The sequence below is a fragment of the Achroia grisella genome, unplaced genomic scaffold, assembly GCF_030625045.1.
Source record: "Achroia grisella isolate CSIRO2021 unplaced genomic scaffold, CSIRO_AGI_Agris_v1 utg308, whole genome shotgun sequence".
Classification (NCBI taxonomy): domain Eukaryota; kingdom Metazoa; phylum Arthropoda; class Insecta; order Lepidoptera; family Pyralidae; genus Achroia; species Achroia grisella.
Window position 1 is genome coordinate 2013133 of NW_026712791.1, and position 129734 is coordinate 2142866.

The window sequence follows — 129734 nt, forward strand, 5'->3', positions numbered from 1 at the left end:
ATTAAGCAAATTTCAATCACTATATTTATATGATTCTCTGGATGTATATCTGATCTTGTCTATTATTTACTTATTTTCCTTAAAGTAGTGACAAAAAATATATGGTATATTTATATTACATAAAATATAAAAAAAGACCTATGACTAATTTTTCTCTACCTCTCTGTTAAATATCCTGACTTGAAGTTATTTAGCTACGAGAAAATTTTCTTTCAGTTTAGATTATGGGTTGGATTATGGGTAATTTCCGCGAATATTACCAAATTTGTAGCAACTAGTCTATTTTTCAAGTTATTATCGGTTTATACGCCCTTAAAATTCAAACATTATATTTGACTATTTCTCTCACTTATTATATATTCTTTTACTTTTTGTCTACCTGTTTACTAAGTAAATTAATACATATATTTATTTTACAATAAAACAATATAATAGTTTCTTTAATTACTTAACAAAATTATTATTATTTTTAAAGTTATAAAAACCACCTTTATTTCCTTAATTTCTTATTAATCTATTGAAAATTATGTCTCTGTTGTGATATAAAACGCCTTAAAAATTCCTCCAATTGTACTGGAACCCACTCCAGGAGTAATGACCCGTTCATTTGGCGGATCTACCGCTTATCGCCGGAGGTTCGACGACGGAGACCCATCTCAATAGACGGGCCACGTCTCTTCAGTAAAGGTACACGCGCGCACTTTCTCAGGGCTGAGATGTGTGCTCCGCAACACCTGGTCCTTGCGGAGGGAGAGCAACAAAATCTCTTCTTCTCCCTCTTGTCCGTTTTCGACGAATTGGGTCGGCGGCGGAGGTGGCAATTTCACGCTCACTCTCTCTGTCTGTCGCCTCCTTTCTTGTCATTACCGTCTCGCAATATGCGACGACTGCTGACCAGGACCTCCTTTTGCTCATGCTCATGTCACGAATAACTGCTGGCAAGATACCAATAAAGTATTACAAGCTTAGACCCAAGAGATACCAAAATGATCATACATAGTCGAATTTGTATACAACAACTGCATATTGACATCGTGCTCTACATCTTATTTTCGACTGGCTGTGAAAAAGAAGAATATGTCGATATTTTAGAAGTTAAACAATATTGATATAGATTTTTAATTATCACTGATATATTTGTAATATATATACAGATATAATTTATTACTTTAGCTTTATCTATATGTCAATTCCATCCGAATGAGTAGCAGCATAAAAAGTATATGACTATTCAAAACTGCTTGTATTAAATTTATTTGAATACAGATTTCTTTTTCTATTTGGATAACAATTTTGTTATTGTTTGAGATGTTTTTATGGAATATGACAGATTTGAACATTCGGGAACTATTATATATTATAAAATACCAGGTATACAATAAACCCTCGTAATGTGTAATTCTGTAAATTAATATTACAGTTATCTGTGCTACGACGAATTATTGGTAAAAAGGAAAACATTAAGGAAATGTTGTAGTAAAATAAGGTAGACGAGAATTACATGTGAGTAAATGGTATGTACCTACTTACTTACTGTAACCCGGACTTAACCGGGCAGAGTTTACAATAATCAAATTGCTTACAACTTGGTGGGATTTAATTTATCCTTCACCCAATTTAGTACACTGGTTGGTTTTAATAAATTGAATCTGTTGCTATTTTTATTAATATAAAGCGTGATATTAAATAAAACTTTATTAAGTATATTTTGTGATAAGAACACTTGATCGCTAAACAGTCAGTCAAAGATAAGACAGATAATTCGTTATCAAACTTATCCAATGAAGTACAAAACAAAACGAATGCAATGGAGAAAAGAATAAAAACATAATACCACGAATGATAAAATGTGTCAAAATAATAATTTGATGCTTTTTAGCATACTTGCATACTGCACATGACGTAAAGTTTAAATATATATATATATATATATATAAAAATAATAAAAATTTTAATAATATAAAAAATATAATTAAATTTATTAAATTATATTTTTTATATAATTACAAAAATACATTAAAAAGCGGCTAAAATGGCCTGCATAATCATTTTTGATATGTTTTATTGCAAGAGTATAGAAAGTTCCTCGCAAAATATTGAAGTAGTAAAAAAATTTGTTATAGTGTAAAAAAGACATTCATTAATTTATATTAATTGTTACATCGTTGCCTCTGTCACAAGGTACTTGACACCATTCCATAGAGGGCACTCAAAGGTGATGGAAACTTATACTAAATAGATACAAAAACCACCTATTCTCTACACATACGCCTAACCGTTCCCCATAGTAAAGCGCGGTGGCAAACCGCGCCCTGTACAAAGCTCCATGAGTGGCTTTAAACTTTTGTGTGAGCCTTCACTCAAAAACACAATGAACAAAATCCTTGTACAAAAATCCTTGTATATTATAGAAAGTGTAACAGTAGGTTACACTTTCTATAATGTTACCTTTGGTCTTTCTGGATACAAATACTTTATACATGTAACACTAGAAACAAAAACGCATTTTGTCAATCAAGAAAAATATTATTCAGGTGAGGATGTTTTATACCTACTAAAATGTGTAACATCATATTGTTCGAACTGGAGTTTATACACAAAATAAGAGACGTTATAGAGAGAAACATACAATAAAGGTAAGATAAGCTCTACTCTGGAAAAATGATGTTCCAGTGAACTCAATTTGGAAGAGACTATTAAATTTCTTATTTTATAACTATGGAGTTGGGTGGTAGGTATTAGAATCTAATACCGATTTTAATGATGTTTATTGATTAGGTATGCGGTCTCATTGCGTGGTGGCTGTATTGTTTCTATCAAGTATCTTTCCGAAGGTTATGAAAAAACTAAACCTAATTACGTGTCCTCAATCTCTACACTTGCAAATATGTAAATTTATGAAAAAATACTAATAATGTTCTTTAAGTAGTAGAGTTTGAGATTCAAAGTATCGTACTATCCTAGTTGAAAGTATTATATATGATTTTACTGTTTTGACGTGTATCGAAATTTACTATCGTAATAATATAACCCTATAGAAACGCATATTTTACGAATTCGCGACGATATCAATAGTTTTATACAATACTTCAGTATTATTTATTGTGAAAATATATATGGAAATGGACTTACGAGTAAGTCCATTTTCAATTGTATATAAATAATAAAACTAATTAGGACATTCTACCACAAAATATACAATCGCAACTAGGTATTTATTGTGAAAATATTTATGAAAATGGACTTAAAATATATTTAGGAATCTACTTACTGTATATAGGTATATGTATGTACATATATATTGTGGTAGAATGTCTTAATTTATTTTATTTACATCGCTCTGTTATTTCAGGATTATTCCTTGCGGAGATGTATTGGTAATAATATACCTACTGGTAGTAATGACTTATAAGTTTAAGTATTATCAATATAGTAGAACAAGCCTTTGTACCGTTATTTGTAATTTAAAGTATTCGCTCAGGTACTTCAAGAATTATTTTAAAGTGAAGTAAATATGTACTTTGTTTACCTTTAAATTATTCGTGTTAACAGCCGACAAATTATATCGATAAAATTTCCTGTATTGTCATACTGCTGATAAATTCAGTAGTTTATACATATGCAATTAGTTTAGAGGTATATAAAAATGCAATTATTTATACAACTCTACCAACAGCTAAAAATTATCTTCTATTTTTGCGTAACGAATACCTCCTACCAGTAACAGTATAAACAGCCTTTATTATGTCTAATTTTAATTTGTGGTGATTAGACCGTAAATAAGATATTGTGCAATCGAAGACTATTGAAACTCTGAACAAAAGCAATACAAATAAGCTGTCAACAAAAATCTTAAAAACCAATTAAATGCATTGAGTAGGTACCTCAATATCAATAAACAATATTGACTAAAATAATTATCCTCTATAACAATTTATATACTCGTTATTTGATATTTTGTGATATCCTAGATAAAAAGTTAATTCATCTTTGTACAAAGTACATGTGTAGTAATTAGATGTAGTTACAGTAATTATCTTTTTGAGAGCTCTCGATTTCGATGCTATTACAAACCGGATAAAAACTATTATTAAGGAATATACTATATCCCAGCTCTTGCATGGCAAGGCGTAAAAACTATGTTTGAACTAGGATATCATAAACCTATGGGTCTAAACTCCAATTACTGTAAAGATAGAGCAGCCAAAGAGTATTTATGATTTTTCTAACGTATTCTTCTCAGCTTAACCTATATATTTTACGAAGACATCAATGAAGAAATGATCAACAGAGAATCAATAATCCTTACTAATATTATAAATGCGAAAGTAACTCTGTCTGTCTGTCTGTCTGTCTGTCTCACTTTCATGCCAAAACTACTGAACTGATTTAAATGAAATTTGGTACCCATATACCAAAGACGCCGAGGAAGGACATAGGCTACTTTTTAATGCGAAAAAAGGGTTGTAAGGGGTTGAAAATGGTAATGCATGCTTTATGCGGTTGAATACACACTTATTATAATACTGGCTTAACTAAAAAATTAGATATTTTGGAAAGTCTACTTTATAATTGTGGTATTAAGTCTATATTCAAAAATTTTTAATTTCTGAATTACACCAGTATTGTACTAGATATGCGACTTATTAACGCTCATATGTCATAAATAAATATATATGTCATTTGTATAAGCAGCGCGTCAGCGCGCTTTTTTGGGTCAGTTTAATAAATACCTTACTAATATTATGAAAGTGAAAGTGACTCTGTCTGTCTGTCTTAAAAGCCAAAACTTCTGAACTGATTTAAATGAAATTTAAAGTCTAGATCTTGAGTTAGGACATAGGTTACTTTTTAATGCTAAAAAGGGTTATAAGAGACTGAAAGAGGAATTTTTTAAAAGTTTAAGCTTCAATCTTATTTTTTTGCGTATTGATTAAATATAATTAACGAAAATGGGTTGTAAGGGTCAAAAGGGGAGTTAAAATGTTGTATGCATGTATTGTCATTTTTTAAAGCTAGAAACTTGAAACTTATTTTTTAGGCTGTTGAGAAAATATCAGTACCTACCGCCACAGGACTCAGCCATAAATAGTTACAGTATAGCGACATCTTATCATTGGTACATGATGACACTAATATAAGTAGCATTAAAAAAAAACAAGAAAAAGGGTTATAAGGGGTTGAATGGGGAGATGTAATGTATGTATGGTATGTATGGAAGTATCTTCATTTTAAAGATAGTAGTTTGAAACTTAGTTTTTGGCTGTTGATTGAATTGTATGGAATTATGTATGGAAATTTCATTTTTGAAGCTTGAATGATGAAACTTTTTTATTGGGTTAGATTATTAATATATATTTTTTATTATTTGCTCAAAGTCACTATTTTACGCGGACGAAGTCGCGGGTACAGCTAGTAGATTTCATATTTCAAAAAATTTTCAGTATATTGTAATACCTAGTATACTAAAAGGAAACTTAGTTTTTAATTACGGAAAAATATTATATCACTTGTGATGTAGGAAGTAAATAGCTTCTCAATCTAAACCACACGACTTTAATATCTCTCATGAATGCACGTCATACATCTAAAATTTATACAATGATTGCAAAATTACTTACTTCATTAATTATATACGTAAGAAGGTAAGTAAGGTAGGTTATATCGTTAAGAAGATATTATTATATTATATATATATAACAATTTATTCCTATTTTAAGGATCTAAAAATAAAATTTTAATTTTTCATACTATCTCGATGACGTGGAGTCAATATGAATATTCCAGAATTTATTTACTATATCACATTATTTCTTGAGGAAAGTAGCTTCATAAAAAGATCCCAAGACTGACCGGTCTTGAGTATCTACAAAAAGCTTTGTTGTTTGGAGATTTATGATTAATATAATTGTTTGCAGATTTCTCATTTAATATTAATCTGTTAAGACTCATGAGTACACATTAAATCACTGGATCTAAGCTCAATTCCAAAAAATATTTCTCAATTAACCAGGAATTAACCAATAATGGTAGCGAACCGTGTGGCGGTCGACCTGATTAGAGTAGAATATATTGGTAGCAATACAACTACTAGCTCCTGTTACTAACAATTTCCTCTTTCGTAATACCATATAGGTATTAAAAACAATAAATCATGGAATATTATGTATAAACATTATTAAGTCTCTATTTATCACAACGGACTTGATATTCTATGATAACGTTATAATGAATTTGTACAATACTAGATATGGTACACAGACAGATTTAGATATCAAATAGATAATGTGCATTTATTTAGTTCATAATTATCTTTCGTTATTGTTCTCTTAGTTAAATAAGTATCACATTATTATAGCTGATCTGATAAGATACAGTGGGTTTTAAATTTAAACAAGCTGTTTATTAACTCCTGTTCAAACATGCCATTGAATACGTTGGCTCGTCATTTTCATTATCCCGGATGCTGATTTTGTATTATAGAATATCACATTGGTAACCTAGCAGTAACCCGCTATTTCGTTAGCTGTTTATACTTACTAATTTCAATTCCCTATTTCACCTCCTAAAATACTTAAAATTCACACCATTATACTCCTATGTAATATACTAATATGTCATTACCTTTAAGCTTTTACTTTTATTTCAAAAGACCTAAAATTAGAATTTGATGTACATAAGTAATGTGCACGATATTTTTGTCAAATTATCTTACTGAGCCTTCACAAAACCGCTTTCGCTCCTTTTCTTATGCCTTTACTAATTTTTCTCAAAAATATAAATTTAATTTTAATTCTAAATGTATGCCTTAACACATAACTCTAAAATGGTTTTTCTCAATAAAAATATAAATTTTTTTAATAAAGAAATTATGAAACCCAAATGTATTTTAGACCAGAAATAGATTGTAAAATGTCACTCTGTATAAACTGGTTCTATGAATCAATATTTTTTCTAGTTATTTTTTGTAACACATATTACAATTTTTAAGTTATCTCAGTTTGCCTATGTGTGCAGTAGCATTCTCTAACCAATAGCGTCCAGTTTTAAACATTTAAAATACCCGCAGTATTTTAGCAGTTTCCAAAAATTTTAAGGAAAAATAATTTAATTAGTAACAAAAGCAGTTAGTTCATTATTCAGTTAAAAAAACAACATTGACAGTTTTATATGAAGTATAAAAGATAAAAAGGCACCTCCTGCAAATTACTGCAATTGGAACCACCAATAGTTTTAATATTAACTATTGGTGGTCCCTATTGCAATAGTAGGTATGATTTCATGCTTCAACATTATTCAGTATAAAATATTTTGAAACAAAAGAGAGATTGGTGCAAAACCCCACGAGAAAAAATGATAATGATTTCCGATATACCAATAGATATCTGTTCCAGCATGAAAAATAAAATCATTTTATGATAAAAATACGTAATAAAAATAATGAAAAGTTATATTTCTATATCATTATCTATGTTTATATGTATAATATCGAATGTATAAAACACGCATAATTACGCCTTTAGGTGAAGGATTTAGAATTTTTGGAGAATTATAACTTTCAGCTGTATACTATAGATTTCTTGAGTCTGAAGGAAACTGGAAAATTTATAACAACATAAACTGACATTTCGTGTGGACTTTGACAGATCACTAGATATTAGGCAGTAAAGTTATATAGTTTCAATTTATATCTTTTATCCTGCTTTGTCATGTACGACTTCCATATGCGTAAACAGTACTAAAGGTCCTTATAATTATTTGAAATTTTATGCACTATTCAATACACAAAGCGACGAATTTTCAAGGAAATTGCAACTTTTTAATACGTATCTATTTGTGTTCAATAATTGTTCATATAGTTTCTAAACATTAGGTTATTTTAATTCGTTTTCCCGTTTTGAGTCGTAATTGCTAATAGATGATAATTATTTAATGTGATATTATTTTGCTGAATTTGCGTTAATCATGGCAAATGTTTATTTTTTTACTATCTTTGCGTTTTTTTCGTACACAATTACAGTATGTAGAGCTTCAGGCACCGATATTGCGCTAGACGCAAAGGCCACTCTATTACATCGTATAGACAGTTTAAACCTATTAATTTACACTTGTCTTCTAACTCTGACCGTTTTAACTATTTGGGTGTTTAAACATCGTCGAGTGAGCTGGCTGAACGAAACAGGATTAGCTGTTATATATGGTAAATACCTGTTTTTATAAAAGGTGCATCATATGATTATTTTTTATCACTAGACCTTGGTTTTTTAACAGTTCAATGAAATTACATGTCATTGTATTCCTGAGTCCTAGAAGAATGTAATTACCTAATTAAATTAATATATACCTATGGTGTTATGTATGTATGTATGGTGCTAAATTATTTATACATTAAAAGAAATGTTATTATTAAAGGATGGTTTATAATTTGTAACTAATGTGTCTTTCATAGGTTTAATAGTAGGTGCAATAATCCGTTATGGAGGCAGTACAAATGAAGTCACACATATTGATGCTCACCCTGCACCAGAGAGCAAGTATAACCTCTCAGTGCCACCGGACATGCTGTGGTTCCATTTCCCAGATAAAATACAAATCTCATCTGGTGGTAAGCTCAACATTGAAACTATTATAATTAAAATATATCTTAAAGATGTCTAGAATAGAATTGATCAATTTTTATGACAGCCAAAATCCTAATTCCAAGAATGTTTATTCTATACATATAGTACAAAATTGATACAGTAATAAGGTAAATTATGTTACATATAATATCATATTAAATTATATGTTGTGGTGGGAATTTATGAAACTGACAGTTACAAGTTATAATAATTGTATTATTACAACAACATTGTGTAATTATGTAATAGATCCTATAATATACAGGTGTAGTAATGATTAATTATTTTATTGTGAAGTCTGTGTTTCTGTCAACACTACTGATTTAATTATTTTGATTTATGTACATACTTTGGTTACTGTTCACCTTACATTTATTATAACTGTAAATTGTAGCCATGTGCACTATTTTAATATAGCTTTTATAAAAACAGATTAGTTTCTTGTTAGTTCTTTATGACTGGCTCTACATTTTGGAGATGATAATAAATTTGACATATTATAAGTGGCTGTAATAGAAATAAAGTAATTTTGATATGCTTAGTAGATAAAGTGCTTTTCATCAAAGTACTATATTTTTAACATTACTGTTTATATGTTATATATAGGACATACTTAAAACCAAAAGAATATATAGTTATCATATGTTTTCTCACATATTTAATGGCACACCCTGATAGTACAAGTGAGAAATTTTACTCTTCAATTGTAATAAATATATAGAATTTTATTTTCCAAATAACTTTAACTTTACATTTCTCTAGTAGAGGAGAGACTATACTAATATTTTAATATGTTATTTATTCTATATATATATTATATTATTATATACATAAATTAGTGTGGTAATGACAAATGTAATAAATTAAATATTATGACAGTTACCATATTTAACACTGTTTGTAGTATATTTCAGTGTATAATTTTTTTTAGAAGTTCCTGTACCAAACAAAACTTATGCATACAGCTTTAGAGGAGAAATAGTGAATATAGAACAAAATGAAATAGATCTGAAAGCTACTTTTGACCCTGAGATATTCTTTAACATAATTTTACCTCCTATTATATTTCATGCAGGATATTGTCTCAAACGTGTAAGTATCTACTGTTTAGTGTTAAAATAAAAAGTAAAAATATTTCATTTATTATAGATGGCTTAAGACCATCCTTATAGCAGTTATATGATCATGCATTTGAAATACGAAAGATGATCCATATTATAAATATATATTTCTTAATTCTGCTCATCTCTGGGTATATGTTATTCAGTGACTTCTGGTTATACTCTCCCTTTACAATCTTAAGGAAAAAAGATAGGAAAGCGGATGCACATATATGAAGTATCTAAATCCATATATATTAACATATAATTCTTCTCATTTTCAGAAATATTTTTTCCGAAATTTGGGTGCAATACTAACATTTGCTATGGTAGGAACAGCATTGTCTGCATTAGTCATTGGTGCTCTTATGTATGGCTGTGTACAATTGATGCCTGCATCTCTGGCCTCAAGCTTCACCTTTTTAGATACTCTGTATTTTGGTGCATTAATTTCACCGACGGATCCATTAACTATATTAGCAATTTTTTCACAATTAAAAGTAAGTAAATTTAATTATAGTTATATATTATAATATTCCAATAACATCAGTTTTACCTCTTGCATAAAATAAAACGCGAAGTAATGCTTTTGTGTATAGTATCGTAACAGAGATTAACCATTTTTACTGAGCCAAAATTAGTATCCTAATATCAAATAATTAAAAAAGTTAATCCAATATATACTCTATCCTAAGTTAGGTCCCCAATTTATTACAAATGCTTCTTAAATGACAATTTGTAAGTAAAATGTGGTGAACTTGAATACCAATATCAGTACTAAAAAATATTTTTTCAGAGTAGACTAATTACTTACAACTTATTTCAAGAAAGAATACCTTTAAATGTAATTAAATTAAAAGTAAAAGAAATACTACTTTTATTAAAAAAAAAATTGTACTATCTATTTATAATATTTTGTTTTCTTTATTTGAAATAAACATTTAAAACATGTTAGTGCTTTCTATATACTCTGTTAATTTCAAATAAATTTAATCTCATAATTGTGCTATCTGATATTATATTTCTAGGTAGATGTCAATCTTTACGCTTTGATTTTTGGCGAAAGTGTTCTTAATGATGCAGTCGCTTTGGTCCTCAGCGGGTAATAAACTTTATTTATTTGCATAAATTTTAAAAATATAAATAAGTCTGCTAACTGCCTAGCAATAACAATTATAAATAATATAATTGTATACTTTGTTCCATAAAATAAGTTAGCATGTTACTATTGGCATAATATAATAAAAATATTAAGGAAAAATATTTGTTTTGCTACATGAATATCAATGAGGGACAACTATATGTCACCAGAGTTACTAATGTATTTTCTAATATACATTTACTTACATTACTATTCAATGAAAGTATTATATCATTGGCCTCCCGCCTTTGTTCAGCAGTGGACGTCTTCCGGGCTGAGATGATGATGATGATGATTCTATCATTATTTATATTATCATGTATGTAATTGACTTTGTTTTGCAGTGCCATACAAAATTATGAGGAAAGATACTCAAACGATGGCGGATTTGAAATTACTGCGTTCTTAGCGGCAATTGGAGACTTCATTGGAATATTCAGCCTTTCTCTGCTCATTGGTGCTTTTATGGGCTGCCTGACAGCATTGATATCCTTTTTATTATTTATGCTTATTGATGTCAAGTCTCAAAACACAAAACATATCTAAATATTGAAATCGAATACTTGATAAATATATTTCCGAAGTATTGAGCAAACCTACAAAATATACTTTATTCATATGTATACCTTAGAAAACTATTTTGTATAGCGAATTTACATATATTAAATAAATGAACAATTTTTTTTTCTATTTCATTGTGTACATCATGAGATCAAGAATGTTAAAACTTAAATATATTATATATTGTTCAACCTAAAACACACAATTATGTAAAACAATATTGACACATTTTACATGAATCCTGATATACTGATATAGTAATTATTTGTTAAAATATAATACCTTAATCGAAATACACATGACTAAATTTACTCATGTAAGAGAATGGCCATTGTTGGAGTCGTCGCTCTTCGTACTCATGTCATACGCGGCTTTCCTTATTGCTGAAGTTTGTGAGCTAACAGGTAAATGTTGGATATTTTTTTAATAGTAATAATTTATTCTCATCTCAACGTTCAACAAAATTAATGATATATGTACACGACATTAGCATAACATTTGTTGGTTAGATAGACGAGTTTATCCTGAACATGTTTCTAACAAATTTGTTATTTAATAGTAATCATTAATGTTTTATCTATAGGAATCAGATTAGCACCTCACATTGCTCAATTACAAAAAAAAATATTTACCCCATACTAATTCGTATTGTCGTTTCTGCTTTATTATTTTGTAGGACTTTACTAAAGCATACCAGTTTTTTTAACAAGAGTATTGTAACTTTTTAGACATACACTAATTTCTGTATCCTTAGTTCTCATGTCCGATACAATAGTTTTACAAACCACCGAAAGTGTTGATATTCATGTAAAAAATAGCAAATATTTTCCTATTTTTAAATGAATATCAACACTTATCTACGCGGTATTTTCAATTCTGCTTTTGAAGTTCAATCTGTTTATCACATTGCTCGCTTGTTAACTCTCCGCCGTAGGAATTTTAAGGATTATTTCTTTTATTTATACTACGTTTGCATCGAAGTCTCAGGAACGGAAATCAAATGGAAATTAATCTCAGCTATTTACATTTATTTATACGATTCTATGATTTCACTTTGCAAAAATCAAGATTATGACTACTACCCGTCATAATTCATTTCATATGAAAATGTCTATTTATAAATTTAATGTTTTATTTTAATAAAGAAAATATATTTTAAAATATTATTTGTAAATTTTATATTGATAATTTTTCTAATGAACTATTTTTCAATTTTACAGGAGTGGTAGCGGTTCTATTCTGTGGTATATGTCAAGCTCACTACACTTACAACAACTTGTCATCGGACTCAAGGAACCGAACCAAGCAACTGTTCGAACTCCTGAACTTCCTAGCTGAGAACTTTATATTCACATACATAGGCGTTTCTATGTTCACCTTCCCTAAACACCACTTTGACCCGTGGTTCATCATCGCTGGATTTGTATCCTTTGGAAAATTTTAAGAATTATGGGATAATAACATTTTTTTTAAGTGATTAAAAAAATCGTATGTGTACTGTAATATCTTATACTGTCATAACTCATAACTGATGATGAGCGGTCAATATGGCCCTTAAAAAGTACTGTCATCATAGTACCATTCTGGCACATAATATTTTCACAGCTTGCATATATCTTTTATCACGTCCTTTTTAGGAAGGAGAAACATAGACGGAAAAAGAATTCCACAATTGAATGACCCAACACAAGTAAGAATACGCGATTCTATGTAGCGTATTAAGTTTTTTGGTAATAACTTTTACAATCAAGGTTAAAATTTAAGTTTTAAAATTTACAAGTAAGATTTACTGTGTTCGATACAAACTTAGTTATTGCTGTAGTCTGTTTTTTGTGAAAGAAAATCTTAAATTATTAAACTAGAAGTTTCTGTAATGTTATGCTGTGGCCTTTCTATTAAAAAGAAATTTTATTATTTAACAAATAAAACATTAAACAGTACTTTACAATTAATTCTCCTTCACCAATATTTATAGATTACATCAACTCTAGGACGTGCCGTTAATATATACCCGCTGTCATTCTTATTAAATTTGGGCCGCAAACCACCGATACCTATGAACTTCCAGCATATGCTCTTCTTTGCTGGTAAGATTTATTTATTTTGGCATAATTTTGAAAATTGTGCTCTTAATATCATTATTAAATAATTTAATTTAACAGATAGATGCGTTTTCTTGATTATAGGTATCAGAATAATTCACACTTACTATCCTTAAAACACGTTCTAAATACATTATCTAAGAAACAATTCATATTTTCATTTCAAATACGTTTCTACCATAACATAACTCTTTATTTCCTCCCTCCCATTCTGAGCACCTAGTTAATTTTTATTTCGTCATTGACACTTTTAGACAAAAACGGTCGAGGTTTATGGATTTTCTTTTACACCGAAATTGTTAGATGGGCTGAAAAATTACACATTTGAACTCTTCAGGACTTCGAGGGGCGATGTCGTTTGCTCTGGCGATCCGCAACACAGTCTCAGAAGCTAGGCAAGCAATGTTAACAACAACGTCACTAATAGTGATTGCAACTGTGGTTCTGCAAGGTGGAGCCTCTACATATGCACTTTCATACTTACGCATACCCACCGGGTAAGTTATTTCTACAGTATTTATGAATAAACACTAACTGGAATTTTCATATTTGTTTTTGTCTGAATTATTGTTATATTGAATCGCGTTTAGTACATATTATTAATATAGTTAAACGGGTTTTAGCATGAATAAATTTATGCCAAATAAACGTATTTACCTCTATCGATCACCACGAATTGTACGGAAGGTCATAAAAATAAAGAAATACCCCAATTTTGACCGGGAAGATGGTCTAAAGTTATATCAGCGTGGAATACAGTCATGAATACAAACATGTTCGGTAGCATCAGTCAATAAGTGTACTGGATAGTGTAGATACCGTGAGTACTGTGTCGTGATATATCGTCGGACAATCTAATAACGCGAGTTGAACAAATTGTCAACCTATATATAATATATTATATAATCAACATTGACATTCGCTGTTACTCCAGTCATATAGAATATGTTCCCAAAGGAGGATATCTTGGCATTCCCTGGCCATAAAAACTATACAAGACTCGATAATGAGTGATCCTATTCTGGGAATGCCTGAAGACAACATGACACTATGGTGCCATGTTGTCTTCAGGCATTCCCAGATTTGTACAATTTTACAAAATCGAAATATCTGGAAGAGACGAATGGCAAAATAACCATACACCGACTCACTCAGAGCATGACCTAGTCTGGTTTACAGACGGGTCCAAAATAGGAAATGATGTAGGATGTGGAATATGCGGTGTAAAACCCAAAATCTGCAACTATATAGGCTTAGGAAAATACGCCTCAATCTTTCAGGCAGAGACTTACGCCTTAATTAGATGTCTGGAAGTAATCCTAAGCCTCAACTACATCAATCAGAACATATACATTTATTCGGACAGTCAAGCTGCTCTACTAGCACTTAACTCGTACGAAATCCGTTCTAAACTTATTAGAAACTGTATTCTGCTACTAAATGAAGTAGGAAGCAGAAATAATATTATACTGAGATGGGTCCCCGGGCATTCAAATATTGAAGGCAATGAGAATGCCGACCATCTGGCAAAGTTAGGGGCAAAAACCGTCCAACTGGGCCCCGAACCCTTCTGTGGTGTGCCTCGTTGCCTAAAACTGGGACATCTCAAATTAATAACCAAACGAGAAGCACTAAATCACTGGCAAGAAAAGCCAGAATTAACACATTCAAAAGACCTAATATCGAGCTTCTCGACCAAATACTCCAATAGACTACTGCTATTGAGTAAAAACAACATATGCATGATGACTAGGGCCCTCACAGGACACTGCAAATTAAACAAGCATATGGCTAAACTAGGCCTATGCACGACAAGTATCTGCAGATTCTGTCAAACTGAAGAGGAAACGCCGCTTCACATCGTATGTGGTTGTAGCCCACTCATGCATAAACGAAATATCTCCTTTGGAAGGTTTACACTCTTTCCCGAGGAGATAAAAACGATCGCTCCTAAGAATATCCTTCAATTCTTGTCCCTGACGGGTCTAGGTAGCGAACTCTGAAAAGGGCGAGCACAATAGATCTATGTAGGTCGCAGTGCTACAGGTGCTACACATCTGCTAATAGCCCAAACAATCTAATCCAATAAAAAAAAATACTCCAGTCAGCTCATGACCAGGGCCAGTCGCAACCAAGTCGAAACGATGAGAGAGATAAATACCTTTATTTGTCATAAAATTATCCATTACATATTGTTTAAATTTTAGAACGTTAACCTATACTCCGCGCGCTACATTGTGTGCATCACAGACATACAGACTGCTACAACAGATAGTTTAACAAAAATTAATTGTATTTTACAAAAATGAGTATATGTCATTATTGTTAAATAGGTTTTAACTCCAAACAAATTCCCTCAATATAGCAATTTTATAATAAAACTGGAAAATTGTCTGCTGTAGTCAATGTTACAGGGCTACCTGAAGTATAATATAAGACATTTAGCATTTTCCTGCATCTGAGTTTTGTATATATACAAATAAATTTTCAGACAAGGCCAGAATGATGAGAATGAAGCCCTTCCCTATCGCGACGTGAGGAGTGTAAGTTATTCTATAAATATATTGACTTAATTTTACTAGTAATATTGTACGAAATGTAGCAGCACCAAAATTTAGGATTGCTGTGCAACTAATTAATTATTTTTGTTTCGTACATGTCAGGTAGAAAAAACAATCGTTCAGAAAATGTTAAGTACTAGGTACATACGTAATTCGATAACATCTCTTTGTTGCTTCATTATTTGTCCATGCGTGTTCACCATATAAAGTGCTTTCTTAGTATTCAATATTATAGGACATTAATAAATAACCATGTAAACTATTATTCCTAATCGTGGTTATAAGCCCACTGAGATATCAATAAATCGTACTTACATATTTACAAACATCATTGCATTATTTTACGTATTGTGATATTGCCACGTAGTGTTTTCCGTTCAAGTCATTAAACACGCTTCCACGCAGTTCTATTAATAAGATTGAGTGCCTCCTACAGCCAATTATTTGCATAGACAATTTTTAAACCAGCATGCAGCCAGAAGATTGTTAATCTAATTAAATTGATATATAATATGTTATAAAGATCCTTACAGGATCTTTTTGATTCATGGAACTTATATTTTTTTATATCATAATTACAATTTCATCATCTAATTCAACTACATATAACTAAACCTAAACCATTAAATATATCTCTGGCTGAATGTACAGGATGTAAATTTCTCAAAATCTGCACTATAGAAAAATTGGTTGAAAGTAGCACACATTGTACAGTCACATATGATAACGCACTATGGAAACTGCGCATATGGACCTGGAATATAATTAATAAGTCATTGTTGTGGCAGCTCTACCAGGCCACGGACTCGGGCGGATCGGTACGTATTGTAAATACGAACGCACTTGAATGAAGCTTTATGAGTTGTATTGTAATCTCACGGCGTTTATTACATACTCATTCGCAAATCTGCTTTAAAACAGGTGAAGGATTAAATTCGTTTGTGTATACAATGCTGTATACTATATTCTTTTAAATTATAAGAATTTTAATGTTATATATGTGGAACGCTGCATTGAAAGGTATATAACCTTGTAATGTTCCACATTTATATCAATAATTTTTTTTTTTATATACCTACTATTATAAAATTTAAGGCAGATTAATGCATAATCATATATACCTACAAACAACTCGAAACTTGTAAGTATTTATTCATGTTCATTAAGTATATACATATATTTCAACACAATAATGCATCGAAAAGGTTTAATAACTCAGTAGGTTAAAAATTAACATGAACAATACTTACAAATCCTTACCATAACACCTAAGTGTTTGATTGTTATTCTTCGATAGTTCAAATAGACAGTGACGAGGCGCTTATATTTGGAAGTACCACTTAGAACAAAATTTCCTTTGAGGGGCCCTCTACCAGTTATGGACAACGGAATCGTATCGAATTGTACTAATATATCTTTACATTGTTACTCTACATTATTACATTCTCAAAGAATATGAAATCAGCCTAGGTTGTCTCTTCACTTGATTTGTAACCGCAGCCTGCTAAAAAAGCTCCTTTGATCTGGCTTTTCGACACTTTGTACATATGCTGGCATACTAAAATGTATTTATTATTCAGCCCGGTGACATAGGGTTCGGTCTTCGCAATATGGATTCTACGCAACCGGCCAGTTGCGACAGGGCAACAGTAAGACTAATAAATCGATGCACGACCATTTTATGATAACAAATACGCATATTGCACGCGTTACATTTATATGGCTTGTCTACTAACCGGTTGTGAGGTTGACAGTTGGTTTTTGATTTGAGAATTTAAAATATTTAATCTTTTTATTATTTTCATTATTTTTTACTAATCTTTTTCTCCAACCGTAACTGCTGTTTATATAGCATATAATTCTCAAAATAGAACCCATTCTAATAAGTACTTACACTTAGCTATGGTACAGTTTATTTTTTAATGTACATTTGTAATATCCAAAACGCGACAGCACTACTCATAATGTAAAGAATTTAAAAAGAGTTTTATGTTTGTTTATAATTCTTTAAAAAATATTCTGTAGCTCCTGGAATCATATCGTAAGTTCGATGCTATACGAAACCTAAAAGGCTATTCAAGTTTTTAGTTTCGAAATAAATTAATTTATGTGATTGTTTTATTTTTCACTTGTAGATGTTACTTAATATACAATACATTCAATTGGCGGCTAAATAAGGTTTTATATAACATCTTACTTGGTAATAACTGCTATTTTAATTTTGCATGCGATTTTATTTTGTTTGATTTTCCTTTCAATATTAGAATGGCCGCATGATAGTTAAGTGGGACAAAGGAGATAATGAAGTTATTTTGCCTTGGCATCTAAACAACTACAACGTATGTACACCTTCTATTTCCTAATTGTATTCTATTCAAAGTACACATTATTTAAAATTTTGTTTCAAATTTATCTTGTTTTAATGTATGCTAGAGAGGAGACACAAATAGGCATTGTCACTTGCATGGCATGTTAGCATTAACTTTTCTAAAAAATAATATCAACCATCCTTACTTATATTAATAAACTAATAATTGTCTTTAAAACTTTTAGTTATGTAGTTTGTTTTTTTTTCTTTATAAAATACAATGTTGTAGAAACTTAAACATAATGTCTTGTTGCAGTGTTACCCTACTAATTTTGTACAATAAAATTTGCAAGTATAGTTTATTCATTAAACTTTTAAGTAAATAGTAACCAATACTCTCATTCACAGCAGACTGCAATCACTTTTCTTAAATATTGCATCAACCCTACATATAGATGAAATGTTATATCTGCACTTTTATTTATACTTGTAATAATATTATGTATTTGATGTATGTGACAGGAGGGACCACGTAATGGTGGTGATAAGGCACGTCTCGCACGACTTTGGGGCGCAGTGGACTCCAAATTGCTGAAACCATTATTGACGCACGCGAGGCCGCCGCTCACAGAAACACTACCGGGGTTCTTGAGACCCGTAGCGCGCGTGCTCACCACAACACACCAGTATACCCAAGGAGTTAGTATTACAGTTCTTTTTTATATGGAATAACATACAAGCTGAAGGATACCTGATGGTCGACCCATGATCATAATGTATTGCCTCTGGTTAATTCATTATATGTTAGTGCTTCGGTAAATATATTGATATTTTTATAAGTGCCAAATTGTCTTTTTATAAAAAACTTATTCTTCGTCATTTTTGCAGGACAATAGCCTTCGCAGAACTGACTCAGATTCCGATTTATGTATTGACGAGCAGCAACCAGTACCTACAAGTATCGATCCGCAGGTAGAAAGAATATATATTTAATGCGTAAATTTATTTACCTTTAATGAAAAAAAAAACATGATAATATAATATGAATTTACCCATAACATTTTAATTCCAACTGATAAGAGTTTTCTGATTTGTGAAAAGTACATTATGAATTATTGCTATTCTCTTGTTTGCTAAAATATTATAATATTTATGTAGTCTATATATTTTGTTTATTATTTCTGTATTTCTCTTGGTTGCAGCTGTCAATTAATGGTCGGAATGGATATGGGCATGTCTGAGCTTTGTAGCATTAGTGATTCCCGGCTGTGATATAAAATGATAGTAAATAGATTCTTTTTAATTAATAGGCAAAACTTTTAATTATTGCACGCAGCAATTGTGGCCTGGACACGTGGATACAAGGATCTCTGTAGAAGGTATCACTGGCAGTAATATATAGATACACAATAATATAAATATAGCTCTTATCAATATCTCTCGCAATAACGCCTCAACAGATCAAAAACCCTATGTATGTAGATCTTGAGTAGAGATAGTAGAGAAGTTTTCTAAGCTCATAGTGCCACAATATGTAACTGTATTTTTTTTAGTTATAAATGATTATATATATATTAAAATCTGGCCGGTGTGACTATAACATTGCTACTTTGTATCAACTCTGTAACAGTGTATTGTATTTTATACCACTGAAGTGGTAATGAACACTTTTAATTGTTGTACCTATATTATAATAGTCAAATAAGTGACCCAATATCCTACTAGTATGTGTTAAACATGTGATATTAAGTGCTTGTTACATGTATCTAGGGTTGACTGGCATTAGCCTGAAAATTACTAATTGTAATTTTACACTATCAAAGTACTCAAATTAAAGCTGACAAATTATAGTTATTGTTCTTAGATGACAAAATAACCATGTAAAACAGGACAACAGGATGGCATAAAAATTAAAATTTTTAGCAACCCTACCTACCTGTATAATAAGCAAAGATATTATACAAGGTAACATTGGATCTGAAAATATAAGTTCTTTTGAGAACTACTATCTTTCTCTTTATAATATTATTCTTATAAATTTCCATTATTTTAAATCTAGTCTACAGTATAAAAATTCTATTTAGAGTAGTAAATTTGTTGACTATACCAACCAGTTTAAATTTGTATTAATTTTGTATTACATGATCTATTTAATGGATATATGTATGTACATTAATGTGGATGTTTTTGTATTATTAATAAACCACAATTCTTTCAAATGTAACCCCATTTGTTTTTGTGTTAAATTACACAATATTGTTTGTTTCTATATTTTTGTTATTGTAATTACTTTGTTATAATTATTCTATTTTAGTCTGACATACTAATAGACATCTTTATTAATTCTAATTCTGTTAGTGTGTCAGGGGACTAAAATAATATGTGTTTAAGGTTTATAAAACCAGTTTAAATAATGTACTGTATAAAAGTTACTTAATTTTTTTTCTAATACAAACAAGTTGTGTTTTTACATTTGACAATTGTGCATTTTTATAAGCTTTATAAATAGCATATAATTAAAAAAATTGTATGTTGCTGAGACTATATTTTACACCATAAAAATATAGTTTTATTACACCACATATATTATATAATTTGGGTATACTTTAATTAAGATTATAATAGATACCACAGGGTTCTTCTAAGTGTTTAATATGTGTGCTTATTTTATCTATCTATGCAAATATATATTTTTTAAAGTAGAGGTCTCCAAATTTTTTAGTAATTACTATTAAATACTACAGTATTAAATATTTAATACTGCAGTTTGTGTATGGTCACAGATAAATACTGAGCTGCAGCTCATGCTCATAGTTTGGAGACACTACTTATAAACACTATGCAATGTCAAGTTTTTAAATAATTGGATTTGTTTATTTTAATAAAGTTGTACTTGTAACATGTGTCTTTTAATATAAACATTTTCATATCAAATTGTTAACTTTATTTAACATTTCTTTCTGACAACTTATCACCTGCCTGTCTCCCTAATAGCTCCCTCATTTCTTCTGTAACCTTGAATTTTTGACCATGGCCAGGTACTATCCAGTCTGCAAGTTTAGCTACTTTACACCTATTTTTAAATTGTTCTGCTGGGTCATCGCTGCCTGCTTCAAGCCATATATTTGGGTTTTCTATATCCTCATATTTCTCAAATAAATCTCCTGAAAAGTCCCATATTTTTTCAAATATTGTCACAACTAGAACTACATATTACAAGTTACAAATAAATAAATAAATATTATTTACCAGTTATAGCAACTATATCTGCATCTTTTGATACTACAAGAACTGTGACATCAGAGAGAGTGTGTCCTGGAGTTGGTATGAGCTTAACACTATTATTAATAGTGTATTCCTCACCTTTAAATCAGAAATGTTGTTATATATCAACTTATGTACTCATTAAAATAATGTTTTATCAGTATACATATATGTTACCTTTGTCAAAGGGATGTGCATAATATATATCTTTAAAGGAAATGCTAAATCCTACTATATGTTTAGCATTTAAAAAAAGATTATTATTTCCTATGTGATCAGAGTGACCATGTGTTGATACAACATAATTTATTTGCTCCGGTGTAATATTTTGTTTCTTTAGAGCTGCAAATTAAGTGTAATCTAAATAAAAATTACATATTTAACAATAATAAATGTATGAATAATATTGTACTATAGAGAACTAGGCTAACCATCTACGATTCTATCGGAATCCCAAGCAGTCATTGTGTCCACTATAATATTATGATCGCCTTTTATAAGTGTGCAACTGCAGTTAGCTTTCATCTCGTCCGTACCGCTCATAACGGAAAATCCATCAAATAAAACTACTATTTCACTCATGATTCCTACAGACCTTTACAATAAAATCGTGTGATAATTTGTAATACTATAAACCGTATTTTCTATAATATCACACTAAATAGGAAAAGTAATACGGCAATATTTATTATAGTATATTCATTATGTTATTTAAAATTTTAAACACAAAAGACACAGAGTTCAAGAAATAACTACCTCACAAACTAAAAATATGATTCTATAATTACATTTTTAAATTACAAATTAAATACCCAATTTATTAGTAAGTGTGAATTATTTTTTTCATTTTCAAACCAAAACTGCATTGACAATGACCGACAGATTAGGTGACATTATTATAGTTAGTTAGTAATGTCACTCATTATAACTTAAAAATATAAATAAAGTCTTATCCTTTAACTAATATTGTAATTTTCAATTGTACACAAAAGTAAAGTTTTTAAGTCATAGTATTTAAAATATAGATTACTTTAAATACATTGTCATTACTTATGTAAAATACGAATACAGATTTGTCTGTGCCTTGACGCAGTATGTATCTAGAATATCGGTGTTCTGTGGTAGGTATTGTATAGCTACGAATCCCATCTACCGTCTCAGCTGTCTTCGCCGGTTATTTTTAGGTTAAAATCTAAAATAAATTTCTAAAGCTGTGGTCGTACTTTCATGTGTAGGTTATTTTAAAATTTTCATCGTGCGCCAAAATTTCCTTTATACTTCATGAAAATTGCGCATTTGGATCCTTATTTATCTCGTGATCTTTTATTTGTAAGTTCATTGCATTGTAATTCCATTGTTTACCCAGGGTTATGAAACAATAAGCACGTCTCTGTCGCCTACGGAGCGTCAGTTCAAAGCGAACCATGTCAGGCGATGTACAACCACGAAAACGTAAAGACAAAAAAAGAAAAAAAGGTAAGACGAGTATCAATTACGTTTACTTATATTGTTAGATTCCCAAAATAATTTATTTTATTATATATACTGTTAACAGATGACTTAGGGGTTGAAGAACCTCGTGGTACAGCAGCTGTATTTGGTGAAGGCGATGTGTTCATACACTCCCAGCATGACCATGGAACTGGTGGTCATTGGTGTGCCAAGATCATATTCTTTTCTCTGCTGGCTGTATTAATTACTCTTATTGGATTGATCATTTTGGAAAATAGGGGCATTACAGAATGTAAGTAGAATTATAAAGTGAATATAGAGCTATACTAATTATAATTAATATTTTTGTGTTTAATAATATATATTTTGTGTCATCAGTGTATATTATAAGAGATATAACAAATAATAATTATTACTTTTCTAAACAGTGGAAGCTAATTCTGTTGAATCCCGTTACTCTGGTGTTTTGGAGGGTTGGCTTGAAGATGTGCCTGATGATGACCATCATGATGAACACACATTAGAGCTTAATCATCCAGTAAGTTACATTATGATAATTAGAAAATAGTAATAAATAAGTTAAGTTAATATGTATGCAGTAGTGTTATTTCATGATTTAATTAAAATCTAAATTTCATTTAGATGTTAATTAAAAGTTTGTAGCCAATGTTATGGTTATGGTAAAACACCCAATTATGGGTGCTTGTTGCGTAATTGCTTTTATAAATTCCATTCAACAGTAGTCTGAAGTAACATTTGGCACTTATAAAATGGGGTAGTTAACAACTTATTAATAAGAATTATTTAATACTCTTTAACTACTAAAATACCTACCTAGATCATCAATTTTAAAGTTATTTTTTTTGCAAAATTTATTAATATCTAGGATGATGAAAATAGTCATGGAGATGATGATCATGAACTTGATCACAATGAGAATGATGATCATGATGAAGAAGGAGATGATAATGGTCATAATGAGGAAAGCAATTATGAAGAATCTGATGATGACGATGGTTATGAGCATACCGAAGAAGATCAAGATGATGAGCATCAGGAACAACAGGATGATGAGCAGGATGAAGATCATGATATAGAAGAATCTGAAGAGGTGGGATCTTCCTGTAACATGTTACAGAATATGTATAGGTAATTGTATTAAACAGAATTAAAAATGTAAAATATTATAAATTTAAGCAGGATATACAGGAACTACCAAGGTATAGAAAATATTTCGGAGATGACAATAAAGAAAATTATGGTGAAGATAATGATGAAAATGACGACCTACAGACAATAGACGAAAATGATAGTCAAGAAGTAGACTTAAATCATTATAATGACGATAATGATGATAGCAATGAAAATGATAACGACATTGATAATGATAAAAGTACTGAAAACACTAATGATGATGAAGAACAAGAAAACTATGACAGCGAAGATGATGAGGTGCAACCAAATTTGTGACGAGTGTGATTTTTGATTCATTGAGTAGATTTAATAAAAAATTTTATTATATTGGCAATATTGGCACTAACACTTCTAAAGCTTATCTAAATTTCACAACAGGAGAAATCGCACCTTGACTAAATTAAACAGAAGTTTGCATGATGCATCACTGTCATTATGAGTTATTTTATAATTAATGTAACTCCTAAAAGTAAAATTTTAGGCTACGACAAACTGGACTTTTCAACAATAAAATATGATGTTACATTGTAACATTTGCTATAACATGTGTAAATTAAATCAACATTATATTAGATAATTAAATCTTTGTTGTTTGTGTTGCTTTGTTATACTGATTTGAGACATTAGATGTTTTCAGAGCTTGTTTTAAGTGCAAAATGTAACACCTCAGAGCTACAACACCCGAATCATTTTCTGTATTAAAATAACAATAATGTTGTATTTGTTAAGCCTTCATATTATGCTAATACATACTTCTAAAGTAATTATTTTTTCACTTCAATGTAAAAACACTTGAATATTTATATTTAAGTTCACGCCGGGGCCAACTTTAACGTTTTTTTTGCTCCGCGCAGCGCTCTAATTGATGCTACGATTCATCTGGCGGCGCGAGGCCACCAGTGGTACACGGCGTCCAATGAGGCAATCTAGCGCAGGCGTGAATGTGTTAAATATTTTGTACCATAGGCTTAGATATAATTAAATGACTAGAAACACAGTTAGCTTTTCTTACAAGAAATAAAAATTTGATGATGATTGATTCGTATGCAGAATGTATATATAAAAAATATATAGTCATTATTGTTATAAACACATTTTCAGGATGAAGAGCATGAAGAAGAAGAAGAAGATACGGAGGTGGAGTTAGAAAGAATAGAGAGGGAATTACCTGATGAAGAACCTATTTCAACGGAACTACCAGCATTACCTGAGGAAGATTTTAACGATGACAAAAGCCAAGGTCCTTATATCTTTTTTTAAATATTTTGTATGTATGTAGATAAATGCAATTTATAGTATAGAATATATAGATTTTTAATTGTAGAAGTAACGAACGAAATCCAGACCAGCAAAGAAGAAGATGATGAACCTGATGTTGATGAAGACTTTTTAGAAGCAGAGGATGATGGAGAGCCCCCTATAGAACGCATAACAATTCCTGCTGGAAAGCCCTATGTCGAGGTATGATAAACTGCTTATTGCGAAATATAAAAGTCATAATTTTTTGACTGGAAACAATTTTTATATACTACTCTGTCACAGACAGTTGTATATAAAATGTTTTCAAACATATTGTGTTATTATGATTCCTAAAGTAATACTTATAAAAAGAAAATAATTTTGAATGATAGGACATCTTAAGATGAAATTCAAAATTTAAGAAAAAAAATACTGTTTTATGTCTATTATAAAGACAATTGTAAGCTTAGGTCCCCTTTAACTAGATACATTTTTTAAAAACGTACGTTTAAAACAGTACCTCTAATCAAAAGGTATCAATATTATACATATTTACAATCTATTTCCTCATAAAAACTTCTATTTCTAGTTTATTTAATTTAAACGTTACAATGCTAGTATATAACTACAGGTGGAGGAAGAAGCATCATCTGAACAACCACCAGATACTCTCACTGAAGAGGAAGAGTATGAGAGACAACAAGAAGAGCTTCGCCGCGAAAAGGAAAAGTCATCACACAGTGAGTACTGAAATTCATTGAACAATCTTTACATAGATTACAACTTAACATACACAGAAGTAATTAGGATGGGTTCTAATTTGTTAAAGAAGCTGTTTACACTTAACTACCTTTCCTTTTTATTTATCAATAGAGACAATATAAGTCATAGTCAATAGTTATTAATTTAAACAAACTTTATTACAAGCACAATATTAATAAATGAATGTACCTATTAATGCAATGAAACTTCAGGATAAGTCTTATGAAATGGCAATGCATAAGTGCTATTATATTATGAGTGTAAAATTATAACATGTGTCCAGTGCTGTTTATGTGTATAGTCAACGGTTAATGCTTACCATTACATTGGTCATCAGCTTGTTTGTTATTCCAATTATGTAAAAATAATAGAACACATTACCGTAGGAATATTATACCTAAGCAAAATAAGAATAATGTTAGTAAAAAAAAAATTTACCGTATTGTCCATCCTAGTTATACCTGTGATGCTTAGCATAATGATGAGCTATTTTGCCTGACAATAATCAAAACAACCTCTTGCCTACTTACATTTTTCTGCCAAAGCTTTACACTAATAGCACTAACAATGCAACAAACTCACTTAAATTTATGTTGTCGTTGAAAGCTGTAAAAATAAACGTTCATTCGATGAATAATCTTTTATTTCAACCCTGTCACTTATCATTATGTTATCTAAAATTAGATATTTAATATTTCCAATTTTTTTGTTAAGAAAATGCCAATCTGTATAAAATAAATATGTAAAATATTACATATACTTATTATTATACTTGTAATGAATGAATCTTGTATAATTGTTTTTAATTATAAGTAAATATAGTAGTGTTAGTATAATATAGAAATGTAATAATAATAATACCTACACCAAAGTGTTCCGTTGTGATTTATAATCAGACTATTAGGGCCCATTTATTAATTTCATCATACGTTAAGGGGGAAAGGTTAGTACAAAGTCATGATTTGCACGAAAAAAACTACGTGATAAAACTCATGGATTGTTGAATGGATTTCGCTACATAATATTTTGAATTTTAGTACTTAAACACAAACGCAGCTATAAGAAGGGTGTCGGTAAAAGTTACTGAAATTACTGTGTCATAATTTATGAATGTCCCCTTTATTTATAAGAATATCGTTTTGATTGTCGTTCATGCATACGGATAGGGATATCGTACTTTAATATTTCTAATATTATTGAACGATTGTTACGCTAAACAACTGTATCAACAGCAAAGCACTTACTGATATTATAAATCGATAAAATTTAATATTGGTATCTTCAGTGAACACACCATTACCTAAATATACAAAATTAAAAAATTAGAAAATATATCTTTATACATTTATGCATATTTATTTATATGTCAGCAAAAAGCATGCGTTGTGAAATTCTTTCTAGTTGGGGATTTAATGAAAATATTGTAATATAATTTTATAGTATTAACTAGCTGGCCCGCGCAACTTCATCTATGTCACATTTTTCCCGGTATTACAACATTTCTCATTTATGCTCTGCTGTTATATAGCCTACAGCCTTTCTTGGTTCTCAATATTAATTACATAATTCCGCTATGCAAGACTAAAATATTTTTGTATTCATACAAATAGTTCCTGAAATTAGCGCCTTCAACCAAATTAATTCTTCAGCTTTATAATATCTAAACAAAATTCTAAAAAATTAATTCTAAAACTACCCTATACAAAATTAGTTATAAAGCTGACGTGTGGGTAACTGTTTGGAATTGGAAGGTTGTGTCTATTATTCTTTATGACTACTCCAGACGAGGACTTTGACCAAACCCTATCAATCATAATAAAATATCAATTCATAATAATTTTCCTGTACCTAGAATATTTTTTACCCATAATAATAAGGGATTAGACTGACATACAATGTAGTCGATTTTTATCAATTTAGTTGTTTCCAGCAGTAAAGCATTGCAACAATTTTAATTTTTTAATTATATTCAAGATTTGTAATATATTTACTTGATGTAAATTTGATTTCAATAATTTTGATGTAGATACCCGTTCGTCTTCTTTTCCAAGGACAAATTAAAATGTTGCTCGAGACTTCATCGGCACAAAATTTCATTCCCTATTTCATCCTTTCCAGATTATTTTTTTTAGTGAAATATATATTCATTATGTAAAATTTTATTAATATGCGTTTAGCCGTTTAGTTGTGAAAAGATAACAAACAGACTGACTGTATCTGTCTGCAATTTATAATACTAGTAAGAAAGATTTTTAATCTAATCTTAATTTAGTAAACGCTTATTACTGACTACACAACGTTCTTGTTAATGTTCAATGCAAAGCTATTTTATTTATTGTTCTAAGCATCTTCTAATGTCTGATAGATTCTTACCTCCTTAACTACCATACATATTTATAATCAGACACAACAACTTTGCATCACATCTTCATATCCAATACTATTTGTAACTATCACATTATTCTTTATAATTATGGTGGTAATTCTAAATAACCCAAGATCTTAAATGATTGCCTTTTTAATTATTAATTTATAGCATTGTATTTATATTTTTAAGAATTAATAAGAATAGAATTGTATAGTATTATTATGTTGGAGTCACCTGTTCGTTGAACATAGTCGGTAAACATAACTGGCAATATTTCCACAGTTATAAAGACTATCACATCACCATACTATACTTCTCTTCGTACTGTCTTGTATACTTTGATTTCATGAGTAAAATTAAAGTGTCACAACTTGAACATTAATTTCTTGTTTTTAAATAATACATCTCCTGCTTATACCATACATGGACCACGGGATAAGGCCCAAATAAGCTTTATCCAACTTGATATTGCAAATTACGTTTATATATATATATCCTATTGTATGTTATGCTATACACAGACGGGCAATGTAGCCAATACCGTCTCTGGAAAATATTTACAATATCATCATATCTGTTCGGAGTGGCAACTTGTCAGGTGTACCATAACCGACACAATTAATTGTATTAATTATTCATGTCGTGTGTACGTGCAGACCGTTATCCCTTTCAATTTGCTAGTGTTTGTTCGTAATATATAATAATATTAAAAAATATAAATATGAACTGCATCACATTCTCGTATATTTATTTACCATAACTATAGATATGACGACGTGTTAAGTTAATAATGTTAAGCAAACTTGTTGAATTAATTGTTTACTGTATTGCCAAATTTTGCCTTTATCATCAAAGCACCAGATTTTGACTGTTTACTACAATTATGATATTTACGGACTGTGGGAATATTTATGTTTATATTAAATTTACCCACAGGGTTCTGTGCTTATTCTAATAATTAATAAGTATGCTGTGTAAAAATAAAACAACTCGTTAAAACCGTCTTGGGAAGAAAATATTCCGACTTTTTCTATTCTTCTACCATATTTGTTACTAGCTACGAGCACCTTGGGACGCGTGTCATAAGGCCAGTTGGACATACTTGATTAGGTAGAACATTAGTTAACAAGCGAAAACATGAATTATAAATGCGAGTCGAATAGTGTTCAAAAATGTCCTTTTATAGTAATAGTTTTACTCGTATGGATTTTTATTCATTAATTACCGTAAAATTTGTTATCTGCCTTGTCCTGCCTTACTTGAGACATGGATATTGAATCGCAGTTCACCAGTAATAGTGACGACTGTGTAGCCTTCTGCTAAACGTCTGCCGCGTGTGTTGCAGTGTGGCTGAAGCTGAGTGTGGGTGGCGCTTTGCTGGTCGCCACACACGCGGTCATACGACGGGCCACAGCGCCTCGCGGTGCGTACATGCCCTTACTATCTGTAGAACACAAATATCTTTCTTACATATTACTTTATATTGCTCATTGCATCAAATTCTCAAAACATATGTATATCTTTTTTGCATATTCATATATCTATAAAGTAAAGCATTACTATACCGGGTTAACTACCGATTTCTAGTACAACAGTGGTTAAAAGTTATGATTTCTATATTTATAACATACAAACTAAAGATGCAACGTTTTCTATAACAGATGAACCCGCTACTGAAGAGCGTTCTGTTAGGGAAGAGACGCCTCTTTTGGATAGACGTATGACATTGATACCAGAAGAATCCCGTACACCTGGTAGGACAATATTTATTATTTCAAAACCAATGTAATACAATTTTAATATATTTCATTTAAACGTCATATTATTGTAATAGCTCCGAAATCCATCATTGAAGAAAGTTCTCAGCCAATGGTTAAGGAGATAATATCACAAATTGCGCCACAGTTCAAAGCACCATCTCTGCCACCGCAGGAAGAAATTGACGAAGAAGAAGAAAAACAAAGCGATGATGAGGTAAGTAAACAGTTGAAAATCCTTGAAGTTTTGAGTATTAAGAATGATATATTACGTATAACAGAAATTCTTTCCTTCTTATTCTAGGTTATTGTAACTACACAGGCTTCTGAAGTACCAAAAGACAAAGAACTATATAGTGACGAAGAAGAAATCGAAGAAGAGGACGAAGAAGAAGTTTTAGAAGAAAAGGAAACGGTAAAAGAAAATGTCCCAAAAGTCGAAGAAAATGCTATTCCTCCACCTGAACCAGAGCAAGAAGAGGACCCGGACGACGTTGAAATAATAGACGACGAGCAACTAGAAGAAGAACTAGAAGAGGAAGAAGATGATATCTCGGATGTTGATGATGTGGAACTTTTAACTCGTCTGGAAGCTAAATACGGTCGCCTTCCCGAACCTGAGAGGCCTGGACAAAAGCATAGTAAACACATCCATTTTGTGTGTTTCCTTTACATAGCGATGGCAAAGCATGTCTTCACTATTAACATATTAACATATTCAATGGCTTCACTAACATGATGTGAGTTAAAATAATTTTGTTGTATAAAATAAATTACATTACTTAGTTACTTTCCATACCTATAAAAGTAAACATACTTATTATTAAATTTGACGTAATAATTAGTAGCTAGTTTATAACTTTAAGTACGTCATAGCAACGATTGTCACTGAACTGAAACTATATCTACTACTAGCATTTCTGCATTATAGGAGACTGGTAGAAAACAACGATGGTACATAAGAAAGGTAAAGGTAGATAAACATTGCTAATATACTGCTATACGCATTAAAAGGTTACATTAAATAGATAATTTCACCGCGACTTTTATTGCCGTATTTACAGTGTAAAAATATTAAAAATCTGAAACACCAACTTGTTCAAATTTGTAATTGTTTATTAGCTTAAATTAAGCTCAATCTTAGTTTATCGATTAGTATGTAAAAAGAACTCTAATATAATAGAATATACGTGTACTTTGTGTATAATAATTTTATAATGTAAATGTTTAAGTTGTGTTCTAGTTGCCAAGTAATAGATATCAGAACATGCGCTTGCAACAAATTACTACCCACTCGCATGTCGTTATAAATAATAGTCCATTCAAAAATGTTATCTTCAAACTGCGTAGATATTGCGCTTACATATGAAAACAGGAAATAATAGTATAACAATATGTATAATGACAATTATGATGTATAATAAAACTGCATATATGAAGAATAAGTACAATGTATATATATATATATATGATCCGTATATGTATTTAGAATATGTCACATTCAAGAATTATTATTTTTTTTAGAAGACGGAGGTAACAGCATAGAGGATCAGTGGCCAGGGGAACCAAATGACCCCTTTTGGCGCCAAGAGCTCGACTCTGTTGAGGACCAACTTCAACAGGTATTTTGATAAATATTTTTAATTAATTTATTTATGATGTTGTAATCGAAACTTACAAAATTACTATCATCCAAAATCTTTAGTTTAATACTGACAATTTCGAGGAGTGTCAATACAAATTTCTATCGGGGCTTATTTATGAAATTATTGTGATTATGTACAATTCTTCAGGTATAATGTTGGTGTATTCTGCTTGTACGAATTGTGACTTGTTAAGTTTTGAATTGTTTGTGTAATCAATAATCATCTAATTGCCTGAATTTGTTGTAAAATGCTGAGTTCACTGAAGAACCACATATGAGATACATTGTTGCTTTGGTTCAAATTCTGATTGAGTTTTTTTTTTGGAATAGTATAATCTTGTCTTTAATAATAATATAGGTGTTGTTTAAAACTAAATAGTTGATTTACTTATACAAATTAACATCTTATTTGCATGGATATTGTCATTTCGATATTGTATAAATTTTTCTTGCACTGCATATATTCTTGTCCCACTATCTGCTTTCTGAATACACCAACAATTTTGTTTATTTATTTTATTTATACAACACAAGTTTAGTTTTATAATGATATAATGTTACTCGATTTCAGGAGTGGCTAGGCTAACTCGTTTTGCATTAATTTTTCACTTAAAAACTTTGCTCGTTGTGCCATTTTCCCTGTTTTGCCGTCGGCGGCGCCACCGGGTTGGGAAGTTCGCCCGCACCCCGCGTACTTCTCCCCCGGGGCGTCACCGATGCCTTTTCAATTAGATTTAGAAACGTGTACGTGAGACCATGCCTGATATAACCAAGTATTTCTTTTTTAATAAAATAAAATCATTATATTTCGACACTTGAAAAACAGTTAATGGTAATAGGTATGATAAGGTCAAAAAAATGTATATCAGCGTGGTCGAACTAAATCACGTGTGTGTACGATGTGTGCGAGTGTTGTGTACTAACTGTTGGCGCGGAGGGTTCTTGGGCGGCGGTGATGCAGCGCGTGCAGTCAGCGGCGGCCGCGCTGCCGGACAGCGCTCGTGCGCGGTGGGCGGCGGCTCGTTTGCTCGACCTGCAGGCCGAAGCGCGCCGCGACAATCGCTTACTGTCGCGCGCCATCGCCGCATACCTACATCTGCTCAAGATGAACGAGCAGCTATCCGATAAGAAACTACTCAAAATCACCAACCGTGCGCTGGATCGAATAAGATTCAGAGGTTAGCATTTCATACTTTGATTTAGTATTTAAGTATACTAAATGTTTTAATAATAATATTGAAAAATTTTATACAAAGTAACATAAATACTTCTAATTGACACTGTTTAAAGCTCATTGAACTGGAGGACGAAACCGTGAAATCTCTTGATTATTCTGTATACTTTCAGGAACATATCTAAGTGCAGAGCCTGTTTACAGATTATTAATTCGCCGATTTCCAAACGAACGAGAGTACCGAAATAATTTGACAATTTCCTTCCTAATGGCTAACAGGTACGACTTTTATTTTTTTATAAAATGAAACGGTACAAACTGGTATGTGATAGTAACTTAATAATTTACTAATAAATAAAAATAACAACTTCAGGGCGGACTTGGCTGAGGAGGAATTAAAAGAGACGCTAAAACGTTGGCCCGATGACCGGGTCGCTTTAGCTCATTATGCATTTATTTTGAAAACTCAACATAATCGACTAGAAGAAGCTCTAATCGCATTCCAAAAGGCCCTCGAAGGGGACTCAGGTCCAGCCAACGAACCTCGCTTCTATTATCACTATGGCGACACTTTACTGTTACTCGGTCGACATGCAGAGGCACACGAAGTTCATAAAAGAGGGGCAGCTCTAGGACATTTCTTGTCACCTGCACAGCGCTCTTTATATAACGTGCCTCGATTAAAAAGCAAGCCGTGGTGGAACATCAACGAAACTCCTTACGCAAATCTCGCACGAGCATTAGAAAAGTCGTGGAAGGATATATTGAAAGAAGGAGAAGCTGCTAAGGCTATTTATGAAAAAGAAAAAGAGGGGTTGAAGGAGCGCGGCGAATGGTCGCAGTTAGATTTGTTCGTGCGGGGTCAAGAAATCCCAAATAGATGTAAGAGAGCGCCAGTTACGTGCTCGATAGTGCGAGCGGAGGTGGCCGCAGCTGGCTGCCGCCGCGGACAAATTAAATTCAGCGCCATCGAGCCGGGCACGCACGTGCGTCCACATGTCGGCCCAACTAACTGCCGTTTGAGAATGCACTTAGGCCTAAGCAATACCAAAGATACGTTTATAAGAGTTGACCAAAAAACTAGGTATGTTAATACACATATTTTTAATCTAGCCCACACATAAACATAATAATTTGTGTGTTGCACATGAATTCAAAAGATTAAATTAGCACTGTATTTCACATTAATTCTTTTGCTAATATTAAAATGAATGTAAGTTTGTTTGTTACCTCTCACTGATTGCCACGAAATTTCGCATATAAATAATATTTGAGATTTATTGACAAAATTTTAAGGTTTACTCATGTTTATTTATGGAACATATATTATATTGACTATTAAGTGTAAATAAATAACAATTTAATATATGTTTGTAATATTCTAGGCAGTGGCAAGTCGGTAAAGTGTTCATGTTCGACGACAGCTTCGAACACGAAGTATGGCATAACGGCACCGGTACGAGGCTGGTACTCATCGTAGACGTGTGGCATCCCGATCTGACAACAAGCGAAAGGAGAAATTTACCCGCCATATAAACTTAACTACAGCAAACATTCTAGTCGGCACCGCGTATTTCAACAGTATTGTTTCGAAGTTTATCACCTAGTGTGTACTAGGATATAATAGACACTAGTGATATCAGCCATTATATCCAGTTGATGAACAAGTATTTCCCCTCGAATCTATTGAACTCTCTCCAACGTAATTATCCTTGAGGTTATCCGTGTACCTTGGTGTCGCCCAAACAGACACAATATTTATATACACAGGGCCACTCGAGAACCTGCCATTACTTTGATCTGTGAAGATCACTTTGGTCCTTTTGCGAATACCATGTGTATTTAATATCAATGATTTAATAAGGTAAATGTGTGAAAAATGTTTGAGTGTTATTAGTATACCCATGATACTAACAAATTATATCACCCTTCATCGTTATATTTTAGTCATTAGTTATTGATAAGGATATTTACTACATTATGGGGCTCCACATTTAGTGTATAGATACTTTAATAGTTACATTCGTCTTTATTTAATTGTTAAATAGATTTTTTGCTAAAATATATCAGTTCATTTAGTTACAATATAAAGTCTTTGTACTTAGTTCAAATGTAATGTTTATGACCCTTAGAAATATTTGTAAATAGCAGTATGCGGCCCGGGTAATCAGTAATAATAATAAATAATATTTTACTAGTAAATTGTATTTACTAATGTAAATTGAGAAATGTATAAGTGAGAGAGAATACACCAATAAAATGTGTTTCGCACAGAAAAACATCAAGTGCATTTTGTTTAATAATTAGGGTCGTTTCGCCTGTTCGCGTCCATTTAGTGCAGTTGGCAAGTTTGACGGCGATAATAAAAATTCTCCAGCACTAATTTCTATGACAAATTTGTGTAATGTATTCATTATATAGTTTATTTTAAGATTAACTTTCAGTTTTACTAGAAACATCTTATATTTTCATTATAAATAGATAAACTTCAGAATTAGACGTTTTACCCACAAAATCCAAATTGCGTTCAACCTTGAACCATTTAGCGTCCAGCAGCTTAGAAAAGGAATATAGGCGTGATATTTTTAAGAATTTATAAAGAAAGATTGTATTTTAACAATTTCTTTATTTAAGAATATAAATATAAAAAAATCAACATAATTATCATTAATAAAATCTCTTCAAAAAAATTAAAATAATTCTTCTCAACATTGGTAAAACCTAAAATTAGGTTAGTAGTAGGCAAATAATGATTGCAACTTTAAGAATAAACAGTAATCAGTTCTGTTAATTTTACCCTGAAATCTCAAGGCTAAAGATCAGCTTTGATTATAACTTTACTCCATAGGATCTGAGCCCACTTATTTTGTCCAATATTGTGGTCTTGGGAATAGTATATTCTTTACATATTTGTCTTATCGATTTATTCTTCTCTCAAATTTCATTTAACGCTTTCTTTAATTCTTCTGTGTATGTTCTCTTTTCCTTCTTCTGTCTTGACTCAGAAGAACTCATCTTAAATGAAAAAAAATAAGAGATGTAAAATGAAAGAAATTACTCATTTCAATTAAAAAATAAACAAAGAAAGAAGGAAAATTGTTTATTTGGTACATAGCAATAATAAAAATAATTTATAATAATATTTATATTTTATTTAAAAAAATAATTTATAATTATAAACAAATAGTCTTAATAAAAAATGTACAATAATAATAAACAATACATTTTTAATTATTTTTACACACTTGCATGTAAAAATAATTAACTTCCACTTTGCGTCCACTATTTTCGTTAAATTAATAATATAATAATTTAATAAAATAATTTTTAATAAAATAATTTATAATTATAAACACATATATAAATAATTAAAAATGTAGGTATTGTTTATTATTATTGTACATTTTTTTATTAAAACTATGTGTTTATAATTATATATTTTTTTAATTATTATATAAATAATATATAATAATAATAAATTATTAATTTAACGAAAATAGTGGACGCAAAGTGGAAGTTTTGTAAAATTCGATGTAGTAATTCGCGTCCACCTTAATTTATTTGTTAAATATAAAAAACATGAGCAAATTCATAATTAATATTATTCCTTTTTTCATCATAAAAGTGTAGAAAAAGCTTTGTACCCCAAAATTCACATAAAACAATAAAAAACTTACCATCAAACGGGAAGCTACACACAAAATTTTATGTAAAAACAAACGCGTACGGACTTACTTGTTGAACAGTCGAGATTAACTATTTTTTCTAAACGGGATTAGTTTGATGCACAGAACTTTTGTCTATCTATGCGTGCCTTTTATACATTGAGGTATTAGCGGTAATGACATTTCGTTCAATTGGTGTGTCAGTCGACTTATTTTCCATGATTCTTAACGGGAGATCCGCAAAATGGACGCAAATTGGGCGATGGACGCGAACAGGCGAAATTACCCTATATTCTATATAAGGAAAAACTTCGTGATAATTTTTTTCAATTGTTGCTCTTGTAGGAGACAGATTGTATTTTTAGACTATATACTATTCGAATACAATTTCAGTGCTCGATATACCCGACTTTTAATTTTATTGATTATTCATATATTATAGTGTACCAATATTTTAAAAGAACACGTTGAAAAAATCACATTGATGCATACACCAGTCGCAAAGTAAAAATATGTTGAAAGTATCTAATTTTGTTTTCCATTTTAAGAGTTTTTTTTAACTCCTCAAATGCTCTTGGCAGCAACTGGCCTTTACAGCTACACCAAACGATAGGAGGCGAGTGCAATAGCACTACAATCCCGGGAAAGGGCTGGTGCGGAGCGGTGTTGAAGGCCATCTCCTACCTGACGGAGACTTAACTTGTACCGCTATACAGATAGGGCAAATTTGTAATTACACAGGTTAGTCAGTATTCTTTTATATACAGGACATGAGAACCCAACAGTGGTGGAATCCAACATAGGGGAGCGTGGGTTACAGTGGATAGATCACTGTAGCTTTGCATGTAGTGCACACAAACACTTGCGTTTCCGCGACGTTGTCGTTCTTACATTTATACCGCTTCCTAACTAGTTGCTATCTTCATTTCAGGAATAGGGTTTGCGTCGCAGCACACTACTTGACAAGATAAAAATAATTTTGACATATTTTTGTAAAACATGTTGCCTCGGTGTGTGCAAAGATTTTGCAAGAAATAATTTTTGGTTATGGTCTATGATTAATGTTAGATTTTATTAGTCTTATTTGTTTAATTAGTAAATAAAATAAATATTGCAATTTTTTAAATCGGATAACTATCAGTGGGGTAACGCGTATCGTTTTCGAGTCGGGATACAGTAGCAGATTAAAGGGTTTTTTTTGTAGGTAAAGTGACACGGAATAGGAAACGGAAGAACAAATTATATAAAGTATCTTCTGGGTAAAAAATAAACATGTACCTAGCTAAATTTAAGAATATTCCGTACATGATACACTGATACAGATATTACACCAAATTACTAATAGTGAAAATTTTTCACTGATATCCAAGAGAAGCACTTATAACTTACAATGTTATAATAAACATCTTTTTAAATAACCATTATCCATTGTGCCCCATAAATGGGTCACAGTGGATACTTTGCCATTTAATACAAAAACTTGGAATCTCTCTACTAAATATTTCTCAAGAAATCTCATTACTAAGTATTTGAAAGGCTATTTTTGCAATGTAGTTTCAAATTTAAATATATCTTCTAGGTTTTCATTGAATCACTGATAAATCTGGGGTAAAAAAGGTGAATTTATGGCACTTGTAAAAGTGACCACTGTATCACACGTTCCCCTACAGTCATTCATACATAGCTCGCGTAACTTTATTATGCACATTTTGACCCCATAGTCTCTATAGAAAACCTCGGCAGCTAATTGATTTCCACAAAATCAGTGTGTAGTGTGTACATTGGAAAAAATGATCACGGTTAGTGCGATTTAAATACGCTGTCGATGCTTATTGCTGAGATGGTAAAAAGTAGTTATAGTGTGATATATTATAGTTATCTATAGTTGCAAAATAATCACATTCATAAATCAACAATTAAAAGCCAACAAAATAAATTGTAGTCGGTGTATATTTGGTATAATTTTTATGCCAAAATTTTGGCCCAAATAATTATAACCTTATTAATAGTACATAATCTTAATCTAATAAAGCTCATTGTATAATTACTACAATAGTGGAATGTTGCAACAACATACATTCTACTCCTATACATTCGTAAAGTAATGGCAGAAGTGTTTGAGGTTTAATATAGAAATATAAAATACCAGACTTACATAGGACGGATTTTCTTTACATTTATCAGTTACACAATTTAATGTGTACTATATAATCGCAAACAAAGCTTTCAACTGACAGTAACAAGTGCCGAAATAAGTATAAAAAAGACGCAAATGTTCACATATCAATTATTAAATAACAATAAAACGATATTGTAAGTAAATTTTTCATTATTAGCTACGGTACAAAAATAATTGTTATACTTAAAAGAATTTAAAGCTAATTTATAAAAGAGGAATGTATTACATACATCATCAATAACAAGACTTAATGAGATTCTTTAGTACAAATACCCAAAAACACGAAAAGGACGTAATAACAAATTTATAATCTAAATAAGTGATTATTGATATTTGTTGTTAATTTGAAATATAAATGAATAACCATTATATTGTAATGATAATATAAATATAACGCGTTGTTTAACTTGAGCGAAATACAATGTCTATTCATTTAAAATATTAGCGTTCTGTCACAACCTTTGTTACTTCAATAATATTGATGCAACACAATGACAGATATTGTCGAAAGATTTATCAATTTATCTAAACTGCTGTGTAAGTAAGTAAATGTCACTTAACATAAGGCACATAATTGTAGGGTTAAGGAACCAGATAAGCATCATTTACAGATTGGTACGCCGGTGGGCCCGGTGCTTGGGGGGTAGCTCGCGAGCTGTAGGTCGGCGCTGGCGGTGCAGGCGGCGGCACATCCCAAGCAGCGTCCGCGCCTGAGTAGTTGTTCACTGCACCATATGCACTGCCGCCGTACGATGGAGATTCACATTGGGCGACTGTATCCATATCCATTCTATTGTCATAACTTGAAGCAGTGTCGTAGCCCCGACTTATGTTGTCATAGGGAGATAAATTACGATCATAATTTCTGGTAGTTCCACAGCCTCCATTAGGTTCATTATAAGGTCCAACGACGTCAAAACCGGCCTTATGGACACGTTTCATAGTACCATATCTATTAGTTTTTATTGGAACCGATTCAGAAGGCGGTTGAGGTGGATCATAGACATCCTGTGATCGTGAGACTATATCTCTTTCAGTAGCATGGTATGATGCAGGTCGAGCTCCATGAAAATTAGAATATGAAGAATGTGCAGAAGTAGGACGCGAAGGTCGAGCATCTCGTGGCAAAGAAGCACTGGAAGCTAAGTATCCAGCATTTCTATATGACCGTCGCGATCTGCGTACAGATGATCCTGCTCCTCTTGAACCAGATCTACGCTTCACACGTCGAGGGGTCATGGGTTTCAAAGAGCCTTCACTTGTAGTTGTTTCTGTAGGACTCAACTCCATTGTATATACAGTACGTCTTGGTAATGTTCCTTTCTCTGTAAAAGATTTATTTTTATTTTAAGCAAGTAAATGAAATAAAAAAATACTAATTGTTACGTAAGATTTTATTAGTGCAATCACTAACTCTTTTGAAACTGTCTATATTCCTTCTGGCATAGATGATATTTTCATAAATGTATTGAGAAGCAACGGTGAGGATATTTGATTCCTTAAAACACTCTCGCAATGACACCCTGGAACCCATACCATAATTACATTACAATGCAAGTTTGACTTACCTGATGGTGCCTTGCGTTTATTAACTGACTTAAATGCCAAGACTATAGCAAGTGGCAGGGCTATGATTGTAAGTAAAGCTGCCAAAATCGATTGGCCAAGCTCAACATAATACCACTGAAGAAAACAACCATCAACACGGGCAGGTCGCCAAATACCAGGTCTCTCTTCTCCACTCCACACAGGCTGACATCCCCATCCATTACTCTCCCACCAGCTTACACTGTCAGTCCCCAAAGAAAGTATGCCACTTTCCTGTAATATTGAATTTCAAGTTATGTCAAGACTATTTGTTAGCATAAAATATTTGTAGAAAAGTAGTATAGTGATAGTCTTAAATATATGTATATCAATATACTATAAGTATATATTTTATATTCTCAAATTGTAATCCAATTCTTAGAAATAAATTCTTATTACATCAATTATGAATATAATTAACTTACTCTGTTCAATGTTCCCAGATTTAGATAATAGCAAATTAGAAACATATTCCATGTTAGCCATGTAAAACTCCATATTGCAAACTGTCAAAAGTTTAAATCATATTAATCACACATACACATTATGTCAATATAGACCAAAATGTTTTTAAAATACAGGTCATTTCAGAAAGACCATGTCAAGTAAAAAAAGTTGTATATTGAATAATAATAAAAAAGTCATATAATAATTTATATATACCATGATCATATGTTGTATAATTTGAAATAAATTTTAACATTTAGGAATTGCATACAAAGGCATGGTTCTCTATTCTATTTTCATAATTAAATTATTGTAAACACCTTACATATATTATAATACCTATAAAGATTGAATGTAAATTTGTGTCAATATTTATTAAAGCCTATTTTTACTATTACACTCAATCAAAAGTAACTTTGTTAGAAATTTGAATTAACAATTTTGATGTATTATAAGTCCTACCTGTGGCAAAAAATCTGCACTAGATCTGTTAAAATAAAAATATGCTAAAAGTTGCTTTATGAAACTTAATAAGTTCTAAAACTATATTTCTTTTTAATATTTTTTTCAATTAATATAAAAAGCATTGAAAGAGTGTTTTTATAATGTTATTATTTTTTGTGTTTTATTGGATTTAATGCTTTATTTCTATCAAATTAGCAAAAGTAAACGATAATGTGGAAAGGAAACATTGTATTTTTTGTTACATGTTTTATACTCATTAATATTCATTTAAACAGTTTCACTGTATGATGGAATTTAAAATAAGGAAATTTGCAAATGAATTAAGGTGACTGATAGAAACAGCAAATTAAAATGCACTAGATCAACATATAGTTTGAAGGCCAAGCAATAAATAGAGAAAGATTCTGAAGAGGTAAACCTACACAGGCAATCAGTCTAGTCTTATGGTACCTTCCTCATAAAAATGTAAATATAATACAAGAAAAATAAAAACAGTATTATATTTCAATCTTAAATTCTATATTACTATGATTCAGTACAGCAATAACATATTACATTTTTGTTACCACAATAAACTTGATGTAAAATTAATTATATTATGAAAAGAGAACATTTATGAAGTTCTACAATATACATAAATAAATATCGGAAGAATAGAGTGTGATATTCAAAGGGAAGCATTGTCATATATTTAAGTATTGAATTTTCTTGAGTACTATTATTCTAACGTTCTGTACAAAATAATTATGTAATAACGATTATACTCACGGATATAATATAATTTGTAATATATTGAACTGCTCCAAAAGATCCAAAAATAATTAATAAAATATTAACAAAATTAGCAATTATGGGCAACCACATATACCCTAAAAAATCGAATACTTGACGTTGTACAGTAACAATCTGAAATAACGATATTTATTAGGTAAATAATATAATATTGTATATATCGAAATAATTATAAAATTATATTTAATCATCACCCATACCAATTCTATTACACAAACTATCAACAACAAAGTTCTCAATCCACAAACAGCCATGATCAGGATTTTTTCCGCCTATATGATTATTATTCATTCTAAACTGTTACTTATCATTAAATACTTAAAATTATTCATGTTATTACATTTAATTTAATTTATGAAAACGTAAATTAATTGAAAAACAAAAGTGACTAACAAAGTAAATGGAATGGAGTAGATTTTATGTTGGTGTAGACAGATTTCAATTTATAATTCTACCACACAACCACCAAATAGACAAAGAAGAGATACTCGAGACTAGCGCAGTGATTACTTTCTTAGTGACTGTAAGTTATTTTAAGGTCAAAACTTTGAGCAAGTGATCACTATGTTTCGTTTGTTGTAATAATTAATTGTATGTATTTAGGCCTAAATCTGATTGATAATAAATTACAAATATTTATACAACCTGACTTAATGTTCAATATGGACAAAACTTTAGGAAACAATGACAAAAAAGAAACTAAATGTGAAAAATGTAGTTAAATAAAGGTAACCGTATTTTTTTCGATATCTACCATAGTTTTCCATTCTATACCGTAATATTAGACTACTAGAAAGAAAATTCTGTAATTATACAGACGGAGACACTGTCAGCTGTTTCATTTCAACTTTATATCGATTTTTCTCTTCATCTAAGGAGAATACATTAATAAATTTATTAAATTTAGTTGAATCCATCTCGCTTAATAATTATTGATTTTTGAACAGTTTTTATTATCGGGTATAATATTTATATATGTGCAATAATTTCATCCTTAACTTAAATTACATTGAATGCCGGTAACCTTTTATAATTTCCAATTACAGATAAATGGCGTCCGACACCTTAGTACCGATTGAATCAAACCCTGAAGTTATGAATAAGTTTTTGCAGAAACTAGGAGTTCCTTCTAACTGGAGTATCGTGGATGTAATGGGCTTGGACCCTGAAATGCTTTCTTGGGTTCCTCGTCCAGTCATTTCCATTATGTTGCTATTTCCAGTGTCAGCTGCCTATGAAGATCATAAAAAAGAGGAAGAAAATGAAATATTGGCAAAGGGTCAAGAAGTATCCAGTGATATTTTTTACATGAAACAAAATGTTAGCAATGCATGTGGTACTGTGGCTCTGGTTCATAGTGTTGCAAACAATTGTGATAAAATTGATCTTTCTGATGGCCACATGAAAAAGTTCCTTGAAGAAGCTAAAACATTAGATGCTGCAGCTCGAGGAACTCTATTTGCAAAGACTCCAGGCATAATTGATGCTCACAAAGAGTTGGCTCAAGAAGGTCAGACTAATACTCCCAGTGCCGAGGACCCTGTGGATCACCATTTTATAACATTTGTACACAAAGATGGGGCATTATATGAATTAGATGGTAGAAAGGCTTTCCCTATTAATCATGGACCAACAACTCCGGATAATCTGTTAGAAGATGCTGCAAAAGTTTGTAAGGAATTCATGACTCGTGATCCTAATGAAGTTCGATTCACAGTAATGGCATTCGCAGCATCAGAATAATTTACTCTACATGCTAAAATACAAATTACAACAATGATAATACCATTCAGCTAAAATGAGCATATGCATTTTGCTATCTGCTTTTTGTGAGATTTATAAAATTTGCAATTCAAGCAAGCTTTTGTGATAATTAAAATAAATTATTTATTGATCGCTGTTTGGTATTCCTTTGGTCAATAGTACCTAGTAGTAACCAGTAGTAATCCTAATGCAAATTTCACTTAATTAATTGTTGGAACCAATATCTCCTAAGATATACCCTATGTATATATATATATTAGGATACATCATTTCTCCATCAAACAATACTTGCTCTATTTCATGAGGAGGACCTTAGGGCTCTTCCAGTACCTCTTATTTTCCAATTTCCTATGTAATATAAAAAATCGGTTGATAGGTTGAAATTTAGTTTGTTATGGATGGTGCTGGCATGGTGCACCCGCCTACAATACTGAAGCTGAAGGGGCAACAGTGAAACTCAGGCGCTCGTCGTGGCGAATTCATTAAAAATATTCGCCTTAAATATAAATTATTTCTTTAAATCAGTCAGAAATTCAGTAATAATTAATACAATAAAAAGTGATCGCTGCCTGATTTTTTAAAATATATCTTTTAAACATCGTAAACATAAATACATTTTAATAAAAAATCCATAACCAGGGCATAGGCAAGTTTCTGATTAATCATATATATGATATTAATGATATTATGTACCCTCACTTAAACCTCCTAAATACTTTACCGTGTAAGAATCTAGTTTTAAATTAATTTGAAATTATTGTGAATTATACAAAATTCGATTATTTATTTATTTAAATTATATTAAAAGAATTGTTTATGCATGTTTTAATATAAACATAAATAATACTACTGTCAATTACAAAATTTAGTAGTAAATAATAATTCAGTAGGTATTATGTTCCTTGGTACATAAAGTATTTTTTTGTAGTTCTTAATCTATGCAGGCAAAAAATACTTCACTTCCCTTGTAAGCTTGTTTTTCCAGGCAGTACTCAGAGAAAGTCGGAGTTAAAGAAAAACAGTTGGCTGGTCAATCTCTAGGCCTGTGTTATTTCCGCAAATATATGTTGCTAGTTTATTATATTTTTTTTAACAAATGATATGACGAAAGATCTACGATCTATGTAGTTCGAGTTGTTCCTCTTTGAAACTTCCGAACTATAATTTGTTCACGAACTACACAGAACTAAACTATTTTAATTTTTTTTTTTCATATTCGTCCATCTCCTTTTCAGTGATGGAACAGGCAAAGATCCTTAGACCGTAAACTATTTTAAATTGCTTGCTTTTTCAAATGTCATTTCTTAGAGATGTGCTAACTCGTAATAAAGGTGACTCGAGTTAACACGAGTTAAAATTCAGGTAATCGAGTTACTTGGAAGACACAGATTTTTTTTTATTTCGAACTATTCTTCATATAACTATTTAATGTTGTTGGTTGCAGGCCGCAGCTTCACCGAACCATAGAGGGCGCGTGGAAATGAGACTCCAAGCCCGCAGATATCCTTACGGGGTGCATTCATGGCCGCAGATTAAATTTGAGTGTTTTTTTAATACTATTAGATAACGAGCTGATATTTCCTATATATTCAAAAATATCCGAGCATTTTTTAAATTATACACATCTGATTCGTAAATAGTATGATATGATCGGAAAACTTCATGTCATTGTCGATTTAATTCGGTCAATGCAATGGCGGGAGTACATAACATACTAAGGTATGAACCCAACGACCGAATCATACTCTTTCACTTGATTCGTTTATTTACCAATAGAATTCTCCATACTCGAGTTGGGAGAATTCAACTCGAGTTGAGAGAATTCAACTCGAGTTAACTCGACTTGACACATCTCTATCATTTCTATGTACAAAATAAAATAATATATAGCAATCGAATGTAGTTGGAAAAAAGTGCCTAAGTATATATTTATATTGAACCTTAGAAAATTACTAAGCATCTTATTATTACCAGTTAGTATCTTTTGAATAATTTCATAATAATTAGTTAGTATTTGTGTTTATGCTTTCGACAAAATCTATTAAAACTGTTACATGAATCATCACTTAATATTAATTGCTATATTACCGGTAACCAATACTTTTCTAATTACAGAGAAATATGGCCACTGATGCCTTAGTGCCATTAGAATCCAACCCTGAAGTTATGAATAAATTTCTTCAGAAATTGGGAGTTCCCCCCGATTGGAGCATTGTTGATGTCATGTCCTTAGACCCTGAAATGCTTTCCTGGATTCCACAGCCAGTTATTTCTGTTATACTATTATTTCCAATTTCTGCATCTTATGAAGAACATAAAAAGAAAGAAGAAGTTGAAGTATTATCTAAGGGCCAAAAAATATCAAGCAATATTTTTTATATGAAACAATATCTAAGTAATGCTTGTGGAACTGTAGCTCTTGTACATAGTGTAGCGAACAATTGTGATAAAATTCAACTTTCAGAGGGCCCTTTGAAAAAGTTCTTGGAAGAAGCTAGACCACTAGATGCTTCTACTCGAGGGACTCTCTTTACAAAAACTGAAGGCATAATTAATGCACATAAGGAATTGGCTCAAGAAGGCCAAACTAATACACCTAGCCCTGAAGATCTTATTAATCATCATTTTATAGTATTTGTACACAAAGATGGTGCACTGTATGAATTAGATGGTAACAAAGCATTTCCTATAAATCATGGACCAACTACACCAGAAAGTCTATTGGAAGATGCTGCAAAAGTTTGTAAAGAATTTATGGGTCGTGATCCAAATGAAGTTCGCTTTACAGTGATGGCATTAGCAGCATTGGATTAAAAAAACTATATGTAAAGTTCAATCAATGATATATCTCAGCATTATTTTTAGTCAATTGTGAACAAGTTATAAATATTGTGAATAAAAATTATTTGCTAACAACCACTGATGACTATTAGCAGAAATTAGTTATTTGACATATACAGCATGATAGGCATTCCAACATAAAAAATTTTTAATGCCCCTATACATATGAACTTTACAATTTCCAAAACCCAGTGAATATCAACCTAAATACAAAATAAAACCTTATAAATACTAATAGTCCAAGAAATTTTTTATTTAAACCATGATGTGACCAGTTTTGGTGTAATATATAAAAATAAGTCTGCACATTAAAATATTCAGAAAGAAATTTTAATTTAAGTTGGCCCTAGTCATATGTAGTACATAATAAATATTTAGCTGTCCTCTACAGAAGAATGATAATGAGTTGTTATGTTAAAAGAAATAATATTGAAGAATTATTTTAATAACCATTTCATTAGTACATTTATACCATAATTCCTATTATTTACTAATAGATCTTGATATATATTATTTCTTCGCCTTTTTATTTTGGTAGTTCAAAACAAGATTCCACCAATGCCATGAGTGTTGGAGTTCGCCGATTTACTTTTCAGTGCAAACGCCGCTTTTCTTTTTTCTTAGAATCAAGAACCATGCCTTAGCCTTAAATAATATAGTACCTGTCCAATGGGTTATGTTAAAAGAAGTAATATTCAAAAGTTATTTTAGTAACTACTTTATTAACACATTTATACTATAATACATAATATTTACTAAAAGATCTTGATAATATCTTATTTCGTCTTTTTATTTAGAGAAATATGTCAGGAACTTATTTTCCCATTGAGCGTGTTTCACTTTCAGAGGCAATGTACTGAACTTGCATATAATTGGCTAAAATACATTATGTGGATAACTTTGTATTATAAAATATCTGGAGGCGCAACTCTAGTTGGATCTTCGGTATTTGGCGAGAGTTCACCTGAAACATTTTAAATAAATTAATTACATAATAAATATATTTTATATACATAGACTGCCAGTTTTATAGCAAACCGGCAGGGTTCTTTAGCTATTATAGTAGAATATATATATTAAATAATTTTTGTCTAGTTAGGAAAAGGTTTATACCGTTAGATACATAGCGTAAGATAGCGGATATATGTACATTATTGTACATATTCATTGTCCGCCGTATATAAATTTGCAATTCTGCACATTAGTGACCGCAACTAGATACCTGTCGCACAAATATTTACTGGAAACTCAATTCACTATATTGTGGGACTCAATAAATGCGCCTGTAACATAATAGACGATGTATTGGGAAAAGGTAATAATGAAATACACGAAATCTATGCATCGCCCCAAAATATGGCAAATATTATTCTTTTTATTTGAAAAGTGATCTTTAAGAATCAGAATAACGTATTTGATCTTCAGGTGATTTAATTAATTAGATGTGATCATGTGACTAGAATTAAAATATATTGTATAGGACTATTAATTTAATTACCTGCCTGAGGTATATTTTACATATTATATAAAATTACTATGATTTATCAAAGTTATACATTTAAATATAAGAATAACTTACCATTCGGAATTACTACGACGCGTGCAAATTTTGGTAACAATAAAGTGAGTATGAGCCCCAGGATAACGCTGCCCCCGCACACCCACGATAATACGTCTCGATAATAGGATGAGTCGGCACCATCAGCGCTGTAATCATAAGTTATAAAATAATGTTATTATACATATTGTGTGAAGTTCTTCGAAACAATTTTTTTATATATAAAACTTAATGTTGATTATAAGGCCAGAGAAAGGCCGAAAAAGAGATGGATGGACTGTGTGAAAGATGATATGGCAAGGAAGGGAATAAATAACGAAATGACTGCGAACAGGTATGAATGGATGAGAAAAATATATTACGCCGACTATGGGAACTTACGATCCCCTTGATTGCCTACAATTGAGATATAAAGATCCCAATATCATATAATTTCACAGCGATACATGGTAAGCGGTGTACAACCGTGAAATTATTTAATCATGATCTGCTTATCCCATTTATTAGTTGATATTAAATTATTTCATATTGGCCCACTTTAGTGGACTATAAAATGTATATGATTACCATAACTATAGAAGTAAATAGATAACATGTTTCTTTGTATACTTACTACATTTGTATTGCTGCTATCGCAATGCCACAAGCAAGCTTATCTGTAAAACTCATGAGTCCGTAGACAAAGGCGGATGCTTCAGTACTAGCTCCTACTAAATCAGCAGTCAGTGCCAGGCTTGTTACTAGCATAACTGCACCTCCAAATCCTATAATTACAAACATATGTAATAGTCATACTAGGTAATAAAATAATTATTTATAATCGTTGATAATTTATTATTGTCATTAACGTTTAGTTGCTGTTGTTGTAATATCAATTTAATATTATAGTTTTATGAACTACTGTGTTACTCTTTTTGTGATATTATAGTTAGCTTATGTCGATCTTCAATTAAGGTCCGTATAGTGGTGTATTCATTAACAGGTAACAAAGAGACGAAAACATTTTCGCGTTGTAATTATAATATTAGTACAGAAGTATAGACTAGCTGTTACTCGCACATTCAAGGAAATCGGCTCAAATATCTAGTAGGGAAAACCAAGCGTTATTTCATATTAGTAGGTACAAATAGTAGAGAAATAATATATACCAACCTATCAACACAGCTACTAAATAAATGTAATAAATTTTATAATTATCGTCTGATTCAATATAAATCCACACAAAACCAGAAAGAGCGCATGCAGATCCCAATAAATAATTTAATTTTCGCGTGAAAGACCTTGGGATCAGCCTCTGTACACCCGCTGCAGCCAGACTCCCAAGGTACATAGCAAGAGGTATAACGGCAAGAGAGCGAGCGGCCAAGCCTAGTGTCCGATGAAGGTACAAAGGAATTAATACCTGTGACACATTTACTACTAATCTTGTGCTCATGTAAACACCAGCGACCTAAAATAAATACAATGTTGTTATTAGTAACTTAATATATATACTGCACTGCCAGTAAAAGCGAAACAAGGGCCTAAAAGAAAATGTCGGTGGTAAAAGGGTCTGCGGAAATGGTGTGTCTGATGATTAAGTTTGACGAAACATATATTGTCATATGTAAGTGCATACGAAAAACTATTTCGTTAATATTAGTCGCCTATAATGTGAAAGTTGAATGAGATTGAAAGAAGCCCAGACTATTTATATAAATAATGGAAAATATTGATAAGTAGAATGTAGCGCAGTATATTTATTTGAGTAGGTCTTTGAAGCTTCACTCTTTATAAGGTATTTTTCCATAAACATTGTAACTATAGTAGTTAATTTTTTAATATATACCAAGTCGACAATTGTGTGATAATTACACACACATTATTTATTTATTTATGTACTAGGATATGTCTGGAAAATTATTGATGATTCGGTAGTCCTAATATAAGAACTAATTGACACGGTTGAGATGATTTAGAAAAGTCTCACACTAGGTTCAGGCCGGGCGAACCGCGGCCGACGTCAACTTTCGACTAGTGCATTTATTACAAAGAATAGCCGGAAATGTTTGGTGATCCTTAAACAGCTAGTAAATGTATATTCACCTGGTATAATACTGGTTTCTTGAGGAAATCACAGTGCGTCTGAATTGGTGTGTTATTATCATAATCTATCAGTTGATCTCGATGACTGTTTGTTCGTCTCTCAGTCACCAAAAAGTGAAAGAGTATTGATGCAATTATGCCCACACTTAATACTATATATACGATGTGTCTGAATTTCCAAGCATCTGCTGGTCCCACTTGCTGAAACCCAATAACAATTAACAGTAAATAAATTAGTTCAGATAAGAACTTAGTTGTAGTTTAATAAATACATTCCAAATCTTAGTGATCATATTAGTGGATTCTGATACTGTAATGACACTGGCATTATAATTATTGGTATATTTTGGGTTTAATATCATCCAAGATAATGACTACTTTGTTATTGTGAGATAATTACACAAAATACCTACATTATATACAGGTTACTACCAAATTATCAACATTCTCTTCTACAGGATATCCTATATGATGTGTAGTTTATGATAATTATCATTATCATAATCTATATTAGTTAGGAGTCCCTAATGTCATTATCATTAAAAAACAGCTGTGTCATTTTGGTTACAATATGCTGTAGTAGCTTCTATAAGAGGTCAATGAACTGTCTTATTACCCAAATATACTTTTATTTACTTGTATAAATTTGGCATGAAATAATTAAAATTTTTAATTTTAATAACTTGATGCTATCAATACAGGAAATTTATGGCTACATAGCATAATCTATTTTATAATTTAAATATAAATATGAAATACAATTATATGAAAATACAATTTATATTATCACTTACTTCCTTATCACATTCACCAGTAACACGTAAAACAATCCATGTAATAACATAAACAAATAGATTTGAGAATACAGTAAACCCATATCTGGAAATCAAATATTTCGAAATGTAGTACAATCTCTATAATACCTAAACATAAATAAATGTTCACATTACCATTAGGTATTTACATATTCCTATTATTGAATATAAAATATTATACAGAGAGTAAGTAGGTTACCAATTAAGGACATATAATTATATTGAAAAGCAATCAGTTATACTTATAGTTTCATAAAATATTGTATACCAGTTCCAACATTTGATTAGTGGCCAGTACCTACCCATCCAACTTCCCACTGACTCACAATATGAACATTGGACAGTACAAGTATTGTGTTAGGTATTAACAATAATTTTTATAAATATATTCTGCTAAGGAGGGCCCATTGAAAAGGAACATAACATACTTTATACACATTTTTTTCAAAATCTGAGTCAGATTGGCTACACCAATCTGGTGACAAATTTGATTGTGTAATGATACTTTCAAGGGACACATTAAAAAATTATAATACCTATAGTTAACTGACACCTATAAGACAATTACAAGCTAAATCATCAAATAAATGCTGATAACAAATTATTAATTGTTATTAAATACAAGAACAATTATAAAAACTTATTACCTGACAGCAGTGAGATGTGATCTTGTATGGTCATCGTCAGCTAGCTCAGGTATTAAACTTAAGTGTGAAATCTGCACAGCTGCCCAGCCAATTTGGAATATTATAATAAATGATGAAAAATAAAACATTTGCGCCCATTTATGGGTCATTGAACATCCAACACATTGTGAAAATATGAATGGAAAAGATGCTAATATACATGCTGTACCTGTAATAAATATTAAAAAGTTAATATCATCTCATCAAGTAATTCTCTCTGTGAAGTAACAAATGTGCAACATTTTTTTTAAAGCATTAGAAATAGTTTACTTACCAAAAAGGTGCCACAACTTTCTTTTACCATACTTAGTACTAACTAAGTTATCAGTATGATCTGAATGGTAGCCAACAAAAGGTGTAGCTAAAGCATCAACAACTTGTCCTATCAACATTAAGTTCCCTGCTTGGGAAGCACTAAATTCTAGCACTAAATGAAAGAATACTATTAAATAAGTAAACCATAGGCTAGCACATACATCATTTAGTACATGGCCAATACCATATCCTATCTGGAGTTTAAAGCTCGTTGATATATCTATTAATTCATTATCCATCTTCTGGTGGTTATAAATTTAGGAGTACCAACTACAAATAAAGATCATTTTACAATGAAGTCAAAACAGACACAGATTACTGCAACAAGATTTTTTATTGTATTTATTACATTTCAATTACTGTCTGATATCTTTCTAATCGAAATGAACACAAAACTGAATTTATATCAATGACTTCTTTTGCACGTAACACATTTATTTCTCAATTTCTATTTACACTAATAATAATGAATACTACTAAACGAGAAATGTATGACTCACTATATACATAGATATCTTTAAATAAAAGTTGTTTGAAATAGACGAAGGAAAACAGTGAAACAATATTTGATGATAGAAAACAACGTATGTACAACAAAACGATTTCAAACGAAAACATTTACAACAGTACTCTGTTTCGTTAGGATATTGGTGTTCTGTGACTCTGTGTGTACACTACAAGTACAAAATAGGGAAACAAACGACTCAGCAACTAATTGCTAAATGTCAAAGTCAGTGTCAGACGTGTCACTCTGTTCACAGTCCGTCAGTCTGTCAGTTGTCTGTTGTGATTACTGGTACAGGCTCCTACTCATAGCGGTTTACTGATTAAAATTGAAAATTGACATTGTAGTTCACGTTCATATTTTCTTATCAAATTAATTTACTAATTCAAAAGTTTCATTTTTATCTAATTTTTTTCATCATCCATATAGGATGCCAGATGCCATAAATTGGTAGATAGTGTTATATCTTATTTCTTCTACATGAACCCTTAAGAAGCGAGGAATATTCGGAACAGCTTATCCAGAGTGTATTTCTTTACGTTATAAGAATATATTACACCATACAAATGAAGACAATACACCAAATTATTTGGATATCTGTTTTATCCGTTTATTCTACTGTTCACGGAGATGATTTTAAAGAAGAAATGTTTATAAAACCTCTACCACCATCACATCTATATACTTATTTCCAATTTATAACTATTGTAAATCACAAATCATGTAAGTAACTGTTATAGCCAGTTAAACACTGTTTATTGTTATCGGAATACAAAATTCATAACAAATATTTATATTTTTTCAGCTGAACACTCTCACTTATCACCTAGGTCTCTAGGAGAAGTTATATCACGATTTCAGGTAGATGAATTGCATTTAACATTGACTGAGGGACAGTGGAGACATAATCAATGGGGATATCCAGTTATGGATGCTGCACCAGGAGCAGAACTTTATGCTTGGTTCTCTAAAGATGTCACAGATATTGACAACCAATGGAAGAAATTAAGCTCTACTTTGTCTGGCTTATTCTGTGCCTCTCTCAATTTCATTGATAGTTTCAACACGGTACTCCCTCAAATGGCACTGTGGCCTACAGGAGCTGTGAATCCAACTCTTAATATGACTTCACAACTTCGATATGCATCATTACCCAGAGAAATTGTATGCACTGAAAATTTAACACCATGGAAAAAGTTGTTACCTTGTGAATCAAGCCAGGGATTTTCATCACTATTGAACTCTAGAATGATACACAACACAAAATACCATTCAATAGGAGTTCATATTAGAAAAATTTGTGCCACTAAAGACTGTATTGATACTCATTTAGAAATAAAACAAACTGTTGCACTTGTTTATGATTATAAAATTATAAACAGTATGGACTGGTCATTTAGGAAATTATTTGGTCAAGGGTTGCCTGGAGGCTGTAGCCTCTCATCAGCTAGCACTATATATGTTGATGTGACAACTAATGTAACTAACTCATTTAAATTGACTCCACCACCTGATAGAACATTACAATCACAAAGAGGAGGAAGTGAAACCAAGTTTGCTGTGTATGACATTGTTGCCAATGGTGAAATGATAAATATAGGTGTTAAGTATGATGCTAAAAACAATAAGAATATGAGTGTTACTATACCACCTCCTATATATTTTAATAGATATGTTTTAGGTTATGGCAAGGAAGTAGGTGGTATTGTTACTGAATTAGTCAATAATTACTGGACACCTATAGATGTTGTTCTATTAGAAAATGCCCCTTGGTGGTTGCCAATACAGCTCAGCTCATTGAGAGTTAATGGAGAAGCTGATAGTGATCTAGTGATTGCACAATATTATTCCCCTGGGAGAAGTAGACAGAAACCATACCATTTGGAACTACTTATTAAACTGCCTCCACGAGCAACTACCACTATAACAATTGATTTTGAGTTTGTATTTTTAAAATGGCAAGAATATCCACCAGATGCAAACCATGGATTTTACATTGGATCAGCATTGATAACTGCAAATCTGCCAACAGCAAAGCAATATTCCAGTCTACCTATTACTGGCAGCACTTTTGATTCCATAATAAATGCATCAAAACCCTGTAAGTTAAATACCTTTACTAAAACATTATCTAACTCATATGATAATTTATTAAAAATTTAATTGTATGAATTAGAAAATTCTGATTAACTAATAAAGTTGAAATCTTTTCAAGCATCCTTTAATAATAATAATTGTTTTTGTAAAAGATTTTTAGTACATACATACATGTATACATTTTATTTAGTATATATAGTCAAAAAATGAAAAACACTGTTTAATCTTTTTTCAGGGTACACAGCTGTTTTAAGGACCAATGGTGCCATGGTCTCCTTGCCTACTCCAGATTTTAGTATGCCATATAATGTAATTTGCCTTGCTTGCACTGTTGTAGCATTAGCATTTGGGCCGCTTCATAATATATGTACCAAAGAATTAATATTAAAGCCAGTGGGGACACCAGTGTCTCTAACCCAGAAATTACTAAATTTGTTTAAGAGAAAAAAAGAATAAATAATTATGTTGGTTCTATTTATTCATATACTAGATTACAATAAATAAAAAAATATTTTTTTTTACTAAAAAGAATTGTTTAGATTTGTTACCTACCTTTTTTGAGTTTAACCAATAGCAAGACTCATATACAAAAATTAAATGACTTAAAGTATATCTCATTTATATTACAAGTTAGGGTTTTATGTGAATACGAAACAGCCATTAAAAGAGTATATTACGCATATAACAGCAGTCAGGATACAATTACGAAATCTATAATATCCACACATATGGTGCAGAACAATCCTTAGTCTATAATTAAGACTCATTCACGATTCAGATAGTTCAGGCACTTATCATTCCGTTTCGGAATGTTTTAGATAGAAAAGGAGAAGGATAGGATGTTTGATAAGGATTGTACCTCAAGACTAACAATTATATCCATTTTATAAGTTTATGGTAGTATTATACTTCAAAAATACAAGTCAAATAATAAATACTACTGTTCACTATTACTGGGGTAGAAGATTGGTAGTAATGGCACACGGTGACCTTATTGCTAGCAATGTGACCATGTCAAGTGGGTTTCCACGGAACTCATCGCAGTTAGTTCCTGATTGCTTCGTTTCGATGGGCTAACCTGACTTCATATTAATCCAATCATACTTTACTGGTGCCTCATCAGCATATACCTAACTATACATATAATATGAAATATTTAGGATATAAAAGTACGAACATAAACTCTTTATTTCAGCTATAAATATAACAGTCGAGGTCGCTTCATGAAGATTGTGTTAAATACTTTCAGTACGGAACCCTAAGGCGTGAAAAGTATAAGTAGAACTATACGTACCGTACCTACTTTACGTAGGGACGTAATTAGTTGGTTTGGTAACATACCTAGATTGTTTTGGAGTTTTAACTACAATGACTGTTCAAGTTTAGTTTTGACATACACCTCTGTTGTCACTTTGACGCAAATTATTTTGTGTGCTTTGATTTGTATGTAATAGTTTTTCTTTTATTGTATATTCTGATTTATTGAAGGAAGAGTGGTCCTACCATATGGTTATATGGAGTCAAAAGCCAGGTAAGAGAATAAAATCAATATTGATTTTACTCTTGATACTCGTGACTGTAAATCCACATAATTAAGTGATTATAAATAGTATAGGTAGGTATGTTAATTTAGTCTCACATACATTTGTAAAATTAATAGTACTTACCTACCTAATCGTTTTTAGGGACAAGAGTGGGCAATGTCTTTGTTGTATGAAAAGCAAAATCTCTACAGATTTTAAAAAAATACTGGATATTAAAGATGCCGGTCTGGTTATATATCTTTACGTACCACGTATAAATGTAAGTCCGTTATTGGAAATCATCGGTTTAGGTATAACATATACACTTCTATTCTATTTGTAAGTGTCGTATGAGGTAATTGAAAAGAAGAGAAATAATTTGTTCTAACAATTGTTTATTTTTATAGCATTAATTACATAATAGGCTAGGATAACTCATACAGCGCTATCTAGTCTAGAGCTTGTTTTATAGATAGGTACTAGGCAACTGTATCTATCTAAGTAATATCTTTAAGTAATTTTTTTGTAAATACATACAATACAAAATATAATAGAAAACACTCAGATTGATACAAACAATCATACTTATAAATGCAAACGTGCGAAGAATCGAATCCGCGAAAAAGTTGTTGAAAATAAAGGCGATGTCCTAAACCGTTAGACCACCGATTGTTAGTAGGAAATATATAACTACCAAAATCTCATTGCATGAAATTTAAATGTACCAGATGTCAGATTGTCCTTGACGCAGTTCCCACTAGAAACGATAAATTTTGATAGCATAGAAAGTGCTGTCGTTTGACTGCAATATATTTTCCTAGTTTTACTGCTTTATTGTAATAATTAGTAATATTTTTTTGCTAGACTAGACCAGATACCATCGCTCCGTGCAAATCTATTACAAGCTTGATAGAAGATGTTTTTATATTACACAACGTAAATAATATGGAAATAATATCTTCCGACGTATTGCCCGCAATTGGTGAGAAAACTACATTTTGAGCAACTTCTATATCATTGCTTTGCTATTTCATATTATGCACTAACTTAACTTATGTCACTTATTTCAGTTAGTATAAATATAGATTGCCCACGATGTAAATACATCAGGGACAAAGCACAAAGCTTACTACAAAATGTACACTGTATTGGTAAAAATGATATAATTGGTATTTGTGATCATTGTCGTTTAAAAGATTCATGTAGTCCTTGTAATGTGTGCAGTGATATTGTGGAAAAATTCAGGATTAGCACAACCCAAGAAGAGGAAAGGAAATACAGAGTGAAAATATGGTTGAATAAAGTCAAACAGTTATTAAAAGACTCTTTATTTGGTGAAAGATTAAAACATTTGAGTCATTCTTATTCCGATTTCGAAATTGACAGGATATATAAGGGTTCATCAATATTGACAAAAGAAAGACCCCTTGAAATCGAAAATTTAAATACTTATACACATAAATATTTATCTGCTGAAGAAATATCAACAGTGGATAAATTATACCGTATCCCTCAACATGAGAATACTGTAAAATTTAAAACTGAGAAGTCATATAAAAAAGAAATAACGTTTCTAGAGAGTAGTTCTGATTATATATATAACACCGATTTTAGTAGCGACGAAGACCTGCTATTACAAAATGTTTCGCTTTCGACTGTTGATAGTCCGTCCGATTCAGTTAAATTATGTAGAATGAAAGACGACACCAACAACGTACTAGAAATAAATGGGACAGACTATACGGAAATAATTCCTTCGTATAGTGCAAACAAACAAAGAACTATGAAAAATAACGAATTCGAATTACATAGCACTACTATTCCATTACAGCAGACTTTAAAATCTGGTAACAAAATTCCATTACAACACAACCTAAAAAATGATATCAAGGATATTACACTACAAAATCGTAGAATTTCAGATAAAATAGGAAATTCGTCAATGAAATTCCAAGATTATTATATTAAAAGAGACAAGATAAAACCAACAACGAAATATCCTACATCAATCAGGCAATATCTCTCACAAGATACTTTATTAACCTCTATGACAGATGTATCAGACATACTGAAAGAAGATTTTGATTTTATTTTTCCAAACGTTGTTGAAAGAAATATAAAAAGCCGAAGGCGACCAGTGAATTCTTCAGAGTTGATTAAAGAGATTAAAGATAAGTTAGACAGTAAGATAAAGAAGGAAGAACTAAAAAGGATTGCAAGAATTCGCAAAAGAAAGGACGAAAACCAGAGAAAGAAAATTATCAATAATGAAGAACAGAAACAAATTAAAGAGGAATTGGTAAATATAAACTTTAAATACGTAAAATCTAAATCGTCAAATGAATTAACTAAACTGTCTATAGAAGAAAGTGCGTATGAAAAATCTATATCAAAGAAAATAGCGAATAATATTAAAACTATCGTGTCAGATAAGGATTATATACCTGAAATCACCTTTTGTAAACAAACTGTCAAAGGTAGAAAACAGGATTTTCCTGAAATAGGTAAAGATTTAAAAGCTAGAGCTCTCTCAAGAAATATAAACGAGCCTAAGAAAGACAAATTAATAAATAAAATTGTTGACGATTTAGAAAGGTTTGGAGATAAACATCAGAATTACGGAAAAGTAGTAAATAATAAATTAAGGAAAGAACCACAAGAAAAAGTTAAAACTGCAAATAAGGAATTACATAGAGAACAAAAAAACAATAAACAGAAAGAAGTAACAGATGACTCAATTCAAAAACAAAATAATAAAAATGCTAAAAGGAGCGAAGTTACAGACAATGCAGTTGTTTTACAGAAAAAAAATACAGTAATTAAAGAAAAAGAACTAAATAATCCACGGAATTCACTGAAAAAGCTTACAGAAGTAGCAGGCGACTCAATTAAAAAACATAATGTTAAAAAAAGTGAAATAAAGAACAATAAAATAGTTTTACCAAAAAAAGATATAGTGATTAACGAAACAGAACTGAATAATCCGCCGAATTCATTGAAAAATTATAATGAAGTAATAGATGATTCAATTAAAATAGAAAAGATTGAAAATCTTAAAAGAAATAAAGATAATGAGAATGCAGTTATTTTACATAAAAAAGATACAGTGATCAAAGAAAAAGAGCTAAATAATGGTCAGGATTCACAAAAAATGCATAAAGAAGTAATAGATGATTCAAATCAACCAAACACAAAAACTGAGTATATTGAAGAAAAAGGCTATCCAATTGTTTCCCAGCAAAATAAACGAATAATTAAAGAAAAACTACAATTAAAAAATATTCCTGATAGTAAAATAGAAGAAAAATATGAAGATGATCCAATAAAAGTTAACAAGAAAATTGATAAACCAGCAACTAAGGAATTGGCTATAGATAAAATAAAGTGTAAGAGAATATCATCTGACAACCTAATATTAGATTTGGTGAAGCTAAAACAATCTGTCAAAAGAGATGAAGTACTAAAACCTATATCCAAATATCATATTTCACAACTACACATTAAACGCGGGCAAAATGATGCTCAGGAGAAACAGAGCATATATAGCTCAGACACAGACTTCGATGTTGAAAGTATTTTAAATAAAGAAAAAGAAGAAATAATGAACATTATAGTAGGCCAAAAAATTATTCAGTACAATCCACAAATTATTGATAAACCTAAAGAGGGTAATATAGCTCCAATTTTATTTAAATCTACATTGGAGGAGGAACCTATTTTAGAACAAACACTGCACAAAATAGAAAGCACAGATGAAACTGAGTCGAATATTTTAATGAGAGGAGTAAGTGTTAGTATTTTCTTATATTAATCTTTAACAATACATATTATAAGAGTCTAACGGCTCTTGTTGTTATCTGTTAAAATTATTTATGGACTATTTTGGTATATAAAACTCGTTAATATATAAAAATTACGTGTCACGTAGTCGTCCTACGTCGCAATATTATTTTATTCAAGAACCTTAGCCACAGCAACGGCCTGGTATGCTGGTATATAATAAAATTCTCAATAGAAAATAAAGTACTACTATATGGCCAATACGTCAGCAACAGCTCTTATAGCCACTCTTCGATTAATCACGAAGTCTCGTATATATTTATATAAAACCTCATTATTTGTAATAAGTTTATTATACAGAATAAATATTGTTAATAAATACACAATAATATAACTTATCACTGCTTAACTTCAAACAATTCTGATATTTATAAGACACATTCAAATTATTATAATAATTCCTGGTCTGTTAAAAAGTTACATTCATATGACAATAATAAAAAGTTTCATAGCTTTTAAAATTTAATAATTTCAGAATGCCTAATAAGACAAACGTCAGTTTGATTAATTTTCTGATGTTTTTTAGAGTAATTTATTTTGTTATATTTCTTTTAGAGCAGCTGGATTCTTGTATATTTAAATTTTGTATGAATTTATTCTAAAATAATATTATGCCAAAAAGTAAAAAAGCTGATACTGTAAGTTATTTAAAAGTATTTGTAGTATTACAAGGCACATATAAAATGCTACGGATGGGCCCCTAACCGAAACCGAAAATGGCTAATGGCAACATAAACCGCTGGGGCCAAAAGAAGAAAAAAAATTCTTACTAAAAATCTACATGATGTACCTACATATCTTCTTAAATTGATTAAACAATTTTTTTAGTTAAAATTTAGGAGGACCGGAAAGTAATGTCGTTTTATTAAGCTAAATACAAACACATACATTTTTAACGATTCTTTATTTTTAAGTAAGAATGTATTGTTCATCATTTAAAACACTTTTATAAATGGTTTTCTTGTTTATGCTTAAACTTTTTATGTTTAATTTCAATAACCTGTGTCCCTCTGGTTAGTAAATTTTCAACCCCTGATCTATAGAAATTAATCGGTTTTTCTACAAAATACGTATGGCATTTTGGATAACATCCAAATTTGTAAATGTTATGCTACTTAAAAAGTGTTGCAGTAATCTGAATCAATGGAAATCCAATGGTGGAACATCTGGAGATGAAGGTGGATGAGGCAGCACCTCCCACACTAATTCATTATTTTTTTCTATAGCTCGCCTTGCGCTTGTTTTGTTTGCACAGATTATGCGGGATCCAAACACCTGCTCTCCTCACTTTCCCAATCAGCTTCAAATGTTCCTGGACGGTCGACCAAGGTTGGTTCAGAGTTTTTGACAATTCCTCGATCGTCTGACTCGGATTTGCTTCCACTTCCGCCCTTAATACGTCGTTGTCCAACGTTGATGGTCTTCCTGATCGGCACGAGTCAAGTAGATCAAAATTACCCGATTTGAATTTGGAAAACCACCTTTGGCATTTACGAATGTCCAATGCATTAGGATAAACATCACAAATGTTTTTGGTGGCAACTGTTGCGTTACTTCCCTTGCGAAACTCGAAAAGCATGCAATGCCGGATGTGTACCTCTTCTGGTATTTGGTTGGCCATTTTACGTAAAATTACAAAAGAAATTGTAATTCAATTTTCTATAAGTGAAGATCTCTATATAATAACCTATATATAACTATATAACCTATAACCTCGCAATATCTTTGACACGCCTCTAAAAGAAACAATGAGCTGATAAATGACAATTAAGTACTGCCAGGCGCAGAAACGACATTACTTTCCGGTCCCCCTATATATTATGTAAGCAATAAATAGGTATTGCGTTCTAATGGAAACACTCTCAGCGGGACGCTTGGTATTTTCCCCGTTCATGCTCTGTCACCACTGTTAACGAGGATTATAAGTACTTTACGGTCTGTTTTGGAAAGTCGACCTGACCCGATTATCAAGATTGCATTGCACAGAAGTCAGAGCGGATCTCATAGTAAAATATTTCCGCATTGATCCTTTAAGTAAACTGGATGTATTCTTACTACATTCTTGTTTTTCGTAATTTCTATTGAGTTTTTTAATTAATTTCAGACGGACCAAGAGGCGCCTAAAGGCGTTATTAGGTATGCTTTGTCAGATCGCACTTTTATCGACAAAGGATGGACAATGCTACCAACTGAGAAAGTAGTACGCAAAGTAATAAAACAATACTGTTATTTAAAATTGTAATTGATTTCAACATAAAACAAAGTCGTTGTCGCTGTCTGTCCGTCCCTATAGTCGTATTTTTAATTAGACAAAGTCAACTGACGTTTACTGTGTTGTCAGTATTTGATGAAATAAAAATAGTGTTGTGACAAAGTGAATAATTGAAAAAACTCCTGAATTAATGGAATCGCCTCGATTGTTTAGTCTAGTGAATAGTTAGTGTTACGAACTGCCGATATCGGGTACGGGGTTCGAATTTTAGCCGTGCTTTATACATACCAACAAGTGACATTAATTATAAATCTGTCGGAAAAATAGACAATAATTTATCTTTGAAACAGTGTTTCGGTCCACGTTTCTCCAGAGACTTAAATTGTTCATTTTCTTTGTATTCTTTTAATACATTGTAGACCGAGGTCACACCAATTCCCAAAAATGTCAGCTGTTTTCGAAATACATTTTTTTTTTCGGGAGCCTCAATAGGTAATAGTGAAGCAGCTTTCTCCTAAAATACGTGTTTGTGACGTTTTGTATCATAAGTTTTTCGGTAACGCTTAAAGCAATCCGTGGTCTCTTCTTTCTTGGAGACAAGCTTTGGCTTGACATGCTTGGTTGAGGATCCATTTCCATCCATCCATGAGAAGGATACATTGGTACGAAACAATATAGCAAATATACAATATACCTAACTATTACCACAAACACAACAGAAGGAAAAACTTATCAAAAACAATAACAAAACAGTGTGAGCGCAAAAAAAACATTCGTGCTCTCAGACCAGAGGTTAGAAGCCGAATTACGAACAAAATGGCGACCGACGCTCGCGACGTTGATCGGTGTTTAACAGCGCGCTTTGTAATAAGCCGTCTAATAACTGATTGTAGTTACGTAACACTATTTTTTTTATTATATTATTAATTATAATAAATACGTAACACTAGTAACTTATATCAGAGCACTTTCATACAATTTTATTGTAAAATAGAAATAATATTATTTTGTAGTTTGAAATGATTAACTATTCACACTCATTGTTCATTCATGTGACCGAGAACTGAACGCATCACTATTACTTTAAATATGGCAACATTATTTTACAACATGACATTAGCTACTGTCAGTTAGCTTCGTCTAATTAAAAATACGACTATATATATACTTAAATCTTTAAAACTACACAACGGATTTTGAAGCGATTTTTTTTAAATAGATAGTGATTGAAGATTAGGTTTTATATAACACATGTACACCCGTGAGAAGCCGGGTCGAGTAGCTAGTACTTTATAAAATTCAGTAATGTCACAATTATAAAATATATTTAGAAGTATCTATATAAAGAAACACTGATGCATTCAGTAATACTAAGTATTTCTTATGTAACTGGAATGGCAAACAAACTGGCGGCCCACCTTAGACAAGCGATAGGAATATTTAGATACATTGTTTTGTAAATATATACATAACACCTAGGCCGGTACAAACAATCATACTCATGATTACAAATGTTTATACCGTGCGAAGAACCCGACCCGCGACCATTGCAAGTGAGAAAGTGTGTAAACCACCGAGACCGCTAGTTGAGATTGAGGTAGGCACGATAGTCTACCTCTAGTGACACATATTTATAAGTTCCTAATCATAATTTGATTGTAGATGAACGTGTACCGTATGAGGCCCGCGCATCCGGAGTTTGATTGGTTTGAGCATAATAAGAACAAACGGCTAATACAGTACGATACTGGTGAAAGGTTGGCAGAGTTCGACGATAACGGACGCGGGCGGTGGTACTACAGGAATGGCAGATTAGCATTAGATTATTACGATGCCGAAGGTTTATGTTTCTTATTTACTATAGAGGTCTAGTAGAGTAGATTCAATCTTTTTTTGTTGAAGTAGATGAAATGGCTATTCCGCTTGCGGGATCTATCTATCTGAAGAACGATATAATGAGTATTATATGGGATCTTCTCTATAGTTTTATCTCAATGTAGATATGAATTAAATCTATTTGACTGCCTACTGTTCTTTTAAAATGGTTATTTTTTTAGTTATAAGATAGCTTCTATCAGTCATCGTAATTCCGTCTATCATGTATCAATTTCGTTAAGACCCGTTTCCGCTGTTTAGTCATAAATAGATAACAAACTAACATATGCACAATATTAATATAGATTAAAAGGTATAAAATTACATCAATCGGAAACATAAACATTTTATTTTGTAACTGACGAAATTGGATCCTTTACACAAGAAGATATTTTAAATAAGTATGACATCTCTTTTAATCATAACAGAAATAAATGCGCAACAACGTTATGTGGTGTACAGTAGCGGAGAGCCAGACGAACGTGGTCGTTGTCATCCTATAACAATTTTAGCAACATTTGACTATCTTGGAAATGGTATAGTATTCGACCACGCGGGAAAAATACGGTAAAGTATATTAGAATATGTCACAATACAATCAAATTTATTAAAACTAGATATTTTATACTCTTAAGCATTTATCTTTTAGTCTTAAATATAACCAAACTGAAGGCGTGGTGCTAGACCGAAATATAGGCCCAGTGACTCACTGGAAATGGCACACTTTAAACGATCCACCAGTTTTACAACAAGTTATGATAGATACTCAAATGGCTCATAAAGATACTGGAATATTGAAACTCGCCGGACCCGCGGACGATAAAAGACGTCCAGATAACGAAGAGATGCTAGCTATTGAGTTTGATAATTTTATTAAAGAAAAAAGCAAGAAATTATCTCAAAAATTTAAACCCTTCCAAATAAAAATGAAAGCCTTAAAGATCAATGAACACTTTTCACTCAGAGTACTGGATCAAGCTACTGTCTATTTACTGTATAGAGACGGCTCCACGAACCTAAAAATAAATATCGGGATGGTTTTAGATCATCAAGAAATTGTAGACACAGATACAGCTGAAGTTGGAGAAGTATCAAATAATTTAGAGCGTCTACCAGCTCGCACAGACAGTCTAGCGGGTCTTCAAAAGAGTGTGGCGTATGCACAACGTGTCGAACGATCTCATATAGAACGAGATCGACGTCTTAGAGCGGCAGAGCCTTGTGCTAGCGCTGATCAGCTTACCGCTGCAATGTCCCGACCACTACGACCAACTTTTCGAACGGCATCATCGGATTCGAGATCCATTGGTGAATGTCTTTATAAACGTAGAAAACCTTCATGTACTGGTCTTTACTATGATACGCGTATTATCTAATTATTTTGTAACAATATTATATTAATAAATATTTTAGTTTTTAACCTTTAAATCAAAGGCTGTTATTCCAAATATTTAGATGCTATGCTTTCTTTTTTTAAAACTATTATGTCATATGACTTATAAAATATCTGATTACTTACTCAACTATGTTTTGAAAAGACAAACTATCTATCGGTATCTACTGTAGCTACGCAGACGATCCTTTTTATCACAAAAATATTTTTTTCGATACATTTTTGATCATATAGTTTAATATTGAAAATGCAAATGATTCCAATGAATAATAAAATTAATTTCACTGTAACTTCTGCTGAATTATCAGGACGAGCTAACTTACTACATCCTATCGTCTTCAACGGGTGCACCGCTAGTTTATAAAAAACTCCTTCTTCCAAAAAACCTTAATGTAAAATTATAATGAAATTAAAGATATGTTATAATTATGAAATTATAAGGTATACAATTCAGGGAGGCAAAATAATTTACTATGGACTGATGCTTATACCTTAGTAACAGCTTACTGATGCCATACTGGCGTTACAACTATCTACCAGATATTTGCCTTTCCTGTCACAAGAATAATTCCTAGTGCAAGTGTAAGATGCTTACCAAATAATAATTAAACTCAATAAAAACATAATTTATATTTTATTAATAAAAATTGTTAAATCTTTAAATGAAAATAACGTCGTCTTTATATAGGTACTAATCTTATAAGTATTTCGGATACATGACCATAATATAGAGTAAATACAAATATGCTATGGTAGTTGTATAACTTGCGAATGGTCTGACGTGCTCTCCGTGGAGTCAGCGGCGCCGTTGGGGATAGCCTCTGGGGTGCCTGATCTTGCTCGCACCATAGTAAGAGCATTCTGACATTTATTACGCAGCTCAAACACTTGAGTTATAGCATCGCGGAAGCACAAAAAATTGTAATCTATCACACCTGAAACAAAGAATAAACATAAGCGATTCGAACTTATTACAACAATTTTCAATGGTTTTTCTATACATTATTTTTTTATTGTTCGATAACAACTAATTGTTTGGTAATTGAAATCTGTAGTCAATTAGTTTGAGGTATGATGCATCTTTAATTTTAGGTAATCTGATTCTTAATCAATTGAGGCATTATGCTATCAGCGGCATGTTTTATGTTATGAGTGCCTTAATAAAGTAAATAACATATTTACTTTTATACTATTTGGTAATATTGACAAGATAAACATATTTTGTTAAAGAAACAACGAAATCTAATGGTATTTATAAATTAAAGACAATGTATAAATGCGGTAATGCTTACCTTGTTTTTGAAAATTTTCTTCTCTTAATATACAAACTAAGGCCAGGAATTTATTAACTTCTCGTAGGTATAAAACAGTGCCATTATTAAGTTTTATTAGACTTGAACTTTGATTATTAAATGTATTTACATCTGTTTCATCAACCATTCTGCAACAATACAATATATACAACTATTAGTATATTACATACTTAACATAAAAACTAAGTGGGAAGTAGTCAGTAATAGAGATTGCTATAGCCCCTGTGCTTGTATTGACTAATGTCAAATTATATCCACAAAGTAATCTCTAGAACCCATCCTGGTTAAGTCCTGGTGAATATTTGACAATCGGCTTAGTTATACCCGCAAGCGTATACATTTATAGCAGGTGTAGACACACCATTACTACATACAATACTAATACATTAAATCTGTTGGACAACAGTTTTAATGTATTTGGAATGACAAACAAGGTTCACTAGTTAATGGTACTTAATGGTAACCGGTAACCATCGCCATTATATACATGGCAGTACTATGGACCCTACAACCCAAAGCACCAAAATCTACTATTAAGCAAACTGATTGGTGACTGAGATAAGCAGTCTATCTTGGGTAAAATTTTAAACCATTCCATATTCATTGATCTATCCATGTGAGAATTGTTAAAATACTCATAGTTCCTGTAATATGATACAATTGGCATTGAGATGCCAATTGTATCATATTACAGGAACTAAAGTATCAACCCGCAAGCAGTTCTCCTGTAGAGATCATCATGCTTATTGCTGTATGATTTAAAAAGTTACAATAATAGCATCTGACACTGAGTTCGTGTTTGATCTTTAAAGTCCTTTTAAATTAAGGAATGCCGTTAGAGATTTTTAAAAGCAACATACCCATAGATACATGAAATGTCTATGACAACATCAATCATGTCACAGCACAGTTCATAACTTTGCATATCAACAGGCGAACTATCTGTTGCTATATAAATTTTTGATACTACATCAAAAAGGAATGCTTTCTCTATGCCTGAATTCTGAAAAAATCAAGAAAAAGTTTAAGGTAAGTAAGTAAGACAATAATGCTATGCATTAGTACAATATAATTACTATGCAAATATTTATTAAATTTACTTAAAAGCCTTGTAGTTTTGTAATTTACTACAATGACCCATACCCAAAGGTTGTGTATTGAAATTTGGGTTATACAAAATATATTTACATCACATTCTTGAAGGAAACTGTGACTAACAGGTGATGATCTCATTTTGGGATAACAGTTGTGAAGGAATTTTATTATTATATAACAACATTAGAAATAGAACTTACTGATATAAGAATATTAAGAAGATTTTCTAGTGTTGGTAATTGAGGAATCAATTTTTGAACAACTTTACTGAACGCTTCAAATATAGAATGATCATAAATTGATGTTAGATGAAATGATAAATGCACATGTTCTAAGCCAGCTTCTGCAAGATCCTCAGTAGCCCGATGATGAATATCTCTTTGTGATTCCATTTTGTAGTCATCATTTAATCCATCTACCTGCAAATATTGGACAAATAATGTATGGTGTGTAACAATTTGCAGTGGTAATTGTTAAACATACTGCCTCCCCTTACATAGGCAACATATTAGATTAGCAAATTTAACTCAATCAGTCATTTGTTCTGTCGAGGGACTAGATGACACATGCTTTTTATCAATTTAATAATATAAAAATGAAGACCATAATTATTTACACAAGGAGTAAAATTATGCTTAGTTAATTTGTGCATATAAAAAAATAGAATTAAAAGGAAAATAAGAAAAGTATTGTATTTGGTCTGATAGTGTAATATGTTATAATATGTACAATATCCATTAAAATTAATTTTAATATACAAAGATTAATACATACTTTGTGAATAAAAACTTCAAACTTAATGTTATTATTTACTCTGTATGCTTTAGTTACTGTGAGTTGTAGCTTCTCCAAAGCATCTTGGTAATCATCCTGAAAAAATAAAATAGTCCAATGTTACTTTAAGATAAATTCATGAAATATTTTTTTCTATCACAGCAAAGAATTATATAATATTATTAAATATAACAAATAAAAAAGAAACATCATTTTAAATTTGTCTCATTTGGATTTCTTTTGCTTAGTTCTTATCCTTAGTCCTTCTGGGCAAATAGTAACACATTTTTCTATGTCTGGCTCCAAATATATTCTACATTTAGTGTTATCACAGTTTCTAGAATTATGTTGTATTTTTTAAGACATTACTTACTTGTGCATCTATAACAAATACTAAAGCTCCACAGCCACCAAATATAGTATCAGAATCAAATGTTGGATCAAAGAAATCAATTTGTCCCGGAAAATCCCAAATTTGAAATTGTACAAAGCTGCTGTTGTTTATATCATCTTTGACTATTTTGTTGGTAGATTCTAAAAACAATGTTTCATTTGGTGACATCTTATGAAATACAACCTTTTGTATGGATGATTTACCAGACCTGAAATAATTACAATCTATTTTAGAAATGCCAATACATGCGGGGCTTTTATGGTAATTGTGGCTTAATGTGCTATGCCCATCCCACTATTGCCACATGACAGTTAAAACTTTTCACACTTTAAAGAAAAGACCCCATCTTTTTGTAAGGATGAATGTACTTACAAAGCAAGTAGTATATAGGGATTAATTATTATAATAATACACTATTTCATACCCCACAAACCTTTATTGTTAGACCTACAAAGAGAGTCACTACCAGTTTTTATATTTGTTTATCCATATTTAAAATATGAGAGTTCTTTTTATACATTTTTTTATATCTCTTCTGTCACTGGACTCTGCTATAATAAACAGCTCTACAAGCACCTCTATTATTTTTATTCATTATTACTTATATCTACAAAATCTGGTAAGATAGTTCACTGTTGGGAATTATATTCAGATAAATTATTATACAGAACTTTCTGTATAATAATTTATCTGAATATAATTCCCTAATCATACTTATGATTTTAACACATAAAAAAATATGGCCTTAAGACTAAATTGCTATACAAAGGTAGCTTAGGTTTGCCCATACCTACAAAAACAACATGCATTTTTTTCTACCTATGCCCTCTGGATGAGAGAGTCTTTCTATATAATTCTTAAACTAATAAAACAATTTAATTAATTCTTATATTATTAGAACATAAGTAGCATATTATGATTTTATAATTACTTTACTATGGCCACTACTAAATCAAAACTTGATAATAATTATATTAATTGATAATGGTGTGTTGTATCATCCTCAATATTTTCTTTAACTGTGACATCCTTTCATCTCCTTAGTTGATTAATAAGTATCCAGATTATTACATATTGCACTGTATTAAATACCTTCTTAGTCCCATTAACAGAATCCGTGGTTTATGATCTTCTTGCAATGACGTATTATCGCCCTCCCCGTTCTGTTCAAATGGTCCATAGCTAAAATCCTTGGGGAATGAAGCCCCGTAACAACTGGGTTCGTCTTGGTAACTCTGAATGATTTAAAATATATATTTAAATATAAATAACATGGCATTAAAGTAGATAATAAAAAGAAAACAATTGCTTACCATATTAAGTTATTACTGAGAACAAAGTGTAGATAGATATGATCAGTGTTCACAGCATTATTACTTTGAAAAATAATTGATTGCATTACACATTTCTTTTTAACAATTCAGTAATCTATGAAAATAATAAGAAACCATTGAACAATAAAATGTCACTATTTATATGAATTGTGAAAAACAAAATAATAAGGGTATATTTGTACGACTACAATTTCTACAAAGAGTGCTCTATGTATAGTAATGTAATGTAACTTTGACTTTATTGTACGGTCAAATGTCATTAGCAATTTAAGAACTGATAGAATGACAGCATTTTGACATTATATTCTTTCTACTACTGTCATTTCTCCATAGATTGCAATCTCTGAAGTCTGAGCTTCTTATAAAATTTTAATATTTGTACCATCGATTTTGTTCTTAATTTCTTTATAACAATGTTATTAAGTAAATTATCTTGAGAAATTGTTTTATTTAAAATTGTGTAGTGATATACATATAGCTGACAAAAAACTTCTTTCAGATGCTGTAAGTAAACATATTTTTGGTTGTGCTTTGTTTGATTTCATTTGATAATGTGTTAGTCCTGATTATTTGTATACTTGGCTAGTTCTTAAGTTTTTTCGTTAGGATAATTATGGAATAGTGCACCCGTTAGTCCTAGAAATATACGTTAGCGTGGTACCAGTAGAGGATGAAGTCAGCTCAGTTTGCTCAACTAGGCGAATTCACCAGAAATTACCGTGGGCACTACTGAAAGGAGGACAGCGTGGAGATCAACGTGCAACCCTGAATGTACCTAAATATCATGCTAGTAATCACCTTCCCCCATGTTGTCAGAGGTTCTTCATATTAAGTACTATAGCATTTTTTTTTTTATTTTGTGATACTATCAGGAAAGTTATTGACTAAACTACAAAATTTGGGTATAATGCAAGAGATTTGAAAGAAATTTCAACCTAACTCTTAAATGTGAAGTAATTAATATTCCTTATAGGCAAGTTTCATAATCTAAATTAATTTATGATTTATTTGATAATAATATATTTTAGGTATTATATATTTGTTTCAATAATTATGGATTTGGAAATATACAGATCTCATAAAAATTTTAATTGGAATTTCAAGGCATGGTCTGATCTATTTTAATAAAACATAATAATAAGTAATCTGACCATTGACTTTAAGGAGATTGGTGTATGCAATTTATTCTATAAGAATCTTAATGTGCTCAACCTACTATATCTGTCTTCAATTCCTACCATTTTTAGACATGCTTGATAGGTTATGCTTGATGTTTATCGATGTTGATTGTATATTTTTTACAGAATTCTTTCTATGTGGAAGAATTCTACATTGATTTATTTTTCTTGTTATGTAGCCCCCTTGGGTAAAAGTTTCTCCATCTACTACCAACCCTTTCTATCCATGGCAGCCATTCTTTTCCCGCATTATTCTTTATATTATCAGCCCAAATTTTTTCTGCTGTCTTACTCTCCTTTTGCCAGTTGGCACAGCCATTTTGTTGTTAAAATAGTCCATCTTTGTATCATGCTAATTGCCTTGCCTTTTAAAACAGTAATGAATCTGCCATTTCTGTTTTAAACTGGAGAACATCTGTCAATTTGGTTGTCATTCGGATGTGTGTATTTCGGGTTTACTGTGTTCTTCTAAGTTTCAAAATAATTGCATGTTGACAAGATAAAATTTTGTTTTTTGCTTTTTCTGTGTAGACCCATGTCTGGCTGGCATAAGTTAGAATTGAAAAATACACAAATCCATGATAGTCTATTTTCTGTTGACATTTATTTGCCTATTCTAAATACTGTTGTAGGTTGGACTCCATTTTCTGCAATTGGCCTCTCATTTGGGCCATTGTGTGTGTATTCCATTTACTGTTTTATTATCTAACTTCGATTTGCAATTAAAGATACTCAACCAGAATCTTCTTTTGTAGATGATATTGGAATGGTCATCTTGCCTGTACTAATGGTACATGGGTACTGAAAACAGGTCAAGTCAAATGTGACAAATTTAAAAGAAATGAATGACAGTAGTTTCTAGGGCAAACAGAATTAATGTAAATTTGACAGAGTTATTCATACATCGCAACCATAGAGTGGATATCTATGGTTACTTTATCTCCAGTATCTAACAAGAAGTATACATAGTGTGGTTGTAGCTGAAGCTGAAACTTATTATTTTTTTAACATGAAATATTTTCCAAAGATAGAGATAAAACAAGTGAATAGCACCTACTGGTGGTAGGGCAGGTGGTTTGTGGGGGATATTTATCCTTTAAAAAGAACTTGATGTACCTCCAAGCTACTATTGCTGGAGATTCGGAATTACATTAACATCCTGCTAAGACTCTAGTGACATTTGCCAGCACTGCAGGTGCATAGGGCAATCTGATGTCGATTAGGGCGATTAAAGATTACAAAGATAAATGTCAAAGACATGTTCCAGTAAGAATATATTTTTTTTAAAGAAAAACCATTAACTAAGAAATATGGGATAAAACGTAAACTCTTTCAAATAAAAATACTTTTATTCAAATTATTATCAATGGCGGTTATGAAGTAAAACATTACACAAACATTAAAAATACAGTTCGTTTTTCAAGTCGGTTAAAAAGTAATTAATGTTGGAAAACAAGCATTATGACTCATTATCGCCTTAACAATTGTTATTGTTGCGAATAATTAATTCTAATACACATTCTAGATTCCAGATCTCCAAACTTGATGGAGCACCCCACAAACAGGTTCAGGATCTTGTATATTCTTTCCTGCTCTTTTAGCTTCGATCGGCGTAGTTTGTTGTTAGTTCTTGGAAACCAATCTTAAGAGGACTATTACAAAATGATGCCGCTCAACTTTAGGTTTAATCGCATGGATTTACGCACACATACAGTAATACACGCACACAGACGCAAATAACCGTGTAGCTCAATCGGTGTGGATTTAGTATGAACCATTTTGATCCTTGTAATATTTTAATTAATAATGTGATATGTTTCTACTTAACTAAGTAACATAAACTACTTATAGTATTTTTTTAAATAAAGTGATTTATCTTAATTATCAAAGTGCTAATAATGACCATATTTTTTTATTATATTATTCCTAGAGGGTTGATGTCAGGATGCTGGCCGATTGTACAACTAAAAGCCAAAACCTTAAGTAATATGAATAACAAATAATTGGGACAGGAAGACGAAATTATTATAACATAAATTTACTAATTAATTCTTCTTACGTATTAATTCAGTTTATTTATTAATAGATACAATATAATTTATTATAAGAGTCGGATACATTATTGCCATATTCACTTGTTCTAAATATTATACTTAGCAAATAATTATTTTATTTATATATAATAGTTGTGTTTTCAAGGCTTTGTTTTGATTTAAAGGTCCCATCCTTATATGTATATTAGGTGTGTCTGCGACTTCGTCAGCGTGGTATAATGAAATTGACCAAATAAAGGAAATATATTTAGATTATATCCTAAAAAAGTTTATTTGTTTCACTTAAACAATGACGATACTTTTATACAACCTTTCATCTCCGCGCTTTTAATCCCCTACAATACTTTTTTCGCACTATAAAGTAGTCTATGACCTTTCTCAGGGTATACTATCTGTGTATATGTATATCTATCTATATAGACTACCTGTGTATATATATGGTAGTGAATTTACAAGGTACAGGGGAATAACACCCGAGTTTTCAGGAATGGCAACGCATGAGGGAAACAATGTGCTGATATGAACATGTCAGGTACTGCTCATGTATATAGGCGACGGTTACCCCTTTCCATCAGGAGAGCCGTCAGCTTGTTTGCCATTCTAAGTTGTAAAAAAAAGCTTCAACTGCTATCATTGCTGTTCCTGTATCATTGACGTCGCCGCATGATATTGGCTGATATTGCAGCTTCTCGTTCTTGGTTGGCCGATTCTTGATTCTTGATAAATAATTAATTGTTAATGTCAAACCTTTTTATAAATTATTATAAGACGCCTCATTGATTATATGTAATGAAATCACCATGAGCTATAGAGATTTTGGACAGAACCTTAAAAGACCTTAGAAACACCTCTGCTCTCATTGGCGGGATTACTTTTATACTTTTGCTGGAGATTTCTGAAAGACTCTGTGTCATTAACATCGTCTCCCTTATGGACTTTAATTGAAAGTTTAAAACTACTGACAAATTTGAGAGCTCATTTTTATGGAAGCACAGATAGTGATTTCCCACACTAAATGCTCAAACTTGAGGAAGGAATTTCTCAAAAGCATGATCCAGTCATGAAATTTAAGCCCGCCGAACATGTGCAATGGCGTCCCATTGGATATATTGCTTATTAAGAATTGAAAGACAATTTAATTGTAGACCATTATAACCGGTACGTTAGCTGGGCAACCAGCTTATATACCAAGAATACCGATGATTCCAACTGATCTGCCAATACCATTTTAACGGCTTCAATTTCCAGTTAAAATATCATCTACACATGTAATAGATCTATGTATGTTTTAATCTTAAAAAACTACGCAGATTTTGATTCGTTGTTATTTAATAGACAGAATAGATAGACTCAAGAGGAAGGTTTATATATAACGTCCCAATACTGTACACGGATCTTTAAACGCGCGATAACCTATATACCCCATATTCACGCGGGCGAAGCCGCGAGCTAAAAGCTAGTCTCTAAATAAAAACATTCATAATGTTGTTGACTTTTCACCCAAACACGCATAATTATTTGACATAACTGTACAGTAATGAAAGTCCAACGAGTATAATAACAGAATAGCTGCAATTTAGAAATATCTGTATTGTGTAAAATAAAATAAAATTGGATAAAATATCTCTAAACATTAAGGAATATAATTTATATATAATTTGGTAATTTATTTACAATCCACATTGCATACTAGTTGATATACACTATATAACACAAGACAAATGTACGTAAAAATAATAATGGTATTTTTATAAACAATAACCCTATTTTAATTTAGAAAAAAAACTACAAAATAAACATAGAGTAAAATTGGTTTACATTTTCTTACATTTTTCTCTCAGATAAGCGTTATTTTAAAAAATACTAAAATGTTCTCTTTTTTAATTTTAACAATTAATTGCCATTAGTGTGACGAAATACCATGCTCTTGTGCTTTTCATAGTCCAGCAGGGTAGGTAGGTTTTATTTGTAGCATAACTGTACTTTTGTCTTGGCATGCTAAAATAAATATTATATATATATATATATTTAACAACAACTTTAAATTAATATTCGTAGAAATAAGTATATATTAGTAAAATTAATTAAATATTACTTAAATTATCAAAATTGTTTAGTCGCTCTATACTAATGTTCACTGACCAATGTCTATCTTAGCGGTGTTGTAAAAAATGGCATAGGTACTACCTCGACGAGCGCTAGCGCAGCACTGAGAATTTACTTTTGGCGCAACGGAATTTATACAACTTTAAATTATTATTATTGTTTATTTTTTTCTTAGAAACTTATATTTTTTTTTCATATTTCTAATTTACAAGTATATTAACTTTATTATTATGTTTTTTTTATGCAAAAATTTCGTAGTATTTATGAGAAAATTAGAAATGATTATGGCAAAGTTTTGTTGAAATTTCGGGTTTAATTATGATCAATTTTTTAGATATTTAAGTTGAAAATGAAAAAAAGGACGATGCTGTCTCAATTTATAAAGTAATTATCAAGTTTTAGTAAAGTTATCATATCAATTTATGTTTGTTTATTAATGAACGACGACCCCAAACTTCTGTCATTTAGCGTTTTTGAATAAACTATTTTAGAAATTAGGAAGACTAACAAAGAGAAAATTAACATTTCAAAGATGTTGTTTTTAAGATTAGATATCTATCTATATAATTCAGGAATCAAAATGTATATCCGACTCTTAATTTCTTAGAACCAGAACCCCAAAGACACTGCTTTTAGGCCAAAAAATGTGAAAGGCCTCTTAAGATAATATTATTACGGCTATCTAGGTTATTTAAAATATCAAGTCCTGTACACTTTAGTTCTAAAATTTGTCAATTCATATAGTCTTTTCATTTATATGTAAATGAGAAAGAATACAGCGCATTTTTTTCACACACTGTGATTACTGAGTTACTTCCAGTAGTAGTGAGAGTATTATTCGCACTTAGCAATTTTTTAATGGATTATAAAATGTTGCATCCATCTGTGTTACCGGTTTACGCTGGTGGTCTTGTTATCATTCTAAGGATTCACTGCGTGGGTCCATCACGTGGCTGGGAGAGAAATTTCGAGCAAATCCTGTGACTTGTGACTCGGGTGTAGTTTTAAGAGGCACCTTCCTTTGCACATCAACACTTCTCTTCATTACTCGTGTATATATAACTCACTCTCATTCTGGCGATCTAATTTTATTCAACAGGTTATGACATATATAGGAGAAATTTTGCTTGTATACCTCTTACATTTATTATCCTGTTATTCTACTTTTATTAATAACTATTTTTTGAAAATTAATTTCTAAGGTAAAAAAAACATAAATGTAATGCAATAAAACTAATTTGTTATTAAGACATTAAATTAGATTTATTGGATGTTTCTTTCCCACGGTACAGTAAGCTCTACAAGTATTACGAGTAACTGTAGAAAAAGGGAATAGGTCCGGTCTGAATGTCAAAATATCCTAAATCTAGAACACTGAGACTGCTTTTCATAAATATGTATTAAAATAGTCTAATCAATTGCAGTGGCTAGGATTGAGTAGGTATGGCTTGGCATTGGTATTTAGAGTAGAGCCTTCTTTTGTAAAGTTAATTTGTAAAAACAAAGGTCATTCCTTTTTGGTATCTCGCAACTGAAAGGTTTACTGCCTCACGGATGAAGAAGAGTACAAATCAACGAGCACTTTCCATACCACCAATAGGTGGCTTGTTAATATCAACTCCCCGCAATTGTAGCAACAGAGTATAAAGACTAGATGTATTTACATGTACCATTAATACCTACCGGTCCGTTTTCACCATTATATATACCAAAACGTGCTAACAACTAGTCACATAAGAAAAGGATTGAAATTGACAAATTTAATTGCCGAGCAGCTTGGTTTGTAAGTAGTGTTTTTTTTTTAGAGTATGATAATGGAATGGTGCACCCGCCTGCGCTTACGGTTTACGCTGGCGGGGTACCAGTGGAGGACGATAAGATGAACATGAAGTCAGATCAGTTAGCCCATCGTGACAAATTCAGCGGAAATTTATCACGATGGTTTCCAGGGAACCACGTGGAGGTCGACCTGATATTGCTAGCAATGGAATCATCAGCCCACATTACTAACAATCCCCTTTCCCCCTGTAACTAGTGTTGCGGTTGAAGGGTGAGTAATATGGCAGTGAAATTGACACTTTTTTTATAGCATAGGGAACAAACTAGTTTCAAGGGTTAGCCATTCCAATTAGGTGAATAAATTATATGTCTTAACAATTTTATAATTGTATAGTTACAAGCCGAGTTAGATGCTGAGACCGACGGTCAAATTGTAATTGCTAAACTGTCAATTTCAATGTGTTTCAACTAAGCAACTGCGTTGACATAATTCGGTGGATACTCACTCCTAACAGGGTAGAAATATGAATACCAGGTGTGTGTCTATGCTATATGACAAGTTACACAGCTACTAAAGTTTATATAATTGTACGTGACTATAGCTGAGTGGTGCTCTTAATCAAGAGTCGTATAATGGTATTATAGGGGAAATAATATTACCCAATATTTTTATATTATTATATCATTAATAAAAATGTTACTAAAATAAATAAAAACAAATCAACAAATCTCGCAATGTTTAGGTTTACATTGTGAGAAAAGGTTTACATACTAGATTGCATTTATGTCCAAAACAATAATGATCTATCTAATTATATTACTGCCTTAGATTATACATTCTGTACAATGTAATTAAAATGCTTTTATCTCAGTTGATAGCTATAAATCTGTCTATCATTTTGTTATGAAAGTTACAGTTCCTTGTTTGTTAATTTATATTACTTGGTATAGAATAATTAGATAGGTGTTTGATTTCTATTGTTATCTGCTCTACGTCTTTATATAAATAAAGTCACTTAGATATTTTGAAAAACATGTTTTTGTTTTTCTTTTGTGTTCATAACACGTTAAAAGATCGAAGGCCAAACAACGATAACGTTTATTTATGCGTACACGCATGCAACTTTCGTAGTGACCGCTTATATATCAATCTAGCGTTTATAGGAATAGCCATATGGTCGAAACTAGGTCGTTAGTGTAGTGTTTTTATATACAAGAGGAAACGTTGCGAGTTTAAATAATACGCAACACGTTATTCTTACTACGCAATCTCGTGTGGTCTTCGTAAATACTACGTCATGACACACCCATTTTAGGACAAACGAAAACAAAACAGATGCCTATCATGCTGTTTGTAATATGATATCAAGGCTAAGTAATTTAATTTTAGGAGTAACTGTATTGATCAAATAGCATATATTCCAAACTACCTACGGTAAATGCCTTCGAAGTAGACCTGTATTTTATATTTAAACAAAAGATAACATTAACTCGAACAACAACAATTTATATATGATTTTATTATAAGATAAATCACAAAGTCTAGATACTATTTTTATTATTTTGCGTGTCGATATAGTCATGTCATATCGACACGCATATCAGCTTGGTCATGGTACTTGGCGTGCAAACGGTTCCTACATGTACTCCATTGGGCACGTACGAGTACATAGTTGTAAACAACTCTTACATTAGGTCCTACTAGTAATATTTTTATTGGCTTTATTTACTGTTTCCTTTGGAGTAAACTCAATATTATTATTTATTTATCCTCTTCAGTTGTTGACAAAGAATGTCAAAATTCCAAATTAAGCAATGATAGAATTTCGACCTATAGATTTTTTTAGCACTCATTTTGGATCTTCATTATAATTTGCGTCTAATTATAGTATAATAATTTGTTGTCAGCCATTTAATATTGGATTTAGAATTGGTAATTAAAACCATTTTTGTTGAAAAGATCTGAGGAGAGGAGTAAAAAATAAAATTGGTACTTGTAAAATTTATAAGAAAAGACACTGCTGCTTCGAAGTAGTTGACTGGAATAATAAAATGTAGTCGGTAGTCAAAGGGGCTATTAACTCTATTTTAGACATGATTTACAAACACGTCTGTTAGTAATGATCTGAATAAATTTCAAAATCAAAATTAATGGACTTTCACTAATACTTACTAGATATCTTTTTGTGAGTGGATTATGAAAAAAAAGTGAAAATGTATAATTATTTTGATTGAAATACATGTGTAATATGTCAAAAACAAAGGGTATAGCAAGGTTTTTTAAATAAATCAAAGGACAACAAACAAACATAGAGACGGTAACTAATTAGTGCCCTGCGTGTAGTACCGCGGCAAACAACTAGTGCAGTCTATGCCTTCTACCATACAACTATCCAATGAGCTATTTGCTTTTTTGCCCGATAAAAATAAATGTAAAAGCCAAGCCAAGGTTTGCAGAAACGAGGTCGCATCAAATTAGACTAAAAATAAAATTTGTGTGAAGATTACAAACAAACGATTCATATTCTACAAATATAATTTTTAGCATTTGAATTTCTTTAGAGTCCGCTAACAAATTATCCCTGTACGACCACATTGTGAATCTCTTACTTCTTAGATTTCTTAGTTCATAAAATGGCCTTATAGAATAGAGACTAACTAAATTAGTACCCTCATACAAAAGTTTATTTTAAATTAATAGGTACTTAAAAATAAGAGAAGAAATTATTAATTTATAATTATTAATAAGATGTAATTTGTGCAATACTGTATTATACGTTAATATAAAAAGAAATATTCGAATTATTATGAATGATACGTTTGCAGTTAGTGTTGAAGGAAACTTTCGCAAGTGGCACGATATCACGCCATACCGCGCGATCGACCCATCGGACAAGCACCACACCAAGCACGTGGTCGAATTACGACAGAACTTACAAGTCTCTATGTATGCGTGTGGCTGGCCAGTCCTTCTGTGCCGATAGCAACTAGTATCAACATCCGTAGTGACGCGACATCATGGTAGCGTCAACATGGTTTAATTGTACTGAAGTGAAGCCGTGTCGTTTTGCTCTTTGTACGCATCACACAGCGCACTTCACTCACAGTATAGTCGTAGAGTCGGCGCTATCTCCACGCGTCGATTTTAGCGAAACGCCTTTTACAGTGACATTACGCGAATAACAGCTGACAAAGAAAATTGTTGACAAAGTCTAACAAAAGCCAATTGTGCCTTGAGATTTAGAGTTGATTAAATGCCAGTGTTAACGGTTTAATAGAACAGTCTTTGGAACTACACTTCTGATCTCAGGTTAGTTTATTATCAGTTTTTGTGCTTCAAATTATACGCTTTCTAGTGTGTTTTCTCAATTTCTGTTTAGAGTTCGGTAGTAATGAGAAATTATAGATAGTATTTCTCTGTTGTTGGTTATACAAAATATTTCCCTGAATTTAGGCACACAGTATAGATTACGTATTCGCTGTAGAGATAATGATATGTGTAATCTGATCTTTTTTCTTGGCATTTAACAGTACTAAATTGGTAATACTGATAACTTAATCAATTAACATATTTTCCTTTTTTATGTTTAAAATATAAAAAATATTGTTACTAAATGTTGTAACTAACGACTATTAAAGAATAATAGGTTATAGTTATACTGTTAACAGTCAATATGAAGGCTATTTTACCATCTCACCTGCATGTAAAGTGAGGATAAAAAAAATTCGTACACTACACTATACCTACAGGCGTCGAAATATCGAATAACATTGAAGAGAACCTTGTTAACTAAAATCGTTATGAGACTAGTTTTTCACTCATTACTTTGTCAATAACAATCAAAGTTACGACACATGTTTTATTTAAAGTTGCAATCTAATCTTAAAAATATTTATCTAGAAACTAGTTATTACTACTAAAAATAACTTGAATAAGAACTGGGAAAAATGGATAAATAATTAGCAAAATATTACGGGACGCATTTTTTTTATATTTAGCATGTTTCATACTCTATCTCCATACTCCTGACTCATGTTATTCAAAAATATTAAAGTATTTTTTTGTTTTTTTCTATTTAATATTTTTAAAATATCTCATGCAATAAAATCTTAATAGGTAGTAGAGACGACACAAAACATCTTTTTAATTATCAAGACAATGGACAGAACACAACTTTCGACTTCTTACAAATACGATGATTATTTATTACTTGTGATGTTAAATAATAAATAATGCAATCACAACCTCATTTGCAATTATTAATTAAGCTTGTTTTTAAAATTTGTTTAATAAAGAAAGTCTTATTAATGTGAAGTATGTAAAAGATATATTCATTTAAACTGAATAAAAATAATAATTATTATTTTTATCGAAAAGAATACAAGATGATTTTCAAACGTCTTGTATATAACAGGTAATAGAAAGATTTCTCAGAGACCAGTAGGTTAAGTTTATACTGAATCCGGTAATACGTCAGCGATGTGTGCATTTAATTATCTGGAAAAAAACTTCAAAGGATTTCTTTCGATGAGTCAGTCCCTATATTGTGAATGATTAATGCAATTACAATTTATTGTTGTTGACAATTTGCTTGAACTTCACCTTTAGCAAGCAAAACAATAAACTTGTTCTACCACAGTCGACTAGGCTTGGAACTGTACCATGCACTAGTTGCCATTTAGATAAAGTTCAACTGCGTATTTAATATACAACTGTACGAATTTGAACAGTAATTCCACTGTAGATTAGAGTTTTATTGGTGGGTCATGTACCTCATACAGCTTTTCAATTGATACGTTGTACGGTAAAAAATAATTAATGATTATTAAAACAGAATTATTGGTATAAGATGGTCAACGATAAATTACTTAGTATATTAACAGAGAGTTTTAAATGTTTCATGCCATATTTTAAAAACTACTTTAAGATACCGACTATCAAGTTTTGATTTATACCTATTTGAAAATATTAAACATAAAATACCGTTTGTGCTGTGACCAAAGAGTTGCACTTAAACCATGTTTTTATATTATATTCTATAATATTGTCGTATAACTTTATAGATCACTGTTGTTGACATGACCTTGTGTAGACACGTGAAGATATTAATTATGTTAGTTGTTATTCTAGAGAATAGTTATCATAAAGTAAATCATTGCAAATGATGGATTTTTAATCAATTTATAAATCTAATCATTCTAAACATTATCTTTTTACGGTTTATATAATATAACATTATAGAGAATATATACTATAGACTAAACTGAATCACTGACTATTTTTTTTTAATTATCCATTTGGAAATTATTTTTAACATACATATTTGGTTACTTTGGTTTATATAACGTTCATTAGTAGTTTTAACTCGACGACGATGAATTTGGTCAATATGTTATCTTTTAGGTAATAGATGTAAATAAGCCTCTGACGTAGTACGATCTATGATGTGTTGTACGTAGAAACAATGCTATGATAAGGCTACATGTTAAAAATAAAAAAGACGAAAATTCAATAAGTTTCGGTTGCCTTTACAACTACATACATACTGTACGTATAGAGAGACCAATTACATGACAATAATAACGTTATATAACTCATATTTTTAATGAGTGTTTAAACTAGAACAAATATTGTATGTAACGCGGGGAACTTCTTCCGTTCCTTACTATACTCATGAAGCTTTATACACATATTATTCATAATTTTGTACACAGTATTACTACGCGACTATAGTCGCAAAGAAGTAATTAAAATAACCCTAGACAATTTACACAGTGTCGTCTAGTCCCAAGTTGAGTAGAATTTGTCTTATGGGTACTAGACATCGGATACAAATATATATATATATATATATATATTAAATACACACATAATATAAAGATAACACTAAGACCTAACAAACAATCATACTCATGAATACAATTGTTCAATATTGTTCATATCGGGCGAAAAATCGTACCCGCGACCATCGGAACTAAGACAGTGTACTCAACCGTTGAGGTCGTAAAATAATAAATTATCACAAAATTTATAAACATCTTACTTTAAAAACAACAAAATATTTTAGGTAATCTCCATGACTTAATATTACTAATTAATTCTTATTCGATATAATTGCACTAAACAATATGTTTTGTCTTGTCGAACTAAACATCTATTATTTGTGTTATTCATTGTTTCGTTGTCAGTTTGCTTTTTAACGGCATAATAATGTATTATCATAATAATGTAGTTAGTAGCCTGGCGTCTTTACGGCAAACGTTTGTAGGTACTTAATCTTCCATGTCAAATCAGTTACCATGCTAACCTTTTTCATGAATGCAATTCTCATTTTCTACTGCTTTCTATATTCCCTAAACAGCATAGAGACATCTTGTATTCCGCATCGATTTTGATCATTTTAGCCTATCAAGTCGATATCACTATGTATTGTTTAATACTTGTTTACTAGATTTTTATATATCCTAGAGTTCGTTCTTTACAACTCAAATTGCGTTCAGCATTTTGTTTGTTTAATTTTTGATATAACCTATATTTCAATTATTAGAGATTTAATAAGTATAATATTTAAAATTCGTAACATAGCAGTGCATGACGGTTTCGACATATTTGACAATAACCCTGAAAGCGTCTGTTCTATAACTTACATTCCGATGTCGAGAATGTTTAAATTGTTCTGATCGAGTCTTAACAAGCATAACTTACATAAATAACGGGCTTGTCAGTTCGTATTACGTCGAACAGCAAAATTGTAGGATATGGCCAGTTTCTGGCAGCCATTTTGAGCATATAGTTTTGATTTAGAAACGCTGTTGGCATGACCCGAGTTCTACCCGGTCGCCGGTTCGCACTGGGATTTGAATACTCTGTATCAATCGTTCCATATTTGATTAATATACGTGGATAGAATACTATTTTAGACTCTATATTTAAACAATAAGCTTAAATATTTATTATGTTTTTATTTTAACTAATCAGATTGTGATCTGTCGAGTATCAGTATCATTACAATATATGTACTACAAATTTCATGCAGAAGAAAAGCTACTAATAGAAATTTTGATCCAGAACTCTACCCGACACCCAATTGGCTCATTTCTTTCAAATATATACAACATATCTTTAAACTATGAATTTTCGTGCCAAAAATTTCGGTCGTTATGAACAAATGTAAGTACATACCTACCGCTTATTGGATTGCCTGCTATTCTTGCGGATTAGTCACCAAGTGTAGGGGGCAGAGTCCTCACTATACATCGCGTCGCCGCGCTGCTTTCGTCATGCACGCACGCTACAACAACGTGCTATGTGGGTAATATTTGTTCTGTATACAAAAACGACTAATTATAACATTCAAACACTTCAACATCAATTTTCAGTCCATAGAAACATCAATCAATCCATCCGTATACTAAAACTTTTAACAACACTAATTTGAATATTGCTAACCGAATCTAACCGAACGATACCTACCTTGAAATTACTAAAACTATATATTTTATAATTGAATGTTGGATTGTTGTTGTTGATTTCAACTGTTCAACTGTTTTTAGTTGAAACATATTTTTATTTTACTGAATAGTACTGGTACTTGCTGCAAACTGCGACTTCGTCTGCTTTTTTTAGATATAAGATAGCTTTTGGTAGGTGCTTGTGACAATATATCAATTCACATTGAATTAATATTGGTTAGTTGTGAAAAGGTAACTAGCAGACATATTTTCACATTTGTTAATGAATATACAAACAACATATTAAAATTAGGTTAATAGGCATTTTATTTGTCATTTTATGGCCCATCAAGCTATCAAAGAATAATTGGAATCATTATGTTATTATTCTTATGATATGATATACATAATACATACAATCCCATTACTAATCAACCCTATATTACAAGCATTTAAGCTCGTACGCAATTCAGTTTTACATTTGTGTTTTTATTTTACAATGTCATCGTTAGTCTCATAAATTAACGACTACTAGTTAAATATAATTGCTCATAATATTCATACAACTACTTAGTACATCTGTAGAGGATCGGAATTTTAGCAAGGATACTAAAGGAATTGAGAAAACGAACTTAAAAGGCTCATTCAAGAAGCAGTATGTCGCATACGTGGTACTAACGTCAATAATTTAACATAGTACCTACATATGTCCCTCAATTTATGATAATCTAATGCAAGGCGTGCAAAAAATACTAGTTTAAACCCGGTTTCATTTATGTGAATGTATAACATTAGGCAACATCCTGTGAATGGTGGTCGATAGTGAGTACATTGACCCTATAATTGTGATGCATGCACACGCTTGCAATATCGATCATACAATTTGTGTCGTCTGCATTGCGTTCGTACGCATGCGATTTTTTGATCGACATGTGAATTATTTAAACTTGGCATTGACGATTCATTACGATATCCCCGATATTTTACGGAGTAATCTGATTTTGATGTTTTTTTTTATTAGATAATTAACTTTAAAATCCAAGTGAAAAAAAATGTTCATCAGAAAGACAGAATCTAATAATTCTAATATTTATCACTTCTGCCTAATACTATAATAAGAACATACCCGTATTTTATAAGGATGTCTGTACACAATAGGTATCTAATCAGTTTCTTTTAATTCATAACTTTTTGAAATGTTATATTTAATATAAGTTAATCGATTTAAAGAGATTAAGTTACTCATTAGATAGATATAGTATTACTATATTCAGGTTGAATTCACATTACAGTATGTACATGTAAAATTATATAATACTGGAAAACTGGAATGTCATTGTCTGTGCTGTTCTTCCGAAGATTGTATACACACATTCACATCACACAGTCTCTTTCTAATATTAGCGTAAATTCCATGGGGAACTGCGTTTTCCTCATATTTATTTGCAACCTTTGTTAGTGCGTAAATTAACAACCGGATAACCCGTCTATGATAATTCCGATTAGGCATATAATCGGTAGAATTTAAGTCGATCTCTAGGGTCTCATGAATTTCACGAAACGTAAATAATTCATTGATATAGGATATATATTACAAAAATTAACTTAATTGTTTCTATCAGTTTCAACATTGTGTCTTTCTATTAGTTCTAGTCTATCCATAATACACGTTCTGCTTAGCTTGGAACTAAATGACTCACTGGGAATTGTTCAGAGTTATTATTGTTATTAAAATAATATACGGCAATTCCAAATACAAGTAGGATTCAGATATTATGTTACTGATCCTAACTCAGCCACGACACGGTCTTGTTGATAGATGTTAATAAATTACTTATCTACTTATCTTTAGATTATACTGTACCATGTTTCTTATCTATTTATTATTTAAATTTTCGAATATGTTTAATTCTGGCTATAAGAGTCACTTCTTTAAAGAATTAGTAAGCCGTGGTACATGTTTCTATATCCGGATTCCTAATACAATTGAAATATTTATAATACTGATTAATATTAAGCTGTATGTATGCATTAATATAATTCGGTACATTTTGCACTTACTATACAAAAAATATTAATGGTATTGTAAAACTATAAATCTCCCAAAGTAACTTGCTTCTTTAAGGAAGTAGGTGTTTGATATTATTCATGAAATAACTCATTATTACAGGTATTATTGGTTTGTTGCAGGATATGTGCTGTGTTTATGTGAAGAAGAAGAATTAGTCATCTGAAAATGGGGTAATATGTTATTTGTGTGAGTGATAGAACTAAATTGTTCAATTTAAGCTAAACATTGTGTGGGAAGATATTAGTGGTTTCTTGTTATCAAAAAAGTGATAAAAAGATTACCAGCCATGTCTTCTATGAACTATATTGGGAAGTTCATTGCAAATTTCCGTGAGTTTTATAATGAGATCAACGCAGCGACGCTTACTGGTGCCATTGATGTGGTGGTGGTCGAACAAGCGGATGGTAGTTTCACCTGTTCTCCATTCCACGTCCGTTTCGGAAAGCTGGGTGTGCTACGCTCGAGATTTAAAGTGGTAATTATTTTTTTTAATACACACTGCTACATTTTTTAGAAGAATATGCTGTATTTATTAAAGGTCGTAGTTTTAGAACCAAATAGAAAGATATAGCATGTTTTACGTTCAATTGAGTCTGGATGTAATGCATACAAACTCAACAATTGCTCAACAGTGCATACACATTCAATATATTATATATACCTATATATTTATTACATGCTTTTCAATAATAGACAAATAGTAATTAGTTTCGAAAATCTACTAGAGAGCAGCACGTACAGAAGTGGCCGTTCTATGTCACTTGACATTGGTCATTGGACTCCGTTTCATTCTAATCGTATATCATTTTTTTTCTAAGCTAAGTTTTACCGGAATTACATAAATATGTATTATATGGACTATAATAAATACTTATGGATGTATTCTATGGTGTGAGCTCTACAAACCTTACTAGTCTATCAAAGGTAGAATTTGGAGAGAACTGAAAGCGTTATATATATATTAATTTCAAAGCGTTATATCTATAAGTATAAAATGTATAAAAATTACATTTTATACTTATAGATATAAGATACATTTATATGTAAAAATATTACAGTAAGCGTTTCTACCAAAATTCTATCAAAGCATGTATTAAAAATTATTTTACTGAATACGTGGTACTTGTTTTATCGATCTACAACCCTAAACGACTAGCATAAACTGTACTTATACATCTTTATGTCGCTTGCGAAAACACTATGTATTTTCATGTGTATTGACGTTCACGTACCAACTTAAGAAATAATAGACTTCAAAATCATTTCGTTACACGCAATATTACAACATTCGTCCTTCTTTAATATTACACCTCTAATTAGGTATGCATACAATTAAGACAACTTATTATTTATATATGTACATATATAGTATATGCCAATTTTATGATTAGTATATTTACATTTGATTTATTGTGTCTCTGGTGTGAACAAATCTGGCGATCGATTGTGACAAATTTCGATATATGATCGTGGTGATTTTAGTATACAATTTTGTTTTAAAGCAAGACAATGCTATATAGTATCGTATGTAGTACAGGTTTATAATGTTCCGATTAGTAGGCCACCATTATATGGATGTACTTTGGATAAAATTAGAAAATCCAATAAGTTGTTTCATGTACTATTAAATTACCTTCACGGCTCTTATCCCCAATGAGGTAGCCAGACGTATTATATTCATAAAATATTAAGTAAAAAATAATATCTTTATCTGAGCCACATGTCTGCATGACTATATAATGAGATTTGAGTGCCCCAATATGTAAATAAAAAAAAATTAAGTATCAATGTTTTAAAACATTTTATTAGTGCCGCTCTGAACTATCTTCTATTTTGTAATATTTAATATTTTTATTTGCGTTTGTTATATTAGATTTTTTAATATGTATTTGACATGTCAGTTTCAGTGTTCTTTGTTGTTGCGTCTTCAATAATTATCATATTTAAGCTTATCTTGAACTCATTTAGAATTATTGAATAAATAAAATCAATTAGTATATTTTGTGACGCTAGTAGTGATATTCAGGTCCTATATTAATGTTACTAAACACCAGGTGGGGTTATAAGTAGGTCGTCAGCGTGTGTGCGTTAAAACACTCAGAGCTTTTTTTATGATAAAAGAATTTTATTCAAAAAGCAATATAAAACGATAAGATGTAGGCTATGTCATATTAGAATAACGTACCCATTAAACAACTTTACAAACTAAAGCCATTTTTATACGATAGATTTCAACGACAGCATGCCTAAATATTAATCATGTACAAAGTAAGTACAATAAGTAATACCAACATGGTATTGATGGTATGCACAATTTTTTAACATTATCAAAGAAAGAAAACTACCTTTGTTACGTTAAGGTTACTATTCCCAGTCAGTTCATAGTAATGTTATATTTAAATATAGATTTTTACCATCTATTAACGGACTATAATGTTTGTATGTAAACAAGATACCAACAGTTACAGTCCGTATCTATGAATTTCCATTCTGTATTCTTCTAGTTTATCTACTCTACTAAATAATATTATATCGATAAACTTCATAATTCTACACATACATGCCCGTCGGTTGGAGATTTTTGTAGAATACGATAACAATATTTTTTATCTGATTCTACTATGTACTATTTGGGTTGATTATCTAAAAGTTTACAGGGCAAAGCTTTTAGATAATCAACCCAAATAGGTATCTAGGTCCGCTGTATGCTTTATGATTTCATTTTAAAATGTCATTTTATAAAACTTACAAAATAAAAAAATATTTTAAGATGAAAAAATTATGTTTTGTATATTCATTTACAATTAATTGTAAAGTTTTTGGCCCTAACATATTTTGTATCTATTTGTTGGAGTTTAAATGATTTTTTTAATGGGTTGATTCTTATCAATTATAAAGAAACATTATAAAGAAACTAAAGAAAATGTCATTAATATATTAAGACATTTTAATTATAACACAATATTAAGCTTTGACAGGGAATCAACTGTTACGAGTAAGAAGTAGATGTTATCGTTATTTTGCTTCAATCGTATCTCCCAGGTTAGATGTTATCGGACAACGGAAAAACAGCTGTGATAAGAAGGATATGGGTATCATGCTTCTACATAGTATATAATAACATCCCTACATTATAATAAAACCGACTTTTATGTAATTGAAATGGCGTATAAGTTGACGGTTCATCTGATGGTAAGTGATAACCGTCACCTATACAAATGAACAAAAATACGGACATCAGGTTTTCATGTGTCATCCGTAACACCCATCGACCATTGATATTCTGGAAGACTTAAATCATGTCTGTTTCAGTCTTCCACCGAAACATAGCTTAGAAAGCAAGCTGCTTGAATAGCGGCTGCGGCTGCCACTGCGACTGAAATAGGTCAGATTGAGACCCATGCCTACAAATTTACAAAGCTTGAATTTAAAAAGCAACGTATAATTTTGTAAACGTAAGCTTCTGTAAATTTTGAGGTATTTTGTTATTTTTAAAAACGAAATTATACAATAATATATACGTTATTATTGATGTCACTATCTGCGCCATTATGTCTACAATTTAATTTGAGATAAGCAAAAATATTAAAACTTAAATATCGTAATGTCGTATCAGACAGACACATTGCCAAAAGGCAACGAGAAAATTGCGCCTGATTCATTAAGTAAATTGGAGTAACGCCAAATGTGGGATACAATTCCACTCTACATATGTGAATATAATTTGGCACTTTCTTCATCCGGCCACCTGTTTAGTTTTCAACATATTTTCTACATTCTTTTCATTACTATTCTATTCATCGAGTGAATTATCCTTCTCAGAGTATAATTTAATGAATGGTACACGATCATATATGATAATATGAACTGCACTATTAATTCTATTTGTAATTGGTAATAATAATTCATATATAATTATTGTTTTATATGTATTTTGTTTATTAACAATTTTAATATTTTGTATATTTTTGTTTATATAGCCATAAGTCGTAAATATATCATGAAACACTGTTGCGATTATGGAGAAAATAGACGGAACTTATAATTGTAAATCAACTTTTTATTTGTTACTGGCTGTGATCCAAAGGAATATTACGTTTACTTTTCAAATAGAAAGTACAATATTAAAATGTTTTTACTTTAAACATGTATACTGTTAGGTAAATGAAAAACATTTATTAAATAATTAATTAACATGTTTAATTCTAACTCAATAGACGAAAACATTGTAGTATGTACACTTATGAAACTGCATTTGTTATTACCTTGTTAATTAAATTTATTTGTGGGAATAAACAACAGTTATTATTACAACTGCCTATCCCCATGTACAGTATATATTCATTTCTAGAAGAAGAATAAAAGATAATTAATAAATTTATTGATTATTAAAATTAGCAATAATATTTTACTTCAGGTGGACTTAGAGTTAAATGGGGAACCCCTGAATATACATATGAAGCTAGGCGAATCGGGCGAAGCATTTTTTGTAGAGGAAGTGGGCGAAGACGAAGCAGAGTGTTCTGCTCATCTCGCCACCTCACCGATTCCTGCAGCTCGCTTTGAGGACCTGTATGAACCTAGACGTCGAAACTCGCTCTCTGCAGTCGAGCCTGACCACGGTCAGGCCTCTGATTATACAAAGCGAAGGTATTACAATAATCATAAATGTTTAGTAAAATAGTAGTATATACATATTTTAGTATTGTATACATTTATATTCTTTGTGCTATCAAAATCAGTACATTTGTTGTTGTCCATTCCTTTATCAAATGATTTGCTTTGTTTACATTAGAAAGTAACTTCAATTCATATCGCACTCTACATCTCTGTATGATTCGAAAGTAAATCTTATTGCGATTTACATTACTTACGTATGCACGTTTACGGAATATGTGAATGGAATGTATACGGAATTTCGTTCAATTACGCAATTAGAACTACTGCTTCAAATAATTTAACAAAGATTTAGTTCTCTCTTCATTATATCATAATAATTTTAACTTATACATCGTTTCAGATATACTGCAGATGGGCAAACTATGCAGAAACCTAACTTGAGTAGTCTAACTAAGAAAATAAGCAAAGAGGAGAAATCCGTTAATGACAATGAACATGACGCTCTATTCGAAATGGAAGGTCTCGATGAGACTACATCCGATTGGACCGATGGTAGAACGCCAAAAACTTTCGCAGCAGCTAAACTCGGGGGTGCGGAGAGCGAAGCCAGTCAGACCGTGCAAAAGATTAGTGCACATAACGATTTTCGACCTATAGACGCTGCTCCCTCTAATCAAGAAGAATTGAAGCAAAATGGTAACGGAAAGAAGAAAAAGAAAACGAGGAAAGTGAGTTCCAAGAAAAAACAACAAAGGAAATCCTCAACTAGTTCCATTTCTAGTCAATCAGATAGAGCCGGCTCTGATCAGCGTAGTTCGCAACCAACAAGCATTCCCAACGTCCACGACATCAATTTCTTTAGCGACAGTGAAGTTACTGCTGCAACCCTGAGGTGAGTTAAGAATATTATTGCTATTGAATCTACTGTTGAGTGCAGTTTTATGTGTGCTCGTATGCATCCACATTATTTTTAGATCTCCAATGTATGTATATGCATTGAAATGTTAATTATTAAGTTTGTTTTTTTAGTTATTTAATGTTAATGTATGTAACTAAAAGCTAGAATAATATTGAGTCGCCTGGTTGCAGTGAAGAGATGTCAAACCTCAACCTGAATGGCGAAAACCGCATCCCGATGGCGTTGTCCGACACAGCATTTGAGGTGCACGCCGCCTCCAGACACGCGTAAACATTAATCTAAAAATATTAATATTCTGCCACATTTTGCTTGCATTACTCACGAAACAACTCACTATTGATAATACTTACCTGCAAAGGAAGTATTTCGATTAGAAACAGTCAATATAATGCTTTAGTAAACGTACGCAGTCACGCTTTTTGTACAGCAATTAAAGTTGCCCATTAAAATTAGTAATAGGTATATTTAGATGATAATTTGATCTAAAGTTATATTGAATCCAAAAATAAATGTATAATAGCTAAAGTTAGACATATGCTGTCGCTGACTTTTTTTAAGCATTGTCAACCTAGAACTAGAACTCAATCATTATTAAGGCAGAGTTCGTCAGAAACGTCTTTTCTTTTACTTTGCAAATCCGACTACCAGAAAGTAAGATAGAAAGAAAAATATTTTATTCAGTGCTTTTCAACAATGTTACAATATAAAAAACATACAAACGAAAAAAAGAGATCAAATAAAATGTATATATAATTAAACTTAATTTACCATGTAGATATTAAAAATAATAATTTTTTACATCCATATAGGCACTGAAATGGCTCCACTACCACGAAAGTCTTTTAATTTTTCGGGTTAATTTATAGCCTGTGACACTAAAAAATAACGCGGCTTTCTTGATAAAAGAATGGTAAAGAATTTTAAAAGTCAATCCAGGAGATCCAGAACACCCCTTCTACATCTTCACAAACTTTACATATTGTAATATTACAATGGATTTTAGGACTATTATTTGTAATGGCGGAGTTATACGTTTAAATAAAGCCTTACTATATGGCTTTATATGTAGACATGACTGTAGCCAAAATAAAGACCATCAATCCTATTATATATCCTTAAAAAAAATCGATTACCGTCTCGGGATCTTTAAGTTTTTTTTATTGATATTTTATTTACAATTACTTATGTAGCTTATCCATAAAGTTGCGGTTGAAATGGCATAAATTATTTTAATTTAATTTTTGGTTGTATATTTGCGTTTGTTATTCGTAATTATAAGCACTGTACAACGTACTTGTAGCCTATTTTAGTAACATAACAGCTGTTCTCCGGTAACGTAATATTATCTAGCATTTCCCTTATATATTATTAAATTTTTTTATATTAATTAATTATTTTATATTATTAAAAATTAGAAGGCATTACTTTTCTTAAGTTACTGTATTGTAGTGAAATCGCTTTAAATGTATGCTATTTAATTAGTGTTTATTCACATTATTCCAATTGTTGACACGCGGCACTACACGTGCATCGTTGCATGTCCCTTCAACCTTGTAAAACTATATACCTGTATAACACTGCAATATGTGGTGTAATGTGAATACGTTTGTTTTTTCTGGTGAGAGTTTCTATTTTAATTGGTAATTATGAAACAGCCGAGGTTCCCGTGGAGGCACTCCAGTGCAGTCGGACACGGAAGTGGAGCTCTCTCGAACAAGTGGAGACAAATCATCGCAGTCATGGAGATGGGGAGAGTTGCCCGAGCCCCCAGTACGCACAGTAGAGTCTCCCGTGACCTCAGTGTCGCCTGCATCACCCGCGTCTCCCGCCGAGCCCGCATCTCCGACGGAACCGTTGAGCTCCGATGAAGAGCGGCCAGGTCGTCGGGGTGTCCTCAGTGGCATGTTTAGATTTATGTCAACGCGCGAGGCGAGCAGCGATATCACCGAAGGCGTTTATCTGGATGACCTGGATAGAGGACAGGTGGATCCCAACCTCTATTTCCCGAAACATTTCACTGATCGCTATCGTTCAAGTGAGTCTTATTTTGTAATATTAACTTAAATAACTAACATTGTATAATTAAAATGTAAACAAAAATAAATGTGGTAACATATCTTTGATGTAAAATAATATTGATAAAGATATAACTTAGGGATGAACTTTTTAACCACATATGGCATTTGGCTATCAAGGAATTTCCTTGGTAGTAACAGTACCTTTATAGATGTAACAAATTTCGGACCTATTATATAATACGTTACTGCGTTACACCTACTCTTAGTGTGAGCGCCCATCATAATAATAACTTATATCAATTGTGATGTATAAAGTATAATATGGGTCATAAAATTTCGCTAAGAAGGGGTTCCATGGGCGTCACATTATCATCTAATGTTCGCAGTACTATTCATGTATAGCCTGTGGTTTTTACTTACCCTAGGGTGGGCTTTAAGCTTATTCGCTAATCTAGTCACAAAAGCCTGTTTGCAATATTTGATCGAAACCACCAGAGTTAGCCGTTGTTATTTTGATCCAAGACGATTTTATTATGTTATACTCGTATATATATGTAAGTATTGTTTGCGTTAAGTATTAGTGATTATAGGATTAGTTTTATTTATCGCGACATTTGATATATTAGTGTGACGTTTTTGTTTTATCGAAGTCATAGACTTATTGTAGATAATCAACTACAACTTATACTATGTAGGTATGTTTCGTAAACGCTTAGATATTCGTTCGATTATAGTATGTGGAAAAATGTTGCGATGCTTGATAATTTATATTTAAGCCACACCGACTGGCACCACTGTGTTGTATAAATGAACATTTAACATCACGACTAGTACAGGTATCTGTATGAATATTTTACCCGTACTTCAATATTTAAGGCTACTTATAAATAAGGTTTAATTAAAACGTTTTTTTATAATTCGTACGAATAGGATGCAGGATCTTGATGTATGCATTTAGCTCCTATAAATCCCCTATCATATTCGTCCAAAAAACCTAATAATTTTCACTGATACTCAAGCGCAGAATTCTGAGGGCCGTAAACCAAATATAAATTATTCTGAAATTTAAAATAGTGATGTTCATTGGGCCAAGTAGTGGTATTTATAAGATGCTACTTATATCATACTATCATTAAATCTTTTTTTAAATTTAGAAAGAATGGTCCAGAATATTTTCTGTTTATGTTTGTAGGTATTCCGAGCACCTCAATGGTCACGGTCGGCCCAACGGAAGAGGAGTACGAATCCGGGAACGGTCCCTCGTTACCGCAATCACCGGCGTCGTTAGAGCCACCCACGCTCGACTCCGATGACGACGAGAAACTTCTTGCCAAGTAAGTGACGTCATTCTATGCAATTTCAGTATATGCACGGCAATAAAATATTAGTCAACATTATTTATTTCTATTTTCGGTATATCAACTTTTCGTAAAGTGATATGTCAGGAACGTGTTGTTGTTATTCACTACTAATAGTAAGGTGATACTTACCTTCATATATATAGGCATAATCAATATATAGGCATATCAATTCAGTTTTCTTTTGTTATCGTATGATAATAAAAGAAAACTGAATTGATAACTAGAAACTATACATTCCTTCTTCTTGTTTTTTTAAACAACAAGAATTACATCGCTCAATAAGATAGTTTAATAAACTTAATATATTAACTTTTTCTACCTGGATTGGATGGTTACAAGACTTACTATTTTTGAGAACAAGTTTCCATTTTGAGACTTTAAATCAATTGTGCTATCCTCTATTGGATAACATAGCTGAATAATAATAATAGTGAAGTGTTTTGTTTTTCGAATATTCTAATGCTGTTGACTGAAGCTGGGCTTTACAGCTTCACCGAACGATATGAGAGGCAAACAAATGGCACTCCAAACCCGCGGAAGGACCTAAGGAGTGGTTGAAGGGCAACTTCTGCCTGGCGGATACGACTTAGGCACCGCTAAGGGTTTGAAGCTACTGGAGGCCAACTCCCGCATAACGTATACGACCTTAGTCTGAGGGCACCGTTAGAATTTTGAACCTCGGGTTAGGTGCTCGTAATTTCATCCTCCGTTTTAATTGTGCGGACCTTCGATCAGAGGAGTTGTGACGTGTGTATGATGTAGGGGTGCGGTGGAGGTATACTTGCGGGAGGAGATGGTGTCTCGCGTGCTGCCGTTCGAGGAGTTCTGCGCGCGTGGCGCTGCTCTGGCCGGAGACCGCGACGGGCGACTGCTGGTCCGGCTCGGTGGCCGCCTGCTGCCCTGGCGCAGCGCCGGCCCGCTGCTGCTCTCCCTACTTGCATACCGTCGCCCGCTGCCCACTGTAAGTACACTACCACACCGCTCTCATATTGTAAATATTGAAACTCACACTAAAATGATATTGCTCTCTCTCTCTATATATATGCTCATATAATCAAATTATCTTTATTCATGTTGATCTTATTAGACTCTTATGATATGTCAGTTCGAAGTACTTTCGAGCCTAGTAAAACTGACAAGAAACTCAGCTACTATTTATTTAACTTTATTGCATTGTACAATAGGCGGACTTAATGCTATTAGCATTCTCTACCAACCAACCTTAGGGATTTTTTTTAACCATTCTCTTTAAATGTACTGGAACATGTTTACAATATTCATTTTAAAATTCAAATTTGGGAGAATCGGGTGATCACCCGCATATGGTATTAATATGTATATGTATGTATATTGATATGGTATCTCATCAGTGTCCGTAACCCGAACAGATCAGTCCCCGCAGCACAGTTTTCTGTTGTGCCCTTGTGTACATATAAGTATTAAACATTTAATCATTGCACGGCAGCGAGTAATGGAGGAACTAGAAAAGGGTACCGACAAAGAAGGCGTCGAGTCACAGTCCCGGGCGGCGGATAGTGTTGCCAAGCCGCGCGGCTACTCCTGGTGGAGCTGGCGACGGTCCAACGCGGAAGCGACACGGTGAGCTGCTTTTTTATAACAAATTACCTGTATATTATATAAGACTATAGGATGATTCCATCATGACAAATTCAACCAGAATTAAACAATAGTAATAATGAATAGACATCAAATTGCTCTCAAGTCGTTTGCTAACTAGCTGAATTTTTAATCCTAGACCATATTTTGTCAAAAAGTTAGTCTGATCCTATATTTGAATGCGTAATGTAGCTATAATTTTGTTTTATATTTTTCTAGTAATGAGAATTTATCATCCACTCTTGAGGCTAAAGATAATAATTTAGGAGAATCTGAAGCAATAACAGAAGCGAAAGGACCGGGGGTTAATGTAGAAAAAATAGGAGAAGATAAAGTAGAAGTTACTAACATTGACGAAATAACAGAATCGACGGTAGCTAATATACTTGATCCTATCGACAATAATGCAATAATCATAGAGGACAAAAAAACACACGATCTGGGTAAGTAACTTGCATACCTAAATCATGGCTGTAATTGAATATATTTGTGAATCCATTTACAAGATATATTCATACATTTTTACTTGCTTATTTTACACGAATATTAAATAACTAATTTGAAAAAACAATATTGAGTGGAAAAATAACTTTTGTCTATTACAAAAATATTATGTCAGTGTATATAAATATTATAGGGTAATTTTATACAATATTAAGTTTGTATATTATTCACGTTGTATGATTATTTATATGAAACATCATTTATGAAAAATAATAACTTTTTTTGCAAATTGGCAACTTAAATTGGTAGTCAGAGGTATCTAACTTAGACAGACAACTTTTTAGAAACTCTCTCTTTTATAGACTTCGATTTATTTAAAAATTAATGCAAATTTTCAACCTTTTACATTTCAAATAATATTTATAGAAGCAGAACGACAAGATCACAGTTCATCTGAATCGGACCAAGAGGGTCATGTACAAAGACCTACACGGCGACATTCCACGTTCCGTAAATCTCTTAGATTGTCATCTGAACAAATAGTGAGTTACCTTTAGTCTCTTTTTCTTTTTATATATTTTTATGGTCACATTACAATAATGTTAATCCTTTTTCAATCGCTAATTTATATCTGTCTGACTAGACAACAAAGGATCTGCAACTTAACATATCTAATAATCTAGTCCTAAACTAAGCAGGGCTTATGCATATGGATATTATTAGTAGTATTACTTATGCAACTGATAAAAATCTATCTTCTTAATACATATTTTTATAGAAAAAATCTAGACCAATACAAACAATAATATTCCAATACAACAATATTCTTAATTAATTAAATAATTTATTTGTTATTAATGAGTGCATCATACAAGAATAGAACCCGCGACTATCTGAAGGAAGGCAGTGTGCTAAATTGTTGATTAGGTAGATAATATTCAATATGTAACAGAACAAAAAACATTGTGTTTCTTAATTCCTCAGAAAAACCTGAATCTTCGTGAAGGTATGAATGAAATGGTGTTCAGCGTGACAACCGCATATCAGGGCACGACTAAATGCAAGTGCAACGTTTTCCGCTGGCGGTATGACGACAAGATCGTCATCTCTGATATTGATGGCACGATCACCAAGTGAGAATAACACTTTATGTTATTGCTGATTGTTAGTAATGTGTGGAATTTTAAACACAATCGTAAAATCGCCACAAGAAGATATGCTAGAGCTGAGAATAAAATAATATACATAAGATCACGAGATCTTATGTGTATTATTTTCTTAAGGAATATAACCATTTAATTGTGAAATTTGTAGTAACACATAAAAAAAAATAAAGAGACATGTGAAATGTACATGACCTACATGAGACAAACTGTTCAAGCTCAAGATGTAAATTTAAATTCAATCAATCAATACTACTAATGTTACTTAATAATAACATTATATTACTAATATTATAAACGTGAGACTTTGTGAGTGTGGCTGGATGGATGTTTGTTCCGCTTTAACACAACAACTGCTGAATGCATTTTAACTTTTTTGTAACTTATACATCAGAATAACATTTAGGCCATAATTTTCACGCGGCTAATACCACGGGGACATGTAGTATAACATAATTTTAAGGTCAGCAGCGCCTACATGATACACCTGGTGTGACAGGCGTCCATGAGCTACGGCAACTTTAGTATCATATGGACGTATGCTTGTTGGCCCTCATTGTGGTATAAAAAAAGATTCGATTTCTCCCTTAAGGCATTATCAAGAATTTACACTGCTTCATTTTCATTATTCTCCATGCAGTCAATTGAAGAATAATTTGTAGAATGAATACAAGTGTTTTATGCATTATTAAAATTCTGTGTTCGCCTTTTTTACGCGTATTTTACATAACACTCTGAAACTATCAACTCGTTTCCTTTTAGGTCGGATGTGTTAGGGCACATTTTCCCATTGGTGGGTAAAGATTGGGCGCAGTCGGGTGTGGCGCAGCTTTTCACTAAAATCAAGAACAACGGTTACCAATTGTTGTATCTATCGGCACGCGCTATTGGACAGGCAAGGGTAAGTTACTTCATATGAAATGTACTTGCATTATTATTACTTATGCAGAGGAGTAGTTACTAATGGGGAACCCACCTGTCCTGGAAACCTTTGTGTTAAATTTCTGAGGAAATTAACCACTATAAATGACCTGAGTATATTCTCTACTATACTGTATATATTTTAAAAAATGTACCTAATAGTCGATATGAATAAATTTTAACATACCTCAGCTATGAGCAATACAATTCTGAGCAATTGTATTGAGGCGGTTAGGAACAATGAAATATATCTATTTCACGAACTGGTTTACTTATTCATGATGAAAGAATTTATTATAATTATAGAAATAGGTCGGGATATCTAAAATATTATTATTTTGCAGGTAACACGCGAATACCTGCGTTCCATCAGACAGGGTGAGGTGTGCCTGCCGGACGGGCCACTACTTCTGAATCCCACGTCTCTGTTACGCGCCTTCCATCGCGAGGTCATCGAGAAGAAGCCTGAGGAGTTCAAGATACAATGCCTTGCAGATATTAAGGCGTTGTTTCCGCAAGGATCTAATCCATTCTACGCTGGATATGGTAATAGGGTTAATGTAAGTGGATTTTATATCACTGTATACTACATGTGTAAAAACATAAGGAAGCAGCGAACAACGGCTGTCTTGACGTAAAATATAACTGTAAAAGAGATGAAAATGGAATTTCAAAGATTGAACTGGCTGATCATTTCTTTATCAATATCAATATTAATCAATCAATCAAATATCAATCAATATTAGTAATAACAGTATAACTATTTGATTCTTCATTGTGTCATAGATTTATTAAAGCTTACATTATTGACTTAAATATACCTGAAAAAATGTATTTAGACTTTAATATGTTTTCTTGTACACACATACATGGTATCAATGTGGTACTTGTTAACCGAATTAAAATATTTTCATTTACAGGACGTGTGCGCTTATCAAGCAGTGGGTATTCCGATCGTGAGAATTTTTACTATCAACTACAAAGGCGAACTGAAACACGAACTCACCCAGACATTCCAATCTACGTAAGTATTATTGTGTTCAACATTGAGTGCTCGCATATGTACAGTCTCCTACCCAGTGTAACTAACCAACGACCTGCCCACATTTTATTAAGTACATTATTTTTATTTCAGTTACAACGTGCAAAGTAACATGGTCGATGATTTCTTCCCGCCACTGAAACGTGATAATATTATTAAATCTAGCTCAAGCATTAGGTCTGTAGAGTGTAAATAAATTACAAATGTAGTGAAAGAAACTAGAGTCCCGGTATGCCGTCATTCATGGTAAGCCGTAAGGCATGACTTGCAAGGCTTAGTCACCGTTGTGACCTGCGTTCGCCCATCAAACAAGTTTATTGTCATACTGCTATATAATAACTACATATTAGCATACTAAGGACTAACAAAATCACCGACATAATGTCTATCACGTCACTTCTTTTTGTATGTGTCCGATTTTTATGTGTTTCACCTTCTACTTCACACTCCTTCATTAAAGTGTGGTGTCGGATTTCTAAAATATGAATATAAACCACTAATCTGTATCTAAAATGCAATATTTAGGTATAGTATAGTTATATATTATTTCTTAATTAAAAAAGTTATTGGAATCCAACAACACTATGGGTACGTTATTGCTATAGATAATTCTGATATTAGCACTTGATAATTATTTTTAACACTAGGAGCTACATACAATATAGCATACAATATATTAATATAGAAAATATTGTATTTCGATATATATATATAGAGAAGCAGATTACGATAATTCTTTTTTTTTTCGATTTTATGATAATGTCATAAGATATTTTACTATGTATGACATGTTTTATGTATATTGTCTTTTTAATGATAATGATATAGAATAAACTTTCATTTTTGTCTAGAGATAGGTATTAATCAAATTGTTTATAGTACTTTGTAACAGGTTATAAATATTATATGAGTATTGACTTTAATACTACAAATATTAATAAAAATAATGGCTTCTGGCGACTAGAAGTTGCCAATACTAGTATTGCAGGCGTCCTTTGTATACAGCAGATATTTTTATACGGCCATCATACTTAATAAAATTTGCTAATACGGGATTTTTCTTTTACAGGTACTCTCACATGTCAGTGATGGTAGACCAGGTATTCCCTCCAGCCTTATGTGAACCTAGTGATGAATTCTCGCAGACGGTGTTCTGGCGTGAACCGTTACTTGCCATTGAATTACCGGCGATTGCTCCGGTTGTATCGTCCAAACATTAGCTTACTATTCGTGCTATACAGCTCTTTAGTGTCCATGTAAAGCCGAAACCGAAACCGAATTTCAAGTCTCTGGAGTTTTATTAGTTTTTACATACGTAGACAATCATTTGAGAAATCATTGCCTTTATTGCTCAATTGATTTTGTACTGTACAAATAAAAAGACATTTATAATTTATTAAAACGATCAATCTGTGATAACCCAGCCTTGATTAACCATTGCGAATAAAACACAAGAATTAAATACTTTATTACATAACAATTCTGTTTCGGGTTCGATCTATTTACTACAAGTACAGAAGCTCCAATTTAGCGCCAAATCCGGCCGAAAGTTCGAACGGACACTATAGCTCTATAGCTATTAATTGAAATACGTATATTTTGGTTCAACTGTAATCTGAGTGTACTTATACTTAAAATATACGTTTCTGTATGCATCAATTACAATTTATTACAAATATCACATCGATACAATTGGGTTTAAAACGAATAATATCTCCGCCAATACGTAATGGAAATAAGAACATGACGATATAGTTTAATTTAATAAAATTTGTTTATTTGTTCTATTTTACTTTCTTTATTACTGGACACATCTGTTTTTGAATGGACTCATTTTTATACCGTGTCAAACTACATTTCACCACATACAAGCATTATAGTTACACAGTTGTGTTAATGTTGGTGGTATAATAAACCAAATATAAACTCTAAAATATACACATCCACCGATGAATCATTTTTATTCAATATATATTACTTAGAAAGTAGGTACACGCCACTGTTGTAGTAGTAAATTAATATTAAAGATTATGTTCCTGCTATATTGATATTGTAATTTATAGTTTCATTGTGCATGTGTTTTTAGAACATATTATTTAATATGAATTGCATCTGTATTGCATAATGAAATGAAGTAGAAGAAAATTGCAAACCATATCTATAGGTAATGATTTCATTTGATGAATGTGCTGTGATATAGTAGTGATCTCACATAATTCACAGTCGAAAATTATTACTGGAATTGCGGCGAATGATACAATTCATGCTCCAACGGTGAAATTGGCTGTTTCTATGCTTTCAGATTAGATGTTTTAGCTAACATTTCGACTGCACGCATACTGTACACGTCTTCTATACTCTACTATAACTACTTACCTTTAGCAGCATATTAAAATTCAAAAATCATTTATTCATGTAGGACATTTTAGCGGCTTATGAACGTCAAATTTTTACATTATAATTTTATTTTTTCCCTACCGTCCAGTTCGGTATATAGATCCAATTGAGAAGAACTGGCAAGAAACTCAATTGAATTACTGACTAACATCAAGATTGACAATTTCTTAGAGATAGGTAACACATTTTTAATAACTTAGGTTGGAACCCATAATACACGTGTTAATTAAAGAATCACATTTACAAATACAGATACACACTAAATATCAAAATAGAAACACAACTATCTATCGGTATCTACTTAGTAGCTACGCAGACGATCCTTTTTATCACAAAAATAATTTTTGTTGATACATTTTTGATCATATAGTTATAAAATACTTGTTTTATTTGCAAAAAAAAATTAACAGTCGCCATTAAGTTGTGTCTATCAACTCATATATAATTAGTAAATGTACTAGGTAAATGTTGAAAGGGTATCCTTTCAATATAGAATTAGCTGTGCACGAATGTTGTATTCTTTGTTAGCTTACATTAATAATATGTTGTAATAGGTGTGTATTACAAGACTGTTTATTCCACAGCTGCAATGACATTACTTTGTTTAGAATTTAAGTTTTTTTGTGGATGTTAACCGTCTAATATTTTATTTTGCCGAATGTGCAAGCTGTGATGTCGTCGACTGATAAAATAAACCAATGCTTTATTTTTATACTGTGATTCCTTGTTTTGTATGTGTGCTAAGTTATCATTGTGTTAAAAATACATTCACACATTTTATTCATAAATGTATATGGAGGCTTAGCTTCTGATAGATGCTTAATTTTGTATAATTTTTAGAGTACTGTTAGTGAAATAAAATTTCTTGATGACTTTTACATTAAGTTAATTAAATATTGTTTAGAGAATATTAATTGCAGATCCCGTTTGATGAAAATTCGGTATTTTTATAATGTAATTTATTATTTTCTCTGTGATTGTTTTAATAAATATTTTAGCAACTTATACTTTTCTATTATTATTTAAATTTATTCTCGAGATTAAATAACATTCCTTGTATTTTATCGTAAAATCAACTTTATTATTAATATGCTAATGAAACAAAGTTTCCTGGAGTAGTTAATTCCATGATTCATGCATTACCACACCTCAGGAGTAAAATGTTTCCTCTGGCAGACACTATCAGAGATCTTACTTACTATTCGGACTAAAAGAAGTCGTCTGAGCTTGTCAAAAGATTTCGTGAAAGATAGTGCTATTTAATGATAAGGCCGCCCATTATAACACCTGTCTTGTTATAATTATCTCTATTTAGTATACTTATTAATTAATGTAATTGTTTTTTCTGTGAGAGAAACAATAAAGAATTTTTATTTATTCATTCTATTTAAGACTATTAGGCTCTGTCCCGTTTAGAGATGAGTCAACCCGAGTTGGGCTGAATTCGAGTTGATTGCTCCCAACTTGAGTTGGACCGGTGAATAAATTAATGAAGTGAAAAACCGAGAGCGTTCTCTCGTTGAGTGCGTGCCTTAGTAGTTCTTAGTAGGTACTCCTGCCATTGCAACGACCGAATGAAACTGACAATGACAGTTTCAGATGATATCATACTATTTTCCCTCGAAATGCCGGGTTTTTAGAGTAAATGCCATGTTTGGGAAATTTTCAAATCACCAGTGAGTGACCAAGTAAAATGTAAGAAATTCTCGGATTAATTTTATGTAGGAAATACGAGCTCGTTATTGAAAAATTTTAAAAGAAAAGGCACTCAAATATTAGTTGTCCTGACAGCCATGCATGCGCTCCAAAGTCCTTCCGCGGGTTCGGAGTACCATTTCCACTCCCTCTACGATTCGGTAAAGCCATTAAGGCCAGCTGGCCTTGAAGACCAACAACATTGGAATAGTTCGAAAAATAAGAAATAAACTTTCAAGGTAACTCAAATCATGTTAGCACATCACTAGCCCCGTTACGTTGTATTCAAATATCACATATTTCGTCTATGGACAGAAAAGTGTAGGGGTTAGGAGAGAATTTTTAGTAATAAAATTCGTTGTGGTTACATTTCCACGGTAAACTGGCCAAGGTGACTTCATACTTACCTTTATCATATCCTATTATCTCCAAACTATTACATGGTAAATATGTATATAAAGTTAGCACCTAGACTATACGAGTTGAAGGGTCCTAAGCAATTTACATAAATGAAGTGCATTACGTTACCTTTTTCGTATATTACAAAAAATAGAAGGCTAGTGTTAACATTTCAAATAACATATGGCCCAAAGTTAAACTACTAGTCTAGTATGACAAGAAAAGACAAGGAAATATGACAGTCACATGAAACTTAAAATCTGGGACCTGTGTCTAGATTTTAAATTATTATTGATATGGTAACTAAATATAGTTTTTTAGTTTTACTGTGATGGCATCGGTCTAGCAGTTTAACAATCTTACATCCGATGCACGGGGGTTTGATTCTTGTATTGATGAGTATGTATGATTATTTGTATTTTTTATTTAATTTAATTTATTTGTATTGAACATGGTGTTACCAGTGTATATAATGCATGTATTTTAAAAAAATATTGTACTATTTCAGTTGTCTTAGTACCCATAACACAACCCATAGCTCTGCCTAGCCTGGGAAAGATTGCACTGTGTGAATTATCATTATTTTTACTATACAATATTTTGAATATAAATAACATTACACTTTGGGTGGATAGTAAATAAACTCATAATATTCTAATATGTTTTATTATGTTTCATCCTGTTCCATAACATCTTCAATGACATCCTTATTGTCATCTTCATCTTCTTCATCACTTGGTAAATCAATGTCTTTTTTAAAACCCTTGCCTTTTGTCCAATGACACTTTATAACCACTTTGAAGTCAGCCATTTGAATACCCAAAAGCTTTAATATACTTGCTTGTTCTGGGGTTAGAGGATTACCCTTTCTGCAAACCTGTGAATTTAAGTAAGAACAGTTTAATCACAAGAATATGAAATATTGTCACTTAGCAGATAGCTAACTAGCCTAAATAGATTTAAATTGTCATTTTTATTCATACAACAGGTATGTAGGTAGGTAGGTAGTAGGTATATGACATCTACAGTGAATTTGAAGTCAATATTAGGAAGTAGCTAACTCAAGTCATACACATTCTAACATCACAAAACATTAATCCCATATATAATGTTTGAATTATTTGATCTAAACTGTACCCTTTAATTGTGATTTTACTTCTACTATTGTTATTATCTATTCTATTACTACTCATTTTCAACCCGCAATGCTAAGTGACTAATACTATGTTATGATGAAATACTTATAATATTATGTATATACAACATAGTGTTAGTATGTTTATTTTGCCGTGAATTCACACAGTAAGTGGTATCATTGCAGTATACGATTTTAGTATCATATGGATATACAGTGGACCCGCGATAATCCGGCCCCCCTTGTAACTGACATAGTCTATTATTTATTATTGAATATTTTTTTGACAATCTTCGCTAATACATGATTAAACAAGTTTGAACTTGCACACAACACCACTGTTACTAATTAACACATAGGGTGTTGTGACTATGATTGCTTAGTTTGAATTTGACTACATACATGTGATGAAGATAGTAGTACAGTATAGTTTGTGTTGTTGTTTACTGTTTATTCACACATATTTGTGTTTGACTACCTCGGTGGTCTAGCAGTCTAACACACCGCTTTACGTCCGATGGTCGCGGGTTCGATTCCTCGCACGGCACAAACATTTGTATTCATGAGTATGAATGTTTGTATCGGTCTCGGTGTTTACTATGTATAATATGTATGTATTTACGAAAAAAAATTATTTATGTATTTGTATCAGTGTATTATCTAGTACCCGTAACACAAGCTTTAGTTAACTTAACTTGGGTCTAGATGGCGCTGTGTGAATTGTCCTGAGATTATTATTATTATTATTATTATATATGCATCAGCTCAGAAACGAAACACAAAACGCTAACAATTAAAGAAAAATGTGATATTTTAGACCACCTAAATCATAATGAATCGACATATATAGTCAACATACATAATGAAGTATGATATATACTTCAAAGTGCATATACATACATACATACATATATAACATAGAATCTTATCACTGGATCTGTAATTTGTCTGATTACAAGATACTCTTTTGTAAAAAATTCCAGACTATAGAGGACGCTTAGGCCCCCTTTATAATCCGACAAATTTGATGGTTGACACTGCCCTGCAAAACATTTGTCGGATAACCGGGGGTCCACTATATTAGTTTAAACTACAAAACGATTTTTGTCAATACTTTTATGAATATATTAATTATAATTATATAATAATATAATAATTATACCTAATTATACTGTTTAGAAATAATTAGAAAATGTTTAAAAATAGCTGTTCAATTGTTACTCTTGAATAATATTTAATAAATAACATTACATAGATATAGGTTTCTACCTGGTATTCCTTTATTAGATGTATAACTCCTCTTTCAAGTGATGTAGGTAGGCCAAGTCGTCTTAAATGAGGTTCTATTGTATGTGAAAAGTCTTCAAGTGGACCTGATGGTAAAATGACATCTCGTTCAGCTATAAAACCAGAGCGAGCATACTCTGATTCACTATAGTCATTAAACCATTGTAAAACATCAGGAACATCTCTGTTTGTCATAAGCAATCCACATTGGCCCTTTAACTTTCTAGAAAGAATCTCACATAATCCTTATACACAAGAAAGGGATAAAGGATTAAAAATATATAAGTTTGATGTCGAATCTGTACAAAGTACAAAGATAATCTTAGACAGAATATCAAAACAGCTTGATGAAAACCAGCCTATAGAACAGGCAGGTTTTCGTAAGAATTTCTCTACTAGATTAGAAAAATACAATTTTAGATTAGTATATTTTCCTCTGTCAATTAATTTTAATTATAAGACCATGCAGATTATACTAAAAACTCTATTCTATGTAAATACAGTACGTCTGACTCATAAACACAGTATTGTTAATTATAAATAACAAATGATTATTCATGTGATTTATGAAAATAAAATGGATACAAGAGCAATGCAATTAAAACTAGTTTTAGTCTTTGATTGAAGACAAGAAATTGAAATAATCATTACTATTAATAGTATATTTCTATTGTCAACTTGAATTACTGTATGGAACTAACTGTGACTCGTTTCTTTATTATAAAAAACGTCTTACCAAATTTAGTTGGTCTTCCATTTCTTCACTTTTTGTTTTTCCCAGAGCTATCGCCATCACTTTATTTTTGCCAAAGAAGAATCGTGAATCTTTCCACTCATTGCGCAAGTCTTTCAACTTTGTATTGCGCATGTTATCCACGGTGAATAAGAATATGTGTTCATATTTAGATAGTGAATTTCGTATCTGCTCAATAATTTTCTGTTTTAACAACAATCCTTTCTTATTTGTTTTGGTAAGCGAAACTAGAATTTCAAAATATATATAATAAATAAAATATACATTTGTGATTGTTAGTGGGATAACAGAAAGAGACAGAGAAGTCTTTACCGTAGGTTCAATAATGTCTCAACTAACATACTGTAAATATTAAAATATTTGATGATTTTGAATGTTGCTTTTAGGCCTAAGTTGTCAAAGAAAAAAACATTAACTGCAACTAATAATTGCAGTAATATGATAATATTTTGGGTCAATTCCTATTACTAAATATTCGACAGAGGGTAAGAACTGCAAAGTAAAAATAATGTCTTTTGATATAACCTATTACTATTATAGTAACAATATCTTACATACCTTTCTTATCTCTTTTTGATTTCGGCATTACGTATAATGATTATATAGAATAATTAGAAGTAATACTATAAAATAAACGTTTAAATATCAAGATTTAATGTTATTAATTTTAACTTTAGCACATGTTTTATTTACAGATCAGAACAGTATTTTGCACGCTTATATACAGTTGAAGGCTGTTTAAATTGAAGCAATAAAAAAATATATGTTCTAATGTTTGATTTTCGTTACAGCATAAAAGACAAAGAATTAATGATCATTCGGTGTAAATGTGCATTGAATTTCAATGTCCAAATCGCAGTCGACAAAGAGACTTACAGTTCCTCTGGTATAGGTACTTAGTTTACTCTTTGTTTAAAACTGACAGTACAGCTATAGATTTTTTTTTATTTATCCAATGCAGCCATAGATACTTTTTTTTTCTACATTCACCCATCTCTTTTTCAAATGATGGAACAGGCAAAGACTCTTACAATCATAGAGCAATGCCTATAAAAGTTTTTTTATTTATTTAGTGCACAAGAAATAATAATCCACTAATAAAAAGGAAACAAAATTACGAAAGCATTGACATATCAATATTAATTGGTTTTGTAACTAGTACATATGGGTACTGCAATTGTCGTTACTTTAACGATAGATTTACGTATCCGTTAGTAAATGAAGTTCTGGATATTTCAAAATTATAGGAATAAACATTTATTTCTTTAGAGCTTTGTTTATTTTACTATATGAATATTTCTTTTAATTAAGTAACATCACAAATAACATAATATTAAGAATACATGTATAAACAATATAAATACGAACTAAATATATATATATATATATGTATAGGTACGTCCCACAAACTACATACCATTGCGGCTGTTAGTAGACTCTATGTAAAAATTGTCGTAGTGATTATTTGCTCATTAGGTACGCGTTAACATGGATTTGAATAATTTTACCTATTTTGCCCGCAAAGCACTTGACTCCAAGATGTTGTTACCACATGTGTACACGATAATATGATACGATGACTTGATAATGTGATATTCGTGATGCTATTTATGTACTACTAGCTGTACTTGCGACTTCGTCCGCGTGGAATTTAACTTAAATTTTCTAAAATAAAAGATTTTTTCTAAAATAAAAGTAGCCTAAGTTATTCCTCATTACATCAGCTACCTGTCAAAAAAAGTCCCGTCAAAATCGGTTCAGCCATTTCAGAGATTAGCCGGAACAAACAGACCGACAGCCAAAAATTGTAATTTATTTTTGTAATTTTATTGTAGGTTTAGTTTTAGTGTTTAAAGTGGAAAAGATTTTTCATTAAATAAACTAGAGAAAGGAACAGTCTTTGTTTTATTTTGTTTTCTTTATTTTCTTCTTTTTTTTTTAATGTATATAATACTAGCTGTTCCCGCGACTTCGTCCGAGTGGAATTTAACTTTATTTTTCTAAAATAAAAGTAGACTAAGTTACGCCTTATTACATCAGCTACCTGCCTTTGGTGTTATTTAATGCTATGTTGGCTAAACCTGGCCTTTCAAAAATGGCTCCAACTTTATAAAAAAAGTCCCGTCAAAATCGGTCTAGCCATTTCAGAGATAAGCTGGAACAAACAGACCGACAGACAGACAGGCAAATATTATAAAAAATGATAATTTGGGATATGTACCGTATTTATATTCATATGTATGTAGTAAAAAACGGTTATTTGAATATTACAAACAGAAACTCCAATTTTATTTATATGTATACATTAATAAACTTACAATATAGTTTTGGACAATAATATATTACTCATAAAATATATATAAAAGCATGTATAAACAATATAAATACGAACTAAATATATATATATATATATGTATAGGTACGTCCCACAAACTACATACCATTGCGACTGTTGGTAGACTATGGTAAAAATTGTCGTAAGAGTGAGCGGTAGTGATGTGCCAATGTCACCAACAGTAACCACGGCGGCCGCCTAGGTCTTTGTGGTCACCTATAGAGTACATAAATAGCATCAAGAATATCACGTTATCAACAATACGCCAATATTCAGATCGTCAGCTTGTTTGACATTGAATATAAATAAAAAATATAAGCAAGTAGTTTTTAACGTACATTTCATTTAAAAAGACTTTGAAATCCATTTTTTGTGACAATGGTCCTATATATTTCCTTAAATTAATTTTTTCATTTGAACTAAATATGTCATAGTCTAAAGAGCGACAACATTTAAGCGTCTTGAAGTTAAACCAGAGTTATATGTCTGAGTATAGTTTACTTTCACGCAATTCCTTTAACCAGACTATATCTTAGAGTTTTTGCATTACATATAATAAACATAAATCGAAAAATTCAATCATATCGATTCAACTTCGGAAATAAATATTTAAAATACGCGGGATTATTCAAGTTTCCGGTATGTGGTACTATGGTTAGACAATTAATTTCTTTATCCATAGACAATTGTAGTTTTGATTGCCGAGTTATACAGTATCTCTTTCACTTCGATAAAAAAAGATAAAGCAAAATAATATCGTAAACGCGAGTATTAACTGAATACCATAGTCTATGCCACATTTTTTTTTCTGCGATGAATGTCGTTGAAATGTCCGTAGTCGTATGAGAACCCTGTTCCGGTTCTTGTTTCCCCTCTGGCCCCGCTGCCGTCAGTGTAGTGTATCGTTCACCGCAAGAGAAAAACTGATATTATATAGTAATTTGCTGGTTTTATTACTTTTTTTCCCTTCCAACAAGTAAGTGGATTAAAATTATATGAAGTGATATATCTATATCTTGTGCATAATATTGTGTCCACCTTTAGAAATTGAATTGCCACAAATCTGTGACTGTGACGCATAGAAGGAGTGCCCATCGCAGCAGCCATTTTGCCTTTACCGGCGACACGATTTCGCGGCGCGGATTATTACTAACTATTCTCATTTAATTAACAAAGCTTTTTGCTTCGGTACTGCTTTTCCGTTTCGACAAATAGTTTGAATAGTTTCACTTTTAGTATATAAGCCTACTCGGATTCATATTTTTGTGTAAGTTGGTTTTTTAACTCTTACATTTCATACATGCCTTCGACTGTATTTTTAGGATTCTTAACCATTGATGCTTATATATATTTTAGATAACGTTAAATAATATTCTATGTTAGAATACGTTTGATCGAATTTTAAATGCGTGGGCTCAACTAATCTTTCGCATAGTATTAGTAGAGGCAGTAAGTAACCAGTGCTCTCGTTAGTGCGTCGTAATTTCGCCGTGCGTAGTCATGCCGTTATCTTGGTCGATATCAAATTATTATCATCTCAGTTAGTAGGAGTGCGTTTAAACTAATTCCTTAACAGATATTATCTGTAAAATTAGTCATCGGCACTTTCTCCACATCCATGACTCAATCGAATTTCCGTTGTGTAACTAAGTAACGCATTATGATATTGTCGTGTGGGTAACTGATATTACAAATAAAATTAAAGGTGTTGGTTTGGCGTGGCCTTAGCTATCGTAACGCCTTCATCGAGATGGGCACGTGCGTGACATTGAGCCACGGACTTACTCGGCGTTAGTTATAGGTGTCTGTCTTTTATGATTTAAGCACATAATGATGCATGAATATATCTACCTACCACATGATTCTTAATGAGATTATTATGCCTTTTCCTTATCACCTAAAGTATTTTTATTATCATGTCGGTAATATTAAGGGGCCAACCAGGTTAAAATGTTAATGGGACTTAGTGTTTATAATTATTATAATTTAGTATTCTACTTAGGTTTTTCCATTAGAAATTATGACTTGTAGTTTGTGTGTCCATTATCTCCGTAGATATATAAGCTAAAATACTTAATTTACCTGTAAATTAAGTAATTTAGCTTATATATATATATATTTATTGTATGCTTCTTGTACTCTGGTACAAGCATACAATAAACTAATTGCTGACTTTGTATTTTATGTAACTACATAGTTAACTACCTATATACACCACAATGGATATAAATTGACATTCTTCCATTCATTTCCCTTTATACCTGTCCATAAATATATAAAGGTAAATATTTATGTATAATGTTATGTCAAGATATTGTTCTTTATATATTATGTTATTAGAGTATTTGGTGTGGGTAATTTTGATAATTTTAATATATTTTTTTGTCAACACAAATAGTAATAACCTCTTATTTCATGTATGAATCAAAAGTACATGCATGATATCATTTTCTTACAAATTCAAAGATTTTTTGGACATGAATAAATATACTGATAACATTATTTGAGAGTGTTTTAAACTTAAGATATTACATATTTCAGTGGACCTTTACAATAGTCTGTTAATTCCAAATTCCTACAGTACTATAAGTCATAATTATTCAAAATCATATGTGATTCTATTGGTAATGACAGGATATATAGTTTCTTTTCTTTATTATGTCAATGAAGATAGGTAATAACAATAAAACAAGTTCAACTATTTTTAAAATCCAAATTAAATTATATCAAAATATCTTTATTCATGTTACAGACACAATGAGTCCGTATTTGAAACCACTAATGCTCTATATGACTGTTCTATATACACATCAACTATGGACCTTTAATTTTAGAATTCTTAAAAATGTTACAATTTTCCTTACAGTAAGGGCCTTTAACAGTATTTTTGATAATGGCATGAAGCTGAACATATATTTTCCTTAATTTAAATAATAATATTAAAACTTCGCTTATTGTAATTACATTAAAGTTATACATATATATACATCTAAAATATTACATTATCCTAGTTATTACATTAGTTCAAAGAAAAATAAGTGAATAAGAGTGAAAACCCTGAAGTAGTTTCTATCGAAGATTATTATGTCCCTGCATAGATAAACCAGGTACCATTTTGTTTTTAAACTGCATATATGCTATGTAAGACTGCATCTTGAATCTCCTAACAAAACTCTGGAACTAAATAATTTAAGGTACTTAGGCCTTAAAGAAAATAGGCATTACAGTTTTATGATGCTCAGGGGACTAGTTGCATCGTAAGCAACACTCAATTTTAGTAAAGATCTGTCTGTTACTGTCCATTTACCGGCAGGTCCTACAAAGTTTCTGAGTTTTCCCAATGGTTGAATTAATTTTATTTAAATATTATTATTTAAACAACAATTTAACTTTATAATATAATAATACGAAATCACTACGTTCATGAACATCCATACGGAATAATTTTGTTTACAAGTGGTAAAAAAGCTGACTTAACAGGTGCATAAAGTCGATACGAGTGATATTAAAAATAAAAAGACAAAGTTAAATTGTTCTCAGAGTGCTCTTACAACCTATGCATGCTCTGGCGCGTTTTGCGCAGCGTCCGTTTTGTGACTTCTTTCGATCACTACCGTATCGCGGCGTACTTATTACATACTTGAATAGTGGACCTTTGTACTTATTTTTAGAGATGAAATCACCTAATATTTCTGTTGATTATATAATTATATTGATCGTAATTCTAGTTTGATTACGTTTAGTAGTTTTACTTCATATAGCGTAGGTATATGACCTAATTTTCTTCGAACTTTAATAAGTCATGTGGTATAGGTGTGATATAATCTTGTAAATCAAAACAGTGAAGCACCTACAAAGATGATATTAAGTTGTTTATAAGCAAATGGCTTATGTATAATTTTATACAGCACTTGATCGCAGATAGAAACCGAGTCTGAGATGTTTGCAATTAAGAACTTGCATTAAGTTTATTTAAGTAAAAATATTTTTAATTTCAATTAAATTCTTTTTAAAATGATAATAAGAGATGTGACATTACATAATCACATCTCTGGTATATTTGATAAACAGTCTCGGTATGTGTTAAAGACAATTTCGTTAAACAAACTTCATTTAAATTTATGATAAAGGACTGGTTTTTGTTATACGTAGTCGTATTTTTCTTGTATTCCCTGTACAAACGGTCTGAGTTCGTTGTCCAAACTCAATGATATCCGTGTTCCATTTCTTCCACCTAATGAATATATATTACACATAAGCATACTATATATATATTATGTAATAACACAATATATTATTATATGTATATGTTATATTATTACATAGCATAAAATAAAGTCGCTGTCTGTCCCTATGTATGCTTAAATGTTTAAAACTATGCAACGGATTTTGAAGCGGTTTTTTATATTAGACTGATTCTAGAGGACGTTATATGTATATAACACATGTACACTCGGGCGAAGCCGGGGCAAGTGCCTAGTAAAATATATAAATAGATAAATTTATTTTCCTTTTCAATTTTACGGTCTATTCGATCTAATCGAAAAATAGAAATGAACTGGTAACCGATGCTTCTCCACAGAATCCGATTATATCTCGCGTTGTACCATGATGTAATGTATGTATAATTATGTTAAAGTATTATGTAGTAATTGATAATATCCACTCCATGCCAAATAGTATTACCTAATTGTACATGCCATTGGGTGTAGATAATTATGAATGAATTACAATATAAGAATCTTCACTAACAGACACTTTCCTTCACCTGTTTAATTATATATATTATATACAAAAAAGAGAAATATATATAATTTATACGGAGCCCTCGTGTATGTGAGTTCAACTATAGCTTGAACTGTTTTTGTGTACGTGGCCCATTTTTACTTTGTCTATACATATTTAAGATGGTACAAAGTATTAATAACTATTTACATTTGATGTATATGTCGTCATATGTAACGTATATATCGGAATATAGAAAATCAATATCAAGATTTTGAAATAAAGCAACAGGTACCATAATACTCGTGATAATGAAATGGATTCTTCTAATTTTAAAATTAGACTTGTAGTCCATTCCTGCGGGCTTAATTTTAAAATTAGCAATTTATCGGTGCATATTATAGCTTAGTAACAGGGGATGAAGTACAAGGCTATAGGTAGATAAGGGTAGTGTGAGGTAGGCGCCGGGCTGACGGGCGCGGTGCACGCGGGGTGTATGGCGAGGGTGAGGGGCGTGTGCAAGCGTCGCGCTAGTCGTATTTCGTCTGGAGTGTTTATCCCGCGTCGGCGGATCAATACCGGTGGCGCAGTGGCGGTGACCAAGCGGCGGCGCGGCGGCACGGCGCGTGCCTTGCTTTTGCTAGTTGCTCGAGTCTGTGAGATGCTGTCAAACCAAACGGACGCCGCGTCGATGTCGCGTTTGGCGTGAGGGTCGCTCTTTGAGCTACATTGAGTTTTCACTTTGCGCCAGTGCAGTGCGCTTGTGAGCCTCTATCTAAGGTGCGCCATAAAACATGATGAAACATTACCCAACTGCGATTTACTTTGGTGAATGTGACGCCTAAACGATTAGTCTTTCTGAACAAGTAGAACGGACATTTAATATATTTTAGCAGATGTTCCATGTACATTATCTGTGAATTGTCCTTCATTACAGGGGCATCAGTTAAATAATCCTCTCCCATCGTCCACGATGTCCGTTGACAAGGAGGAACTGGTGCAACGCGCCAAGTTGGCGGAGCAGGCTGAACGATATGACGACATGGCGGCCGCGATGAAAGAAGTCACGGAAACCGGTGTCGAACTCAGCAATGAGGAAAGGAACCTTCTTTCTGTCGCCTATAAGAATGTGGTAGGTGCACGACGGTCGTCATGGCGCGTCATTTCCTCCATTGAACAAAAAACCGAGGGATCGGAAAGAAAACAACAAATGGCTAAAGAATATAGGGTTAAAGTAGAAAAGGAGCTCAGAGAAATCTGCTATGATGTTTTGGTAAGTGCCATTACACTTTTTTATTCTGTTTGATATTAGTCATTAATAAAATATAATATGTATTTTTATAATAATTCTCAATTATGTAGGATGATTATCATTTAACGCCTTCCTACGCTGGTGACGTTATGTTTGCACGTCGCCAATTTGAGGAATGATGCAAGCACATAGTCTGTTGTCGTGGTCATTTCCTCAGCTGTAAGAACTTTTATTAAATCATGGGCGTTATAATCCTTGTTAACACGTGAGAATATGCAGGGGCGCGGTGCGGTTTTTCACGGGTTGGGAAGGGGAGTGGGGGGGGGGGGGGGGTCATGTGACGTATTGCGCCGCGTCATTGCGCGCGCTTGTCCCGTATTCGTTCATTGCCCTATCTCTGGATAGTACTCAGCATTATTTATATTACATTAAACTAAGACTAAAATGTTAAATAATGTTCTTAAATCAATAACTGGATGGTAATTCGCTAGAATATTAGAGTATATTACTATTATGAGTAACGAAAATTCACTGTTCTGCATTGGTTAACTACTTCAGTTGTGACTCTGCATACATTGGATTTTAAGTTTGAGTCTCGAATGATTAAGAAGTAGTGTATTCTTTGAAACAAGGACACAGTTATATTATTATATAAGGGGGCGTCCATAAATTACGTGTGATGTTTAAGGGGGTCGAGCCAAATCTCATCTAATCTTACGTTGGAGAGAGCAAATATCACGCAATTTTTTTTCTGATCACACCTCACGTAATTTATGGACGCCCCTTAATTAATTAATTAAACCATGGTGTTGTATAAGTATATAGGGGTCACAGTAGCCACTGCTTTATATGGAATGGTAGTATCAGTATGTAAAACATTGGCTTACTGCCAATACTCACAAGACAGGCCATCATCTTGCTGGATTCTATCTTGTCTGACACCAACCATTGATGAATCTAATTAGAGAAATAATATTCAGTAGACTACCGCTTTGTGATGAGGAGACTTGAATACTACTTTTGATTGGGGGATTGAAATGTGTGACTTTTTTTTATTTTCATAAATAATATATGCACACTTACTGCATATATTAGTATAGTAGTATACTTCATACTACTATTCTAATTACACACAAAAAATACATTAGAATATTTATTTTGTTGCAGGGTTTACTCGACAAACACCTTATTCCTAAAGCTAGTACACCAGAAAGTAAAGTATTTTACCTTAAAATGAAGGGGGATTACTACAGGTACCTCGCAGAAGTGGCCACAGGAGAAACCAGAAATTGTGAGTATTTAAAAAAAAAAGCATTAATAATATAAATTGAAACTCTAATTTTTTTAAATGTTATTAATTATTTCTATGTTCACAAAGAGAGCTATAATTTATTGAAATAAATTTATTTTTATTACTATTCTTAAATTTTCATTTGTATTTCTAAACATTTTAAGATAAACGGGACTTATTTAAAAAAAAAAATTTACAGCTATATGTCTATAATACTCATTTATATTACAGCTGTTGTAGAGGATTCACAGAAAGCATACCAAGATGCTTTTGAGATCAGCAAGGCGAAAATGCAACCTACACACCCAATCAGGCTGGGGTTGGCATTAAATTTCTCCGTCTTCTATTATGAGATATTAAATTCACCAGACAAGGCGTGTCACCTTGCTAAACAGGTCATTATTTGTGTCAGTTACACATAGGCTGTGTGCTGGCTGGCACGAAGGTGGAGGTGCAGGCTCAGCGTATTAACATACTCGCTTGTCCCCAGCCGTCGTGGAGGACTCGCAGAAGGCCTACCAGGAGGCGTTCGACATTGCTAAGGCCAAAATGCAACCGACCCACCCCATCAGACTTGGCCTAGCGCTCAACTTTTCCGTCTTTTATTATGAGATAATCAACTCCCCTGCGCGAGCGTGCCACTTAGCTAAACAGGTTTTTTTATAGTTGCACAATTGGATTTCAGTGTGCTCATTGACCACTCAGTATTATAACTAACTATCGCCAAGTCTATTTCTATTCTGCATTTGATTTTGCATGACAAGAACTTAGATATCAATCTCAGTTAAACATTAATATATAATAATAGTGTTAGTAAGTTAACTAATGAGTTGTGTTAGCATGGCCAATCAATTAACCTCGTAATACTCGTGCCAGCCAGTATCACTATTTAACATACATATTTTCAAAAGTATAAATTGATTGTGTTATGTCAAAAATACATATTTCTAAGTTTGTTGAAATCGCCATATGAGTGACATTGTCGTTTGATAATTTACAGGCTTTCGATGATGCCATCGCCGAATTAGACACACTGAACGAGGATTCGTATAAGGACTCGACGCTGATCATGCAGCTTTTGCGAGATAATCTGACGCTTTGGACGTCGGATACGCAGGGCGACGGCGACGAGCCCGCCGAAGGGGGCGACAATTAATGCAATGCCGCGCTCACCCTCAGCACACGCATTTGTTCTCATCGGTGTTTTATAAGAAAACGAGTAACATTCGAGAACGCCGCGCGGCGCGGGTCCTCCGCCGCTGTTGCGAGCCGTCGCTTGTAAAAAAAATGTTAAAAATGTCGTTCGCAGCGGACCTTCACGTTCCGTCTAAAATTAAATGTTATGTGTCATCTTTGACGGTTTTGTATTTCTGTATTTACACTGGATTACAGATATCGAGCTGACCTGATGAATATAAATATTTATAACTTAAGTTATTAAAATTACGGTTTCTTAAGTTAAAAGTGTTTTCCTTTCATATTTAGAATAAACTTACAGCCTGGTCGGCCCCAAAGTAACATTCCTATCGCCGTTTGTCCGCAGTGAAATGGAGATCTTGATGGTGAATGTTGTTTAAAATTATACAATTAGATAACCAGAATTTTGTTAATTGCGCCCAGTACCCAATGAAATTAGATTTTCATAAAATAAATCCACATTTTGTAATGGCTGTATCAAATTAGGGCACAAAAAACTTGTTAGTGTCTTTTACGTGGTTTTTGTGATGTCCTCAATTTTTTTAAATATTACCAAAGGAAATCTTTTATTGTTGACATTGACATTAACCATTTTGTTGTGCCCGTCACCGATTATTAATAGCATTCTGAATTTTTCAGGCATTTATTAGCAAAATAGTTTTGTGATGGACAAAATAATATTGTAACATTTCTGCTGCATTTTATCAGCCATTAATCTATTATATTTTTCATGTTTTCACCAATAAACTTTTGTATTAAATACAACTTTTAGTTTTAGAATCAATATTTAAATAAACCGCCACCTATTAACCCTAAAAAGATGTTTATGACTTAAATGCGATACAATTACCTTTGTTATATGGCCTACACTATATTGTTGAGTATTTCTAATAATTATTATTTAAAAAGATATATTCAAACTAGTAACCAGTTGCAAAAGACTAAACATTTTGTAGAGTGTAACTATGAATATATCAGTCTCAATATCTAACTTAAAAATCTCAAAAAAATGATTAGAATTCGTTATCGATAATTTACTATAAAGAAAGGAAGGCTAATCCAAAAAAATAACTACTTTTTCTTTTATATATTAATTTAGAACAGGTTTTTTAGTTACATTCTGTACAATTAGTAGGGTGGTATAAAATGGTGAATAGTTAAATACTATTAGCGATTTTATATAACCAACCAAATATTTTTTATTCGAATTACTATGTTATGTTCTTACATAGCCTAACTTTATTACCTAGTTAATATTTAATGCACTGTTATATATTAATTGGCTGAATTATATAAAATGAATAAGATGGTTTGTGGTCAGCTGCATCATTTTAACCAAATCGATTATTTTATAACGCAGAAATAGTTTTTATTTGCATTTATTATATATACATAAGAAAAAAAATTTAAAAGGGTGATTTATTTAAACCTATTTATATGCCCTCAACTTAATTAGTATTTTATCTAAAATAACGGGATGTTGGTAAGCATGTTTGATGCAAACAAAAATGAAACTATAAATATCAAAGTTATGCACTATTCTTTGTTTTATAAAAAGCAAAGAAGCCTTTCATGTTAGATTATAATTTTATCAAAAATGTAGGTTCTTTTTTGATAAATTTATAATGTACAAGATATGCCTCCCCTTATAATTTCATTATATAGTATTTGATTCAACTTATAATAATAATATTACAGAAAAACGTATTACATGCATTTTAGAGAATAGACTGGCTTTTTCAATACCAGCATACCCATTTGCTTTATGAAATTGAAACCACTTACGCAACATAAGGGCAATTGCCTATAAGCTGCCGGTCTTTTAGAGGAAGCAGATCTATTAACTCTTATAAGAATAAATAAGTTCAATGTGGTATCGATTCGAGAACATCAGTTCTGAGTCATCAAACTAGTATTAGAGTTATATGTCATGTAAAGTAAATCATAAAAATAAAAGAAAAATGTCATAATATAGTATACAAAAACAAACGCGTATTAGTTTTCGAAGTGTTCTGAATCAATAAAATTACCATACATTTGATTTTAAGAACTTTATCAAAAATAACTTTAGAATGGTACTCTTAATGCCCGTCTTAAATATTGCAGTAGGTACACAGATTCTAATAATATAATTTGCAAAGGATCTTCAGGAAATTGCTATATAGGATGCATATACATGTATCCTTTTGAAAGAAAACAATGAGACCAGAAAACATTATAATAAAAAAATACATATAATCATTTTACTTATCTATATAATACATACATTGGTATAAACTGGTATAAAAAAAATTCCATATGTTTTTATAGGAATTATATCTGCTTGAGAACCTCTTGGCCTAGTGGTAGTGCTTAGACTAGCATAGACGAATTCGAAATCAAGCTCGAATTTGCCCGATTTAAAAAAATACTGTCATTTTAAAGTAGCGACTCCTCTTCTCTGTTGAAGCAAACCGAATTAATACGAGGAACGCGACGCCGACGGCTCGGTGGATTCAAATGTACTTGGGCAAATTGGACATTTCAAGTGTTTCAGTTACTGCAACGTTAACAGATGACAATGCATCTGACTATCCCCATGTGGGTTAACAATCACAAAAGATATTAGTAATTTAAACTACTACTAGGAATTCTGTCTAAACAGATAAATCCTCTTGATTTATCTGTTTAGACAGAATTCCTAGTACCTACCAGTACTTACTACTTAAATGGTATTAATATTTAGTTATAGTTTGACCATTAAATTTAGTGGTTTATAGAATAGAAACCGTCAAACATCTTAAGTGTGCTGACTTAAAAGTGTATTTAAAGTACAAAATTTATTTGTGTTTGATATTTTGTTATTATAGGACCGTAACAATGGCTATGTACTTACTAAACACTAGTCCTCAGTGGCTCTTGCTGTGATTCAAAACAAACTTTAACACTCATTTTTCTAGGACCTTAGTTTCTCTAATTCCCCTGGTTTCCTCAGTTAGTATAGATGTTCTTTAGCTATTGCATTTGTACTGACAAATATCACACACAGTCTATGTTTGAATCTCTTAAACCGACAGAGAAAACTTTTTTTAAACTCGGTATCATAAATATACATAGTAAAGGTCGTATTAAAGTCGATGCGAGATATATACCACTAAATGCTAACCTTATTATCGCAGTTGTATAATCCTTAGGTACCTGATCGATTGGCGATATTTCATTTCCACTTTTGGAAATCGAATAAACATGGTATACGGAAGCAACTGATCGAGGAACGCAAAAAACACTGTACACAATTATTAACCATAACGATAATTTTAATGCTGCTATTGATTCATAATTATAAATATCATACAGTTTCTTCGATTTTAATTTGTTCACTACTAAAGCTCCAGTTAAAGTCATTATTATTAAAGGCAAAACCAGATCAAATATTGCAAGCATAGTTTGCATGTTGATTTTATGATTGGTATCCACTGAAGTGCATAGCACAATGTCGTGATCTTCGTGAATTGTTATCGCTAATGTAAATTCCGGAACACTTAACGATGCTGACAACACCCAAATAAAAGCACTGGGTTGAGTCACTGGAACCTTGGTTTCTGCGAGTCGGTAGTCGACGTGCATAGTTCGACGCGGTGTTGAGGAGTCACTATTTGCAACCAAACTATGTCGTGATGATCCCATTTCATCATCATCTGGAAGACTTCTCTTGTTCCGATGTTTCCTTAACTTGTCTTCTAAGTTAAAAATGGCCAGAGTATGAAGGGCTATGGTGACGATTAAATAAGCTGATGCTGTCGAAGCAAACACATTTAGTCCTCTATAAGCTGCACAGCCGATGCTGCCGAAATGCCATTTTCTCGCATTCCATGCCCACAATTCTGGAGATATAGATGTTCCAATCAGTGCGAAATCGGCTAAAGCTAATTGTATAATAATTGCTGACAAACCTGAAAATTAAAAAGATATTATAATGTTTTAATTCCAGAAAGTCCCTACTAACTGTGTGATCATCAGTCGACCAGTCGACAGAGCTGTTTCATCTGTAGTGAGTGATATACAGATGAAAATTGTATGTCTAGAAACCAGGATTAATGCAAATGGTTTACTCATGCAACAGCTGTGGGGGCTGACCACTAAGAAGGAATTTCTTTATTATCTAATAGTAAATGAGTGTCTAAAAAGAAAAAAAATATATAATCATGATAATATACCTACGTTGTGTATATGATAAATGTATTATATATATACGTTTACTTAGCAAATGGTCAATAAGGGGTAATTTTGACTAATAATTCTCAACTGTAAAATATGAAAATTAATAGTTTGGCTATTTTATATTAACCGTTTCAGTTTAATATTATATGTATTAAGACTCAGTTACGAACTATTAAATTAATACATTATATTATTAATTAAATTAATATTTACCGTTTCTGGCTGATTTAAAAAGTGCGGCCAGCACTGAGCAGTTAGCTAGAGCGCCAGCGCCGGCAACGCATGCGATGTACACAGCAAGCACAAGCGGCGGAACGAGAGGTTCCGACTCAGACGGGCGCGCGAGCTCCTCCATGGCGTTGGATCGCGTCGACAGCCCGGGAATGTATCGGGATCAATGACTCGAACTGTGCGTCACCCGCGTTCTCCGCCGCCGCGCCGTCCCTCGATGTGTTTTTTTTTCTTCCAGTGGTGAATCATACGCACCTCCTTTTCCAATAACATGTGCGTATATGAGAGTATGTAAGATTTTATTTATTATCTTATTCGATTTAAACTTTCCTTTATATCTATCCTCAAAAGAACTTGTTATGACTGACGGACTCAAAAATTCTCTGCGCCATCCAATAACAATTTCATCAAAATTTCTACTGCGATCGGATTAGTCTTTCATAATTGTATTGTACAGTCGATCCTATTCATAACTCTTATTGTTAGTATAATGACATGTATTTTTAAATTGTAATTAATTTCGTTATTAGTTCGTATTTCAATACTTACATATATTATTAGAATTTGAAATGTGACATCATAATATTTTGCACCCCACTCCTTGTCACAATATGTCGACCCACTTCTCCCTTCTCTCTATATCGTATGACAGAATGGATGATCCCTAAGTAATGCTCTAACACAGTGACAGGATATGTGGAAGGATGTGCGAAATATAAATAAGGGGTCTTCTAGGTAGGTACTAGGTATAGGTTTCTGCTCATTATTATTCGATTGTTGTAAGATTCAAACGCCAACGTCCTCAGTGAACTGTACTTTGCAAATGAGTCAATATAAAATTTTATCTACATAGGTTGTGCCGGATTGATATTAGTCCAATAAAATATTTAATTAAACCATGTTGTGATCAGTTTTGACGCAATTTATAAAAAAGTCAATAATATAAATAATAGTTAGTATTTTAAGTTTTGTGGCTAAACATCAGCCGGTAATGAAATAAAAATAGGAATAGAAATAATCTTTATCCAAATAAACTTAATATAAGCACTTTTGAATACTAAAGTTTTTTTATTATACCGCTTATTCGGAATGCAGATTCATCACATTCAACACTCAATGAATAAATGAAGAGGACCTTTTTTGCTCAGATTTTACAATATAATTCACGGGGTTTTCTAGTGACAATACGGTAATAAGTAAGGTGTAAGGAATGTAAGACGATTATGTATAAACGATATCGCTTTTAATTATAGTCTGTCTATTCGGGAGTAAAAAAATATATAAGGAAATACATTTAAGTTGAAATCGCATTTTCATAATAAAGGGACTGAAAGTGAATTCGATAATACCGAAGAACGAGTACCTATATACTAAAGATATATGGTACTCCAAATCCCATCTATTTCCACTGCGATTTTTCTAGTAATTCGACTTATTTTCTGCTCTACACGCATCACCTGAAAAAATGCTACCAAAATTGTATAGTTTCAAGATCAATAGTATTAATAGGTACAAATGTAAACATATTTACCTACCCACCCATAATTTTGTTTACACAGCTTTGTTGCCTCTTATTTCAATGTGTCAATTGTATAGATACGAGTAGTGTATGTGCAATTGACTAGTAATTTCCGACTGCGTAAAAAATGCGTGGGTCTATAAGACGGAATAGTATTGTACTAGATAAATTAGCATTCACTTTTAAATGTACGTTTGACCACAACATTTCTTTGTTGTTAACGGTAATTTATAAATTAAAATAAGTCAATTTCAAAATTAGTAGGTAGGTAGATACTTGATTTTCAATTAGTGGCGAGGACTAGAAACCCAATTGTTAGATACTCGGTTAAGTCAACTTCTGCGTTCACCCTGATTTTTTATGTTATTGAAATGACAAACGAACCACCTGGTGGTAAGCGGTAACTGTCACCTATATACATGAACGGCAGGCCGGAAATTATATTTTATTTAGATATTATAATTTATTATTAGTTATCATGTGACACCCGAGATAACTATTAATGCGTTACCATTCCAAAGATCTAAGGTGTCATGCTTTATATCTAGTAATTTTATGTTTGCAACTATATTGTACCAGACACTATAAAGTAGTTACTCAAAATAGCGTTACCAGCTAGTTTAGGTTATTATATTAAAGGATATTTCTTTAGGACTATTATCCCAGTTGGGGTAGTGATATATGCACAGTTCGTTAGCTACATTTTGACCACACTTGGTAGTGGGCGAGCCTACCATTTTTTCTAAGATTAATTTGGTTTACACAACGGTGTACCAATTTCCGGAGAGTCGTCAGGAATATAAGTTGAGAGTATTTTTTTAAATTGTCCAAATTGTGGTAGTAAACCACTGGGCCTTGACGCTCGTAAAGTAATACATTTTACTTGTTCTATATGATTCTATTAAAGTGAAACTAATTATTTTATTTATAGGTAAGGTAGTTAAATTAAGTACAAAATTAAATAAACCGCGTTTATTCGTTCTGAGCTCTCTGGATTGTAACAGAATTCAGCAATAGACGTTATCAACATATAATATACTAAATTAGTATTACTAATTAGCTTGACACACTCAAAAAAGGATGAATATACAAAAAAACATGCGCACTAATTGACCATCTGCTTTTTACAATTGCACCGAGAAAGGGTGTATTAATAATATTGCTAAAGTATTTAGGTATGTTAGTCATAAATCTTTTGAACAAAGAGGCGAGTTGCGCATCCGTTCCGTTATACATATACCTACACTAATTCAAGAATGACTTACGCAGCCATATTCTTCAAAATGAAAAAGCGGTACTTACCAATTAACAAATTCGACACTCGGTATTTTTTACCGACGAAAAATATCATTGTTTATACTTAACAATATCAAATAGATGTTCACGTTTGCATTTGTGTGTTTTGCTATTAACATAATTAAATAAGTACATAGAATATATCTCAAAACTCAATCTGAAACGTAACTAAATAATGATTCTGTGCGGGAAAGCGGGAGTAAAATAATATTGCTTAATGAAAATGAAATGGTTAAAATAATGTGAAGACAGTATTAAATCATTCCATCTCCAGCAGCATTATACATTGAACTGCGACGAATGACAGCATTTCTCCTACTCCTACCTAGTAGTCTTTTTGAATAGATGATAATGGTATACGTTGACAGCAGTGGGGGTTGATAGGATGAGCATGTAGTTAGATTAGTTAGCCCATCATAGCAAATTTAGTAGGAATTAACCACGATAGTTTGCCATCTGTTAGGAACGGGGCATTAATCCCTGTTACTAATAACCCCATCCCCAAGGGGGAAAGGGATTGTTAGTAATGGAAACTACTATTCCCCATTGCTAGCAATGAGTAAAATTAGGTCGACCTTGGCGCGGTTCTTCTTAGATACCATCGTGATAAATTCGTAGTGAATTTGTCACGATGGGCTAACTGACCTGACTTCATATTCATCTTAACATCCTCCACTGGTGTCCCGCCAGTGTAAACCGTTAGCGCAGGCGGATGCACCATTTTAGAGATGTGCTAACTCGTAATAAACATGACTCGAGTTAACTCGAGTTGGAATACAAGTAACAAGTAAGGACTTATGGAGCGCATGCATGGCTGTCAATGTCAGAAGTCAACTTCTATTCGAGTGCTATTTTTTTAATCTGATTCAATAACCAGCTCGTATTTTCTACATATTAACATGGAAAAAAAATTATAACAACCTCAAATCAATATTGAGACATTTGTGACACATATGAAAATTTTGTGATATGAAATGATCGAAAAACTTCATGTCCTGTCGGTTCGACGATCGAATCATGCTCTCCCTCTTTCACTTGATTCTTTCATTTACCAGCTGAATTCTTTCAACTCGAGTTGACAGAATTCTACTCGTGTTAACTCGAATTCAGCACAATTCGAGTTAACACATCTCTACACCATTTCATTCTCTTCCACAAAAAAAACCCTATCCCCACAATCACAAGTACATGTATATTGCTAATGACGGCATTGATGGTTTAGCGGTTTAGTACACCGCCTTACTTTTCGACGGTTATGGGTTTGATACTACGCTCGGTGAAAACATTTGTATCCATAAGTACGATTATTTGTATTGGTATGAGAATGACATATTGTAGATTGTCCAGTATTATTATTATATATATATCTTTTAAACCCTGGTAGGTACATAGTATATTATCTAATAATTTGCAACAGAATAAAGGAGGGTGCTCAATATTTTTAATGAATGTAAACAAATATATGTGTACGTCGAAATCATTAAACTAAAATGTTTGCTGAGGCGACTAAAGTTAAGTGAACTTTGCATGTACTTAAGCAAAAATAAAACATATGCAGTCTTTACCCGCATGGTAAGGACTGCATATGTTTTGTTTTTACATAACACCCTGTCACTAATGCTAAGATAAGATACGACTAAATATGGTACTTTATGAATCCAATAAGCTCATTGTTAATCATTTTAAATTTTAAGTACCTAAAGAACTATACTAAATAACTAAGTATGTGGAGTCATGTTTCTGTACACACTGAGTTACTTTTATATAAAGTTGTATATGCTCATAGTCTACTTCATCCGCCTATCAACTTACATTATAAATTATCGCTCTATTATTCTAATATACTCAACTACTTTACCGTTTTATTCAAGTCTATAAAATACATATTTTTTTAGTTTCTAAAAAAATATGTATTTAATTTTCTTTTAGGACGAATATATGTCCGAGAAAAAAGAGCTTCGTTATGTCGTACATCAATAAATATTATAGCTAAGTAACAATTACAACGAATATATTAATAATACAATTAAAAATTATAACTAATCTGTAATAAAAATAAAGTATAAATTGTATCTAAAAACCATCTAGATTACGTCGACTTTAAAAAAAACACATCTTTATCGGTTTAGGAGCTTCGATGCCACACACAATACAAACTTATAATATTCCTGTTTTTGTATCAGGGGATAAAGTCTGTTATTTGTATACTTAGTTGTTTGTGGTACCCATTTGTTAATTACACAACTAGAAATAATGAACCAGAATTGATATTAAGTAGTAGGTACCAATGTTTGAGAATAGTTGCTTTAAATAAATAACCTCTTATGGTATATATACATTATACTTCATTTACCTACATACGTTAAAATAATATTATGTTTACTCAGGTCAGTTTTGCTGTTTGCGGTGTTCTCACATTGAATGTGTAGCCATATTATAGTGGTTTTTGGACATGAGTGTAATGTCTCATCGT

General features: G+C 31.7%; 14 protein-coding genes across 24 annotated transcripts; 8 read left to right on the forward strand and 6 right to left on the reverse strand.

Annotated features, from left to right (window-relative positions):
• Positions 1 to 7780: 7780 nt before the first annotated feature.
• Positions 7781 to 21293, forward strand: LOC131843487 (sodium/hydrogen exchanger 7). Its single transcript, XM_059192156.1, has 17 exons — positions 7781 to 8200; positions 8450 to 8605; positions 9553 to 9713; positions 10006 to 10221; positions 10750 to 10823; positions 11207 to 11348; positions 11722 to 11827; positions 12644 to 12846; positions 13399 to 13510; positions 13863 to 14022; positions 16017 to 16068; positions 16875 to 16904; positions 17667 to 17735; positions 18351 to 18425; positions 18917 to 19093; positions 19283 to 19366; positions 19731 to 21293. Exons 1-17 carry the CDS (start codon positions 7966 to 7968, stop codon positions 19794 to 19796), a joined length of 2118 nt encoding a protein of 705 aa, XP_059048139.1. The 5' UTR covers positions 7781 to 7965; the 3' UTR covers positions 19797 to 21293.
• LOC131843485 (metallo-beta-lactamase domain-containing protein 1) lies at positions 20962 to 22408 on the reverse strand. Its single transcript, XM_059192154.1, has 4 exons — positions 22090 to 22408; positions 21836 to 22000; positions 21644 to 21757; positions 20962 to 21558 (listed from the first exon to the last, which is right to left on the reverse strand). Exons 1-4 carry the CDS (start codon positions 22238 to 22240, stop codon positions 21338 to 21340), a joined length of 651 nt encoding a protein of 216 aa, XP_059048137.1. The 5' UTR covers positions 22241 to 22408; the 3' UTR covers positions 20962 to 21337.
• Positions 22409 to 22794: 386 nt separating this feature from the next.
• LOC131843469 (aspartyl/asparaginyl beta-hydroxylase) lies at positions 22795 to 35466 on the forward strand. Of its 2 annotated transcripts, XM_059192120.1 has the most exons (18): positions 22795 to 22889; positions 23025 to 23134; positions 23214 to 23402; positions 23539 to 23648; positions 23997 to 24221; positions 24308 to 24562; positions 25406 to 25544; positions 25629 to 25765; positions 26175 to 26283; positions 30019 to 30096; positions 30335 to 30427; positions 30508 to 30647; positions 30735 to 31071; positions 31955 to 32052; positions 33013 to 33253; positions 33423 to 33528; positions 33623 to 34333; positions 34635 to 35466. In XM_059192120.1, the coding sequence occupies exons 2-18, from the start codon at positions 23083 to 23085 to the stop codon at positions 34783 to 34785; spliced, it is 3171 nt and encodes a 1056-aa protein (XP_059048103.1). In that variant the 5' UTR covers positions 22795 to 22889; positions 23025 to 23082; the 3' UTR covers positions 34786 to 35466. The 2 variants fall into 2 exon arrangements, with proteins under 2 accessions (XP_059048103.1, XP_059048104.1); XM_059192121.1 differs by lacking the exon at positions 30335 to 30427.
• A 3246-nt stretch (positions 35467 to 38712) lies between these two features.
• On the reverse strand, positions 38713 to 42804 carry LOC131843479 (uncharacterized). The gene is made up of 5 exons (XM_059192146.1): positions 42585 to 42804; positions 42361 to 42498; positions 41106 to 41186; positions 40662 to 40914; positions 38713 to 40418 (listed from the first exon to the last, which is right to left on the reverse strand). Exons 1-5 carry the CDS (start codon positions 42636 to 42638, stop codon positions 39676 to 39678), a joined length of 1269 nt encoding a protein of 422 aa, XP_059048129.1. The 5' UTR covers positions 42639 to 42804; the 3' UTR covers positions 38713 to 39675.
• A 219-nt stretch (positions 42805 to 43023) lies between these two features.
• LOC131843483 (ubiquitin carboxyl-terminal hydrolase isozyme L3-like) lies at positions 43024 to 44280 on the forward strand. Of its 2 annotated transcripts, none has more exons than XM_059192151.1 (2): positions 43024 to 43112; positions 43431 to 44280. In XM_059192151.1, the coding sequence occupies exon 2, from the start codon at positions 43435 to 43437 to the stop codon at positions 44125 to 44127; it is 693 nt and encodes a 230-aa protein (XP_059048134.1). In that variant the 5' UTR covers positions 43024 to 43112; positions 43431 to 43434; the 3' UTR covers positions 44128 to 44280. The 2 variants fall into 2 exon arrangements, with proteins under 2 accessions (XP_059048134.1, XP_059048133.1); XM_059192150.1 differs by lacking the exon at positions 43024 to 43112 and adding an exon at positions 43188 to 43344.
• Positions 44281 to 45976: 1696 nt separating this feature from the next.
• LOC131843484 (ubiquitin carboxyl-terminal hydrolase-like) lies at positions 45977 to 47077 on the forward strand. Its single transcript, XM_059192152.1, has 2 exons — positions 45977 to 46121; positions 46264 to 47077. Exon 2 carries the CDS (start codon positions 46270 to 46272, stop codon positions 46960 to 46962), a length of 693 nt encoding a protein of 230 aa, XP_059048135.1. The 5' UTR covers positions 45977 to 46121; positions 46264 to 46269; the 3' UTR covers positions 46963 to 47077.
• A 525-nt stretch (positions 47078 to 47602) lies between these two features.
• On the reverse strand, positions 47603 to 53077 carry LOC131843478 (major facilitator superfamily domain-containing protein 12-like). Of its 3 annotated transcripts, none has more exons than XM_059192145.1 (9): positions 52949 to 53077; positions 52408 to 52718; positions 52095 to 52302; positions 51427 to 51511; positions 50633 to 50833; positions 49700 to 49997; positions 49161 to 49311; positions 48569 to 48696; positions 47603 to 47953 (listed from the first exon to the last, which is right to left on the reverse strand). In XM_059192145.1, the coding sequence occupies exons 2-9, from the start codon at positions 52685 to 52687 to the stop codon at positions 47895 to 47897; spliced, it is 1410 nt and encodes a 469-aa protein (XP_059048128.1). In that variant the 5' UTR covers positions 52688 to 52718; positions 52949 to 53077; the 3' UTR covers positions 47603 to 47894. The 3 variants fall into 3 exon arrangements, with proteins under 3 accessions (XP_059048128.1, XP_059048127.1, XP_059048126.1); XM_059192144.1 differs by having other exon boundaries at positions 52798 to 53077; XM_059192143.1 differs by having other exon boundaries at positions 52408 to 53077.
• Positions 53078 to 53237: 160 nt separating this feature from the next.
• LOC131843474 (GPI transamidase component PIG-T) lies at positions 53238 to 55551 on the forward strand. The gene is made up of 3 exons (XM_059192138.1): positions 53238 to 53676; positions 53759 to 55054; positions 55286 to 55551. Exons 1-3 carry the CDS (start codon positions 53520 to 53522, stop codon positions 55504 to 55506), a joined length of 1674 nt encoding a protein of 557 aa, XP_059048121.1. The 5' UTR covers positions 53238 to 53519; the 3' UTR covers positions 55507 to 55551.
• Positions 55552 to 56490: 939 nt separating this feature from the next.
• LOC131843486 (uncharacterized) lies at positions 56491 to 65922 on the forward strand. Its single transcript, XM_059192155.1, has 8 exons — positions 56491 to 56581; positions 56736 to 56853; positions 57438 to 57555; positions 57644 to 60357; positions 62518 to 62622; positions 64288 to 64465; positions 64929 to 65067; positions 65150 to 65922. Exons 1-8 carry the CDS (start codon positions 56565 to 56567, stop codon positions 65874 to 65876), a joined length of 4116 nt encoding a protein of 1371 aa, XP_059048138.1. The 5' UTR covers positions 56491 to 56564; the 3' UTR covers positions 65877 to 65922.
• Positions 65923 to 66542: 620 nt separating this feature from the next.
• On the reverse strand, positions 66543 to 71007 carry LOC131843480 (ras-related GTP-binding protein C). Its single transcript, XM_059192147.1, has 8 exons — positions 70783 to 71007; positions 70562 to 70704; positions 69449 to 69677; positions 69076 to 69171; positions 68502 to 68720; positions 68067 to 68209; positions 67186 to 67334; positions 66543 to 66828 (listed from the first exon to the last, which is right to left on the reverse strand). Exons 1-8 carry the CDS (start codon positions 70783 to 70785, stop codon positions 66641 to 66643), a joined length of 1170 nt encoding a protein of 389 aa, XP_059048130.1. The 5' UTR covers positions 70786 to 71007; the 3' UTR covers positions 66543 to 66640.
• A 144-nt stretch (positions 71008 to 71151) lies between these two features.
• LOC131843471 (phosphatidate phosphatase LPIN2) lies at positions 71152 to 103899 on the forward strand. 5 transcript variants are annotated; one of them, XM_059192123.1, is made up of 17 exons: positions 71152 to 71307; positions 87563 to 87918; positions 91861 to 92093; positions 92464 to 92955; positions 93153 to 93248; positions 94638 to 95017; positions 96193 to 96334; positions 97124 to 97322; positions 97827 to 97960; positions 98198 to 98421; positions 98849 to 98964; positions 99407 to 99555; positions 100348 to 100486; positions 100851 to 101066; positions 101427 to 101530; positions 101642 to 101725; positions 102618 to 103899. In XM_059192123.1, the coding sequence occupies exons 2-17, from the start codon at positions 87730 to 87732 to the stop codon at positions 102766 to 102768; spliced, it is 3048 nt and encodes a 1015-aa protein (XP_059048106.1). In that variant the 5' UTR covers positions 71152 to 71307; positions 87563 to 87729; the 3' UTR covers positions 102769 to 103899. The 5 variants fall into 5 exon arrangements, 4 of the variants coding, with proteins under 4 accessions (XP_059048106.1, XP_059048105.1, XP_059048107.1 ...); XR_009357554.1 differs by lacking the exon at positions 71152 to 71307 and adding an exon at positions 81038 to 81230 and having other exon boundaries at positions 101642 to 101794; positions 102618 to 102695; XM_059192122.1 differs by lacking the exon at positions 71152 to 71307 and adding an exon at positions 81038 to 81230.
• A 2798-nt stretch (positions 103900 to 106697) lies between these two features.
• LOC131843481 (mRNA turnover protein 4 homolog) lies at positions 106698 to 109924 on the reverse strand. Its single transcript, XM_059192149.1, has 4 exons — positions 109774 to 109924; positions 109198 to 109442; positions 108444 to 108692; positions 106698 to 106916 (listed from the first exon to the last, which is right to left on the reverse strand). The coding sequence occupies exons 1-4, from the start codon at positions 109799 to 109801 to the stop codon at positions 106707 to 106709; spliced, it is 732 nt and encodes a 243-aa protein (XP_059048132.1). The 5' UTR covers positions 109802 to 109924; the 3' UTR covers positions 106698 to 106706.
• A 2483-nt stretch (positions 109925 to 112407) lies between these two features.
• Positions 112408 to 120780, forward strand: LOC131843410 (14-3-3 protein zeta). 3 transcript variants are annotated; one of them, XM_059192045.1, is made up of 5 exons: positions 112408 to 112526; positions 117213 to 117548; positions 118695 to 118818; positions 119309 to 119472; positions 119819 to 120780. In XM_059192045.1, exons 2-5 carry the CDS (start codon positions 117249 to 117251, stop codon positions 119972 to 119974), a joined length of 744 nt encoding a protein of 247 aa, XP_059048028.1. In that variant the 5' UTR covers positions 112408 to 112526; positions 117213 to 117248; the 3' UTR covers positions 119975 to 120780. The 3 variants fall into 3 exon arrangements, with proteins under 3 accessions (XP_059048028.1, XP_059048026.1, XP_059048027.1); XM_059192043.1 differs by lacking the exon at positions 119309 to 119472 and adding an exon at positions 119050 to 119213 and having other exon boundaries at positions 112410 to 112526; XM_059192044.1 differs by lacking the exons at positions 112408 to 112526; positions 119309 to 119472 and adding exons at positions 116931 to 117055; positions 119050 to 119213.
• Positions 120781 to 123024: 2244 nt separating this feature from the next.
• Positions 123025 to 124629, reverse strand: LOC131843409 (uncharacterized). The gene is made up of 2 exons (XM_059192042.1): positions 124429 to 124629; positions 123025 to 123947 (listed from the first exon to the last, which is right to left on the reverse strand). The coding sequence occupies exons 1-2, from the start codon at positions 124568 to 124570 to the stop codon at positions 123034 to 123036; spliced, it is 1056 nt and encodes a 351-aa protein (XP_059048025.1). The 5' UTR covers positions 124571 to 124629; the 3' UTR covers positions 123025 to 123033.
• Positions 124630 to 129734: the final 5105 nt, after the last annotated feature.

Excerpts from the sequence above, each read along its gene's own strand:
- LOC131843484 (XM_059192152.1), top strand. The coding sequence starts at position 46,270 with ATGGCCACTGATGCCTTAGTGCCATTAGAATCCAACCCTGAAGTTATG.
- LOC131843410 (XM_059192045.1), top strand. The coding sequence starts at position 117,249 with ATGTCCGTTGACAAGGAGGAACTGGTGCAACGCGCCAAGTTGGCGGAG. Across the intron at positions 117,549-118,694 it reads AAATCTGCTATGATGTTTTG|GGTTTACTCGACAAACACCT; the intron begins GTAAGTGCCATT and ends ATTTTGTTGCAG. Across the intron at positions 119,473-119,818 it reads CGTGCCACTTAGCTAAACAG|GCTTTCGATGATGCCATCGC; the intron begins GTTTTTTTATAG and ends GATAATTTACAG.
- LOC131843483 (XM_059192151.1), top strand. The coding sequence starts at position 43,435 with ATGGCGTCCGACACCTTAGTACCGATTGAATCAAACCCTGAAGTTATG.
- LOC131843487 (XM_059192156.1), top strand. The coding sequence starts at position 7,966 with ATGGCAAATGTTTATTTTTTTACTATCTTTGCGTTTTTTTCGTACACA. Across the intron at positions 11,349-11,721 it reads TGGGCTGCCTGACAGCATTG|ATGACTAAATTTACTCATGT; the intron begins ATATCCTTTTTA and ends ATCGAAATACAC. Across the intron at positions 16,069-16,874 it reads CCTATCGCGACGTGAGGAGT|CTCTACCAGGCCACGGACTC; the intron begins GTAAGTTATTCT and ends TTGTTGTGGCAG.
- LOC131843485 (XM_059192154.1), bottom strand. The coding sequence starts at position 22,240 with ATGAGTGAAATAGTAGTTTTATTTGATGGATTTTCCGTTATGAGCGGT. Across the intron at positions 21,758-21,835 it reads TGCACATCCCTTTGACAAAG|GTGAGGAATACACTATTAAT; the intron begins GTAACATATATG and ends TCTGATTTAAAG. Across the intron at positions 21,559-21,643 it reads AGATATAGTTGCTATAACTG|GAGATTTATTTGAGAAATAT; the intron begins GTAAATAATATT and ends GGGACTTTTCAG.
- LOC131843469 (XM_059192120.1), top strand. The coding sequence starts at position 23,083 with ATGTCAGGCGATGTACAACCACGAAAACGTAAAGACAAAAAAAGAAAA. Across the intron at positions 23,649-23,996 it reads CATTAGAGCTTAATCATCCA|GATGATGAAAATAGTCATGG; the intron begins GTAAGTTACATT and ends ATTAATATCTAG. Across the intron at positions 32,053-33,012 it reads TTGAGGACCAACTTCAACAG|GGTTCTTGGGCGGCGGTGAT; the intron begins GTATTTTGATAA and ends GTTGGCGCGGAG.
- LOC131843471 (XM_059192123.1), top strand. The coding sequence starts at position 87,730 with ATGTCTTCTATGAACTATATTGGGAAGTTCATTGCAAATTTCCGTGAG. Across the intron at positions 96,335-97,123 it reads GACGAGAAACTTCTTGCCAA|GGGTGCGGTGGAGGTATACT; the intron begins GTAAGTGACGTC and ends TGTATGATGTAG. Across the intron at positions 99,556-100,347 it reads ATTGATGGCACGATCACCAA|GTCGGATGTGTTAGGGCACA; the intron begins GTGAGAATAACA and ends GTTTCCTTTTAG.
- LOC131843480 (XM_059192147.1), bottom strand. Across the intron at positions 69,172-69,448 it reads TATTTGTTATAGATGCACAA|GATGATTACCAAGATGCTTT; the intron begins GTAAGTAATGTC and ends TTATTTTTTCAG. Across the intron at positions 67,335-68,066 it reads GACATTTCATGTATCTATGG|AATGGTTGATGAAACAGATG; the intron begins GTATGTTGCTTT and ends GTATTGTTGCAG.
- LOC131843479 (XM_059192146.1), bottom strand. The coding sequence starts at position 42,638 with ATGGCTGTTTGTGGATTGAGAACTTTGTTGTTGATAGTTTGTGTAATA. Across the intron at positions 42,499-42,584 it reads TAGTTTGTGTAATAGAATTG|ATTGTTACTGTACAACGTCA; the intron begins GTATGGGTGATG and ends TCGTTATTTCAG. Across the intron at positions 40,419-40,661 it reads TAAACGCAAGGCACCATCAG|AGAAAGGAACATTACCAAGA; the intron begins GTAAGTCAAACT and ends AATCTTTTACAG.
- LOC131843481 (XM_059192149.1), bottom strand. The coding sequence starts at position 109,801 with ATGCCGAAATCAAAAAGAGATAAGAAAG. Across the intron at positions 109,443-109,773 it reads ATCAAAAAGAGATAAGAAAG|TTTCGCTTACCAAAACAAAT; the intron begins GTATGTAAGATA and ends TTGAAATTCTAG. Across the intron at positions 106,917-108,443 it reads ATCTAATAAAGGAATACCAG|GTTTGCAGAAAGGGTAATCC; the intron begins GTAGAAACCTAT and ends TTAAATTCACAG.
- LOC131843474 (XM_059192138.1), top strand. The coding sequence starts at position 53,520 with ATGAAGACAATACACCAAATTATTTGGATATCTGTTTTATCCGTTTAT. Across the intron at positions 53,677-53,758 it reads TATTGTAAATCACAAATCAT|CTGAACACTCTCACTTATCA; the intron begins GTAAGTAACTGT and ends ATATTTTTTCAG. Across the intron at positions 55,055-55,285 it reads AATAAATGCATCAAAACCCT|GGTACACAGCTGTTTTAAGG; the intron begins GTAAGTTAAATA and ends ATCTTTTTTCAG.
- LOC131843486 (XM_059192155.1), top strand. Across the intron at positions 60,358-62,517 it reads CGAATATTTTAATGAGAGGA|ACGGACCAAGAGGCGCCTAA; the intron begins GTAAGTGTTAGT and ends AATTAATTTCAG. Across the intron at positions 65,068-65,149 it reads GACCACGCGGGAAAAATACG|TCTTAAATATAACCAAACTG; the intron begins GTAAAGTATATT and ends TTTATCTTTTAG.
- LOC131843409 (XM_059192042.1), bottom strand. The coding sequence starts at position 124,570 with ATGGAGGAGCTCGCGCGCCCGTCTGAGTCGGAACCTCTCGTTCCGCCG. Across the intron at positions 123,948-124,428 it reads TTTTAAATCAGCCAGAAACG|GTTTGTCAGCAATTATTATA; the intron begins GTAAATATTAAT and ends TTTAATTTTCAG.
- LOC131843478 (XM_059192145.1), bottom strand. The coding sequence starts at position 52,687 with ATGGATAATGAATTAATAGATATATCAACGAGCTTTAAACTCCAGATA. Across the intron at positions 52,303-52,407 it reads AAAGTTGTGGCACCTTTTTG|GTACAGCATGTATATTAGCA; the intron begins GTAAGTAAACTA and ends TATTTATTACAG. Across the intron at positions 51,512-52,094 it reads TCACATCTCACTGCTGTCAG|ATATGGGTTTACTGTATTCT; the intron begins GTAATAAGTTTT and ends TTTGATTTCCAG.